At 35.6% G+C, this 144,179-nt stretch overlaps 2 protein-coding genes across 4 annotated transcripts; both read left to right on the forward strand.

Moving 5' to 3' along the window:
* The first annotated feature begins 31,569 nt into the window (after positions 1-31,569).
* CRISPLD1 (cysteine rich secretory protein LCCL domain containing 1) lies at positions 31,570-76,408 on the forward strand. 2 transcript variants are annotated; one of them, XM_082432614.1, is made up of 15 exons: positions 31,570-31,999; positions 33,267-33,586; positions 58,269-58,387; positions 58,738-58,870; positions 59,904-60,019; positions 60,811-60,911; positions 62,593-62,733; positions 62,907-62,967; positions 63,077-63,143; positions 63,341-63,471; positions 65,170-65,213; positions 65,307-65,379; positions 68,424-68,499; positions 72,501-72,631; positions 75,301-76,408. In XM_082432614.1, exons 2-15 carry the CDS (start codon positions 33,329-33,331, stop codon positions 75,350-75,352), a joined length of 1,503 nt encoding a protein of 500 aa, XP_082288740.1. In that variant the 5' UTR covers positions 31,570-31,999; positions 33,267-33,328; the 3' UTR covers positions 75,353-76,408. The 2 variants fall into 2 exon arrangements, with proteins under 2 accessions (XP_082288740.1, XP_082288739.1); XM_082432613.1 differs by lacking the exon at positions 31,570-31,999 and having other exon boundaries at positions 32,378-33,586.
* An 86-nt stretch (positions 76,409-76,494) lies between these two features.
* Positions 76,495-99,073, forward strand: LOC309646367 (uncharacterized protein). 2 transcript variants are annotated; one of them, XM_082432635.1, is made up of 3 exons: positions 76,495-82,055; positions 82,487-82,554; positions 83,267-99,073. In XM_082432635.1, exons 1-2 carry the CDS (start codon positions 81,406-81,408, stop codon positions 82,515-82,517), a joined length of 681 nt encoding a protein of 226 aa, XP_082288761.1. In that variant the 5' UTR covers positions 76,495-81,405; the 3' UTR covers positions 82,518-82,554; positions 83,267-99,073. The 2 variants fall into 2 exon arrangements, with proteins under 2 accessions (XP_082288761.1, XP_082288760.1); XM_082432634.1 differs by having other exon boundaries at positions 82,487-99,073.
* Positions 99,074-144,179: the final 45,106 nt, after the last annotated feature.

The raw sequence follows: 144,179 nt of genomic DNA on the forward strand, positions 1-144,179 counted from the left end.
CATTCTCTCTGTTTGGTATATGCTTCACTCCCATTTCTCCTATCATCTGTTCTTACTTTTAGGTCTCAGCTTGGATGTTACTTCCTCTTGTATCACTACCTCAAGACACAAGTTATTAGAGCATAGGAGATACTCAGCAAATATTTGCTGAACGATAAATGATTTAACATATGACTGCTTAGGTCATTTTTAAAGTTTACTTTGTATACAAAGCTGATGGTGTGGATATAAATTATATTTGAATGTATAAATGTGAAATTCTGTATAGTAGATGCTGGCACAATTTGCTCTTATTTTAGTCATCATTTTCTTTCAGAAAGATGTTGCACTGTGGTAAATACATTTATGAACAGTACCAATTAATAATCAATACAGGTTATTTTCTTTGCATCATTACTTTTTCAGCAGGGTTTTTTTTTTTTTAAAGAGGCTGTCTAAACTCAAAAAATTTTCCTTTCCATATCATGATTCAAGATTATTATCCATGAACTAAAAAGCAAAATATTTGAAACACAAGCTGAGCTGTTTAGACCTTATCCACCAACATCAGCAATCATGGATACCATTAATTCAATAAGTAGAAAGCTACCATGCAACAGAATATGTAGGGAATAAAAGAGATATCCATGTAATTTGTCAAAATATTGTCTTTACACTTAAGAGTAGGATAGGGGGAAAAGAAGTGGTGATACAAAAATAAAAGGAAAATTGTTCTTTTCTTTCTAAAAATCTGAATTCTTCATTTCTCTATCTTATTCAAAGTCTACAAAGCTCTCATGCTGATGCTGGAATCCCAATAGCATTGACCTAGGGTCGTGTTATATGATCTTTAAGTGGTAGAATTCCTCTGGCCCTCATCCCTTCTCATTTTATAAACACACTGTATTTCCCACACATTAAGGTCTTTATCCTTGAACAGTGCCATCTATTTCTGAAACTTCCGTTCTGTCTATATATGCTCATAACTGGGAACCAATCTGGTGAGAATACTTTGAGTTCGAGATTTTTCATCTAACATTCTACTAATTATCTTTAATTAGAAGTTTCATAGGCTTCTTAAACTCAAATGTTCAAAGTTCCTGACCTTCCCTTAACTTCAATAAATGTCTCCTCCAGAATATCCTATCTCAGGAGATGAACCCTCAAGACATACTTTGTTCCTATCAGAAGTCTAGGAGTCATCTTTTACATTTCCCTCTCTTCCCCATCATGTTATTCATTACTATGCCTGGTGAGTTCTTCCTCTAAAATATATAATGAATCCAATACTCTCTCCATCTCTCCAGCTACCACTAGTTACTATTCAAGGTGAGTTCAAACCCTCATCTTTCACCTAGACTTCTTCCCTCTTCTCCTTATGTGTCTCTTGAATTCAGTCTATACTCTGCAGCCAAAATAATCTCTTAAAAATCCAAACCTGTTTACCTCAAATCCTTCCCAGGACTTCCCCCAGTTCTTAAGATAAAGGGGAAAAAACTTTAAATATGGAAAATCAGTATTACTTTATTTGTGTCTACCTCAATTATATATTTGTTATATTAATCATCTCCCTTCCATTGTCAGACCAAATTCTACCTATCTTTTGATCCAAGCTTTGATGTCACTTCCTCAGGCAACCATTACTTTACACTCCAAAGTAGGTTTGTTTCCCATGTTATATATTCTCATATCTTCCTATAATTATCCTTTATATTGGTCTTCACACCTGCACTAAATATTTATGTAATGATTTAGCTGGTAAGAACATGGAAAATAATTTATTACTGATCACTAGTGCTTAACATGTGTTAGGCACTCAGGGAAATTTGTAGAATTAAAAAAAAAAAAGAATCATTAGATGGATTCTACCTTTGGCATTGTCTTTAAAAGTAATTTCCCCAGTATGAAATATTAAGTATTATTTTTACTGCCTTTATTATCCCTTTAACTAATTTGGAATATGTTTTGATATGTCATGTAAAGTTAGGAATTGACCTTATTAATTTACTTTTTGCAAATGAATACCTTTTATTGAAAAACTAGAACTTTCTCCTCTGATTTACCCTGCTGTTTTCATCACAAAACTAAAAGAGGCATCATTCTCAGACTTTACAATTACTTTAGTGTTGGGGTTTAAAATATATTTTTGTTCTGTTCTTTGGTTGTTTAGAATATTGTACCTCTGTATATATCCTAACACCTGATATAGCAACTTTTAAAAAATTTTCTAACATATTTATTCTTTCAGGTGACATCTAGAATAATATCACAAAATTTAAATTATCACAAGATTTTTCTGAAAATTACATTAAATTTATAGTTTAATTTAGGTGAAGTAGATCTAGTGACTATACTGTTTATGCATGAATAGAAAAACATTTCTCCATTCATTCAAGCTTTCATGCTTTTTTTTTCTTGAATGATTTTGATGGTTTATTCCTATAAGCATCATGGATTTTTAATTTTTTCTTTTTATGTGTATTACTAAATGTTTTCCCTTGTATACTTTTACTGATTATTACTGTTGTATAAGAAAAATTTGGATTTTGTGTAATCATTTTACAACTGGTAGTTTTACTGAACTCCTATAATTTCTAATAACTTTTCAATAGATTCTTTTACTCTTTTTATATGAGGTAATCAGTAAATAGTTATAACTTTTCCTACCTTTTAACAATAATTTTACCATTTCTGAAATGATGGCTCAAAAAAGTGATAGAAAGCAGCCTTGGTTTGTTTTTTCATAAAGGCAGAGACTGCTATGCATTTATCAAACCTCATTTCCTTATCCTCTTCATTACACAGCTAGCTGTATTTTCCATCCTCCTTTGTGGTCAGGTAGTACCATATAATTGAATGGGATGTGTGCAGAAGTAATGTACATCACTCCCAAGCCTGCTTCCTAAAAATTTTCTAAGTGATCTTCCTTACCTTTTCTCTTTTCCCATCTGAGGTTAGAGGCCAAAAGTTCCCATTCCTTAGTGGATGTTGAAGCCAAAAAAAGGAGGAGTCTGATTCTTGACTCATCACTTAGAAGACAGCTGCCCAGCAGAGCTACCAGACTGAGAACTCTCATATTGAAAAGTTACATGAGAAACTTTATTGGGTAAGTCACTAAATTGGGGGCTTGTTTGTTACAGTAATTACCTTATCCTGGTTATGACACTTATTTTTAATAGGAATGACACTAATCCAAACTCCTAAACAATCATGGCGGTTCTAAATCATCCTTTAATTTGTATTATATTAATAACTCTATAAATCTAAAATCATTCTGAACATCTATGAAATAACTTTTTGAAATGTATTAAGATTATCATACAATTTTTTTCAACTGTCTTTTTGTAATGAATTATATTCATAGATTATACAATGTTCAATCAAAGTGGGTTCTTAAAGTAAAACTTTCCTGGCCATACTGAACAATTATGTTAATTTGTGAATTCGATTTGCTAAATTTCACTTTTGATTTTGAGTCTCAAAAAATCACTTGTTAATCTATTGCTTTTAATTTTTCCATTTTTCCTTTCTTTTCCTTTATATATATTTTTAGGTATTTTTATAATGTTTTCTCAAGGTTCTATTAGCTTTGTACACAGCTTCAGAAATTCTTTTTCTATTTTCTGTGGATAATTTTAAATAGAATATTAGTATTTATTGCATGGACGTTTGAAAGAATTTTACATTAAAGTCATCTTCACCCAGTGTTTTTTGTGAGTGTGGAGTGCTAGTATTTGGCAACTATCTCAGTTTTTCTCATGGTCACTTTACTATTCAAATATTTTACCTCTGGTCAATTTTAAACATTCATGATTCCTCTGAAAATTATCTGTTTTTGTAACTAACATATTTATTTATCAATTCTACTGTTTTTTCTTCAATTTGTGGATTTATGACTTGAAATCAAAGCAATTCCTTTGCCAGGTCTCCATGACATGCACAAAATCATTAAAAACAACATATTCAAACTAAACCTGTTTAGACTTCTTTTTCCTAAATGAGGCAATCATTAAGTAGGATTCACTTGGACATTTCTCATAACAAGCTGACTCCTACTCTCTTTTTATCATCCCTCAAGGTGAGGCAATAATAAACAGAACTTGAAAAATTTCCTAATCACTGTTGCAGCAGAAAAACAACTAGAATTATATTTCGCATCAAGATGAGAGAATTGGTGCCCACAGAACAGAACCAAATCTGAAAATCAAACACTCACCAGCTGAGTAGTTGTTCAATAAATGTTTGCTGAATAAGTGAATGAATGGGGGCCTCAATCACTATTGCCCATACCTCCTTGGATATTTCTATAGGCTGGTTAAAAATTGAAAAAGAAAGTAGTCTCCATTTGGTAAATTTCAAATTATATTAAAAAATGACAAAACATGGTTGTTAAAGAATATGCAAGTTCAGCTCAGATGGCAAGGGTCCACTCTTTAATACTGTCCTAAATTTAGGAATTATTAAATAATAATCTATTTACTTAATTTTTTTCCAATTATTAAATGTGGTCTACATATATTTATTGATAATATTTTGTTGTTTTAAAATATAGCTTTTCAAAATATCTCCATCCTAATAAATATACCCTATTCTAAGAAGTTGAGAATAGGCCAGTGGCCTAAGGGAAGAAAATGCTCTAAAATTTTAAACTAGTAATCCCTTTTTACATGTTGGAACTATGTTATTTAAACATAGTTTGGAAAATTAAGTGATTACAGATATCAGCCTGAAGAATGAAGCACAAGTCTTCAAAGTTTTTAGGAACACGCTTTTCAAGAACACACTTTTCATTCACACAATTCCATCATTTAACACCTGTGAGGTAAGCAGAGGGTGGCAATTTAATGTAAGGAAATGTAATATTTGTAGCACAAAGAAATCTATTGTCTCAACCTTTCTTGCCAAGGGCGTGCCTTTGTAATACTTCAAACACGCCTACCGATTCTAATTGGGATCACAGTGGTGAAGAGATTGTGATTCCATGGGTGCCAGTTGACTTACCATGTGTCGCCATTCCAATTCTTCTCATTACTATCACTTAGCCTAGAACATGCAAGTGTGCCTTTTATTGACGAAACAGAGTGCGCCAAGACTAACTTTCTCTCCATGCACTGAAGTAAAGTTGGGCTACCTTAGGGTCTGTGTAGAGGGGAGCAGCTCTCAATGTAACAGGGTCAAAGTGTTACAGAAAGTACGATCTGGCTGAGTGCCACTCAAAAGCCAATGAAGAGGCAAGGTTGGTGGAAAGTTTGCTTTATTTCAGATGCTGGCAACCAGAGGAGAGGGTGGACTCCTGTCCAAAGGCCGACTCCCGCCTACTGACAATCAGTGGGCAAGAGCTTTTATAGATGGAGAGAGGGGGTTACATGCAGAAACAGCACAGTCAGCTCTGACAGTCATCTTGAAATTAGTCCTGCAGTGGTCTGATCAGCGTCATCCTGATTGTTTTAAGTACAGTTAGTCTTTAGTTCCAGGGTCAGTTTGTTCCCATTTCTTTGAGGCCAGTTCTCAGAATTGTGGCAGCTTATGTTATGGCTACAGTCTGGTCATCATTAGTTAACTTCTTCTACCTGGTGAGGGTTTCAGTATCTATAAGACAGCTCACAGGATATGGCTCAGAATATTATGTATAGCCCTTGAGGAGGAACTAAAGGGCCTTGACTTTGCTCAGTGACTCAGCTATTATTATTTGGTCTCGTTTGACTGTTTTCCTCTGTTTCTGCATTTTCTCCCTTCTCTGATTAAACTTATTCTTTGGCTAAAGTTTTTCTACAGACAAAAGGCAGGCTGAGGACGTGGGGGGCAAGGACCAGAGGATCCTGCTCTATTTCAAAAGTGTTCTTGCTCTTTTCTTTCCTCACAAAGAGAAAGAAAGAGAGTGAGAGAGAGAATATTCCATACATGTACGTAAATTAATGTCCAATTTTAATATATGGCTCGGCAATGGCGAGATAGAACCCGGTCCCTGTGCTTCTGAAAAAAAAAGTACTCAGCCTATCTCCTACTGTAAATTTCATGCTTCTTAAAGGTAAAGCATTACTCTAGCGACTGCCTGTAAATTTGTGGGTCTCATTCCATAGTTCAAAATGCTTAAGTTTTACTTAAATGAAAATGTTCTCGGGCTTCCCTGGTGGCGCAGTGGTTGAGAATCTGCCTGCCAATGCAAGGCACACGGGTTCGAGGCCTGGTCTGGGAAGATCCCACATGCCGCAGAGCAACTGGGCCCATGAGCTACAATTACTGAGCCTGCACGTCTGGAGCCTGTGCTCCGCAACAAGAGAGGCCGCGACAGTGAGAGGCCTGCGCACCGCGATGAAGAGTGGCCCCCGCTCGCCGCAACTAAAGAAAGCCCTCGAACAGAAACGAAGACCCAACAAAGCCAAAAATAAATTAATTAATTAATAAAAAAAAAAACCATGCAGCCAAAAATAAATAAATAAATTTATTTTTTTTTTAAAATGTACATGTTCTCAAAATACATTCCCTAAAAGTGACAATTACTTTAAGAAAGGACAACAAATCGGCTTTGGAAATATGTGTACTTTGAAGAGCAAGGATGAGACAACTATGGATGAGAGCATATGATCTTGGCTTGAAGCTGAGTACAGTGTACACAATGATTTGAACAGTGAGTAAAAGATATTACCGTCTGTATTTATACTGATCATGAATGAAAGGGAACCCTTCCAGATTCTTTTCTAGTTAAATGATGAATAAGTACATCTAAGTGCAGGATTCATTTGTTTACTTAAAAATTAAAACTATAACAATTTTTTGAGGTTAATGATGTATAGAGAGTTCTAGAAATCATTTATACTCTATCTCCTTTTATTTGGTCCTTCTAAAGAATTGAAATAAATTTCGACAGAAGTTTTCCTTTAGGGGCTTCATGCCAGATAAAGCTACATTTTAAAAATCTCGTGAAGAAAGTTGAGCTCATAGAAGCAGAGAGTAGAAAGGTGGTTACCAGGAGCTGAGGGAATGGGGGTTGGGGTAAAGGGAAATGAGAAAATGTTGGTCAAAGGGTACAAAGTCGCAATTAAGCAGGACAAGTCTACAGGTCTAATGTACAGGCATGATGATACTTAATATACTTAATAATGCTACACTGAACACTGGATATATGCTAAGAGAGTAGATTTCAGATGCACTCAGCACACAAAAATGGTAACTAATATGAGGAGATGATATTTTAATTAGCTTGGCCATGGTAATCATTTCACCATGTATAGGTATACCAAATCATCATATTGTACACTTTATATATACAATTTTTATTAAAAATATACAAAGAAATTTTTAAAAACATGCAATTAAAAAAAATAATAAAATCCCTTGAGAATTGACTGGCTAAAATATATTTCAAGTCTACACCAGCAGCTAAATTTTTGTCTTGTTCTAAGTAAACATTGGAACTCTTAATTTCACCCATTAATTACAAAACAACCTGTTTGGAAAATCATTGTGTCTAGTACCTCTTTATCTGCTTTTCTAAGATTTTTGATATCATTTCAAAATGCAGGTCTCATTTGGGGCACTTTCTTTTCTGTCATTAGACAGCTTTGAGACAGGAAGCCACTGTACCTCTCTTTTTGTTGATTTCCTCATGTCTGAATTCAAAATGTTAATAGCTTCACTAACTCATTGCTATTTAAAAAAGACAGTTATTATGGAATAGTTTTAGATTTACAGAAAAGTTACAAAGATAGTAGATAGAATACCCATATACCCTTCACTCAGCTTCCCATAATGGTGACAATTTTACATAACCATGGCACATTTCTCAAAAATTAGAAATTATCATTGGTATACTACTACTAAGTAAACTACAGCCCTTATTTTCATTTCACCAGTTTTTTCTCTAATATACTTTTCCTGTTCCAGGATCTTATTGAGGATACTACAGTACATTTACTTATGATATCTCCTTACTCTCCTCTGATCTGTGACAATTTCAGCCTTTTCTTCTTTTTTTATGATTTTGAGAGTTTTGAAGAGTACTGGTCAGGTATTTTGTAGGTTTTCTCCAGGCTTGTGTTTGTCTGACGTTTTCTCACAATTAAATGGTATTATAGGTTTGGGGGAAAAATACTACCGGGAGGAAGTGTCCTTCTCCTTATGTCTTATCAGGGGTACATGGTATCAACATGATGTATCTTTGGTGGTGTTACTTTTGATCACTTGGTTAAAGTGACGTCTGCCAGGTTTCTCCACCAAGTTACTATTTTTCCCTTTACATACTCAATTCTTTAGAATAAAGTCACTAATTCCAACTCACACTCAAGATGAGAGGAGTTGAGTTCCACCTCCTGGTCAGAATTCTCTCCTGGAGGTGTGACTATCTAAATATTTTATTTGGAATTCTTCTGTAAGGCAAATTTTCTCTTCCTTCTCCATTTATTTATTCAGTGATTTGTTTATAGCATTGCAGGATTGTGGATATTTACTTTATTCTTTGGGCTGTAACTCAATAGTATCATTATTTATGTTTTTGCTCAAATCAACTCATCTTTGATAATTGGGATCTTTTCCACATTGGCTTCTGTGTCCTCCTGACATGCTCCCATATGTATTTTGTTGCTGTTGTTCTGAAGTTCTTTGAGGCGAATGCTTTCTTACTTTCTGGTAAAACAAACGCTCCAAGTTCATCTTACATTTACCATATATCAGTCTTTGATTCACCATTTCTCTAAGAAGCGCTGGTTCTTTTCATTGGACTATGTGATTTAGAAAAAAGATCTATGATTTAAGATATTTCTTAAAAATTTGATTTAAGAACAGGTTTCCATTTTTCTTTAATGTACACCTGTAACTTATATAATACTGTACATCAACTATATCTCAATAAAAAAATTGTGGTGACAGTACAAAAATTCCCTATATTCCTCATTTAATTTCTCATATTAACATCTTATATTAGTATGGTGCATTTGTTACAATCAATGAACAAATATTGATACATTATTAATAATTAAAACCTATACTTAAGTCTGATTTTCTGCGTTTTAACCTAATCTTCTTTTTCTATTCCTAAATCCCATTATATTTAGCATCCTGTCTTCTTAGGTTCCTACTTAGGCTGTGACTCTCAAACTGTCCTTAATTTCAATGCCATCGACAGATTTTAGGAGTACTGGGACATTGACAGATTTGAGGAGTACTGGTCAGGTCTTTTGTAGAATATCCTTATTTAAGATTTGCCTGATGTTTTTCTCATGATTAGACAGGGAGTATGTGATTTGGGGGAGGGGGGGAAGACCACAGAGGTAAAGTGTCATTTGCATCACATCTTATCAAGGGTACATACACTCGACATGATTTATCATTGCCGAGGTTGACCTTGATCACATGACTGAAGTAGTGTTCGTCAGGTTTCTCCACTGCAAAGTTACTCTTTTTATACTTCATTCTGTATGGTACAATTTGGAAGACAGTTACTACGCACAAGTTCATATTCAAGGAATGAGGAGTTATGTTCCACCTTTTTGAGGGTAGATTATCACGGAAAGTATTTGTAATTCTTCTGCAAGAGACATTGTCTATTTTCCCCTATTTATTTATTTATTCAAGTATTTACATCAGTGTGGACTCATGGATACTTATTTATATGTTCAGTTATATCAAGAGCTATGTTATTTTCTTGCTCAAATTGCTCTAGCTTTGGGCAAGAAAAAAAAAGATTTCACTATATTCCAGTGAATAATAACAAACACATTCAGAATTTAAAAGTAAGTCCCTTTAAATGAACTATCCTCAATAATAATTAGCTACTATTGGTTGTGTCTTTCTATAAGTCAGGCACTGTAGTAAATACTTGAAGCATTATTTTAATCCTAAAAACACTACTAGGCGTCTTCATGATGAGTTAATAAGGGACAGCTTACTCATCTCTCATTGTGTACATGTTCAGATTCACTAGCTAAGTGAGACATGTTTCAAAGCTTGTTGTGAAAAGAAAAATCATTTAGTTAGGTTTTATAGATTTCTTTGTATGAAACCAAATTGATAGCTGGGGAATTTCACATCAAGGTTTTTGCTAATATTGTCCTTTTTTTAGTTTTGAGGTTAACAACTAAAACTTTATGACAGTTGCTGCGTCATGATCATATCAAATATAGGTATTAAAATTTAAACAAAATGGGGATAAAATTACTTTAACAAGTGGAAAAGAAATTTCATATAATCTAGCAGTTCACTAGCCCAATTTTCAGGGCAATCTTCCACTTAAAAGATTTTTTTTCAGATTATGTGTATCTTTCAAATGTCTTGCTAGATTTTCACATAGGTGAAAAATCTGTTTATAATTATCTGAACTAGAACCTTTCTTTTTAGTAAAACACAGAATATTCTTGTACCGTTTTAGTATACACTGAATTTTCCAGGGATGTGATTACTATATAAAATGAGGGAAGGTTTTGATCAGAACTTAATGAAGACTTATTTTTTTACCATGTTTTTGTGTGAATTGATAGCTTGTTTCCTTTTATTGCCAGTGAGTATCCCATATCATTCAAGAGTAACTTGAAAATTTAATGATTAAAAAATAAATGTGATATTCTCATTATAACAGCAATGAGAAATAAAAGGAAAATAATTTATAATGAAATTATGCCTCTCTATCCATAAAAGTTCTTGAGTTGAATACACTGGGAGACAAAATGAAGTAATCTAATGATTGTTGAACATATTTATAATAAAACACTTGGAATGAAAAGAATAAAGACAGTCAGAAGAAATAGGAAAGTGTTAGGACAAATAGTAATAAATCAGTGAGTAATTTGTATGTAATAAGAGAAAGATGGAAATAACCTTAATTGAAGTAAGCATATTGTGCCAAGAAAAGTTATTGACTGTTGAATGAGAGACATAAGGAAGCATGATTGATATTCCTGTAAATAAGCTGAACTTTATTTTAAAATGTAGCATCAAACTAACTCTTGAGATGATGTTAGAAATGCTTGCCATTTCAAAAGAAGTGTTTGTCATACAAACAGGCTTTTGATAAGTAAAATAGAAAATGATTTTTTCCTATCTAAAATTACACCATATGTCAAGGCAACCATTAAGTCTCTAGTTCTCAAAAATAACCTGAAAACATTACCTTCAGTATTTGATAGGAAACAGATATCAGGTTGTAACAAGGACAAAACAATAAAAGATTCTATATCCAAGTGGTATCTCAATCCTCTGCAGACTATATCAGAAGATGATTTAAAAACAATAGATAAGACAAAAATAAATTCAAGTTTTAAATATGAAATTTCAACAAAATAAGTTACTTACCATTGTGCTATAATAAATGTAAAATATTTAGTATAACAATGTTATGGTATTTTAAAATATTTATTAACTTCATTAATAAAATTTCATGAAATCTTTGCATTTTCCATGCCTCTGATAATTTAAGATTTCATCCACATAAAGAAAGGAGTCTACGCGATGAAGAGTGGCCCCTGCTCGCCACAGTTGGAGGAAGCCCTTGCACAGAAACGAAGACCCAACACAGCCAAAAATAAATAAATTAATTTAAAAAAAAATTTTTTAAAAAAAAGCAGTCTGAAATCACCTCTATAATACATACTTAGTTTCATTACTTTTGCTGTAACTGCACTATTCAGTGAAAGACTCTTCAGCTACTGTTCAATTGAAAAAGCCATAATAATTATTCTTCTCTCCAAAAACCGTGTGCACGAACGCCTTCACTAGATTCAAATGTTTGGTAATTCAACTTTGCTCTCAAGGTCATCTTTTAATTTTCAATTAATTCTTTCTTCAAAAGTTGGCTAGTGCATTCCATCTTTATTTCAAATTAATTAATATACCAATCTCCAATATTAAATTCATAAGAATTTTTAAGTCCAAGCAGCATATCTATTTAATAGCCTCCAAATAAGTACAAGTTTTATATATATATATATATATATATATAAAATCTAACTATCTCAAAAGACAAACATTATGAAAGGTCTAGGTCAGCAAGGAAACTTTTAAAGTAACTTTAATTTGTTGATAAACCAGATAATTCTATTCACTTTAATGAAATCTAGTGCACATCATTACAGATTTAGAGGAAACTGAACTTTTTAAATGCATAAAAACCTTTGTCATACCATTTAATATTTTAATTCTGATGTTTAATTTTTATGGAATCAAAATTTAACAATAATATCAAATATTTAACAAAACACTATAAAAGAAACACAGAAATTATACCACTGGTGTTTCTCTCCAACATGGTATAATAACCTCGCTTACAATTGTAATATTAAATTTTCTCCAGCAGTGCATGGCTCCTGACAGCGTTATCATCTGTGCAATTCTGTAATTGTCAACCAGAACTTTATTCTTTTAATGAGTTTCTTTCTAATACTCCAGTTACTGTGTTTACAATTTTCAAACTTTTCCTTAAAATCTTAGAAGTGTGATATATTTTTACCAACTTTAAAACTGTTTCTTTGTAGAATGTTTATTTAATTTTGACGGTTTTCTTCGTTTCATTAGGAAAAAAAAAATGTATTGACAGAGTAGGTACACTGTGAACGGTTCATTTGTGAGCTAATTTTACTCTCAAGTATTCAATTGAGTGTTTTCTTTACCACAGTTTTATATTTGACATTTGAAAATAATGGCTAAAGACATACATATGTATATATACGCATACATACACGCAAACACATATATATATTTGAAATTCATATTCCTTTCTTCTTGTCTTTCCTCCCTTCCCCTTTCGCCTCGCTCTTCTGCCCTGTCTCTTTCTCCTCCCCCTCCCTCTTCTCCTCCCCCTCACCCTTCTCCTCCTCCTTCTCCGTGGTTGTCTAGTATCACTGGCCACGGGTCACACCAGGCCACAAACATCTTCCCCACTCCCCAAACAAACCTTGAAACTAAATAATTCCCCAAACGCAGAACTCTTAACAAATTTCAAGAATGGTCCTCTAGAGGGCGCCAGCCTTCTCATTACTTTAGTACAAGATTGGAGAAGACAACGGGGTTTTACAAAATAAGACTTCGCTTTCTCAGAAGTTCTTTATTCTGCTGACTCTGGGATGGTCACTTTGATCACCTTTCCCCAAGGTTCTGGTCTTCTGCCATGCTGTCTGGGCTTTCTTTTATTATTCTCTCAGTTTCCTTATTTCTCAGCATACAGCACACTTCCAATCTGGTGCTTCCTTGCAAACTAAATCCTCGGGGCTACAGCTTTTCCTCCTTCAAAGGAGTCTCTCAAGGTATTCCCTGAATGACTCTTCCCTCTTTATACTAGGTGGTAAAGTGATAATTTATCTTTTCTCCTACATTACACGTTTTTTAGACTTTTTAATAACTAGGAAAGGGACTAACAACCATTGACAGCCTTGATTCTCTGGAAAAAAAAAAAAAAAAACTTACAAATTCCAAATCAATGATTTACAAATTGACTTTAGACACAATCCATTCATAAATAAATGACTCTCAGTAATGACCAAGTGGAATAAGACAGAGGAAGAAGAAAATAACAAAATTTTATTTTCATCATTTGTACCAAAGTGCCTGGTTTGCTTTCCTTTGATGGTAACATGTTCTGTCACCTGATCCCCACTCCCTAATCTGCCTTGCTGAGCAAGAGGCAAAATTAAACAAACAAAACCTCAGAGGAAAGTGAGTCTTCATATAGTACCTTCTTTTGGACCTCTTTATAAATGAGCCAAAAAGCATATTTCTGCTTCAGTGGGTTCCTCCCTCCACCCCAATACAGTGCTTACCAGACATCTCAAATTTCAATCTGAATAGTAATTATACACAAGAGTAGTGGTCAGGGAATACTTGAAGTGTTTTTAGGGTAAAAAAATTTCACTACTTACCAAAGGCAAAAAAATACAAAAAACAAAAAACTTAACTTTAGCCCTCAGAGATCCTATTTTAAATCTATCATCTAAGGTCTTAGCTTGGGAACTCTTCTAATTAATCGTAATCTATTTTAAATAGTTTATAGTAACATTTATTTCTCTCAAAGATTAAAACTACCCTAAACCAAATGCCACATGTTCAACATTTTATGTTTGAAATATACTGACTTACCAGAAGAGGGAGCAATCTATCTAGTCTCTAAATGCTTCATCTGTCTACCTTTCTAGAATTTGTACAAGCATGAAAGCTTTGAAAACTCACTACAGTTTTACGTGAATGTGTTGGGTATTTTAAATTTTATTCCGTATTTAAATAAAAGGTAAGAAAAATTAGAGTTTCTAAATTGTATTAGGAAACTGCAATACATTTTGAGAACAAATCACTTTTCAATTACCTCCCTTTTGTGAAGAAACTAAATAAGTTATTGTTAAAATTAAGATGGAACCATAGAAGAAAGAGAGTGCCAAAAGATAGTTTAATGACCTTAAAGTACTTGTTGCTCGTCATTTCTTTTTTCCACTGCCCAGATGCAATTTTTATTATTTAACCATTAACAGATTAAGCAATGTTGGACCATGTTTTTGCTATTTACTTCTTGTTTTTTACAGTATCTTAAAAGTATAACAAAAATATAATGGATTAATGGCTGATATAAACTTATTTTGGACTAGCCACTCAAAGATTAGAAGAAAGGGATGATATCAGATATAAGTTTTCCCTTATTTTTTCACTTTTCATTGCCAATTATAATAGTCAACATTTTGTCTTAGATGACCTTGTCCAAAAATGTGTCAACAATTATTTTTCAACTTAAATGATGAGGAAAATGTTTATTTCAGATGGTTTGCTTCATACCTAGACTGTTGTCCCTGGTAGATAAGATGCTTTTGAGATTAAATTTCTCTGTTTATGTCCTTAAAATAAGGAATTGCCTGACTATGTTACGTATTAGAATTACAGAAAACATATGAAATATAGAATCATGAATATACAAGAGTAACATAAACTGCACCTGTTATATTTAAATACAGAACTGAGTTTTTCAGAGGCTCTACTCTACTGAGGAAAGGTGAATTTTGGTGACTCGATAACATGGATAAACTATCAACCTAAGGCCTGTGAACCAGGAAGAACTCATCTCCCCTTTATAGCTGTTCACGGGGCTCCTCTGTTCACAGGAATATGCTTTGCCATATTGCTGAATCTGTTCTTCAGTGTCTCTTTTGAGCAAAAAGGCTCTCCTCCACTCATTCAGTCTTGGGAGAGAGCCTTGGGAAGTATGGATGCAATCCAAGGGTGTTACTGGAATTAGAGCTCCACAGGGCCAGGTTAATGTGAGCATGGCTGTGGTTTGGTTTTAAGGGTTTTTTTATTTTATTTTTTTAGTTGCCTTTTGAAGCTGTCCCCATCTGAACTTCCAGTTCCCTCTTCCTCGTGGCCTAGATGGAAAGGCAATAAGCTGAATTTCACATTAAGCCCTGTTTTCTTCTATGCCAAATATGCCCTCTGGTTAAACAGCCTATATGTTATGTCACTCCAGGAGGGTAACCTAGGCAGGCAATGATTCTTTGAACTGCCAGGGTTCCATGTAGCACATGGAAAGAAATATTAATGGTGACCCAACAGTCAATCGAATGTAACACCTGTTACATTCATAGCTCCCCTTCAGCGTGCAGTTTAGTAACACAGAGCTTTCATAGTGCCAGTCAGATCTTTCTAGTCTCAATGTTGAAACATCTTCCCAATACATTATTGTGGAGTAATGAAATTCTCTCCAAAGATAATAAAAGCCGTTTCTGTCAGGCTAAGTTACTTTAAACATCAATGAAATGCCATTTGGAGTTTAATTTCTTTAACAGTGGAAGAGCATGAGCTTTGGCGGGAAGGTGGAGTTCTTTTCTACAATTTCCACTGGCGAGGAAACTTGAAATACTGGCCAGTTTTCAGGGAGGCTTGACAACTAAGATTATTACAATGCCAATAGGAACTCACAGGACAGGGAGGGAAGCTCCTCCTCTCCCCAGCCCTTTATTACCAACTTCCTGACTTTGAACTCCCTTGGCATGTCTTAGTGGGCGGAGGGTAAACTGAGTAGAGGCAGATTAGCTGAAGCGGATGAAGATCAAGCTTCAGGGTCCATCATCTGCACGGGCCTTTGCCGTACCTCAGAAAAGTCACTAGCAATATGTTCACAGGGTATTGTGTTTTTGTAAAATTTGCAAAATCTTGTATTTTGATGAGTTAAGAACTCACCTCAATCACACCTTACCTCCTGCAGCGTGATGTTCACCTGCATCATTTTTTTAAAATATTCCACACATAAGCAACACCACGTGATACTTGTCTTTCTCTGCCGGACCCACTCCACTCAGCATGCTAATCTCCAGGTCTACCCATGCTGCCGCAAATGGCATCATTCCATTCTTCCTAATGGCTGAGCAATATTCTGTTGTATATATGCACCACATCTCCTCCATCCATCCATCTGTTGATGGACATCTAGGTTGTTCATCATCTAGGGTGATGTTGAAATGGCCCCAGGGAGTGTTGGGTAAGGAGAACTTGAGTTGAGCAGTTATCCATCTAGTTTAGTATAGGCAGGGTAGATTTATGTAGCTCAGGATCTCTTCTAGATATAGTTGTTATTGCTAGCTGTCTGTATTAGAAATGGCTTCTTTGATAAACCATGCTGGAGGAAAGACTAAATATTTTTCTATTATGTCTTTAGGAAATATTGAAAGATTGCTGTCATACGAAGAGACAATCAAAGACTATGCATCCAGTGGCTAAAAGATTATGTATTGAAGGGTTTCATGTAGTAATTGATAAATACATCATGATATTTTCCTAGATTTTGCGATATTAGTGTTTGTTAGCTTTTTTTAAGTTGCACTTTGCTGTCTTCTACTTTATTTTCTCATTTTAAAGAAAATATGCAACATTGAATTATTTTCTTTCATAATTTTGTTTTCCTTTTCTTAAAGAGGGTCTTGATATTTGTCTAAGCCGATACCTTTGTCACAAAAGCTGACTCGGGCCCAGACTCAGAGTACAGGTGGATTCCTGACTATAGCTGGCGAACCATCTGCTTCCTGTCAGAACCTGGACATCTTTTACTGAGCGTCTTTTCATAGCTAAGTCATTTTTTCCTGCCCACAACTTTATGGACTGCATTTTCTCCAATCAGGAGTAGGCAAGAAGTAAAGCAAATAAGTGCCTGATATGCATATTCTTCTGGTCTGGTTTTTGCTCCTCTCTCTGGGACCCTAAGAGGCTCCCTGCAAGACATCCTAGTGTGCTTCTACTTCCTTTCCATTAGAATGACTATTAATAACAAACCCATAGACGTCAGCCTGGGATCCTCTACTCCTTTGTAGGGTAACACATTCACAGGAACTTCCATAGAGAGCTGCCAGGTCTGGTTGGCTTCTAGGTTCCTGTGTGGACCAGTCAACATCCCCATCAACAAGCATTTATTGAATGCCTAGCAAGTGCATACACTGTGCTAGGCCATGGGGATGTGGGGATTGCTAATTCCTAATCAGAAATTGTTCCTTATTCTAAAGGACATTGTCCATCTCTTAGTACTGATAAAGTTCATTGTATTTAGCATCACATTTGACTCTCACAACTCTTTGCAATAGGTGGATCTTTTTTTAGAGATGGATAAACTAAGATTCAGAGAGCCTCAGAGAACTTCTGCAACTCTTCTAAGTTCATGCTGTTCAAAAATGGCAGCCCTTGGACTGGATTTCTTTGTCTGGACTCCACACCACGCCTTTCCGCTGTGCCACAGATGTTGCCCACAAGTGTGTCCCCTGGCTCCCTGTTAGTTGGTAGAACACCTTGCCAAAAAAAGTTTGGAACATATCAGATCTGGGTTCTAATTATGGCTCCCCCCAATTGCTAGCTATGAGTCAGTTAACATCTCCTAGTTTCTGTTGTATTGTACGTTAAGTCGAATAATAATTATCTCAACTTGCTGAGAGCATTTATAGAGATACTAAGAACATGAGTTCTGGGCTATGACTGCTAAAGGACAGAGGTGAGGAGGCTGCAGAAAGCACACAATCTACCAACTACCCTCTTGACTCATATCTCTCTGTCTCTCTCTGTTTCTCTCTCTGTCTTTCCTTCTCTCTGTCTCTCTCTTTCAATTTAAAAGGTAACAGACAGATGCAAGCAAACCTTCTTTGGAACTGTATTCCCTGATTACATTCTCCTAACATCATTCCTAAAGGCAACCTCTATTCTAAGCTGGTATATGTCATTCCCATGCATGTTTTATAATTTCTTTATCCATATTTAAATTTGTATCAGTAATGGTATGTGCTCAGCAGAGTTTCTGGCATACAGTAAGTCCCAATAGTGTCAGTATAACAGTCCCTCTTTTTCTGCATCCTGGTCAAATATTAATATTGTCAATATGATGGTTTAAAACTGGTATTTATTATTTTAATCTGCATTTTCCTCATTACTAATGAGGTAATAAAATTCATAAGTTTATTATCCACTCAATTTTTAAATTCTGTTCCTTGGTCATTTTCTCTGGTTGGGTGGTTTGTGTTTTTATTAATAATTTTTGAGTTTCTTTGCTTATTCTGAATACAAATCTGTCAGGTATATAAGTTACAATTACCTTCTTTGAATCTGTGGTTTGTTTATAAATTTTTTAATTGTTCTTTTATCATACCAAAGCTATTAGTTATTATCGTAATTAAATACATCAAGTTTTCTTTTGGGTATTGTGGTTTTTCTATTTCGTTTAAGAAATTCTTTCCTCACCTGGTATTAAAAAGCTATTTCACTTATATTTATTCTACGAGTTTCAAGACCCCCTCATGTCTCTAATAAAACTGATACTGTTTTTTGTTTGTGATATGAAATAAGTATAGAATTTCATTTTTTCACAATGAAAATGATTTTTCACAGTGCAATTTATTGAATGATCCAGTCCCACTTCTTTATAATACCACACTTGCTGTATACCAAGTTTCCAAATAGGTGTGGTTTTATCGTGTTCTAACCCATTGGTCAAACAGTCAATCCCTGAACCAGAAAGCATCTTTAATGACAGGTAGAAAGGTCTTTGTTAATAGCATGTAACTAACAAGAGGCTCTGTAGCCAACCACGTGGACAACATTTGCTACTTTTCCTTTAGGCCACACTTAGAGATCTTTAGCTTCCTCACTTCCATTGTGCATAAATCATCATGGGTTGCTATTTATAAAGATTGGCTCCTTGTCAACTTAGTGAATGACTTCTTGACTTACTGACCACTCTAATGGGTATTTAAATCCTTTAAAAAGACACATGACAAGGATCCAGCTGAGCTTCCACATTATTAATCCTGGTGCACACTTATGGATGTGATCCCTGAAAAAAAAAACGATGAACTTGGAGAGATAGAATCGTAGAAAATCTACTGGAAGTGTTCCTTTTTAAAACAAATTCCACCAAGCTTTGCCAACCATGTTGCTCCAACATGTGGTAGTAAGCATTGCTTTTTCTAATACCTCATCTTTTTGTGTCTTGACCAGAAGAGAAAAGCTCACTCAAGTTGTCTCCTTTGGGTCTTGACTAGAATTGTTTGCTACTTTTTCCACGATCCAAAATTCCAAAATCTTTTGAATTTGCAGCTAGAATCATTTCACTTCTTCAAGGTTTGTTAGAGAGTTAGTTTGGGAGAGTTAGTGTCTGTGTAGATGTACTTTATCATGCATTGGGCTCAGAAATTTAAAAGAATATGGTTTTGTTATATGGAAAGAATCGAAATCCTCATACATTCATGAAATTTTTACCCTCATAAACTAGGCTCAGTAAAAAAACAGTTAAAATATATCTGAAAACCTTCCACCTCGATAGAGTAATAAAGTGGAACCCATTGGCTCCAGTTTTATAGTCAGACAGTTCAACCATCAATCGCATTAAAAACTGTATTTCCCAGTGATGTTTCCCTGCCTTCTCTTTATACTATGAGCACCTGTGACAGGTGAGTTGTCTGGTTTTGATAATCGTCAAAAGGTCATCACTGTCAAGGCATGCCTGAGAATCTCATCTGATGCAGCTTTGAGGACCAATACTTAGATTTCATCCAATTAGTGTAATAATTCCATTAGAAGCTCAATCAAGTGGAAGGTGCACTGGTTAGAGTTCTAACCATTCAACTTTTACACAGAATAAAAACAAGGTTGACTGACTGGATTTTATTTGTAAACGTATTCCCGTTTTAGAAAAGGGATATTTCATCTGTAAAAAATGACAAGGTATAGAAAATGACCATGTGTGCTGAGTCCTCCATTCTTTTGAACTCATTCTTATACATCAGTTAAACTATGACTCTATCAGACTTGAATCCAGAAGAAAAGATTATTTCTTGTACTAGTAATCTGGAAATAGCTATGAACTAAAAAGAAAATAGTCTTAGTAAAGTTGACAAAATAGGTGGAAATATTATCTCAGAGTACGGAACCAATGCTGTTAGTTGTCCTTAGCAGGCATGATGGCCTTTGAATTTGCCATATTTAAGTAAATGAGTATAATAATGAAATGAAATCTTGAACCCTTTCATCTTCTGAGATATTATCTCCAGTGGTTAAACCTCAAGCCTAGACTGACCTTCGGCTTCCAGTCTTTTCTCATAGTCATGAAAGACATGATTCTTACATTTGAGAACAGACCAAATTATGGCATTTTCCTGGCAGAAAACTCTTTTAAGTTAGTGAATTTGAATTTTTAAAAATTGACAAAGATTTGCCAATCATTTGGTTTAGTAAATGTATATGCATAAACAATAGTGAATGGTTATTTTTTTTACTTTTCAATAAGCACAAGTAAAGAAAATTCTCTTAATATGCTTTTTAATATATCATTAGGGCAGTAATAATTTGAATTACTCATTTTTATAATCACCCAAAGGCATTTACCATTGTATAATAAAACACATGGGTAGGTGAAAACTAAACTAATGAATAAAATACATTTCAGAGGTTTGTTGAAGCTCTCTGTAGGTATTTTCATGATGTTGATTACCAATGGAAAGCAACCAAAGTCATGTAGACTTATGAATCAGTAAGTCATAATTACTGAGTATTCATGAAATGCCTAGACAGAGCTACTTCTGTTTAAGGATATTATATTCTCCCTTAGACAGCCACAGTAGTACAGTGACGCCAGGGTTATGCCACAATCTGAAGATCAATAGCAAGGTATATTTTACCTAGTTAAATAGCTAAAAAAAATTCCCCCCAAAATGATTCTTAACTAAATGCATGTTTAAAATATAAACACATTAATATTAAAAGTAAAATGGAACTTCACAAAAAGAAGCTGTCTTTTAAAAGACCTGTTAAAAAAGGGAATAGTGGATAGAATCGTAAAAAGGCAAACAGTGAAAGAAAGGGTATATTGTATAACTTTGAATTATTTTTCTTAGTGTTTGCATCCCTTTAATTCTGTTCCTATCCTTTGGTTTAACAAAGCAAGCCAAGGGCAGACTTAAAACAAATTGTGAGAAGCCAAAACTGGAACAGGAAACCTGGTCTGATAAAGCAAAGGCAATTTGTTCAACATGTGGGAGCAGTGCTTCATCTTATTAATAGATGGTCTGTGAGCTGAATTGTTACTAACAGATAAGCTATTAATTTAAAATAGAAATTGAATCCGTCTTATGGGATTTGCAGAAGTAACGTTTTTTTCTTACATATTCCTTTCCAGGTGTTCTTCTTGTAACTACAGGCAATCTTAATTTTCAAATATTCCAAATGTATAATTAAAGTTACAGTTTCAGCTCACATTTAAAGTATTAAATCTTGAATAAACTTGGAGAGACTGCTACTTTGGCACAACGAGAAACGTGTCTTGAATTCTTCTGATTCCTTCTTCAGCCGCCCTGCCTGCCATCTGGACAACAGCCATTCTTCACATCTCAAGACATGCACACCTACTTCCTCCTTCCTGGCACAAGCATGACCCTGCTTTTCAGGACATAACTTCCTTTATATAATACTGTTGAGGGCAGAAAGCCTTTGTACTTCACTTTCCCTTTTCCAGTATCAAGAAATATGCCTTAGGGCTTCCCTGGTGGCGCAGTGGTTGAGAGTCTGCCTGCCAATGCAGGGGACGTGGGTTCGAGCCCTGGTCTGGGAAGATCCCACATGCCACGGAGCAACTGGGCCCGTGAGCCACAATTACTGAGCCTGCGCGTCTGGAGCCTGTGCTCCGCAACAAGAGAGGCCGCGATGGTGAGAGGCCTGCGCACCGCGATGAAGAGTGGTCCCCACTTGCCGCAACTAGAGAAAGCCCTCGCGCAGAAACGAAGACTTAACACAGTCATAAATAAATAAATAAAAGAACGTGAATTTCTAAAAAAAAAAAAAAGAAAAAAAAAAAAGAAATATGCCTTACCTTGTATTTGAGCCTATATACTTCCTGTTGTTCATTTCTTCATTCAAGTGAATATACTTTTTTCCACCATCAATCCCTTCCAAACTCAAGAATCCCACTCAGGATTGAAACAGTCTTTCAAGGCTGTTTTTCTATCATGGACAAAACTACGATATTTAAAATATATATAACATTATTATTTCTTAAAATGTAAGATTATCCTGGAGTCGACTGAAACAGAAATTTACCTAGCAGATTTTTAAGTCAAGAAATTATTTAGAGAAGTAATACGATTTTTGAAAGGAAAAGCAATCTCTCACTCTAGATAATTATGGAATATCATGATACAACATTTCATCCTTGTTTACTCCTATTGGTTAGATCATGTAGACACCACTACTTATGTGTATTTGTTATTTTGTTAAGACACATCAATCAGCATTTTGCCAAGGCTCACAAAAATGTTCTCAAATGTTAAAAGTCACAGATGAGGGTATTTAGCCATGAACAAAATTTAGAAACTTCAAAACAAAATGCTTGGCACACATGTTTTCTATTAGTTTGCTACTTCTTAACTCCTTGTTCCCTACTTCCAATTTTTGCATTTTCTAAAGATTCTTTACTTGCACTGGAAAGAGAAAGAAGCAGTGGGGTGGGGCAGGAGTGGTGGCAGAGAGAGAGATGTCATGGTAAGCACATTAGCTCTGAGGAAAAGATTTACCATCAAATGCTGCGCAGGTCACTTTATCTTTCTGAACATCAGTAATATGTGTTTCACAGGGTCGTTATAATGTTGATATGTTAAATATAAAAGTATGTATCAGTCAGTCTTTTGTTGTGATAGTTTTGTGAAGCACTCAACATTAAAATCTTGGGGGTTATAGAAATATTTATTGAGTGTTTAGGGATCTGACAAGTTGGCTCTGGCCTCAGCTGGATCCCAGGGTTTAGATTGGTTTAGTCCTACCTAAACTAAAGGAGCAATGGCCACCTGGACATGCTCTCCTCATGACAGAAGGCAGAAACTCCAAGAAGATGCCTCCAAAAGTCTTAGCTTTTACTCATAAAAGTATGAGTCTGTTGAGCAAAGCAAGTCACATGGCCAAGGTCAAAGTCAATGGTAAGAGAAAGATTGGTAGGCAAATACAGTTGACCCTTGAACAACTTGGGGCTTAAGGACCCCCAACCCCACTTCACACAGTCAAAAATCCTTGTGTAACTTTCCAGTCGGCCCTTCCAATCCACAATTCAACCAACCCCGATTGTGTGGTATGTAATACTTATTTATTGAAAAAAGCTGTGTATAAGTAGACTGGCACTTATTGTTTAGGGTCAACTGTAATTCAATATAACACCAGCTGGAATATGTGTGCTTTCAATGAATGTTTAAAACATAATGAAAACCCACTTCCATTTTTATACCTAAAATGTCACATTTTTATACCTAAACTCTTGAAAGTATATATGATATTAAGTTCTCCTTATTATAAGCTTCATCTGAATATAGTTTGCTATGTATTTCTTTTATACAAAAGAGTTTATATTTTAAAAGATCCAAATATCTGGATCATCAGTGTAATTAACCCTTCCACTTTAAGAATAGCGTCTTCTCAAGTCTAAAAAACACGTTCTTACTCTCAACCTTGGTTTTCTTTCCATGTTTTAGGGTCTATGGAAATCTAAGAGTAGAGCTAGAACACTTCTATATAAGGACAATTAGGACAATTTCTTGAAAGAGTTAGGATCTGTGATGAAAACTTGAAAGGAAGGGGCAGAGAGGTGCATGCAGCAATTGAAGATGATGTTATAATTTGGGGAAGAATTTGGGCATAGAGCACAAGGACAGGAATATTCAGGAGGCAGTGAAATGCCAAGAGTTAGTACCCCAGTTAAGGGAACAGCATGAAGCAAGACAGGACCAGAATACCTTCTGTGAACAGTGCAGTTACACAGTATTGAGGTTATGAATGTTTCAGATCTGTTTGTGAACGCTGTTTATTTAAGTATATTTCCTATTTGTCCATGTGCTCTGTTTATTATTTATAAAGTTATTATTTACAAAAACCAGCATTTGGTAGTTATTTCATTTTCTTTTCTTTTAATTCCAAAGCATTTCGAAAATCTCTGTTAATTCTTGTGCTTATTCTAGCAGAATACCTAAAGGTAACATATAGCAGGTAAACAGTAGCAAATTTTCTCCCATATTTGCAGTGTGTTTCCTTACAACTTATCTAACTAAAATTAATTTTTTTTTTTTAATCCTTGGAATTTTTTTTTAAAGGAATTCCTTTATTTTTATTTTATTTTTTAAAATTTATTTATTTATTTATTTTGGCTGTGTTGGGTCTTCGTTTCTGTGCGAGGGCCTTCTCTAACTGCAGCAAGCGGGGGCCACTCTTCATCGCGGTGCGCGGGCCTCTCACTATCGCGGCCTCTCCAGTTGCGGAGCACAGGCTCCAGACGCGCAGACTCAGTAGTTGTGGCTCACGGGCCCAGTTGCTCCGCGGCATGTGGGATCTTTCCAGACCAGGGCTCGAACCCGTGTCCCCTGCATTGGCAGGCAGATTCTCAACCACTGCGCCACCAGGGAAGCCCCCTAAAATTAAATTTTCTTAATCTCTCTCGTTATCTAGTGAAATAATGCTTAACATTCAATTACTATCTACACATTTACATATATATAATTTTTATATTTCATAATTATATAAAAATCATTTAATTGTGGATGGTGTATTTGCAGAAAAACTCCAGGGATTTTCATTTTTCCACTTTGTTAAATATGGTTCTTTAAAATTGCCATTAAAAGTGGGCTGCAGGGTTTTTGCCGACTATTTCTTCATGGGTTAGCTAATGGTAGTTGAGAAAGTTTTTATCCTCCTTTTATTAGGATGAAAAGCCTGTCTCTGACATTAATGCTGTAGATGAAAGGGTAGATACTTTCCCTTTTATCATGCCTGCCTTTCAACAGCCCTTCCCAGTAAACCTGAAAGGCAACCTCTAACCCAGGCACATTGTGAAGCACTTCTGCAGATCTAGAAAGAGAAGTGATCATCAAAAGATGAAGCTGCAGCCAGAGTCCTCATGCCACCCTGAATGTACTTCAGAGACACTTCTTCAATTTAAAACGTTCCTAGCATTGCCTACTGTTGTGGATATTCTGATGTAAAGAAATTAAAATATAATATTTCAACCGGGATGGAGTTCTTTATATCAATGAACAGCTCTTTTCAGTTTTGCATCTACAGCTCCTGCTGTAATCTGCAATGCTGCAGATGTTAACAATACACATGTGTCAGATCTTCATAAAGAGACATGCAATATAAGCCTTCAATAGATAAAACAGACATAGTAGAACATCAATCAAGTAGAGCAATGTTCTGAAATATACTTTTTTAAAAAATGTTTTTTTATTGTGGTAAAAGTCACATAATATAAAACATACTATTTTAACCATATTTAACTGTACAGTTCAGTGGCACTAAATACATTCACATTGTTGTGCAACTCTCACCATCATCCATCTCCAGAATTTTTCACCTTCCTAAACTGACCCTCTGTCCCCATTAAACACTAGCTCCCCATTCCCCCTCCAGACCTCCCCCACACCCTGGCCCCTGGCACCTACCAATGTACTTTCTGACTCTATGAATTTGACTATTCTAGGTATCTTGTATAAGTGGAATCAGTTATATTTTTAATAAATATTTGACATCTCTTTACTTTAGGAAACATCATTTTCCTATGAATTTAGAAATGATAAATTGAAAAGAATAAATGGTTTAGAAGTGGATTGCATTCTTTTTTAAAAAAGAAAAGTTTACACACATAAACTTTGTCAATAAATGGCATAGGGCTGTACTCCTCAAACTTTTCCACTGAAGAACCACTAACGGTAGTGGGTCTGGAGATTTTGTAGAGAACAGTTATGCCATGCTTAGTTTTCATTTTAAAATTAATCTGAATTGCCTGTCTGCTTTACAGATCATTTATGACATAAATGTCAAATGTTTGTTTCAATATAAGATCATTTCTCTCAGAAAAATCTCTGGGTGAAAGTCATCTCCAGCATGATGTGGAGCTTTGTTTGCATTGTGGATTCTTGTGCTCCTGACCACAAGCTTGTACATCCAGGGACATGTGTGTACTTTTCTGGTCAATAAGAATATACCAAAAATCCAAATTCAGTTGTTCATTTAACATATATTGTAAGTAATACAGAGGTCACATAAACATGATCTCTTTTCTCAAGGAGGTTTTAGCATTGTTGGAGAGCTAAGAAAATATAAGACTAGCCATAATTTATATAATAGAAATTGATAAGATTTAGAGGAAAATAAAATAGAGAAAATGGTTGACTGGATCAGTGATTTTCTTTGTGGAGAATGGTTAGAGTGTGAATATTCAGAAGAGAATGAATGGAAGAAACTTCAACCAGTGAGAACTTTACCAAGAAAGGTACAGAAGCATGCACAGAAATTACTGAACATCTTTTCTTCAAATGTTTAGAAGCAGTATTGGTGGTAGTAGATAACTTAAAAATGAATCATTGCATTTAGTGATTGCAGATCAGTCAAACTTCAAATGGATGACAAAATAGGTCCTCTGCACATCTAAAAAGAAGCTTAAAATAATTACTTTCCTTTACATCAGGAGACAGATTAAGGATTTTTTAGGTTATGGCATCAACATGGATCTCAGCACTTGCATTTCTAAATAATCTGATTAAAGCATCGTAACTCTAGATTAAAGAACAAAGACATTTTTCTACCCCTTAATTCTGAAATTTACCTCTTTTCCAGAAAAAATTCACAAAGTTTTATAGTGATGCTTATAAGATATGCAGGCTTTTAATATAATCTCTGAAATCTTTCTATAAAAACTCAATTACTCCCTTGTCATAATATAAAAACCCATTCCAGATGGATCAAAGACCTTACTGTAAAACGTAAAATAGCAAAGCTAGAAGATAACATAGGAGATTTTTCTTCATGACTTTGGGATAGGCAAATATTTATCCAACAGGTTTTACACATCACTAACCATAAAGGAAAAGATTGAAAAATTGAACTTCATTAAAATTAGGACATTCTGTTCATCAAGAGACATGATTAACAGAGTGAAAAGGCAAAAAAATGAAAGGAATAAGAAATTTATAATATACTTTACATTTAAAAAGGACAGGTTCACAACACTTACAAAAGATTCTTACAATTCAATAAGAAAAAGGTATACAACTCAATTTACCTACTTAAATTGTACATAAGTATATGTTAGTACCCAGAAGTTCTATTCCAAGCTATACAGACAATAAAAAAGGTGTGAATATGGGTACAAAAAGGCATGTACAGGAATGTCCTTAGCAGCATTAAGTCCTAAACAGGACTATTAAAATTCAACAACAGAATAGGTGGAAAAATTGTAGAAGGCTCATAAAAAATAAATAAAAGAACAAAGTATTGCTACGTACAACAACATGGATGAATCTTGCGGACATATTTAATGCAAGAAACAAGACACAAAAGAAGCCAGACAATGAAATTGCCTACTGTATGATTCCATACACATAAAGATTAAAACTAATTTTGGATAAGAAATTAGAATATTACTTACCTTTGGGGAGAATGCACCAAGAAGGAGGCACAAAGGAAAATTCTAGGAGATGGTTATGTTCTCTATCTGGATCCGAGTGGTTTTCACACAGTGTATTAACTTTGTAAAATTTCATTGAGCTGTACACTTAAGATTTTTGCACTTTAATGCATGTATGTTACATTTCAAAAATAAGGTTTTAATAATTGATTGCACACTTGTAGTTAGAGTAGAAAGACTTATGTGTGACTATCTTGAGGCAGAGACAAATGGCTGCTTTGGAGAAAAATGGAAACTGTGTTCTACTGTAAACAGAACTGGATACTTTATCAGCTGTGAGAGGAAAATTCACTAAGCACTGCCAGAAACATTATAGATTGTTTTTATCACGTGTATGGCCAGTTATTTCTATCTTCTACTTAAAAATTAAACTCTTATACTGCTCAATACTTTGATTAAAGCCCATTGAGTTTATAAAACAGCAACTATAAGTCCTCTACTTTAGTTCTCACAATAATAATATTTAACTCTTATTGGGTACTTTCTATTTATCTGTTTTAAGTGCTTCCATGTATTAACTAAGCTTAATACACAAAGTGAAAAAGTGAGATAGCTACTGTTATTATATTCTTTAAAGAGAAAAGGATCCAGGGCTGGTAGAGACCAAGTAGCATAATCAAGGTCCAAGGACTAGTGACACATCATGAAACTAACTCGGGCATCTTAATTTAAAATTACATTCTTTAAAACATTGTACTACACTGATTCCACCTCACGAAACATAACACAAATTCTATTCTTACATCCTCCAATGGAGGATGGACTTACTAACAATAAGGTGATAGAACAGTCAGTGTGCCTCAGTTTGAGATTGAGGTTTGGGGTCATGAAACTATACAGTGGGTGAAATACCCAGAGATGAATATATACCCGATTTTGCAATCATGGGGATAGAAAAAACACATAAGAATATACTTAAAGATAATTCCTAAGTATGCACATGAGCAGAACATAATAGCAGCAGCAGCATGGAGAAAACAGGACATTGCCAGAGGAAGGTATCTTCTTTGTAGAAATGTATCTATTAGAATGCTTTGAGCTGCAAGTAACTGAATTCCCAAGTCAGTGTGGCTTAAACAATACATTTACTGCTTGTTATGGCTAGAAAAACGGAGGCTAGGTGTTCAGTGATTGTTCAGTGTCAGGGAAACTCAGGCACTATCTGCCTTTCTGCTCAGCCAAGATGATAAGTTTGTCTTCAGGCTTGTCCCTCTTTGCACAACAACAGGTGCATCTTTCAATTTCACAAACTGATACATCAGTGCCTGAAGGGACATTTCCTCTTTTTGCATCTCTTTTTATCACAAAAGAAAACCCCTGCCAACCCTCTCTTCACCCCCAAGCAGATTTCTTCCTTTCTGTCAGTAGCCAAGGTTGCCAGGCAAGCCCATGCTAAGTCAATTACTGGTAGCAGGGAGGGAGTGTGATGATTGCCTTTGACCAATCAACATTCACCTCCTAAGGATGCCAGTTTGACAGGATGTGAGAGGGCGAACACCCCCAGTAAACTGGAGGCTATGGGCTTGGAAGAAAGGGGGTCGGAGGCTGGTTTGGGGTTAGGCAAGCAACAGTGTCTGCCACAAGAAAGTAGTAATGCTAAAAACGACTGTGGCTTTATAAGTAACAGCCTTAGCCACAAACCAAAGTGCCCCTTTTACATGAATTCTGTGACATTTTCTTCTGTCTATACACAGATCTCTCAACAACAGATTAAAAAGTGAACAGTATCATCTTTGAGTATTCCAGAACATTGTGTTTGATTACTCTTGAAAATGACATTTTCAGCATATATATTAAATCAGACATGACACGATGTATTATTGAAGTGTTAATACTTAATATTGTGAATGTTTAATTATTTTATATAAAAATATGACCTGCAGTACCAAATTGGAAGCCGATAGAAACACTGAGACAAGGAATACAAACTTTTTTTTTTTTCCTTACCTGGAGAAAGTTTTGGAATTAAAACCTTAAAACCAAATCTAATTTTCTTTAATGTAAGCCTTTAGGGGTCTGATTTGTATATTGTGCGGAAAGGTTTATAATAGAAACATTCAAGAGTCAGTGCATTTAACTTCATTTCTTAGCATCTTAATTCCCTTCTTCCCAACTTAAATTCTCTTTGAAAATGTTTCAAGTAATGTTATTACTTTTAACTGTTTTTTATTTGATACTCAGTATACTTTTCAATACCACATTAAAATTGCAGTATATAAACGTGTTCTTCATCCGATGTGACAAATGATAGTTCTTTTACCACATACTTTGGGGTCTTCCATCAGTTTCCAGGAAGGAAAACCAATGCATGAGAGTTATAAGTAACTATCTGAAAAGTGCAAATGTAAGTCTTTTTTTGTGCTTAAACTGCTACAAAATTGCAAAATTACACCTTCTATGAAAGTGGTACGTGCACCAAAACTTTTCACTTTCTGTGCCCTTCTGATAGGTCATGTTTCGCTTTTGTCTCTTTTCTATATTGTGAGACGAAGGAAGGTCTCATGTTCACCAGGGGCTTAGATTTGAATTTTTTGATCTGATAAAGTGTAATTGGGTTGTGTGGAAAGAGACAGGTGGCCACTTGGGATGATTTGGGAATTACTATCAGAATGTTTTACTTTATTTGACCATAGGCCATAGACGCTAGCATTTAGGGAAAAAAAATTTGAGTTCATGGCTCACTACAGAAGGGAAGCAAAGGTAAGTAAATTAAATAAATGCTTAATAAAAAACATACCTGTAGAAGAGCACCACATTAATTAGGGTGAGCCTTTGTGAATTTAAAATTAGTAATTTTCTTACTTCCAATTATAGCGTGAACAAAAGCGAAACTGACTCAGTTCACTATCAATTCTAGGTTTGGATTTTGAATTCCTGTCAAGGTAGCGCTGATAAATTAACTGAGGCTACCCTTCATATCAACTCCATAAATGATTACATCATTAGAAAAAAAAAAAAAAGTTCTGTGGTCACCTTAGGACCCGAATGCAACGCGTTTTATGCATGAAGTGGAGCTCTCAACTGTCAGGTAATCCTGAGTCACAGATCACCCACCATTCTATGAAACCTCTTCCCCATTTGGTCCTCCTCATCAAGGTTTTAACGGAGCCAAAAAGAACAACTTCCCAATTCTAGACAATGGGTCTTGACAATGGAAGTGATGCCCTGGTGAAAATAAAAGGAAAAGACTTCTGCTCCCCAGCCTACCTTCTCCCCAGTCCCCTCTTCCCGCCCCAGTTCTCCTTCTAAGTCTCCAAAACCCAACGTGTTAACCCCACCTCCACCCTCTCCGAAGGCCCTCTGGGGCAGCTCCTTTCCTGTAAGGGTTGTTAGAGCCATTTTTGCATCGAGTCAGGAAGGAACTAGGAGAAGGATCTCTGAAAGCAGGGGAGCTGTGAGGGGCGGGAGGGCTTGGGGACCTCCTTGCATACGCCTCCCACAGGGTCCAGGCCTTCCACGCCCGGGTCCCTGAAGCCCAAAGCACACGCACAAAGGCCAAGTGTCCCGGCTTCGCTGGGCCGGGGGGTGAGGGGCGTGGGGAGAAGCAGGGCGGCCTCTCGTCGCTCCCGCCGCGGGCCCCCGTCCAGGGCCGGGCAGAGGTGGGGTGGGCGAGGAGGGGGAGCTCACGTCACGTGCGCGCGCGCTGGGACCGCAATAAATGCCCGGGAGCTCGAGGAAGCGGCGGAAGCGCTCGGCGCCTGGCTCTGCGCGGGGCGGCTGCACCGAGCGGGGGAGCGAGGTCGTCTCCAGCCTTCTCCGCCCAGCCCGGCCCGGGTCCCCGCCCCTCGCGCCGACTGATAAGGCTCCGAGAAGCTCGGGCGCCCACCCTGGCAAGCTTACCGGGCAGCCGCCGTTCCGCCCCAGCCTCAGGCTCTTAACTTTGGAGCACTTTTTGCCTGCTCCTTCTTCCAGGTCCAGGGAGGAGCCGCGGAGGCCGGGGCCCACGTCGCCCTGCAGTCAGCGCCGTCGTCGCCCGAGGACGCGCCGTGCCCGGGTCCTGCCCGAACCGGGCTGTCTATGTGCAGTCGTGCGTGCGGGCTGCGGGAAGCCGGCCGTCTCGCTCGGCTCAGCTCTCGTAGGGAACTTCACGCTGGAGAGGTAAGGGCATTTCTAAAACCGCAGCGCGGAGTCGTCAGGCTCCCGCCTTCTCCTATCTACTTTTGGCTTCTTAAACTCTACTTAAAAAAAAAAAAAAAAAAAATACGGGGAGGGGGAAGGGTAAGCTGTGACAAAGTGAGAGAGTGGCATGGACATAACATACACTACCAAACGTAAAATAGATAGCTAGTGGGAAGCAGCCGCATAGCACAGGGAGATCAGCTCGGTGTTTTGTGACCACCTAGAGGGATGGGATAGCGAGGGTGGGAGGGAGAGAGACGCAAGAGGGAAGAGATATGGGAACATATGTATATGTAAAACTGATTCACTTTGTTATAAAGCAGAAACTAGCACACCACTGTAAAGCAATTATACTCCAATAAAGATGTTAAAAAAAAAAAAATCAACGTGCAGAGAATGGTCGGCACGGAGGGTGGGTGGGCTGCTCGGAAAGCAGCCGCGATGCAGATTTGTGGGAGCTCCTTCTTCTGAGTTTGTGAGTTTCACCTCCTCCCGTCGCGCCCTTTCGTTTGGGTTAAGTGAACAGTGGGCGCCTGCGGCGGGTGGGAGGAGAGGCTCTGAAACTGCCCGCGTACTGTTGGCTTTATCGGGTGCGGGCCACAGGTTAGGCACACACTTTCTAGGAAATAATGATTTTCTTCTTGACCTGTGCCTGTAGAAGAAGAGACTTCCCCCAGCGACCGTAACTATTCACTCGCATTAATTCAGGGGTCCCTCTAGAAGGACCCATGGATATATGTGTGAATAACAGTTTGTACTTCTTTACAACATTCACTCTCAGTTTCATAATTTCGTTGACATTCTGAACCAGAGATGGGACACTGAGATAAAATAATACCTTAAAACAGAGAGAGAAACGTGAACCTCTGGATTGATTGATAAAACATTCTGGGGACAACATACCCTTTGCAGGCTGTATGTAATATCTAGCCATTTAAAGCTTTGTAATTCAGAAATTATTTTCAAGCTTTGGCTCCTCTCGGTTACTTTTGCCATTTATCTTTGGCGTCATGCACATTATCTTGGAAAATATTGCTGTCTATTTTGTGGAAACAATTGTGAAAAGTCCTCTGGAGGAGAAATGGATGGGAGAAAATTTATTTCAAAAAGTGCATGTCCATTTGCTGGCATTTATATAAACAAATCAAACTGGCTCAATCCCTTTGTAACTGTTGGATTATGTTTGTTATTAGAAAATTAATATCTGCCGGGATTTTCACCCTAATTACACTGTATGTCCTTATAGCCAGACGGAGTGGAAGAACCTTTCTTGGAGCTTTTCCCGGGGACATCCTGAGATCATTCATTATGAAGTGTACTGCGCGGGAGTGGCTCAGAGTAACCACAGTGCTATTCATGGCCAGAGCAATTCCAGCCATGGTGGTTCCTAATGCCACTTTATTGGACAAACTTTTGGAAAAGTACATGGATGAAGATGGTGAGTGGTGGATGGCAAAGCAAAGAGGGAAAAGGGCCATCACTGACAATGACATGCAGAGTATCCTGGACCTTCATAATAAGTTACGAAGTCAGGTGTATCCAGCAGCCTCTAATATGGAGTATATGGTAAGAAAAATTTTCAAATGGTATGTACTTAGAAATGTTTAATAATGCTTTTAGCTTCCATGGTTAAATTCCATCATGCTAGTATTTAATCTTTTACTATTTGTCCTCTATAAAATTTCAAAAAAAAAAAAAAGATTTTCTTCAAGAGTATCTTCTTCCGCATACTCTTTTATTAGTACTCCTTTCATTCTAAGAGTTCTTTGAATTTCAGAGTAGAATTAAATACCTTTAGGTCTAATGTTCTTACTAAGTACTTTAAATTCTACTCTTAGGAGAAAGATTCCTATCCTGAAAGTGCTGGTGGTTGGTGTATTTGCTTTTAAGTGACTTAGTAGAATAATTGTTTCTTAATTCCTAACCGATGGAATCTTCTTATGAACGGTGGATCTGAAAAAAATCAAGGATCAATAATTTGAAGATGCTTTCCAGATGGCTGATATACATATATGGATAGATAGGTAGATAGATATAGATATATGTCATTTCTTTTTTTTTCTAAAAAAGAGTATTTTTATTAACTGTCTAATGCCCCCATATTACCTTTTTTCTATACATTTTTTTTGAATTTTATTTTATTATTTTTTTATACAGCAGGTTGTTATTAATTATCCATTTTATACATATTAGTGTATATATATCAATCCCAATCTCCCAGTTCATCACACCACCACCACACCAACCCCCTGATTTCCCCGCTTTGGTATCCATACGTTTGTTCTCTACATCTGTGTTTCTATTTCTGCCTTGCAAACTATATCATTTCTAATGGGCCGTTGTTTCTTAGAAGTATGTAAATGACATATTGTAAAGTGTACATTTCTGTGGTTGCTTTATGTTAAGGAATACTTTGGCAATGGCTTTTTTTTTTCTTCTGGATTTGTTTGTGAAGTTTGACGTGTGAAAATAAGCCTGGGTGAAGGATTAAATAAAAATATGTGACTTATCCTTAATAACCTTATATTCACTCTGAGAGTAAATTAGCAAGTTGGGGAAACAAAATTACTTTTTAAAGACTATTAGTTATTACTCTTGTAAGACTATAACTCATTAATATTAGCGTACTTCATACCCTGAATATTTAGAAAAATTTTCAAAAATCTATACTACTTGCATGAATTAGGAATGCACTAGCAAAGGCTGATAATAATCATTGGTGACAGCAAACTTAAGGAACAGTGGTGCTAACATTTCTCCTTTGGACACATTGCAGGGTGCAGTTAATTTTAATACATTCTGGATTTTACTTTTTTTTTTGCACTTACATTAGTTTTGATAGGTATTCTCTATTTAGGTAACTTCCATGAAACGTGGAAATTCTAAGGTAACATTACACATTACAAAATATTTCATTATATTATTTTAACTTTTTCTAGAAAAATATTTTACCCTAAAGAAAGTAGGTAGCGCTCAAGAGAACTCAGCAGAGATTAAGAAGCAGGGCCCAAACATCAGGCCATCAGGGTTTAAATTCTGGCACTGATACTAGCTAGGTGACTGTGAGCAGCTTATAAATTTCCCTCTACTTCAGTTTCTTCATGTCTAAGCTTCATGTTTCTTCTTCACCTCAGAGGGTTGTTGTGAGGATTATGTGAGGAATGAGATGACCTGTGTAAAGTTTAGCTCATTATCAGGCGTATTGCAATTACAAGGTCCCAGTAAATGTTACTAAGACATATAACCAATTTTATGTCTCCTTATACTGTTTAAATAGAATATATGAGGAAATTGTTCGCTCTTTTCAAAATTCTGTGCACAATATGACATCTGTAATGTCTCACATTTCTGATTTTTGTGTATTTTAAAGTGTTTGTTCAAAGTACAAAATTCTATGACTTCTTCATCTGTGAGCTTTCAAACAGAAAGAGCCAATTATGGAGCTTTTCCAAGTAGGCCACTGTATGCTTATTCCATGTGGATAGGTATTCAGTTGCTTTTTATTTAAAATAAGGAAGAACTTGAGAGTTTAAACCCACAAAAAGAAATCTGAGAATATTTGTGTGTGTTTTAAGTAATATGGGAATAATGAAAGAACATTCTGTGATTTGTTTTCATGTCTGACTTCCAAAGAAAATAACTGCCTATTGTATGATGTCTGGTCTAAGATGTTTATATGAGTTTCTTTTTGGTTTCACTGGCTTCATTCTGTCCTTGAAATGTAGATTCAGAAACCAGCCAGGGTTTATGTTGTGTTGCCCTTAGATACTGTTAGTACTGGAACTATGTCCTAGCCAATAACTGGGCTGCCGAGGAGTTTACTTCCCAGTGTTAGTACTGGAACACATTTTCTAGAAAACATATTTACGGGAAAGTCTAAATGAACAATACTATTTTATTTGAAATACTGTTGGTTTATATCTTACATATTAATAATGGAAGTACAGATGTTGATCAACCCGTGAAAACAAAATTTGTTCAAATAGTTGTTTAAAGTGTATTTATTTTGATAAAACAAAATTAAAAACTAACTAAAGAGCCACTTCCTATGAAATCTGCAATGCCCTATGATAAGTGCCACCACTTTTGGCCACTTACACTGTATGTGTCATATTACGTTAAAAATTTGCATAGCCAGTTACCTTATTTACATTTGGTGCTTATTTTAGTCTACTCTTTGTACTTGAACTCCGGCAGCCAAGTCACATCCACGTTTATTAACATCACAACGCTACCCATAGTCTAATGCTCATTTAATTAATAGGGTTAAAAATGGCTTCTGCAAGGCCACCTCTTCCCTTGAAGAGCTTATAGGCTGATTGAGAAGAAAGAATAGACGTATTTGAAAATTTTCAAGTGAGCAAGGACACAGAGTTCTTTGTTCACGTGTATGAATAATGCCAAGGGAGCACGAAATAATGGAGAATAATTTAGGAATATTCCTAAGCGAGAGAGTTAATCAATGGGGAAGCTGGGGTTTATGTTGTTCCTGGAAGGTGATCAGGACCGCAAATTGTGGCCAAGAGTGGAGGCCATTCCTCAGTTAGAAGAAGAGGAACCAACACACATGGAGTAAGTGGCAGGCTGGTTGTAGGAAACTAGAAGCAGAATCAGTTGATGAAAGCAAAGCCCTGTGGCAGAATCAGGAAGGGGAGAAACGAGTTGTTGATTATAGAAACCAGTGAACTTAAGGAGAGAGATTACCAGCATTTAATTTAGGATACATGGAAAAACTGGGGCTTTTAGGTCATCAAATGAAGCTGTTACTGAAGAGGCAACGGATTTTTGAGGAAAAAAACACTGGCGCTGGACCTAGGTTCTCGTGTTGTCTCTGCTGCTTACTGGTATGTGAAGTCTGGCGGTCAGCAATCATTCTGGGCATTGCTTTTCTCATCGGTAAAATCGAGGTTAGGAATATGAAACCCACAGGCTGCAATGAGGTAAGAGATTTCATCCTGTTGAGCATACTCTTAGTTTTCTTCAAGCCTTTCCTTTCCATGGGTTTTGACCCCGTCACTTGGTTCTTTTATTTTTCTGGTTATTTCTTCAGCATATTCTTGTTTCCTGTTCATCTCTTAAAACTTTACGTTTGGCCCCAACGGTTTTACTTTCGGCCTTCTCCCTTCCTACAGGACTTTATCTACTCTTTTGACTTTAAATACCATCCGTATATTGATGGCTCTGTAGTCCACACTCCATCCAGAAGTCGTCTTTGAGCATTGTTTTCCTATTTCCTACTGCCCACTGGGTCCTCTCCATGTCATTTGACTCCCCAGTTACTTCAAGTTTAAGATTTGTAAAAAGCAAATGAGCTGCTTTTGTTCCGTCCTTGCCCACGGTCCTACTTTTCTCCCTGGACGCCATGGACATCGGCTTAGTCCTCTCTAAACAGAAGACAAACAAACAAAAAGCAGAAAATTGGGCACATCCTCAGCTCCTGCCTTGCTCTCATTTCCCCTACCCACTTCCACGTAAAATTCACGCACAAACATAAATACACAGTTACTTGCCGGATTCTCTAGATTCTGTCTCAAATGTCTTTTTTTTTTTTTTTTTTAATTCTCCACTCTTTGATTCTTTTATTTTTTTATTTATTTTTATTTTTGGCTGTGTTGGGTCCTCGTTTCTGCGCGAGGGCTTTCTCTAGTTACGGCGAGCTGGGGCCACTCTTCATCGCGGTGCGCGGGCCTCTCACTATCGTGGCCTCTCTTGTTGCAGAGCACAGGCTCCAGACGCGCAGGCTCTGTAGCTGTGGCTCACGGGCCTAGTCGCTCCGCGGCATGTGGGATCTTCCCAGACCAGGGCTCGAACCCGTGTCCCCTGCATTGGCAGGCAGATTCTCAACCACTGCGCCACCAGGGAAGCCCAGAAATGTCTTGTGAATCCATGTCTTCTGTCTCATCCTAACGGATGCTCGTGGTCTCCCCCTTCTCCCCCGTCCCTGCGATGAGTACCGCAGCTTCCCCTGCAACGGACTGTACCGTCTAATTCTACTTTATTTCTACTTTAGTCCGCCTTCCTCCCTGTTACTCAGTCTGTCTTTTCCCTCAGACAAATCTCTGGTGGTCACTCAGCTACCCAAAGCTTCTGTGAACTTCTGGCTGCTCGCAAGCTAAAGCCCACCTTGAATAACTTACAAAAGGTCTAGCCCAATATGCCCCATAGCCTCAACTCCCTTGCGTATCTTTGAATCTGTGTTCACACTTAAAATATACATTGTTCTTAGAGATGATTGTGTTCCTCATGCCTCTGTGCCTCTTTGCTAGTTCAGTTTCCTCTGTGCCCGGAATGCCTGTGCATCCTGTCTCCTCCGGACAAACTCAAGACTGCGCTCAGACTCTGTCTTTCTGTAAAGCTTCCTCTGATGCGCTCATTCCCCTGCCCCACTCCTTCTGTGCTCCTAAAGGATTTTATTCAAGCCGATTTATAGTATTGAAATTTTGTTGCAATTCGATATATGCATGTCCATTTTCCTTTCCAAGACTGAATTCCTAGAAGGGTAAGGATGTACCCTACTTATATTTATAACCCTGTGCCTGATGCAAAGAAGTACTCAGTAAATATTTGTTGACTGAACATTGCTGAGTGATAGTAAATATGTGTTGAATGAAGGGAGGGATGGAAGAATAGGTAAGATTATGTATGAGATAAATATGAAAGACAGGTAAGAAAGGGGAATTAAAATAATAAAAGTTCTGGAAGGTAGGATATCACCAACACCAGAGATAGTGACATGGAAACTGGAAATACCAGAGATGAAGGAATAAATAATTCAGGATTTTTTTTTTCTATTTTTAAAAATATTCATGCTATACTAAAAATCGTCCTGTAATATAGAGCTGCTGAGATAATACTCAAGTGCTCTGGAATTTAAATAATAAATTAATTTAAATTAATTTAAATAATAAATTAATAATAATTTAAATAATTAAATTAATGAGTATTTACCCCTTCTAACAAATTTTTAATAGAACCTGTAAAACTTATTGATTGGCTAAAATCCAAAATAGCTCACTGTGATAGAAAGCGTACCTAAGTCTAGAATGTATTTTAGCAACATAAGGACACGTTACCTAAAAATGGCATGTGTCATTATATCATGCTAATTATATAAACCATTTTCCACTTTTATAACTATTTCCATGTCTTTTAGAGAACTGTTTTTTTTAATTTTATTTTATTTATTTTTTATACAGCAGGCTCTTATTAGTTATCTATTTTATACATATTAGTGTATATATGTCAATCCCAATCTCCCAGTTCATCCCACCACCACCATCCCCCCGTTGACAGATACTCTGCTGGGAGGGTTGATGGCTGTGCCTGCTTGCTCTCACACTTCACATATGGTGAGACTAGGGGCAGAAACTTTGCACAGCATTTTTCCAAATGTAGAACAAAATATATCTGGATATTTATCCTTTTGCTGGGCAACCAGAGGCTCCAAGCCAAATAGCCAGTGGTACTTGCAGTCTATGGTATATATTGATGCAAACAATGGCTTAGTTCCAGTTGTCACATATATTCTTTATATGGTCATGCTTAACACTGGAAATCAAGATATTTTTCTTCTGTGCTTCTGTGCAGCAGATAATTCCAGAAACTGGACAGGGGATAACCTAGTTTGCTGAACAGGGTGATGCTAGTCTGAATTCTGCCCTATTTCTGACTATCTGTAGCATGAATCCAAGCCTGAAAAAGTGATTTTTAGCTTGTGAGTTGCTCTCACAAAACAACTCTCATAACTTCACATTTTCTGACATTATTTGCCACCAATGACATATATCCAGAATAAATGCAAAGAATGAAATGACGGCATCATAACTTATTTACCCAAAGCTCAGTGTCTACACATTTCTTATCTTGCTAAAAGTGGCAGGAATTCACTATCAGTAAGGTTTTATTGCAACTCTTGATTCCTAAAACAATGATTTTTCTCTCTGTATGTTGGCACTTGCCTGGTAGTTTTCAAAAGTTAAATATTTGCATCTCTTAACGATGTACAGTATAATCCATATGCACTTAAAGGTACATGAAATATCTTTCTTGCTTCAAAGAATGTTACTCTTATTTAAAGCTTTTAAAGTTTATTCTATATTTAAAATAACATTTAATTTTCTTAAAGTGTTTTTATTTTACTTCACTAATGTTGTTTACTTCACTAATGTTGTTTAGATCCAATAAAGCTATGTTTTGTTTTAGTTTATTCGTCTACTGAATTTAAAAGTTTTCAAAACCTTAATTTGATACATAGTTGTGTGTTTTTCTGTTTGTTTGTTTTTTTGAAGACATTGACACTTTAAATTAATGTAGTTTCCTTTTTGGAAGTTCCACTGTAGATGGCAGTACCTATAGGAAGAGAGTGACATTGTAGCTCAGTTCTACTGAATTTAGTAGTGACATTGTAGCTCAGTTCTACTGAATTTAGTAGTGACATTGTAGCTCAGTTCTACTACCCTGGAGTTCTGGGAGATTAAGATTCCTCATTAAATGTAAGCAGCAAATCTAGGATCTTAGAAAGTCAAGAGACGACAAGCAGTTTCATTAGGAGAGTGGAACACCCAGAGTCGGAAAAGTGTCACAAAATTTTGAAATTGTTATTGTTGTTTATTCCTTCATTCAACAGGTATTAGGAATTTATCAAATGCCAGGCACTGTCTAGGACCCAGCAGTAAACATAACAAACATTCTTCCTTTCCTGGAATAGGTGTAAAGATCTTCATATCCCAACTCAGCAAAGGGGCCCATGTGGCTGACACAGAGTGAGTGTGGAAGTAATGCAGGAAATGAGGTCAGAGCTTTATTTGAGGAGAACAGATACACGTCACTGTAGTCATTTTAAAGACTCACTCTGAGTCTGAGTGACAAGCCATTTGAGCCATTTGAACGGAGGAATATCATGATCTTACTTATACTTACTCAGAATCGATTTGGTCTGTTGAGAACAGACTTTAAAGTGGTGGGAGATGGGGCAATGGTGTGAGCAGGGATTCAAGGCTATTGCAATAATCATTCCAGCAATTGATGGTGGCTAGGAGTGGGATGGTAGCCTTGAAAGTGAAGAGAAGTGGCATGGTGTGAATCCACAGTGAAACTCCTTTGTAGTCATGACATCAATATTGATAAATTCAAGGAAGCCTTGTTGCAAGACTAGTGCAATTGACTTGGCCAGCCAGGCAGCCAATAGGCTGGGAGTTACTGCATCTGGTGCAAGGTCTAAATCCACCCAAGCCCTGGCTGTGGTTTTTGAAAACTGGTGGCAGTTTCCATTCTGGTTTAAATATCGATGGGGAACTTTCAACTTGTATTGACTTCAGAGTGGTTACGGAGATTCTAGAAATCAGCAGGTTACTGATACCCATTTTGCCAACCCGATTCCAAGAGATCAGAGGAGGTGGAAGCAAACTCTGCCTCCTTGCTTCCCAGGATAAAGGTGCTTGCTGTTTCTCCACGTGGTCTGCCCTCACCTCCAGTCTATTCTCCCACTCCCCCTAAAAACAAGAGAAGGTGAGAGCTTTAGCAGAACAGGACAGTGGCCCAGTTCCTGTTCAGTAAGTATTAGTTGCACCATCATGGAGTATGTCGTTGGGATTTTATTCCATCTTGGAGGTAACACAGAATGATTTTGGATGTGGGGTGTGGCTGTACAGATTTTGCCTGAGGAACTGGAAGTATTGGAGTTACCATTTTTTAAGATAGGGAAGAATGTGGATAGACCAGCTTTTGGTAGAGAAAGCTGGAGCTCAATTTTGGATAGACTAAATTTAAGATTTCCCTTAAATATCCAAGTGAATTTGTCTTGTATGCAATTAGATACATGTAGTCTAATCTGGACCCTACAGTTAGGATTCATCAGAATTTAGATGGTATTTAAAGCCAGTAGAAGAGATGAGATCATCAAGGGAATGAGTACAGAAGAAAGAAATGTTCAAAAAGTGAGCCCTCGACATACTTTACAGTGTAGAGGTAGGGAAGGGAAGGAGGAGCAGCAAAGGGAATTGAGGACTAGGAAGAAAACCAGGGAAGCAAGATGTCCTGAAAGCCAAAGGAAGAAAGGCAGAAAGGATTATCAACTCTGTTAAATGTTGCTTATAAAGATCAAGTAAAATGAGGACCCTTGAATTTTGAGCTATGGAGGCCACACTGGAGGTCTGATAAAACAGTTTGGGTGGCATCATAGTGGTCCTAGGATGGTTCAAGGAAGAATGGATGGGATGGGAGAAATGAGCAAGCTTGTTCACCCACTCGTTCATCAAACATGAACCATCTCCTATGGGCCAGGTGGGATCTGCAGCCTTAACTCTCTGCTAACCAAAAGTTATAACTTAGTTTTAGAAGAGGTAGTTTAGTTAGGGAACATACCAAACTTATAATTATGGTCAGTAGGAAAATGCAGTTTCTTTGCTTAATTGTTTTTGTAGTTACCTTTACCGAATGCCTTCATTAAAAGCAAACGTTGTCATTTATAATCATTTATAATCACAATTAAGAGTGACACTTAGTTCAAGAACATTCTTTGCTATTGTTCAGCTTTGTTCTTTCACATACTTCTTTTAGGAATTTATACAACCACGTAATTGTACATGATTTAAAATTTAAATTCTCGTATTTTTGATGATTTTTACTAATTTAATTAAAGTTTATGAAACTAGCATAAATCTATGCTAGTTTTATATGTTATTATGTATTTTATATATACATATATATATATATATATATATATAACATAAAACATTTAGTTCATTGGAAGAAAATGTGAAAATTCAAGTGGTAATGACTTGTCTGGTGAAGGTATTACAGTAAGTATGCTTAATAACCCTTTCCTTATTTTTCTAAGTATTTGTTGTCTTCATAATTTCAAGAAGTTACAGAAAGGCATTTATAATTGATTAAAACAATTTGCTATTCTCATTGATAAATTTGTGATTAAAAAAACATTTAATTCAACAACTACTGATTGAGCATTTTTGTGCCAGGCACTGTTTTTTGATGCTGAAGCATACCTTAGTGTATAAAAGGTTCAACAAGCTAATGAAAATAAGCAAAGTGAGATGACAGAGAATGATAAAGGTGGAGCTAACATGTTAAACAGTTGCAGAATACCTCTCTGAGTTAGTGGCTTTTGAGCTGAGAGCTGAATTACAAGAAGGAGTCAGCTAAACAAAGCTACAGAGATCTAGGCAGAAGGAGTACTGGGCAAAAGGTCTTTAAGTCAGGAATGAGGTAGGAGTCTTCAGGGACCACAAAGAAGGCTAGGGTGGCTGAATTTTATTTAGTAGAGAGGAGAGTGTTAGAAAATGAAGTAGACCTATAAGCAGGGGCCAGAATTCCTTTTGGGTCATTGGTGAAGAGAAATTTGGATTTTATTTCTAGTGAAACGGAAAGTCATTGGAAAATTCTTAGCAAGGGATTGACTCGGTCATATTTCCAGTTTCATAAAATTACTCTATGTTATGGAGAGTGAGCTGCAGGAGGGTCACAGCTGAAAGCAGAGAGATAGTTAGGAAGCCATTGGTATCTTCTGAGTGAGAGATGATAGTGACTGAGACCAGGGTGATAGTGGTAAAGATGGAGAGAAGTGGGTAGTTTCAGGGTATGTTTAGATGGTATTGCTGATGGTTTTTTGATAGCTTTAATGTGAAGGGTGAAGGATAAGGAGGAATGGTCTTAGATTTTTTACTCAAGCACGTTGGTGGATAGTTGAAGCATTCGTTGAGACAGGAGGAGAAACAGAAGGGAGAAGGTGGTGATGAAATCAGGCGTCTCTTTTTGGCCAAGCTTATTTTGCGATGCCATGTCATCCTCGGTTGAATTTAATGGTCAATAGAGAGGTGGGACTTGAGATAAAAATGTGGAAATCATGTAGATGCTATTAGGGACCATCTTAACTAACTGAACAAAACCATCCGAGGAGAAGATGTTTATGGATGGAGGTTGAATGCCTTGAATTGAGCCCTGGCCCAGCAACATATGGAGCTTGAGCAGAAAGGAGAAGCTAGCAAAGGAAGCTGAGAACAAGTGGTCAGTGAGGTTGGGGGAAAAGACAGGCTACACTGGTGTCCCAGAAGCCAGAAGAAGAGAGTTCAACAGCTTCCATACTGCTGAGGAGTAGAGTAAGAGGAAGAAAAGCCATCAGTGGTTTTGTGGACATGGAGGCTGTCGGTGACTTTGATAAGAGTCATTTCAGGGGTGGAGTATGACCCGAAGTCTTACTGAAGTGGGAAGAAGAGAACGAAAGGTGGGGAAGTTGAGAAGGAACTAAGTAACTCCTCAAGATACCGTTGCTGTGAAGATCTGAGAAATGGAACTTGCTAGCGCTACACGGGTATATGGCAACGCTCTTGGTTTTGTTCTTTAAAGAGCATGCTTGTAAGTTGATGGAAATGCACAAGTTGAGAAAGCACTTGACATAGAAGGGAGAAAATATAACTCCAAAGTCAGTTCATTTATTTTGACAGGAAAGGCTGAGGTTGTAGGTACACAAGCAGGTCGTTTGGTGTATTTAATGGAAAAAGAATTTTCAGATTGAGAAGGCAGGAATGGAGGGGTGTGAGGATAGGATATTATGAAATGGTAATTTTGGAGTTACTATCTAAAGATCTCTGTGGAGTCAAATGTATGAGATGTTTTGAAGTACTTTAAGTTCATTTGGTTCACCATGCTTTAAGTTACACAATCTAACAGATAGGGAAGAGGTTTACTAGAGTATGTGTTACTAGAGTATGTAGTAGTAAAGTATTTCCAAAAAGCAGGAAGATTTAAAGTAATGATTTCTCTGGTTTGCCATAGGTCACCCCACTCTTTCCAGCCACATCATGTGGTGCCACTTGCTTGACCTCTGAAGACATTTGACTAGGCAGCTCCTGGAGATGTGAAAGAGATTAAAGGCATGTTAGCCCGGGTGGGGGGAGAGCGGTTGAATTTTTTAAGTATTCAGATATTACGTAATATAGATCAAGTACAGATACAGATATAGACCAAATAATGTGTTTGAGGTTCAAATTGCAGAGTGAGGTTAAATACACATAGTTGTATGGGAACTCTAAAAATTAAACTATGGGAATGACCCAAATATGTGACTTGGATTAGTGGGTTATTAAAGTCACCAAATGTAAGAACCTGGAACTATGATCCAGTGAAGCTTACTTTTTTTTTTTTCTTTTAACTAGTTAACAGAATCAATGAGGTGCAATTAAGTCAACTGCTTAGATATAACTTATTGGGAAAAAGGCAACAGATTTTCTCTATTAGAAGCTCATTAACCTAAAGGCAATATGTGAATATGGATACAATCTATTTAATAGTCTATACATGCTTTATATTTTGTTTTTAATCAAAAATTTGAAGTCAAACATCAGGAAATTGAGTAGCGTGTGTTTTTCATGGGAAAGCAGCTAGGTATGATTTGGGGAATAGAAATAAGAGGTGCTTTAGTCTAGTGCCACTCAAACTTTACTGTGCATATGAATTCCCTGGAACCTTGTTAACATACAGATTTTGATTCAGTAGGTCTGGGTGGGCCCCAATATTATGCATTCCTAACAAGCTCCCAGGTGATGAGGCAGCCGCTGTCTGGGAAAGGAACTTTGAGTAGAAAGCTTTAGGCTCTCTGGAGAAAGCGAGGTCTAAATTAAGACATTAAAAGTTGACTCTAGGATCCAGATTCTTTCTTTTTCATCTCAACTCTCACATTCACCTTCTCCTTTTTATAAGGTAGCAACTCTAACTATTAGTGCAGGAAAATAGAAACTCCTTTTCACTCCCTTTCATGAAGTGCTTAGAAACCAAAAAGATAAAGAAGCTTGAACAGTAAGAGTCCCCAAGACTCAATGTTTAAATCTGCTTGGAGGAGGGGTAGAAAATGAAATGTCAAATTTAGTTGATGGCACAGTTCTGCAGGATGGCGGAAAGTGAAGTGCAGTCAGTGACAGGATAGACTCTAAAGGCCGTATGAGTGAGAAGGAAGTAGAATTCCAAAGTGAGCAAGAACGGGGGTGGCAGTGTGGGGCTGGGAAGGGTCAGCTAGATCAGATAATGAGCTATTAGATAAGACCCAAGAATGAGCATGGCAGTTACTCTTTATAACTCTCCCCTTTGTGTTATTGTTGCCACTCAAACAGTACAAGTAACCATTTAAACAGGGGAATAAAATATAAAACTATATCTTATGTTTGCTCAAGACATGGCAAATCCAAATCTGAAATACTGAAAGATTGACTGATATGCTCAAAAGAAGCTACAGTGAGATCAGATATTGTCCAGAGGCAGGAAACCAAAGAGATAAAAAAAGCGGGGGGTGGGGGTGTGAGGGGAGGCTTTTGAATGAAGATGGAATAAGAGCATCCGAACTCCTGTCTAGAAAGAAAGGGCTGAGAGAAGAGCATTGTTAACTGAATTCCGTGAACATAGTGAATACATCTAAACAAATAAAAAGCAGTGCTATTTCACAGGAACATCTATACCGTTATTCCATATACCTTGGATTTTTTTATGCTGTAGGGATCTTGCCAAGCCCTGTTGCTTTTGCAGATGTTAGAATGACTTATGTGCATCTCGTTTTCTCTCTAGTGAATTTCTCCTCTTCCTTCAAGACTCACCTCTAAAGACTAATCTGCTTTTGTCTAAACCCTCCTGTACGGAGTTAGGTGCACTTCACCCCAGTTCCCTGGCTTCCACAGCGTTTCCTACCTGCCTTTGCCTCTGTTATTTACATCCTTGTCTCTTTCTCTAGCCTTACTTTTCTTTGTGGGAAGGAACTGTGCTTTCGTAATTTTTGCATTTCCCCAGCTGAGAGGCTGACACATGCTCTAAGCTCAGTTTATGCTAGTTGAAAGGGAAAAAATGGAATGAATGAATGAAAAAATAAAAAGATGATTGGATTTTCAACAGTGATTCTAAAATGGGCAGAATGAAAGAGGATTTGATTTGTTTTGACAAGAAAATACTATTAGAAAGTTGCAAAAGCATTCATTTCAAAGTGTTTATGTTTTATTTTTAAGTACATTAGCTTTTTGGTTAGGGTAAAATCATTCTAATAAGTATGACAAGTGGCTAAATTAGCATTGGATTTTAGTGACTTTTCAGAGTTATATTGGGTTATGGACACCTCTGTCTCATGAAGTGGGGATGGCCAGACCCTTCAGCAAGTAGGGATAGAGTCTTCCAGGAGATACAATGATCAGAATGCCATGGCTTTTGCTGGAGAACTGTTTTCAAAATGTAAATCAGAGTGTGATAAGAAGTACAAATGAATACATTTTAAACTGTACATAAATCTAAAGGTATTTCAGAATAAAGCAGTAACCAGGAAAGTCTTCTTAGAAGAGGTACACTTTGAAATAGTGTTTGGAAGACGTTATAGTCAATGTGTGGTAGGGACCGTGGTTGAGGGCATTGGATGATGAGAACCTTAACTGATAAGATGTTGATACGAGAATATGTGTACAGTTGATTCAAAGGAGAGGGCATGGCAGACATGATCTGTGAGAACAGATGAAAAGATGAAAAGAATCTTGCTCTATCAAGTGCGACTCATGGCAGACTTGAGCAACGTAGCCCTATATGTTTTCCTTCTCTGCATACCTATGAAGAAGCATTTTATTTGACATAATTTGGTATTAGTTTGACTTTTGTAAGTTATACAGTCATTACAAAGGATTTCCAAACTTTGATTTTATTAACACTTTTTAAATTATTCCTCTGTGTGTGTGTGTGTGTGTGTGTGTGTATGTACACTAAACTAAACCTAAACTACACAGGTGCTTACTTGGAGGCTTCAGTGGAAATATCATCCTGGAAATTTAATGTGAACAAAGGTCCTGACTTATAGAGTTGATTGTGAGTAGATTCAAAGCAAAGCTAGGCATAACTTACTCTAAACTTCGTTTTATAACTAGCAATGTGTTAAATTTGAATTCTAAGAAATTTACTTTTTCACTGGAAATTTAGGTGGCAGTGATTATCTTTTTTTAATCATTCAAAATTCGGGATTTAAATTTCTTCCTTAGTCTCGTGAATATTAACAATGCGCCATAAAAAGGCTATGTGAGTCACAGCAAATGAAGCAGATTCTTAGAGGAACAGAGGAATAAGAGAACATTTATTAAGATATATTAGGTATCAGGTAATATGTTAGGCAGCTTACTAATACACATTCTATGAGATGTTTTTATTCTCAGATATTATTTCTCATTAGGAAAACAAATGCCACAATAACAAGGATTTAACAGGAAAAAATTAATGAAGGCTCTGTATGCAGAGTTGTGGGCAGGGCTTAGGCGAGCCACAAGAATGGGGGGCACCCAGGCATGAATGGTGGTACCACAGCCTGCTGAGGACCAGAGCCTGGTGGTAGGACTGTATGAAAGGACACAGGCACCATCACTGTGAGGCAGAGTACTCAGGGGATGAGTGGGGTTGAAGAGGGGGTAATACATACTTAAATTCACCTCTCACGCTCTGACTTCCTGTCCGTGTCTTCTACTGGCCAAATTCAACTAGAACCCAGGAACCAAGAGAGCCTGAAGTAACTCAGGATGTAGAGTTGAGCCTTTTGGAACATAGAGTATGGCAGCACGTGGCTGAGAGTGACTATGTGGGAAAAAATGAAGAATATTTAACACAATATTCTTTCTCAGATTTTCAAATAAAGACTTTGGTAAACCGTATTTTTTTGCATCATCTTCTTAGTCATTGTTTAGTTGAAGACAAATGTATAGGCAAGTTCCTAAGGGACACCTAAACATCTGATTGAGCATGCTGTGGTTACTAAAACAGCTTTGAGTTTCCTAGCAGCCAAGGAAAACAGGAGACCATATGGTTTACATAGCTCTCAATGACTGGAAGCATAATAATTTATCGTTCTTGAAGCAGGAATTATTAGTGAAAACTTAACACAGAATTCCCAATATAGGAACAATGAGCAACTTACTATAGCAGTTTCATTAAAAGTATGTAAACATATGCATTTAAATGTTTCTTATATTAGCCTTTGGTTTAAGTTGAAGTAATGATGTTAAATTTTAGGTTTCGGTTTCTATTTGTCCATAAACTTTATCTTTTACTAATTTTTCCAAAAAGAAGTTTTCATTTGCTAACCCATCTCTTTTTTCTTTTTGAAAGTTAAAAAGACATCCCCAAGTACAATAAATAAAAGCAATTAATATTTTATTTACTTGCAAAACTTGTTACTTTCATTTTGCTATTTAAATATATGAGCTAATGCATGCAAAGTGATTTATTATGAAAGTTTATCTTTCCTAGCATGCATATTTTAGGCTTGACTTTTAGATTAATCATATATCTATCTAAATTTATGAGCTATAAATAAACTAAAACATAGGTCCTCATTTTTATAAATTGGCTCAATATTTGTAGATGAAGACTTAAATAACTGATAGTTGGTACTGTACTTTCTCAAGTCTCCTTTGAGGTCTCCTTAAACATTCAGAATATAGTCTTGAAGACTAACTACTTCTCTCCTAAATGACAACAAAAATAATGAAAGCATTATAGTGTTGAATTTATCATAAAGTCAATACAAAGATAGATATATATGACCTTTACAAAAATAATCCGAGTTCAACTTTTCAAGAATTACCTTTTGTTTAGCCTAGGTACATCATGAACACCCTTTCACCCGAGTTTATATCACACATATATGTTTGATGCAGGGAATTTAGGTTCCTGTATCTCTGATCCAAGTTATTGCCCAGGCCAGGCCAGCTGAGGCTAGAGATAATTGATGAGTACATATTGGCAACATATTATATGCCAAGTATATTAGGTGACATTAGGAAAACACAGAAAAAATATGAGACAGTTTTTGATTTAAAATTCTAGTTTGAGAATTAAGACCGAAAGTAGTAGAAACAGATCTAGGAGAACATACAATAATTTGTAAATTATATGTTTAAGAAGGTTCAGAGAAGGGTGAGATAAATGGAGTATGGATTGTGGTTGGAATGACTTCCAAGAGGAGAGTGATTGTGAACAAGACTTTGGTGAAAGGATAAAGTTTAAGTAACTAAGGAGGGGAGGAAAGAAAGAACAGTCCTGTAGGGGAACATTTCTGATGGATTCAATGGCCGAGAAATATGAACAGACAGGTACTAGAACCTTGCTTCTTGAAGTATTCGGTGTATGGTTCTGGCACCAAGTGTTAGAAATGTCATAACTTTGATTTCTCTCCTGACCTACCAAGTCAGAATCAGATCTCCTGATGATTTACCGGCACTTTAACGTTCCAGAGAGCCAGCAGTAGAGGACCCATGTTGAGGAGTGGGTTATAAGTGAGGTAGGTAAGTTATAGCCAGACTTGAGAGGGCCTTGGCAGGGAGATGAGAGATGAATCAGCAGATATTCTGTAGAAATGTAAGGATTTTGTTGAATTAATGTCTAGGCTGTCTCGCAAAGACAATCTGCCCTACACCATGCATTCAGTCTATCTGTATAATATTGAAACAATGGGTTTAATTAAAATGATCTTGTCAGTTTATCCACACATTAAATTTCCGTTCCAAAAATTATTTTAATTTTAGTAAAAGGAAGTGGCAATTCCCTAAAATACCTTTTTTAAGACTTTTAAGGCTTTGTTTTGAAGTAGATTTTAAGTAAAACTCTGCCGCATCTGCCTCACATCTCTGTAATTTCCAAGAGACCCTAATATGTGCATTGCCCTGAGGTAATGCTGCTACTTTCTCAGTACCTGGCAAAGCCTCTGTGTCCTGAAACACAGGTGTTCCCTTTGAAATCTGAGCCTCGTGCATTTTCCCTGTAACTACCGTCTTTTCAAAGCAGGTGAAGCACAGAAGTTAAACACCTGAGGTAATTTCTGAGTTGTAAGGAATGTACTACTCCTGTTTTCCATAGTGCTTTTTATACCAGATGACTTTGTCACAGAAACCTCATACACTCTTTCAGTGTAGATTGAATGATTGATTAATTGATTTCATTGCTGTCTATTTCTTTGTTATAGTTCTGATAATTCCACCATCGGGGAGAAAAGAAGGTGGCTAAGATTTTATAATGAGGCATTATTTTTGGAATTTGAATCTGAAGTTTTGTGAACCGTCAAATGTATTACTTCCATAGAAAAACAAATTCTTTCCTGGAGATCAAGTTATTGCTATTGAGAGGATAACACTGACAGCTTATTCCATAAGATTTTGGGATTGCACTTTCTGGTTTAAGTAGGAAAACAACAGTGATTTGGGAGGGATTTATGTTGTAACATATGATGGATATTTACAAACCTGTTTTTCCAGAAGGTATGACAGGTCAAGAATTATCTTTTAAAGGTGGTGTTTAGAAAGAGATAGCTCTATATGTCTTTGATTTTCTTCAACTGCTTCTATATTCATGAGCTGGTTGAAAAATCCTGGTGTTCCTTTTACCTGTGTAGAAAAATTACATGTGGAAGTCTGTGCCTTATTTCAAAGATTTTACCATTGGGTTTTCAGGACTAAGCTGAAGAGAGACCCATTTTGAACTTTTTACTGAGAATATCTTCTTGTCGTATTCAATTATGTTGAAGCTGTATTTGGAAGTTTTATGGAAGGTTTTCAGTTGTATTTGTCTGTTTTGGATAATATTAAAACTTTCTCCAATAGAGGTGATTCGGAAACAGTTCTCCTTTAGACTCATAATTAGAAGATTGGAAACCTTCTTGGCTTTGCAGTCTTGAAAATCACAAATCAACTTTTTCTTCTTAGCTAAGAAATAGCCTCTATTGTCAACAGAAATATTATTTTATGTTTGAAAGTTTTTATGGGATTCTACAAGCAATATGGGGACTCTAGAGGAGACTATAAGTACAAAATAATAGAATTTTAAAGCTAAAAGGAATTGAAGAGACTTACTCCAGCTTACTAATGTCAGAGACAAGGAAACAGAAGCCAAACGTGACATAATCAAAGAGATAAATTTGAAAGTACACAATTTAAATGGGAAAGAAGACTCTTCCAGGGTGTATCATGTATTTTAATTAACCTTAGTTTGAATAATTGGAACAAGTGCAAGCTTAGTTTTATCTCTGTCTATATAAAAAAAGGAAAGAAACACTTATCATTAATGACCTTGCTTGCATATGTCTAGAAGACATAGCCCCAAGGAAAGAGTATTTTCAATACTCAAAGGTATTTTCAATATATGGAAAGCTGGAATGGTATCATTACTTCTGACAGCCAGTGACTGCTCAGAACTGAGGTAGGCTTAGAGACATGAGGGTGGTTTTCTGTACGCAGATGTATATGTCTAAAAAGACAAATCTTTGTGGAATTCATTTTCAAATTTTATTGCAAATGCTTATATAGTTTTTAAAAATAATTTCATTGTTATTTATCGTTTTTAGTAGGAAGGTAAGACCAGAGCTTTCAGCCTAGATCTGGATTTCCAGTGCAACTGCATTTTCAACACCACAGTGCTTTGATGTTATTACTTTGCCAGAGAGCAATGCATATTTTAAAAGTCCATATTAAATTGCAAATTGTGTCATGGACTGGTGTTAATTGCCATTTAATTAAGATACCTAATAGTAAGATAGTCAAAGACCTTTTTTTTTTTTTTTTTTTTTGCATTTATCTTGGAAATCCAGTAAAGCTGTATCAATTCTGCAAAAAATTATAATGAATTAAAACATTATTTCTGGAGAATGGTAGAAAATCTTGCAATCCTATTTCTCCCTGCTTAGAATGACACTGAACAGTTATTAAATTATGTGAGAGTTTCCAGTCAGGAGATTATTTCTCTGTGCATTTAAAGGTATCAGATCATGCTGGTCAATTTCCTGTTAAAATTTCTTTGTTTACTCGTATATTTTTTCATTGCTGAACCTAACTATATAAAATAAACTACTTCACAGCTTCAGTGTCACCTAGCGAATTTCCTTTGGTAGACTAATTATGATGATACCTTCACCAAGAAGTGCTTATCAATACCTTTGTGGATAAAGGGATTTCCATTATCTCCATCCCTACCTCTGATCTTTGAGGATTTATGTATGAAGAGTCTAATTACACAAATTTGCATCAGGCAGATAATATCACAAAACTTTACTTCATGTGTTTTAATGCAATCTAAAATAATAATAATTAATTAAAAAGTTCAGATTAATGTTTGACTTTTATTTGAAAAATAGTCTACTGTTCACTTTAGTTTTTTATACTAATATTTTTGAAGCCTCAGTTTTAAGAAAATGGTCTTCAGACAAATTCATAGTGACTAATTAACATTGGCTTTCAACTCTTGTTTAATGTACTACAATAATAATTTTGACGCTATAAAGAGTCAGTGATTTCCAGGACATGAATTTTAAAATTTTGTAAATCTGGAAAGAGCTATAAATTTACAATAGTCAAAAAATATATTTGAAAATACTTAATCCTTTTTAAGAGAGAAGCTATTCTCAGTATCAAAGAGAAAGAAAGAGTCATATTACTAATGACTGTTTTTGCCTAATGTATAGGGATACAACTTCTGGTAAGCTAGCAATGTTAACTCTATTAAAAACTACAACCCTGAGTGATTTGCAACTGTCATTGACTGTTATTATAATAGGATAGCAAGTATTCTGATAGGAATATGAATTGTGTATGCCCACCATATTTCACAAATGATAGCAGTCAATGGAATTTTCTGTACATGTCTAGCTGCATAATTTTTTATTTTTCCAAACAGTATTTTAGTGCTAAAACTACTATATGTTTCTAGGTTTACTTTTGAAAGTCCTTTGTCAAGGTTTAAGGTTTCTTATGTACACACACACAGGAAACGATAGAGCCATTATGGTGAACTGGTTGAAAAATGTCACTGGAGACAAAGTATGTTAATAGTATTCTAAATGTTTCTTTTAGTAATGAAACTTCAGTTAAAGACTTTGCTATGTTCTCAGAAGGAACAGCTTACTTATGTAGATGGAAAATTGAGTGGTTTTTATTTCTTCACACCTCAAGTACCCATTCTATAAAGAAATGGTAATTTTAAGTGTGGCTTGGCTTTAAATTAGTCCTGGGTGAATAGTTCAGAGAGAAAAAATGAAGCTGGTTAGGCCATCTTGACTTAATTTGCAATCTAGAATTTAAATAGAAATGTATAGAGAGTAACCTGCATTTAAATGGGATGAGTGTGAATTATTGCCAGTCTTAAAACCTGAAATATTGTGTTGTAGCATAAAAATATACATTCCATGCTGTTGTCATGTTAAATGATAGTATTTCTTACAGGACAGCTATATTTTCAGTGATTTGTTTAAAAAGAATGTCCTTGATTTGTATTATTGAACTTGCCCTAAACACCAATGCTTGATTAGATTTTTCAAATAATTACTTTTAAAATTGTCACTAACTAATATTTATTAAATATTAATAGCAAATTTTAGTTGCATGCCCTCTGCCTCAGTTCTTATATTAAAATAATGTATGTCCCTATTTTAATATTATCGTAGTTAATTTGATATGCTCCACCCCCCCATTTTTAATGGGTTAAACAGAAGACAAGTTATGCTATAAAACAACTTATCCATAATATATACTCAACAATTGATAACTCAGAGGGACCTGAGTTATATTCTATCTCAACTGACACATTTTACAAATAAGAAAACATGGCTTAAAGCATTTGAATGATATGTCTTAGATTTTTTTTCCAGTTTCTACACAACAAATATATAAACAAACTTTGGAAATACAGCATATTTGTGAATTTGGAAATAGTTGTATATCTTCTCTAAAAAGGATCCATCTTCAATTTCGTAAGAAAAACTGACATCTAAGGTTGTAGAATTGTGTGTAAAACAAGACTAAATTGACCTTGAATAAGGGTCTTAAGGAGTCCCTTGGTGGGGTTTCTTGCTCTGGGTCTCTCACTTGTTTGCAGTGACCTGGACATGCAAACTCACAGGTCTCTTGTCTGGGCTAGGAAAACTCAAACAGTGGGAACTCCTCTTGCATCTCTGTCTGTCTCTGTGTCGTCTCTCCATCTTATTTTTTTCAGCTACCCATTTAGGGTAGCTGAACTCCTAATTTGTTGACTCAGGTCTTTTAAGATGTGTGTCTTTAAAAGAGAAAGAATCAGATAGAGTCTGTATTTCCTAACCTAGCTTGGGAAGTCTCACAGCGCCATTCTGTTTGTTGGAAGGGAATCACTATCTAGCTTAAATTGAAGTGAAGGGGAGGGAATTCAACTCCACCCTTTGTGGGAAGAGTGGTTTAAAACCATCCCAGTGGTTTCAAGGCTTTTTTTTTTTTTTTTTTTCCATCTAGGAATGTTTACATTTTTCTTCTGGTTCCTGGCTGCTCTTTGACTATGAGATTGCAATGTTGCTAGATTAGAAACCTATGGATAAGTATAGTTTCACTATGCTTATGACTAAAGTATTATATGAGAACCTGATTTCCAAGATTGAAAACAAAAATTTGATTGTCTCTTAAGGACAGCTTACTTTCCAGGGAACTCTACTTGGGAACATGTTTGCTTTTGAGAGATGACCATCTCTCCAACCTTCTGAAAACAAAAGGAAATCAGCATCTTACTCATTTTCTGGGACTTCAGCCAAATTCTTTGTTTCTTACCTAATTTGTCTGGGGATATAATGACAGCAAGTTGAATTATGCCTTTGCATATTACATAATATGTAATTATAAAAATTAGGTCTAACTTAAGTAATGAATTTAATTAATAGTATGCTTGTATTTGGTGAATAAAGTGCTTACCTGATAAATACTTATTGATGTCTGTATCACAGAATCAGTCATCTTGAACATTTGATATTAATTCAAAGTGAAATTCAAGTTTTTATGAAAACCAGATACTTTTGCTGCTGTTAATTTTTTAGTGACATGTAAATATACTTTTTTGTGTGTGTTTTTGCTAGATAATAAAGATGCACTATAACAAAAATATGCTTATCCTAATTTTGTATACATTTTACTTTTTGGCTTTGAAAGCTTGATTTTATGTATTTCAGATCCACAAGTGAATGAGGAGGAATGTTTAATATAAAAAGATTATATGAAGAGTGAAGAAACTTCCCTTCCCCACACATACTTTTTTTTTGGTGCTTCTTTCTAGTGTCTTGTCCATTTGGCCTATAGTCATGATTAGGTTTCTTCCATCCTTTAAAAATCAAAGACAGTAAAATTCTCTCTAGAGCCTGGCATCAAATCTTTTTTGGCTTCTGCCCATCTTTCTTCTTCCTCTCTAAAGTATTGACAAAGTAACTCCCACTTGCCTTCTCCACTTTCTCTTTCCAGTCACTTATTAACCTTCTGTGCTGTGATTTTCTGCCTAGGACAGATCTGAAATTGCTCTTTACAATGGATTAGTACCTAGCAGACCTCATCTTCCTTGACTTCTCTGTAACATTTGACCTTAATTGCCCACTCTCTTCTCCTGGAATCTCTTGTCCTGTCACTTTTATAATTTAATCCTCTTTCAGTTTTCCCTTAAACTTTCTGATTCCATTTTCCCTAGTTCATCTTACTAACTCATTGTTTTTTTCTCCCCTTCAATTTTGATAACCCCAGAATTTTCTTTTCATTTCTTTTCTCATTCTGTATCATCTTCCTGAAGAAATTCATATCTGAGTGAATAACTTCAAAATCCATATCTTCAGAGTGTATTTCTTTCCCCAGAACCCCAGTCATCTATTTCCACTTTCTACTTGACATATATACTGCATGGATCACAGACACCTCACACATCACCCTTGATATATGCATTGAAGTGAATAGACATACACTTCTTTTTTTTTTTTTCTTATAAATTTATTTATTTTTATTTTTGGCTGCGTTGGGTCTTTGTTGCTGCACGCGGGCTTTCTCTAGTTGTGAGTGGGGGCTACTCTTTGTTGTGGTGCACGGGCTTCTCATAGCGGTGGCTTCTCTTGTTGCAGAGCACGGGCTCTAGGTGCGCGGGCTTCAGTAGTTGTGGCACGCAGGCTCGGTAGTTGTAGCGCACAGGCTTAGTTGCTCCGCGGCATGTGGGATCTTCCCAGACCAGGGCTTGAACCCCTGTCTCCTGCATTGGCAGGCAGATTCTTAACCACTGCGCCACCAGGGAAGCCCTAGACATACACTTCTATTACAACAATCTATTTCTCTTTCTGTTTTTCTTTCTCACAGTTTGGTAACCTCATCAGTCTTCACCCTTTTTTTTTTTTTTTCCCCTCACCACCTACCTTCAGTCATCCATCAACTTCTACGAATTTAAATTCCTAAACATTATTTCAGACTGTCTGCTTTTCTCCAGTCTCACTGCTATCACCTTAGGTTGTGTCCTCATTTTCTAGTTCCAGGACTATTTTTCTACCCTCTTAACATGCCCAGAATCCTGTAATTGTGTCAATATTGAGTCCAGTTCTATCCAACTCTTTGTTTTTACCACCACACTCACTATACTGCCTGATTTTCAAATTAGCAAATTGAATATTAAATGCAGGACATATGAAATTATTTCAGTAATAATTTTATAATTTTAAATATCGCTTTATAAATTATTTTTAAAATGAGTTAATATTATTGAATTTTGTACACAGAAATGCAGTTATATTTTATAGGATACAGATTCATTAACCATTCATGTATTGAGCAAATGTTTATTAACCACCTTGCCATATGGCAGACACAGATAATAGGCCGAAGATACCAGCGTGAGTTAAATGACTGCCCCCAAGCAACTCACAGTCCCATGAAAGAGACATATAGATGAATACTAACACTGCTGTGTAATAGCTGCTAAACAAAGGAGCATAACAAAGCTTTAAGAGCCCAAAGTAGGGAATAGCTTACTTCTAAGAGAATTGAAAATGTGTCAAGAATGTATTACATAAAGCTGGATTGTGAAGTAAGAGTTAGAGCCTGTCTGACAAATAATTGGGAGAAGGATGTCTTAGGCAGAGGAAACGATGCCAGCAAAAGCAAGGAATAACATGTTTTATGACAGGGAACAGTGTACAGAGATTTGTTGGATGCGGTTAGAGGAATCACTTAAGCGTATTTGTGTCCACTTAGGCAATTCTAAACACTTGTAGAGCAGATTGGAGGGATGAGAGGTGGATGAAAGGAGATTAATTAGGAGGCTAGTGCAAAAATCTATATGAGAGATGGCGAGAACCCAGACTAAGATGCTGACTTTGCAAAGAAGAAGGGAGAAAACATAAGAACTGAGTAACACTATATTATAAAGAAATATCCAAACTCTATATATACATTATCTGTTCGTGTCTGTATTTTGTTTTTGTTTTGAATTGTAGACATGGGATGTAGAACTGGAAAGATCTGCAGAATCCTGGGCTGAAAATTGTTTGTGGGAACATGGACCTGCAAGCATGCTTCCATCAATTGGACAGAATTTGGGAGCACATTGGGGAAGGTAGCTTAAAATACAACTTCTTGTTTCTGAAAACATAAGAGCTTGAAATGAAATACTTACTAATTCATCATTGTAAGTTTTCAAAGGCTTAGTGCCTAAAAGGAAAACAAGCAGTCACACCAAGACAAATAAGAAAAAATAAATATCATACCAGAATGATCAGTAGTATTTTAAACTTATTTTTGTTTCAAGTAATTGATATATTAGTGATGTAAAGTGCAAAAGTATTTAATATTAATAAGTTACACAAAACTGCCTCTCTACCAAACTTCATCAATCTTTTTGGCAATATTTGGTTTTATATTTTCTCCAGCCTTACTTGATCTTTGTGGTTATTTTCTTTCAAATAGATATAGGCCCCCAACATTTCATGTACAAGCATGGTATGATGAAGTCAGAGACTTTAGCTACCCATATGAACATGAATGCAACCCGTATTGTCCATTCAGATGTTCTGGTCCTGTATGTACTCATTATACACAGGTATGTTTTGGGTATATTACACTTCATTCGTTTAATTTGAGTTCATGTAAACTAACAAAGTTTTTTTTTTTTTTTTGGCGGGGAGAACTTAGGATACTGAACATTTGCCTTCCTTATGTCATTTAGTATGGTTATTAAAAATATATTAATATTGATTTATGTAGAACAAGCTTATAAATTTATATAAACAATAGGAATAATTATCAGAAAAAAGTACAGACATTTCCTTAAAAATATTATTTCAATGATTTTACATATAAAATACTTTAATATGACCCCAATAAATGCAAATGGGAAGAAATTTACCATCTTCAAATTCAGATGTCAATTTTTTTGTTTTCAAAAAATAAAAATATGGTTTTATTTACCATGACATTCAATATTCACATGTGTGCAGCATTTATCTTTTTAAAAAATTTTCAGTGTTTGGATTAGGTATTGGACATGTTCTAAAACTTCTAAATCAAACAACAAATGGCAGATTTGACTAGATAAAGCTCACTACAGATCTGAGTTTCTAGAATTTCTATGACTGATTATTAGTGACTATAAAGCAAATGGTTCTGTATGCCTTTGCATGGGACAAGATTAAGATCAGTATTGGACTCCCTGATAGCCAGTGGCACAGTGAAAATGTCACATTGTATAAGAAATGTGAACACCTAAACTTTTGCTCCAGTACTTTCTGCTTTAAGATGAGAAATTCTGTTCATTTGGTAGGTAAGTTTCTTCACAGAAAAATTAATATGGCATTTAGGTTTGTGAGGATGTAACATTTGAATTATTTAGTAATAAATAAGATGTTTATGTCTTATATCTGGATAGAGTTATATACCTATCTCTTTTTTTTTTAAAGTTAAATTAAGTACTTCCCCAAGTCTCAGGAAAAATATTGTTTCTGACATTGCCTCATTTCATTTTGAATAGTAACTGTTGGTTCTTCAGTTCACTTTTATGCATTTTCTCTCAGATATGTTGTTGTCTTACTTCATCTCAGCCTACTTTTTCTGAGCCTTTCTTTTCTCTAATGTAGGTGGTGTGGGCAACAAGTAGCAGAATAGGCTGTGCCATTAATTTGTGCCATAACATGAACATCTGGGGGCAGATATGGCCCAAAGCTGTCTACTTGGTGTGCAATTATTCCCCAAAGTAAGTAAACAAAACACTACTTTCATATGTAAGTATTTCTTAACAACATAAAAATAACTTTATATTCTTGATTTTTTTCCTTATTTTCAGTGTGTATTATTGAGTAAAGTGCATTGTTTTAACTGAGTTTATGTCATATGGCAACAATTATGGTTGCCTGATGTGTAAAATTGGTGCTTAAAAGGAATATGAAAATTGAAAATATAATCTTTGTAAAGATAGGAACTGAAGCCCTAAAGATATTTTTAGGGCTTCAGTTTTATTTATTGCACTACTATATTGTGTAAATGTTTAATAATTTTGGTTTATTAGAGATGAGAAACTATAGACTGAGAAATGTATTTTCACCTATGTAAAGACCCTTCAAATAATTACAGTGAAAATATTGTACAACTGAACTTAGGGTCAAATCTACGTCTAAAATCTGTTTTTATTAAAACAAATGGGATATAGATAAATATTCTATAGCAGAGGTTAGTGTTTTGCAGAATTTTGGTTTTTCAGTTTTTAGCAATATACATAACACATTATTTAGAATATTTTCAAAAGAATGAGGTAGCAGTGTATGTTTAAACTTAGTAACAATGAGATATAACTTCCCATCTGTCAGAATGGCTATCATTAAAAAGAACACAAATAACAAATGTTGGTGACGATGTAGAGAAAAGGGAACCCTTGTCCACTGCTGGTGGGAATGTAAATTAGTGCAGCCACTGTGGAAAAACAGTATGGAGGTTTCTCAAAAAACTAAACATAGACCACCTCTTAATGGAGTGGATTATCTTTTTAAGGGGAAACTGGTGGGGCCACGCCCCCTACAAACATGGCCGGCCCTGTTCTGCTTGCCCACCTAGTTTTGGAGGAGGCTGTAGAGAAAATCTGTGCTACAAAGGTATGTGATATTGTGTTGTAATATTCAGTTTGATTTATATTTTCATCCAACTTCTGCATTAATTTGTGTTTGAAAGCCAAAAGCACATTTAATTATTACATGAAAAGTTTCTAGAACTCTATTTCAAATATTTAGAAGTCATTTAAAATATTTTTTTAAAATTTATAATATTAATAAGTCTATTATACCAACATGTATTTAAAGGAAAGTTTCATGATTATCCCAGATATCCACTTAATTCTACTTTGAAATTATCCCAGAGTGACAAGTATATTTTCATTCTTAAAAGCCATCTTGATATAGTGTTGACTAGAATTATTTCCATAAATGTCATCATTTCTGAAGAATTTAGCAGTTTAACACAATTTATTTTAAGCACTTTAAGAGTTTTTGCCTGAATACCTATCCATGAATCTTATTGAACCATGCCCAATGAATTATACTAATTCTCTGCTTCTTACTGCAGAGTATACAATTTGTCATGCCAAAATAACAACAATAAAAAGTATATATATATAATAGTATTATAAAACTGTTGCAAAAAAGTACTGTCTCAAATGTACTGGATGTCCTCAAAAATAAATATAAATATGATGTCCTTTTTGTAACACATGAAGATAAAACTTACCTGACAAAGCTTTGTGAAAGTCATGCTTTTTATTGGGCATCCAAGTGAACATTTTTACCCTCTTGTACTACTTTGTTCTTAATAATGATTAAATGAAGATTAATGCAGACCAAGTGTATTTGAAAATATATGTAAATGCAGCCACTTTTCAGTACTTAGAAAGAGATATCTTTTTTTCCTTAATGATTGAGTGCTCACTAGCTATAATATATGGACAAGAAGTAAGCATATAGTTCAGTGTGTAATATGAGCCATTTTTAATTCCTGAAAGCTTTTTTCATTGTGCCTGAGTCTGTTTTCCATCCCCCAAACCTCCAACCTGCTTGCTCCATTGTCAATGACCACAGTGTCTTACTAAAGCTGACTTTCCTCTGAATTCATACTTCCTTTTTCTAGATTCTGAATTCTTGGACGTACATGCAAATAACCACATTTCCAAAATGTGCCCCTGTCAAGCCCTTAATACAAGCCAACCTGGAAAAAAATATTAAATTCAAAGTTTGCATATTTTCCATTGTTAAGTTTACATTTCTGCACATTGAATTTCCTTCTGCAATAGAAACCTTTCCATGGAAACTGATATTGTGGTAAATAGCAAGGGCATGTCAATCCTTCTTAGGCTGAATTTCCTTTCAGGAGAATTTTAAATGTGATCCTTTTGAAAATTTTAAGTGTTATCCTCCTGAAAATATGATTTCATTTGAGAAAACAAATTCAAATTCACTAAGCCCGACTTCATTAGATCACTGTGTAGACCTCATGATGTTATTATGAAAGGTAATCATTGATACCACTTTAAAATATAAGCAAAGTTTAGAAATGATTCCATTTAATGTTAGCATAAATGAGTCAAGGGCTCAAAGGTTTATGCAACTGTTTTATTTATTCCAATGCAGTATGTAAGATCACCACCTTAAGCCAAAACTTGTGCCAATATACAGTACTGATTTTCTAGTAGCTTTCAGAGTTAAACAGGCATATAAAGGTGTATCATTGGTAATTTGTGCACATTTAAGATGGATTCATATTTCTTAAATCCATTCTCTCTAACAGAAGGATCAGATAGCTATTACCCTCCTCAAGAAGAAGAAACAAATGAAATTGAACGGCAACAATCACAAGTCCATGACACCCACATCCGGACAATAGCAGATGATAGTAACAGAAACGAAGTCATAAGCACACAGCAAATGTGTAAGATCTCTGCATTATTTACAAACATTTTAAAGTTTACATTACTGGCATATTCAACTATATTTTATTAATCTGAACATTTTTAGAATGGCAAAAACTTGGTGTTAGACTGTATGGGATGAATTAGAGCAGCTGTTGCATCATCTAAATTATTATTATTTTCTAAATTTTAGCTCAAATTGTTTCTTGCGAAATAAGATTAAGAGACCAGTGCAAAGGCACAACCTGCAATAGGTAATATTTATAATTACTCTCAAAATTAACTGGCAAGATATAAAAAATATTTTCATTTTATATGGACATTCAGAGAAGCTAAATTTTGTTCCCCATTTCTTTTATTTAGATATGAATGCCCTGCTGGCTGTTTGGATAGTAAAGCTAAAGTTATTGGCAGTGTACATTATGAAATGGTAAGTATTATAAATGTCATTATTTGAGGAGAGGATCCTTTCATATAATATTTTGATTTTTTAATGGGAAAAATAACAATTTATATACGTATAGCTATTTTGCTCAGAATTGTTTAAAGTCATACATAGTAATGAGTTGTATCCTATGCAGAATTCTTATCATTTTAACATCCTTTTATCCCTTCCTTTTCTCCCAGCAATCCAGCATCTGTAGAGCTGCAATTCATTATGGTATAATAGACAATGATGGTGGCTGGGTGGATATCACTAGACAAGGAAGAAAACATTATTTCATCAAATCCAATAGAAATGGTGTTCAAACAATTGGGTAAGTACCTAAATAATCTTTTGGACCAGAGATTTTAAGTTGTAACAGTAAGTTACATTCATTTAGAGCAAAGCATGGAAGAATTTAGTTTATAAAGAGAGAAGGTAATTTTCAAGGTTCATTTCAACTACATAATTTCCATGGGCAAAAAGAAGGAAAAGTATCTGAATTCAAAGTTGAACGCTTTTGCTTATAAAGATCATGCTAAAACTCTAAATTTTCTAGTTTCATTAAGAATGTACAAATTTATAGTTTTTCCCATTGTGAAGCAATACATTTTTCAGCTATGATAAAAAGTGCCTGAGAAGGCTAATTGATTTGCATATTCTTCCTGCCCTGTTTGGGAGAATTATTTATTTCATGCAACAGTAACTTTGTTAATAAGATAGATTACTAGGTAAAAGAGCATTTTGCAAAGTCTCTAAATATGTAATACACTATGTCACCTTTCTTTTGTCTGTTAAAATGTAATTTGACCCAACATAAAAGCATTGATTAACTTTTGAAATGTTTGTCATATTAAATATACTAAGTGTATTATTATAAAACAACATATTTTATATATACTCTATAGAAAGTAGAAAAATGTAGGCTTTTGAAATATCTTTGTAGTTTCTCTTTCTCCTATGTAAAATAATAGACATTATTGAACCTCATAATGGAATGCCTTTTCTTAGGAAATATGATAGTCTCCCTTCCTTTGTAACTGAACAATTGCATGAAACTCCACAGTATGGAATTCATAATGATAAGAAAGAATTTGTTAAGAATCCTTGTAAATTGGTGGAATGATGCCCTCTGTATACAATTTTATTCAAAGGCCTGATGTGTGGTTTTCAGCCATTAGTGATTAATCTCTTAAGTAAAAGCTTTACAGAAACACTTATTGATTAATTTATTCACTCAGCAAATACTTATCTTAAATAAATAATAAATATTAGTTTTTAGCTTTGGTAAGCCAAACATTGGGTGTTGCATTAAAGAACATTTATTTCCTATTATTTACCTTTTTCTTTTAACTTGTTTTTTTAATTGTTTATTATATAAACTCTCTTGAAACGTGTGTGTGTCATATTAAAGTACCATCACAAATAAGCATTACCTTTTGCAATAGATATTTTTTATGAAAGCCTGGGTATAGATAAACCAACTAAAATACCTATTCTTATATTCTTGCTTTTTAATAAAACATGTAAGGAAGAATTCATTCATTTATTGTAGACATTTTACTGGATACTAGGGGGAACAAAAAAATGAATGATGCGTATTCCTTTAAGGTACTTATTATTTAGTAGTCTTTTTACACTACCTTGTATTGACTATTTTGAAAGATTAAATTGTTTGGTTCTGTGGTAACAGGGAATGAGTATATTGAGAGTTTTAATCTTAATAGGAAACAAATATATAGATACAAATGTGTATTATTTTATGCTATTATGTATAAATTTTTGAGACTGATAATGAAAAGAGATCTTTCTCTGATATCAAGAATGGTATTTATTTGGCTCATACTTGAAGGTAATATGAATTTAGCATAAAACAGATGATTAATTCTTATACTGCTACATGTCTAGATATTTAAATAAGAACGTTTAAGAAAAAATCAAATATTCATAGACTTAAAAAATATAAGAATTTATGTTGATGGTGATGCATGTAAGATGTTGATGATTGAAATGTTTATGTTTTTATCTTCAGCAAGTATCAGTCTGCTAATTCCTTCACAGTCTCTAAAGTAACAGGTTAGCACTTTTTTTGTCTTATTTTCTTACCACTCTGTTGCACATTATTCTTTCTAAAGGATTTGCTTATTGTTTTGTGTTTGAATTCTTCAGTTCAGGCGGTCACTTGTGAAACAACTGTGGAACAGCTCTGTCCTTTTCATAAGCCTGCTTCACATTGCCCAAGGTACTGTTTTCTAGATTTTCTCCTTCGTTTTTAACCTGTGAACAGGGGGCCTTTTACCCTGGATAACTGCTTTTGCCTGAGATTCCGGTGTCTCTAGGACACAAAAGATGTATGATCTTGAACTGCTAGCAGCAGGGAGCAATGGACACCACAAACTGCATACACTCTAGGCACTCCTAGTGTACTTTCTCCAAAAAAATATAGGTTTTTTTTTTTTTTTGTCTCTACGAAAATCTTTATTTTAGCATTTAAAAGAAAGAATCACATGTTCATTCCCCTACAGCTTTATGAGGCTTGGCCACCCAGTAAGTTACAAGTTACACACGTCAGGCACTTGTCTGGTCATTGCATGACTCTTTAATGGATCACATCAGGGCCAAGCAGCCCCTTTCCCTATGATTAGATTTAAAGGCAGGTACTGTTAAAGTGTGTCAGCATTTTTATTCAAAGCATAACGGAAGTTGTAGATGAAGGTATGTTTACTAGATCACTATCTACATTCTCACAAATGTATAACAAGGTGTTAAAACCAGAGACTAGAATTCAGACAAGCAAAAAGCTCCTGCAGTCTTTCTTTGACCTGAACTTACCTACTTAGAAATGAACTCAGTTTGAATTTACTGATCTTGGTCTTCCACAGACCAAGTGCTAAATATGGTTAAGGTAGAGCATGCACAGCATGATCCTAAGGGCAGAGCAGCTGGTTTTATCGCCATAGGGTGGGCAATGAATGCGCAGCAGTTCTCAAATGCAAAAATAAAATTTTATAGTCAATGGGGACACCCTTCCTCCTACAGAAGACATCTTTTATAAAAATCAACGCTTTAATTCAAAGTTATAAAAACTCATTCATTTATTACTTATATTTAAGTGGTTCTGGTTTAGATGCTAAAGTGTACTGTGTTATACAAATTTTAGGAACATGAAATTTAAATAAGAAATGTAGCCATTTCTTAAAAACTGTGTTGAGGAAGATCTGCTTCAATTGGTAAAGGTAGTTGCAATGAAGTTTTGTTTTTTTTTTTAAGAATACTTTTAGGAAAATAATTTATACTTTTATCAAACAATGATTTTCATATAGTCATTTTGTTGAGACTCTGATTTACTATGTAGAATGAACTATGTTTTTTCCAGTCTTAGCTTTGATTTCCTTTTAGTGTATGAGTGTGTGTACTTGTGTGTGTGTATGTGAATTCAGAAGAGCCAATCAATTTAAATAAGTGCCACTTGGCAGTTTCTTAAACTCTGGGAGTGAATTTTTTAAAATATCATGTGACTGACTGAACACTGATAATTGGACCCTATGTTTAAATAAAAGAACTTTTGGAAACTTTGAAAAAAGGAGCTAAAGTATCAGGAAGGGAGTAGGATATCTGGAGAAAGAACATTCCATGCAGAGGGAAAGATAAACTCAAAGGCCCCGAGGATGAGATTATTCTGTATGTTTGAAGAATAGCCATTAGGCCAGTGTGACAGGAGCTGGGTGAGAAAGTGAAAGAGGGGTAGGATATAATGTCAGAGAGGTAATGGGAAGACAGAATACTCAGCGCTTATTGGCTATTATAAGGATCCTGTCACTTGTTCTGAATTAGATGAAAAGCCACTAGAATATTTGAAGCAGAGGAATGATACGATTAGAGTTGTATTCTTCAGTGTAAGTGTGTGGCAAAATAGACTGGAGGGGGCAAAATCAGAAGCAGGGAGATCATAGGGGAACCTCTTGCAGTGAGCTAGATATTGGAAGATAGAGCCCAGAGGTACAGTGATTGAGGTGCTTAAGGATGCTCTGATTTTATTCCAGTGTACAACGAATAGAAATTGGGTTGAATATAAGGTTGAGGTAAGGAAGGGAGTTAAGGATAGAATAAAGGTTTTTTTTTTGGCCTGAGCACCTGAATAATGGAGTTGACATTTATTGTAGGAAGCCTACAGAAAGAAGATATTTGTGGACTGGATGAGAAGATTAGGAATTTGGTTTCAAACATGCTAAATTTGAGATATTTATTAGGTCTACGTGGAGATATTCAATAAGCAGTAGGACATACAAATTTAGAATTAAGAGAAGAGGTCCCAACTAGAGATATAAATTTGGAAATCAATAGTTTATAGATGATAATCAAAGCCATGAAATTGGATGAGATACCAAAGATGTGAACATAGAGAAAAGAAACTATGAGATGTCTGTGGCAGACAATGATTCAGTTTTTCCAAGTTATATGTTTACTAAATTCTGCAGTCATATTGGGTACCAAATTCCCAGATACTGAGAGAGAGATACTTCCTGATGTTTCTTTCTGCTTTGAATCCCCAAATTAGAAAGCTTCCTGGCTAAGCTTTTATTTTTTTTTTAAAGAAAAAGAAAGAGAAAAGAAACACATCTGTGCCAAAAGCTGGAAGTAGGTAAAGCAAGCAGAAGCAATTGTGCTTACTGCCGGGATTGTACAATTGACCTATTTCAGAAGGAAAAAATGTGTATATATACACTGGAATGCTACTCAATCATAAAAAAGAATGAAATTTTGCCATTTGCAACAACATGGATGGACTTGGAGGGCATTATGCTAAGTGAAATAAGATAGAGTAACACAAATACTTTATGATATCACTTATATATGGAATCTAAAAAAAAAATACAACAAACTAGTGAATATAACAAGAAAGAAACAGGCTCACAGGTACAGAGAACAAACTGGTGGTTACCAGTGGGGAGGGGGAAGTGGGGAGGTACAATATAGGGGTAGAGGATTAAGAGGTACAAACTATTAGGTATAAAATAAGCTGCAAGGATATATTGTAAAACACAGAATATAGCCAATATTTTATACTAACTATAAATGGAGTATAACCTTTAAAAACTGTGAATCACCATATTGTACACCTGTAACTTATATAATATTGTACATCAGCTATACTTCAATAAAAAATAATGAGTAGGATTTAGAATGCTGAGTTTACTTTTGTGTATGCATGTCTATGATCTTACTAATAAGAAAGACTGAAATAACCAGCTACTTAATATTTCTAAGTATATATTTATTTTTTAGAGTATACTGTCCTCGGAACTGTATGCAGGCAAATCCACATTATGCTCGTGTAATTGGAACTCGAATTTATTCTGATGTAAGTATCCTAATTTATGCAGCTCTCAGTATCTATCTATATGCATGCACACGTGTTTAAATGTATATATGTACATTTATATACAGAAAAAGGAACAGATTCTGTGTTGATATACATATTCTCAGAAAGGTCAGTCATCAGTAACACTAAAAAATAAATATCTATATGCAAATATGCATGCATAATCATTTATCTTGACTAAATTTTTCTTCATATCCTATCTATATCTCTTATATCAGATACTAAATGAAATAGCTTGGATGCATCCTTGGGAAGGAAAAAGCATTTTACTTTTCTTTAACCTTCCTTTTGGTTCTTCAGTACTTGAAGTATAAACTGGATAATTAAGAGTTTGTCAAATGTATGAACAATATCTCCACTGCCAAATGGGCATTTAGCAAGTAGCATAGAATCAAAAACAGGTAATCCTTAAAATACATACAAAGGAAACCAGTTGAGGGTGTATTGTAATGGATGCCAGGACTGGGGTTGGACCAGGAAGATTAGCTGTGATGGCTTCAGGGCCCATAAATGCTTTCTGATCCAGGTTTCAAGCGTGGGTTGGTAAAGAGGATTAGCGCACATTTTAGGTGGGGTGAATGGCACCTACAAAGACATGGAGATGAGGTGAGAGCAAGTGAGCTGAAAGTGGGCATGACTTGTAGGTTTGCTTGTATCTGAGCTGGTGAGATTTGAAGCTAAAAGGGGCTGCAGCCAACTTAGTGTGAGGGATGGAGGGAGGGATCCGCCTCTTGAAACATGTAATTGGAGAGTCTAAATACGTGCTGATAAGTTTAGATTTTATGTGGCAGACATTTGGAAACCACTACCAATATCTAATCCAAAGAGTTCCAAAAGAAATTTAAGAAATATATTCTTGATGTACTTATTCAGTAGAATACTATGGAAATACGATTGTGAAGAGTTCTGAAACGTGAGTATTACCACCACTTGGTGAATTCATTTCAGGTTCAGGTTTTTTTGGGTTTTTTTCAGTTCAGCTTTACCTTTAAAATTATTCTCCAAATCTAAGTCTCTCTCCCAGCTCCAGGTTTGCAGTATTCTTATCTGCAATTTCAATGTCCTGTTGGTATCTTAATTTGGTAGTCCTCACAATTTGTGCTTATCTTCTTGTCTCCGAAAACATGCTTTTTCTAATTTTTCTGTGAACATCATGGTAATTCTTTACCTTCTGAATTATTGCCACTTTCTCTGTGAAGTGTATTGCTGGTTCTCCTAACCCAAGTATGGTGTTGCTTTTCTTTTTTTTTTTTTATAAATTTATTTATTTTTTTAAAATTTTTTGGCTGTGTTGGGTCTTTGTTGCTGTGCGTGGGCTTTCTCTTGTGGCGAGCGGGGTCTACTCTTTGTTGCGGTGCACGGACTTCTCATTGTCGTGGCTCCTCTTGTTGCGGAGCGTGGACTCTAGGCACGCAGGCTTCAGTGGTGTGGCACGTGGGGTCAGTAGTTGTGGCTCGCGGGCTCTAGAGCACAGGCTCAGTAGTTGTGGCGCACGGGCTTAGTTGCTCCGCAGCATGTGGGATCTTCCCGGACCAAGGCTTGAACCTGTGTCCCCTGCATTGGCAGGCGGATTCTTAACCACTGGACCACCAGGGAAGCCCGGTGTTTCTTTTCTTTAACCCTATTACTTTCCCTATTACTTTGTTTTTTCCTTTTATTTAGCACTGAACTGATTCTGTTAGGCATTATGATTGTTTCCCCACCTCTTTTATTAATTTTTAAGTTTCTTGAAGGCAGCAGCTGGGCAAATTATGCATTATTTTTTCATCAACAATTTTACATTTGCCAAGCTGTGAACAAGACAGGCCTAGTTCCTGCTTTAACAGAACTTAGAGCACGCCATGATATCAGACATTTGGCAAACACCTTGAAACATAAATGTTTGTTTAAAAAAAATTAATAAATATATATGAATGAGGAAATCTAGAATCATCAGAGATTTCCAAAGAAATCATTCTTCCCGGGTTGTCCCTTTAAGTAAAAAAAACTTTTAATTTTACTCATGTCTGGTGAAGATCTTTCAAAATATCCTATACACTTCTGTACCTATAAGCCATCTCTTTGCTAGAGTTCAGGTTTTTATTAGAACTTATATCCTGAGATCATTTTATCATTCTATCTCAGTGAAATGGGGTAAGAAATTTTATATTACTATGTAGAACAAGTTGGAAATATATATTTTTTATGTGCTAAGTACAGAATCAGAGATTCAGCCATTAATTAAGCAATCTTCCCATCCCTTACAAAATACATTGTCTATTTAAGTACAAGATATGGAAAAATAAGAAACAATCTATCAATCTCCCTCTCTCCCCCATCTTTCTGTCTTTCTCTCTTTCCATTTATAGAGTTACAACATGTACCTTCTATTGCTTTGAGCTTTTATTTCTCATTTATGACAGATGAAATTAATTTCTGCATTCATTAAAAATGTTCCACTGTTTTCACAGATATATTTTTTTCTTTTCGTGGTATATTAGTTCTTATAAAGTGCGGGTAGGAAAAGAAAATCTCTTCTGACCTTTGAACTCAAATCGTAATGCCTGCTGACTGCATAGTTATGGCCAAAACAATAGTTTCAAACCATATTAAGTGCTTGGATTTAGTGAATGTTATATCTAAGCACTTTTATTGCCTTGGGAAAAATGCTGATGATAACCTTTTAACAGAACAGGATAAATACTGAAAAGTGTACAGTTATTTTTAATTCCATCTGTTATGAACCATATCAGACACAAATATTAATTCAGTGAGGGACTTTAAATGGTGAATAAAATGTGTCCTCAGAGTAAGGATATGGGGTTTTGGATGTATGGTATTTTGTGATATAGCAAAAACATGAAAAGTATTAGACAGCTTGGCATTCGGTCTCTCTGATCTAATAAATACTGACTGATGCCACAGAGTTCAGAGCACAGTAATAAAGCAAGGTCACGTAAGATGCACATGCTTATGTGAATTTAAAAAAGCACATTAAGTCACTCACATGTGCATAGAGATAAGAAAAGAATACACCAGTGGGTTCAGAAAAGACCCATCGGGATATGGGGTAGATTGCTTTATACTGGAACAGTTCAAGCGTTTCATTTTGTAGGATTTTGTCAGGCTATACTCAGCTATTGACAAATTTTGGTAGAACATTTGGATGAAAGCAATTGTCAAAATCTACAGAAGACTTTAATTGGCCAAAAGAAAAGCGTTGACTTCTAGAACTCAGTCGTGTTAAAAAAATGGAAAGTGTTTGTTGGACCTGAAACAATTTTCTCCTTTATAGAAATTCCATTCAATTCAGATTATATAACTGGTACAATGCAAAAATAGAACTTTCTTAGTACCTCATCTCAGACCATTCAAACCAGAGTGATGTACATTGCAAATCTAGGTAGAAGCGATGATTATTCTTCATATTTTTTTATTCTTGGGCTTATTCTTTTGGGCAAGTTTTCTCTACATAGGTTATATTATCTAATAGGAAAAACCTCCTCATTTAATGTATGCCTGTATTTTGGAAAAGGGACTGTAGAGATATACAGAACTACGTTTGAGTTGCTCAAAGTCAAAACTGAACATAAATGAGGTCCAGATAATCCCCCCTGTGAACGTTTGGTCAGAGTGACCCGAGTAGGAACTAGCAAAGGCTGAAATTTAAGAGTGATAAATAGGCCCTTGAAGAGATAAAAGGAGCTAATTTGCATTTTATTGCTTGGACAGTAGTAAAAGCTTGCTGTTTGGACAGATTAGCTGGTGAAGGGATCTTATCCTTGCAGCCACCCTTAAGATCTACCTTCAGATGAGACTTGCTTGGCTTTAACTTTGTGACTTTTAAAACATTCCTTTATGCACAAAACATCACCCTGTAACTGCTCACTGGGTATCCACTTAGAGACAGATGTCAACGACCTTGTGTCCAATAGAAGAGTAGGCTGGACAAGTTCAGCAGACGTTTTCTAATGATGGTGGTTTTTTCCTTGCTCCCTTAGCTGTCCAGTATCTGCAGAGCAGCTGTACATGCTGGCGTGGTTCAAAATCACGGGGGTTATGTTGACGTGATGCCTGTGGACAAAAGAAAGACTTACATTGCTTCTTTTCAGAATGGAATCTTCTCAGAAAGGTAAATAAATTGATATATATATTTATAAACATATATGTATTTAGATATATCATCTTTCCCATTATGCTGGCTTTACAACCAACTCTCCTTAGCATGGCTTTGAGGTTTCGTGACTGAGCCAGTGTGCTTCCTTTGCACGCTGTGTAATAGTAGGTCTTCCAGGGATGGGAGAAGCTGCAGTACCAGAGATGCCTGTCTCCTGCAGGCTTATAAAAATCAACATGAAAATCGGATTATGAGTCAGAACCACTCTTTTGTTAATTGATCTTATAATAAGGAAATTTCTTTCATCCTCTTTTGGATTTTCTAGATTAGTTTTTACATGTAACTCTTTCTAGGTGAGCGAGGTACTGAATATTTCTCTAATCCAGTTATCTGACAAAGTATTTGACCAAAACAATGAGTCTGATTTTCCCCCAGAACCAAATTCTCTTTTTGATTGGAAGTTCAATGCCTAATAGGATGTAAATGAACTCTTTCAGGTCATCTGGTATTTGGCTCATTAGTATTATATATTTCAGTGGTTTGAGAAAATTCATGTGACTTACTTTATCAAGTAATAATAAAAGTTAAGAGAAAAAAAACCTGTAGTGATTTTTTAAATCATTGGTACTTGGGGAAGTAATATTAAGTCCCATGTATTTTGTATAGATACAGATAAATCCCTAACTTTTAAACATTTACTAGGTTCTTCAAAATTGCCAATGGAGGGTTTGCACATATGGTAAAGTTTCTGTAAAGGACACCAAAGGATGTGCCATGCAGGATACCTAGATTGCCTTCCACATAAGCATCTGAGTGCCATCTTCATAAAATGACAGCTTTGTATTTAGCATATATTTTCAGATGAGACTGTATCAGGAGGCCATTGTTAAGGAGGTGACTTCACAACCTGGCTTAGCTGGCTCATAGCAAAGCCCTAGAGTACTAACTTACCATTTCTTAAGTCTGAAAAAATTTAAATTGTATTGCCATCATACTTAGTAATATTTTTAACATCTAAAAAAAATTTAGTGAGGAAATTTAATGGTCCAACCTGTAAGATCCTAAGAATTTCTTCACTGAAATGTAAACAAACACACAGAGCTCGCACCCCACACCCTTCCTCCATCTCTCTCCTCTCTCTCTCTGTCTCTCTGTCTATATATATATATATAAAAGACACAATATATAAAGTAGATTGAGTTATAGAGTATGATACGCAGTTTTATAAGCTAAACTGAGTAATGTGGCTTCATTTACCTGTCATATTTCTTAAATTTATTTTAAACCTATAAGGTAGATGATATCCTAAGAAAACTGAGAATAATAATTATTTATGAACATCTACTATGAATTTTCCAGATGCTGGAGGGCCCTTTAAGTATATTAACTCAGCTCTACCAATAGCCTTACAAAGTCGGTTCTATAAACCCTAATTTACAGACATGTTAACTGAGGCTCAGAAAGGTTAAATGATAAGCCCAAGGTCATATAACTAGTCAGTCTCAGAGCTCAGATTCAGAACTAGTTCTGTAAGTTCAAAAATGTGTATTTTTCCGGTGTATCACTGTGTACAAAGACACTTTCCAGGGCACTTTGTCAGTTTGTTTCCTACAAATAAAAATGGCTTTCAATTAGCCGTCTGCTTGTATGAAAAACCTGGCTTGTGTTGTGTGTGTTTATTGTGTAATGTGTGTGCACACTTGTGACATTCTCATCTCTTCTTCATTCTAAAATTCTCCCCTTTCTTTTCTTACACATGAATAAATATGTAAAAGAAATTGCACTTTGTCTCTCTCTTAGCATTTGTGTTTATCTCTAAAAGCTTTTTTGTATTATTAAGAAAATAATACTTTATGCAAAAATATGGACTTCAAAAGTCTACATTTGATTAGAATAAATAATGATTAATGCCATTATCAACCAGTTTTAACTTGAGGCATTTAAGCAAAACATACCTTGATTAATATTGTCAAATAAAATATAAATAATTTAATAAAGAGTAAAAGGAACGATTTTGCATTGCTTTAAAGTTCTGTTTTAAAATACTTCTGAAGTGAGATTGAGTGCTCTGTGTGTGTGTGTGTGTGTGTGTGTGTGTGTGTTTCCATTTCAGTGAAGAAATACTTAGGACCTTCCAAATTTGACCATTAAATTTCCTCACTAAGATTTTTTTGAAACCACAGATGTTAAAATATTAATAAGTATGCTAGCTATATAATTTAAATTTTGTCAGACTTAGGGAATAATAAGTTAGTATTCCAGAGTATCTCTTAAGTATCTCCATCGCTTTAACTTGCAGTTAGCTTTTAACCATGCCGGTCAATTGTAAACCTGTATCTTAGTATTTCCCCAGTAAAATGGCATAAGAGCCGCTTAACTCTACTTTATTGGAACTAAAGGTGGTAATGTATGAAAACATGACCTGGAATCTATAAAGTTCTATATAAAGTACTATTATTACCACTATGCACCTTAAATTTCTTTAGTAAACTTGTGTACAACCAAGATTTTAAGAATTATGTCATTCTCACTCAAGCTTTCCAATAACTATAAATTATAGTAGTCTAAGAAAGTTGACCATCTGGATTCATAGAGCTGCTTTCTTGACTGTCATAAGAAAGCATGATTTGTTTGAAGGATTATACATGGAGATGACATCAATACACTTTGTGTATTTTTTGCAGTTTACAGAATCCTCCAGGAGGAAAGGCATTCAGAGTATTTGCTGTTGTGTGAAATGGAACACTTGGAGGAGGAACACTATTCCAAATGCCATATTTCTGAAGTTTGTATAAAACTGTAACATTACTGTACAGAAGATATCAACTATTTTCAACTCCCCATGAGTGTCAAATGCATATAAATTGTGATAGACTACGTCTATAAAATAAAACATGGGACATTATTAGTGTAGGGAAAAGTAATGAATATGTAATGGTTTTAGAAATCCTGTGTTAAATATTGCTATATTTTCTTAGCAGTTATTTCTACAGTATTACATAGTCATAATTGTTCTACATTTCATATGTTATATTATATGGTGCTTTGTATATGCCACTAGTAAAATGAAACTAAACAGTGAATGTGAATGTTCCTCAGAAAATCATCTGGTGCATTTAAAAACAATAATAAAAATAGTAACTCTAAAAATGAAAAAAACACATACTGCATTTTCCCAAGTTCAGTGCTATGATTACCTACTCCGTATAATATCAAATTATTTCCCACATAATACCTGTATAGTTTTTCTCTTTTATTAAGTTTAGGCATATAGAATATTAAGTCCTGATATTGCACTTATGTTGTATAAAATAATTCCTTAATATCCAAGTGAATCTGTTAAAATGTTTGATTTCTTGGGAACGGTCTTAATAGTAAGTGGAATTACGTCAGAGTAGTGGTACGAAAACAGTTCTAGTGGTCATATAATAAATATAGGATTAAGCATGGGCAACCAGAGCTTTCTATGTATTGTTCAAACTGAGGTCACACATTTATATTGTATCCTGGCAAATACTCCTGCAGGCCAGGAAGTATAATAGCAAAAAGTTTAACAAACATAAACTGATGTATTGCATCACCATTGCCACTGATTTTCTTAATGGTAAATGGCCTTGTGTATAAATGTTGCCATATTATGGTATCTATAATGGTGATATATTTGTTTGTATGAAAAATGTTTTGTGCTTTAAGACTAAAAAACTGTAAAATGTTAATTTTGGTAATTTTTTTTCTGCTGGTGAATTTACTCTTTCCTTGTAAACATATTAAAATTAATCATGTTTCAAAGTATTTTTTTAGTCCCCTTTGTATCCTTATTTTGATTTAGAAATCATTTTCAGTTAACAAAATTATTGTAAGTCTTTTGAATTTGGGTTTTGACATTAATCTAAACAACACCGCTTATAACAGATGTTGCAGAGTCACCCTGATTATTTAGTTATTTGTTTGTGAAAGAGGAGACAATCATATATTTAGAAACATGATATTAAGGGAAATTTCGAAAAAGAGAGATTTATTTATAAACTAGAAGGAAGGGATCTGAAAGATACAAAGTGATTATGAAAAACTGGCAACAAATACTTCAAATATTTTTAGAAAGGAAATGAGTAGGCATTTAGGGACAGATAAAAGAGAGATAAATTACAGGAGGGATCAGAGAAAGCAAGAGATCTGGATCATACCAAAAAAGGAAAGAAAAGAGGGGCTCACACAAACAGCTGCCGGAGAGGCAAATGGTGAAGAAACTAACATCATGATCAGTTATCAAGTATTGGCTGGGAATTGGTTCAAAATGTAGGTAATCAAAAAGTAACCATTTATATATTAAAAATGTCAAAACTTAAAGCAAATTTAGTGGGATCTTATTTTTTTCCAAAAGACACATACACCTTCTTAAATACTGTGATTGAAATGTAAACACATATAGTGAGATTCATCTTCTGTTCCTCACTCCCCCCCCCCCCCGCGAGTAGGGACGCCCCATTAATTCTGCCAGTATAAGGATTGTTATATTTGTCTCTCGTTTAGCTATTCATTGTCAGTTTTCTGTACTATTGCAATGTCTCCAAGTGGAGCCTTTTCATTTTGTTCCTCTCCATTCTTTTTCAGTGCATCATTAATTTTTACTGGAATTACTCTCTTCCATAAGTCCGTTATTTAAGAAAACCAAATCATCTTATGAAAGCATTTAAGACCCTCCATAGTCTTGTTCCATATTGCTTATCTCTGCTGTTCTACAGGGTGTGGCCTGGAGTAAGTTACATAACTTTCTATGCTTCAATTACCTCACCTGAAAAATGGGACAAATAATGCCTCATAGGGATTGCTCTAAGAATTAATTGAGATATTATGTATAACCTACTTAAAAGAACATTAAACACACAACATATGGTCAATATACGTTAGTTTTTATTACTAATATCTTTATAATCATTTTTGTTGTTATTTACCATGGGGAAACTATGCATCTGTCATAATACACTACTGACCCTTCAGCATTTAACTAAATGTGAAATCCTCCAGGAATTTTTCTGCAACTCTTCTGGTAAGAATAAAATAATGCTCCCTAATATGCCTTTTTAACTTAACCATATTAATTTTTAAATTTTGCCTTATATTATATTTAGTTCTTTAAATTTAAGGAGAAGCTCCTGGATAATGGTAATACTCTTATCTATCTCTGTACCCCAGAGACACAGTAATTTTTATCCTCTATAAATAGTGGGTCAGTATTGTTGAATGAATAGTCCAACAATTCCTAATTTTATTCTTGATGACATAAGTAAACATTGTGCATGTTGTCACAGCAGAAATAAAATATTATAGCTAATTAAAATAGTTTATTGATAAACATTCTAAATGTGGACTTAAAACAGAGGTCAATGCTTATATAATAGTATCAATATTAACATTATTTTAGCTTTCAAAGTTTAACAGACCACATGTTAATTAGTACTTTAATGTTATGCATCTAATAAAAATAATGTGTGCATTTCAAGCAAAGCAGAGTAATCAAAATTTTTTTCTTTCCTAAATCTGTTGATAATTTACATGCTATAATGTATATTTTTCTATTCAATTTTGTAACTTGAAGTCTTGACTTTTCTCTAGCATTTCTACAATGTTCTTAAATATAAACTCATTTGAAGAACATGGTGAGCTAAGCAAAGAAACAAAGCTATGATTTTTGCAAACATACCAAACTCCAAGATTTAGGGTTTAAGCTAATTTATTGCACAAAGAATTACATTGTTTAGGTGGATTTAAAACACTTATCTGAGGTGGTATTTCAACCCTGGCACCATAATATTTAGGAGCTGAAGAAATAGTTTAGTCAAATTACCTGAACTTCTTTCACTAATTTGTTGGAATTAAAGGCTAAATTATACTTTTGAGATTTGTAAAAGACAAATTATTTAGAACTCTACCATTATGCCTACCAGTTAGATGTTCTCTTTTTTTCTTATTCTCCAATCCCTGTCATGTTATGCAAAATAATGAGTGTAAAACTATGCTGATAAGCAAATATCTTTGTACTAGATCATTAAATTGTGAAAACTAATTTTTCAGCGACTACTAAAAAATATCTTCTAATTAAAACTCTAATTGTCAACTATATTTATGACTATGCTGATGAAGATGAAAACAGAGGGCCTACACAGGGCTGTATCTGATAAGCTCACTTTTAAAAAGCGACATGTATGTAAGATGAAATAGAAATCAGGAATAAATATTTCAAAGTGTATGGATTGATTTAAAATAACATTAGGAGTGTTAAAATCCCAGCCTGACTGAGCTCTTAACTTATGCTAAAACCAAGATTTTTTTTTTTTAAAGCCGTATGGGAACAACTTGGTTAGGAACAATACAATGAAAAACACAAATAAATGAGCAAATAGTAGCCCCTCCTGAAGCTTTCTGCTTTCATTTATTCTAGGAGAAGGGATGACATGTATTGAGCACCAACAATGTGTTAGAAACACTGCTCTAGATTTCATGTATATTATTTGATTTCTCACAACTTGTGAGGCAAGATTATTTTCCCAAATTTATGTATTAGAATGTAGATTCTAAAAGGTTAAGTAACTTATCTCCAAGTGAACTCTCAGAAGTTATTTAAATAAAGTTATGGACTTTATTTCAGATATTAATGAACTAGATTCAATCACTTTAAATCAAATTTTTTGAGGTATAATTTACATTCAAGAAAGTGTATGCATTTATTATACACTTTGATGCATTGTATTAGTTTCCTAGTCCTGCTCTAACGAAGTACCACAAAACGAGGGGTTTAAACAACAGAAATTTATTGTCTCACAGTTCTGGAGGCTAGAAGTCCCAGATCAAGGTGTTGGCATGGCCAGACTCCCTCTGAATGCTCTAGGGAATGTGTTCCATGTCTTGCTTCTATCTTCTGTTGGTTTGCTGACATTTTTATGTATTCCTTTGGCATGTGGCATAAACCCAATATACACACGTTATCCTCTTTATGTGTGTGCCTGAGTCCAAATTTCCCTTTTTTTAAGTACACAAGTCATCCAATATGACCTCATCTTAACTGATTACATCAGCAATGACTCTATTTCCAAATAAGGTCACATTCTGAGGTACTGGGGATTAGGATTTAAACATATGAATTTTGGAGAACACAATTCAAGTACATGAGTGTTGACAAATTTATACATTTGTATTTACTACCATTATAAGGAGATATAAAACATTTCCATAAACCCCCCAATTTTGTGTTGCTTATTTCCAGTCAATCCTCCAAATGCCCTCAGATTTGGCTATCACTGTTGTGCTTTTTATCAGTATTAGACTGAACACCTCTAGGGTTTCATATAAATATAATTATCTATGTAGTATGTACTGCTTTGTGTCTTGCTTCTTTTGCTCTGCATAATGTTTTTAAGATTTACTCATGTTGTTACATTTATCAGTCATTTTTCTTTTTTAAACATTGAATAGTACTCTGTTGTATGAATATCCATCAATTTACTCATCCATTCATCTATTGCAGATGAATGTTCCATGTTTTAGGTAATATTGAATAAAGCTGCTATGAATATTCATGTACAAGGCCTTGCCTATCACATATTTTCATTTCTTTTAGATACATAGGTAGAAGAATTGCTGGGTTATATAGCAAATATGTGTTTAAAAGATTTTTGCTCACCTTTTTTTCAAAGTGGTTGTACCACCTTACAGTCCCACAAGTAATGTAGGAGAGCTCTTGGTTGCTCCATATGTTTGGCAAACTTGATTACATTTAATCTTTCGAATTTTAGCTGTTCAATACATGTGTAATCCTCTCTCATTTATTGTGGTTTTACTTTGCATTTACCTCATGAATAATAATGTTGAGCATTTTTTCATGTGCTATTTATATATCTACTCTGTGAAGTATCTATTCAAACCTTTTGCCCATTTTTAAAAGATTGGTTGTCTTATTATTGAATTATAATAGTAAGTTTTTTATATATCCTGGATATAAGGCTTTTGTCATATATATCCATATACATATAAGGATATGTATTTTAAGCAGTATATATGTAAATATGTATTTGCTTTTTTAATGATGTTTTTGGAGAGCAGAAAATTTAAATTTGATGGAGTGCAACTTAATTCTTTTTTGTTTTGTGTTTTATTACAAGTGTTCTTCAAAAGTCCTAATTTTCCTTTAATTTTTAAAAACTATTTTCACTGGATATAAAATTCTGTGTTGACGGTTGTTTGCTTTTAGCATTTTAAAGATGTCATGTCATTGACTTCTGGCTTATGTATTTTCTGAAGAGACCTTCACAATCATTCTATTTGTATCCGTCCCTACATAATGGTTCTTCTTCCTCTGGCAGCTTTCAAGATTTTCTCTTTATCACTATGTAGAGATTGTTTAGTCTCATACTAAGGTCTAATCTCTTTGGGGTCTCTATGAAGTGCTCCCACTGATACGCAAGGAATAGCCACTCCCGTTGCTCAGAGCTTGTTTCCTGGGTCCTGGTGAGCTCTGGAAAAGGTTCCATTTATTCTTCTCTCATTGCTCTTTTTTGAGTCAGGCTGGTATTAAGCAAACACTCCAGGGGATCCTATGAAAATTTGTGAACCTGGGCCGACTCTGCCCAGCCGGCCATTTTCCTAGGGCCAGCGGTTCCCCCGGCTGCACTCTAGAAGAGGAGCGAGGAACTTCCTTGCAGCCAGACTCAAGGCTCTGCGCCGTGAAGGTACACAGAGCCTGAGTCAGGCCTCCCACGTGGCTCTCACCAGCCGACTTCCCGGTACTGCCTGCGATGGCAAGACTGAGGAGCACCCCTGAGATCTGGCCAGGAGTCCCCGGCCAGATGGGCCTGGCCAATCCCTACAAAGCGTCGACCTGGTATCGATCCCAAAGAGCCCGGATGCGGAGTCGCAGGATGCGCATGCGCAGTTTGGCAGTTCGCTCGCCCACCCCCACCCACCCCCACCCTCGTCCTCTCGGAGCACCTGCCCTCAGGCGTCCAGGAGCCATAGGGCTGTGTGAACAGGTCCGGTCCAGCCTCGCAGCCCATCTTCCTGCGGTCAGCTGTTTCCCCCACTGCACTCCTGACGCGGAGCAGGGAATGTCCCCGGAGCTAGACGCTCCGTGGCCCTGTGCCGGGAAGGTACACAGGGCGGCCTCTGTGGGAGTGAGGCCTCCGAGGCATCTCTCAGCAGCAGAGGACTTTCCCACGGGGCCCTGGACGGCAAGACTGAGGAGTTCCCGAGATCGGCTTCAGGGGAACAGGCGTCTCTGTTTGGGGGCGGGCTGGACCTTGGCAGCGCCTTGCTGCTCCGGAACTCCCAGCCTGCGGCCTGGCCTCTCCCGCCACTGCCCAGACCCGGCTGGGCAGCGGGCTGGACCTTGGCCCGACCTTGCAGTCGTAAAAATAAGCCAAATCCTGTATTTGCACTTAGCCGGAAGGTGAGTGTTCATCTGTAGCTGTTAAATGCAAATAACCTTTATTTTAACTTAAAGAATTCCACCGGAAGTCTTTAATTGACTTCAGTTATCAAACATCAGAGAAGAAAAGAATTGGGAACTGTTGTCACTGCTTAATAATAAGATTTTTGCTCCTACTTGGCTCATTGCTCTGGCCCTGCTGAGATGTTCAATGTAAGGAAATAATTATGATAATGTATCCAGAACAGATGTGCTGGAAATTGTTCCATAACTTTGATACAGTTTTAATCGACAAAACAAAACAAAAAATCTTAGCTTCCTTTGAGAACTATAGTTGGACAACCTCTATGTTGTATATGAATTTATGTGTGTGTAAATTTACATTTTTCATAGAATGATGGTGTGTTAGATAAATGTCTTAGTGTTCATCTAACTACCATTCATCATCTCAGTTTGCAGGTGGAAAAACTGAATATGCACTGACTTGGCCTAAGTCTTGTAGAGCTGTGAATAATTTTAAGTAAGTTCTTCAGATTTCCAATCATATTTTCTATATTTCCCTGAGATAAAGCCAGGAATAAGCACACACACCCAATGTTAGTGTCCCGATGCCTAAATGCTTTGAATACGTCCTTGCACACTTCAGAAGGTATCAACAGTCAGTGATTATACTACAAACACTCTACCAATAAGGGTGAGTACCACACTAATAAAGAATAAACCTAATTAGGTAATTTAATGTGTCAATTTAGAAGCATATTTGTTTGTTGCATCAGAATCTATTTTTTAAAAAGTAAAAAAAAAAAAAAAAAAAATTCACAACATACACACTAAGTCTGTAAGACATTAAAAAGCTACCAGACAACTGGTATTGCTGTGTGAAATACTAAGAGGCCTATCAAATGCTTTTATAAATAGTACTAGTAATAACCATTTTCATAAAGTGCTTATTACGTGCCAGGCATTGTCCTAAACAGTTTATATGGAAACTCACACAGTCCACACTACAGCCCAGTGAGGAGAAGGCCATTATTATCATGTTCATTTATAGATGATAAGAATTCAGTAACTTCCTCAAAAATCACCCATAAAGTAAATATTGGAGCCAGGATTTGAACTCCTAAAATATGGCTCTAGACTCTGGCCTCTTATTAGTTATTTCCCTCCCACAGCCAGCATCTTTTACTAGCTGTATAGACAGCCTAATCTCTTTATGCAAATATACTTTTCAGAATGGGTACAAGGTGTGAAGATACTTTTGTCATAAGCAAATGCCCTGTAAAGGCATCTACTGCAGAGGAGGCTTCAATAACCAAGCCAACAAGCTCCCCACCGGGGTAAGGGACATCACCTAGACAAGTAAGTTTCCTGTTTTTCTGCCCCACGTTTTAGCCTCTAATTGGCCTCGTGTGGTGAGGGACTCCCCAACCCCATGAAAACCTGTCAAAGCTTTGCCCAATAAAGGTTGTGTGTGCTCCTGCCACCTTGTGGTTGTATATTGTTCCTTGATCAGCTCTGAAATCCCCTACACTTGATATATATTTTCCATTTGGTCATCTGTTTTTTATTCCTTTGTTCCTCCTTTCCTGTCTTCTTTTGGATGAGTCAGGTATATTTAATTATTCCATTTTTTTTTACTTTTCCATTAACTTTTTAGCTCTATATTTATTTATTTTTCTCGTAGTAATTTATAGGGACTGTAATATGCATTTTTTATTATATTACTGTCTATCTTAAATTAGCACATTTGTCACTTCTAAATGCAAGTGCCTTCAAACAGTTTAATTCATTTACTACCACTCCTGCCTTTTGTGCTCGTGTTATCATAATTTTTACTTATACATTTGTGATCTGCCTTATAAGACATTATTGTTTTTCATTGAAGTAGTCAGGATTTATTTATATTTACTTTTTCCAGGGTTTGTTTACTTCAGAAGTTCTGTGTTTCCATATATTGTCATATTTTATTTAATATGAGAAAACATAATATACCGTAGTGTAAAACAACTGCTCATGTATTTGCTCAGCTTTTATTTACCTGATACATCTTTACTTCATCTTCAGTTTTGGAGGACATTTTTGCTAGAGAGAGATTTCTAAGTAACTTGTCTTTTTCCTTTTGATCACTTTAAAGATATTCCATGGTCTTCTGCCTTCTATAGTAATGATGACCATTAAGTTTTAAGTTTAATTTTTGTCCTTTTGAATGCAAAGTGTGATTTTCTTTGGCCGCTCTTAAAAATTTTATCTTTATTTTTTGGCAATCAGACTGATAACCAATTGGTAACTAAAATGCCTAAGTCACCTGTAGATTTCTCTTTTCCTTTTTTATTTTTCTTTGATTTGGGGTCATTTGTTTCTTTTCTTTTTGCGTGCTTCATATGTTTGCATTGGAGGAAAATTGTAGAAATTCTAAATGATGTTATCTTCCTCCAGATGTGCTAAATTTTCTTTTGCAAAACAACCGCAGCACTATTGGATCACCTTGGTCCTATTGAGGCTTGGTTTTCGTCTTTGTTAGGGCTAGTTATTTTATTTTTGTCTTTATTCCCAAGGCCCTCACTATTAGAGCATAGCCTTTCTGGGGTCTCAAATTAAAGCACTGCGTCGTAACGAAAGCCACCCCTAACCTTGACTGGGTTTGAACTCCAACTTTTCTCCCTAAATCATGTGGCTACTGCCATGTCTGCTTTAGCATTTTAACCTCCCAGATGCTATTTCTAGTACGTTTTAAAAACATTTTTGAGTGTTACCCTGTGAGCGCACAGCAGGGCAGACAATGATTTAGGGGAGATGTATATACTAATTTTTAAGCCCTCTCTCTGAGGTTTCCTTCTCCACTGGTGTTTGCCTATTAAATCCCAGCCAGTATGGCAGCACCAACATCTGGCCTCAGTCTTCTCAACACAGTAAGACTTACACTTTCTGCTTCTATTTTATCTCCCTTGTCTGATATTTCATTATACAATTCCCTTCTCACAAGGGTTTTACCCCTTCAAGCCCGCCTATATTTGTTGCTTTCCAAAACTTTCAAATCCATGTTTTATAGATTTTTTCAGCTTTTATAGTTGTTCTGTGCTGGAAGGCTAGTCCAAAACAGGCTATTCTGCTCTGGCTGGAACCAAAAAGCTACAAATGTTTGTTTTTATAAGCTGTATTTTATTTGGAAGAGGTAATGCAACCCATGACAACAATAAAAAAATTCAGATGTTCTAAAGATACATCATGAAAAGTATATTACTTTGAATTTATAAAGTTTCCCTTTATAAATTCAACCAAGCCTCATGTGGATTTACAGTCACAGATCTGCATGTCTTTGTATTTATGGATTTGTGCATACATGCATGTGAACTCTTAACCATTACGCTATTCTATCTAATTAAGAAATTAACACTTCCTTATTAATTTAAAATATTTTGGCCAGTCTTTTTTCTTTTCATTTTTAAACTTGTATGTGTATGTTGTTAAATTTTTTAGATCTTTTCCTTAATGATTTCGGATGTCATTCTGCTTAGAGGAGCCATTCTTACTTCAAGCATACATTAAAAAAAAACTTCAATGTTTTCTTAAAGCACTTTAAGGTTTTATTTATTATGTTTAAATATTGGATAAATCTAACATTTATTTTGGTATAAGGACTGAGGAAGGAGAAATCCAACTATGTTTTTCCAAATGGCTATCCATTTTTCCTAGCACTGTTGTTTGAATAATTCATTTTTCCCACATAAATTTGAAAATGCTGTCTTATTTGAACTAAACTTCCATAAATATTTGATATAATTATTGGCTGTATCTTCTGATCTATTGATCTAGCTATCTATCAGCCAATACTAACATGTCTTGTTAATTTGCTTTGTAATATATTTTAATGTTTGGTATGGCTTACGGCTTACTACTTGTGCTTTTTAAAAATTGCCAGCTAGTCTCACATGTTTATATTTTCATAGGAAGTATAAAAGTCATTTTTTGTCAGTTAATAGTCCAGTTTGAGACACAGGTATAATATTGGATGCCTTATGCTTTTGGTTATAATTACAGTTCCTGCTACCATAATTTTTCTTCTTTTTATTAAACTGGATCAATGATATCCCCAGAGCCTGTAATGTGAGGTCATATGTCATATGCACTTCGTGATGTGGTGACATTCCTGCTCCCACTGTACACATCCTCACTGCCCAGCAGAATGCTTCTGGGAGAGATCATCCTTTTTGCTTTCTGTCTTGTTACAAAATAACTCTAATCCTTCTAAGTAGGATTTAGTAGACATAAATGTATAAAACATATCACAAAGAAGTATTTGATATAAATAGGCAGCAAGTTGTAGTCTCCACCAAAAAAGAATAACATAACCAATATCTTTCAACATTGAGCTGTGCACTGAATTTAGAGAATGTTTTCACTTAGTTCCTGGTTCTCATTCTATCTGCTATAAATATGCATTGCATTGGAATATACACAAACTCTAAAACTTTGCAGCTTGTACCTTTTAAGTTATGATTCCAACCTACATTTTATGAAAGCAATAAATACCATAAAGCTCATTTAATATTAACATTTTTCTTTTACATCCTTTAGTAGAGGAAAATGATCTTAATTTGATTTTTGTTCATCTGATAAACATGTCAAATAATAATTCCTCAAATTCCAGTAGTGTCTTAAAATTTACAAGCTTTTTTCACATATAGTATTTAATTTGAGTTTGACAAAAAGTCCATGAAATAGAAGTTTATATTTCCTTTTACAAATGGGGAAAGCAAAAGCAGAGATTTTAAATGATTTTAGATTAAAACTCTATTTACTGAACTCCAAAATGATTTGAAAATAAAATAAGACACTTCTGCTTTAAATATGATTGCTATTAATTTTGTTTATTAAAGAAATTATTAAGAACCTATGGAGGTGATTCTGAAATTTTCCATGCATTTACTGAAATAGTGAAATTATTGAAACAGTAAAATGATATACACATTTTAACTGTTACTTATATCAGAATATTATATTGTCACAGGAGGTTCAAAAATATCACTTTTTTCTCAATCTAAAGCCTGTGAAATATTTTACATCAAAAAAACAAACCATCGATAATCACAAAGACATAGAAAAGTGTTACAATCATACATTCCAAAAGGGGAATCTAAATATTTCTGTCATTTACTACTTTATTTGAAATATTTATCAACTTAATAAGGAGACATTTCTACCACATAATTTTTGAAACTGATGTTGAGTCTTTGAGAAGATTTCTGGTCTTGACTCATGTACCAAAAAAAGTATTATGTAGTTTAAGGATTTATATTGGATCTTAGTTCAGATTTTATTTTATGCTTATCGTATAGTCTAAAATCGTTAGAAATATTTCACCCGGAAATGGTTAAATGAAATAGTGTAGATAAAAATTGAGCAGAAGATAAGTTTGGAGAAAAGAATTAGAAGGGCAGAGAATTAAAAGAGGCTACTTTTATAAATGATTGGAAGACAAATGACCCTTGGTATATTTGGTTTTTTTTCACAGAGTTAACAGATACAGATTAGGGACTATTTTAAATATCCTCAGTGCTTGGAGATAATCCTTCATTCATTTGGTTGATGCCATATTGAAATACAGGGCTACTGCAGTCACATAAGTAGGGCAGACACTTAGGATCAAAAGTCAATGAGTCATTTTGCTGACAAGAAGTTAAGAGTTGAAAGCTTTGATAGTGTCAGGTCATTGGGGGAGCCCAAGATTTGGAAGATCAAAAAATGGTGGGAAATTAGGTGGTTGATAAATTAGGCCGGAGTCTGGAATACCTAAAGTTGATAAAGTAGAATAAACATAATAGACAAATAAAAGCAGTGAGAATACAGAAGAGAATAATAGTCTGGACAGGTTTATTTGTCTGTGACGTCAAAGAGAAATGTATGGTTCAGCTGCCCTGAAGGCTTGGGTAGGATAGATGCAACAAAGATAAGTGTGTCATGTGTGTCTTGTGTGCATTACTCTAGGAGAATTTATCGCTATACCTTTCCTTGTTGAAATAGTGTTATTAACCAAAATGCTTGACCTTCTAACTGCTTTGTGTAAAAAAGAAGTAGTGATGCATGTGATCTGGTGTGGACCCAACTAAGATTATTTAAGAGGATATTAGTCCATTGCAATGTAAGTTCTACTTTGATGTATTGATTTTACTGCCTTTAAGAGACTTGTTACATTATAAATCAGGATTTCATTGAATACTGCCATATTTTAATCATTAATTTTTTTATTCATAGGATAGAGTTTATAAATACTTGTACATTTTTGATTTATGTACAAGAATACACACATGTAGTATATGCATATTAAGAACAATTTATGTATGATCACAAGACCAATAATTTATTTCTTATATATGCATTTTTTCTTTTTATCTGCACACACTATTTCCTTACAATACCACAGATGACAAAGTGTTGAAATTATAGCATATCACATGTAATACAGTAAATGTGAAACTTTGCAAACATTTGAAAATCAGAATATAAATTAGGAAATCATTCATGTGCTCTTTATTAACAGGTATTACTAAATATAAACTTTATTGCATGTGTTAAATTGTCTTTTCTGCTTTATACGAGTCATCTTGTTTAAACCATTTAAACATTTTCCTTTTGGCAATTGAAGAAATATAACAATTCCGAAAGGAAAGAAGGAATGTTCCTCCACAGTGAAAAAAAAAAAATTAGACCAACCCACAGATAATTTCTGCTGGTTCTAATGGCTCTTACCCAGCTCTTTTGGTTAATATGACATTCTGTTTGACAGTAGCCTTCAGTGTAGCACTGCCAGAGAAAGCTAGCCTGGGCATGCAGCAGCCAAATATTCTTCCACGTCCTCACACGCTGAGTAAATCTTTGCTTACTGGCAGCCTTGCCCGCTGGTTGGAGCACTTGACTGGAAAGGAGAAACAGATATAGATGTGAAAACTTGGGCAGGGTGAAAGAGGAGAAATGGAAAAGTTCAGGAAAAAACAAGGGGAAAGGATTTGAGGATTCTTTTCCATAAAAATAAAAAAGTCAAAAAAATTTAGAATGATGAATCAAAGCGAGAAATGTTCCTGTGTAATTCATAGCCACACAACGATTGCTTCCATGGATTTTAAAAGCAAAGCAATACAATGAAAAAAGTCTTTAGATAGAAGTATCGACAGTATTGACTTTTTTACAGGTTATTTACACTTAGAGGAAACACAGTTCTAGCCAGAGTAAGATGAAGGTTTACTTCGAGGGAAACATGCCTCCATAATAAACAAGGAAGTACTGTCTTTGTTCTAATTATTTATGAGCCAAAATTTAGCATATATATTATTATTTAGATAATTTAAATATTAAGAATATTTAATTGTAGGGTAATAACCTAAGTAAAGCATAATTGAATTCCTAAGAATAATATAACCATAACTAACATAAACATTGTAATAATATTTATTGAGTGTCTGTTATGTTCTAGATGCATATAATTTATTCTACACCTTATATAGTGAAGTAGATAAAACCTAAAAGGTTTCATTTTTGGAAAGATGACAGTGAGGATCAAGAACAAATAAGTCTTTGAAAGACAAATATGTTTTCAAGAGCATTATTGAAAATAACTACAAGTATAGATTAAAATATTTAGAACTCTTAATGCCACATGCTTCCTATCCTGCCGCCATTTTTTTTTCTACAGCCATTTTTAAGCAAACCATTTCCATAAGTAAAATGTATACAGGTAATTGAATTTGTGTGAGGATAGACCAACAAACCACTGTCTTACAGTATTAGTAGGTGACTAAACATCCATGAATGGAAAATGTATGAAAAACTGGCTAATAGCAGCCCTTCCATCAGATTTGTCTATAAAGATACTAGACAGGAGAAGATAGATACGTAAATTTTCATAAGCATCAATTGTTCAAGGAGAGGTTTGGATATCTTGGAAGAGCTGGATGTGTCATGTAAAGGATTAAAACAACAAAATATTACATAAAAAAATTAGGATTAATAGAATAATAATGCATAAAATAAAAGGATGTACATAATGTGGGTGAGTTACGTTGAAGGCAGGACAGACATAGGAAGCAAATGAGAATAATGGAGCAGGTATCAGGGGGTTAAAGATCATCAGGGTAGCTGGAAAATAAAGGTATCCCTGAGCACTAATAGTAAGATAGATGTAGCTGGTGAATGAATGAGTTGAGAGATCAAATTAAGAAACTCTCCTAAAAAGCAGCAAGATCGTATAAAGTTATAGAAAACATACAATTGCTAAGAGAGAGTGAGGCCAGAAATAGAAATACATAAATCCACACAGAAGCTTCAGAAAAAGAGAAAAATAAAAGTAAAAAAAAAATTTTGAAGAAACAATTTACAAAAATTTCCCAGGATTGAAAAATACATGTGAAAGACTTGAGGTTGCAAGTATTCAGAGAGTACAAAACAGGAGAAAGGAAAATTCACACCTAGTATAGTGAATTTTAAGAATATCAAAGTCAAAGGGAAAATTCTAACTATTTTCAGGGAGAATGAAAAGACCTACAAAAGAATAAGTTTCAGATGAACATCAAGCGTTTCAATAGCACCACTGGGTACAGAATTTCAAAGGGGTAATATTTCTTAAGTTTTGAAAATAAAGAACTTAGAATTTTCTATTCAAACAGGTTGCTTAGGAAACTCAGGACTTGAGAGACTCCTTGGGGGTGAATTCCCTGGGTTTCTTTATTGCTTCATCCTGACATCCTGGTTAGGGTGTTGCAGAAACCTCCAACCTGGAACCATCTAAGGATACAGATATTTTTTAAAAAATTCCAAGAAAAGGGTAGCCTAAAAAAGAAAACGTTTTTGGCAGTATCTCCTCTACTCTACTCAAACATCAACAGAACAACTGACCCCGCCCCCATGGTTCCAGAGAAGTGGAAGGTGAGGTTGATCTTTCAACCCACACCTGCCTCACAGAATCCAGTGATGCTCTGAATGCCCCCCCCCCCCGAGTGCTGACAGGATCAAGTAGGCAGCTGACCTTCCCTCCTCAACCAGCTGAAGCAGGAGGTGTTTCCCTTCCTTGCTGGGGTGATGGCAGTGGGGCTGAGCAGAGCACTGATGTCTATTCCACAGCCAGCAGAAGCAGGCAGCAATCCCTCCAGCACTGCAGCCAGGTAGTGTCAGTGTGATCCAGGGGTGAGGTAAGCCTCCACTGCAACCTGGCATCAAAGAAACTGAACAAGGTGGCGCAAAGCCGGCTACTCACTCCTCTCCTCCAGATCAGTAGGTCTCAGTGGGGAGGCTGAGTATCTACCTTCACCCGGGATCAATGAGGCAAAAAGAAGTGGTAAGAAGTAAGGCCAGTCTGTATTCCGCTTCTCCCTATCTCTTCCCCTAGTGGCAGGGGGCCCAGCGGGGAGTTGAGTTTGTACCCCTGCTTGGAGATGGTAATGCTGCACTAGTAGACACCCCACTTGTGTGGGGTAAGGTGGTGAGGCCAAGCAAGAAGCTGATCCCAAATGCCTACTTGGCCCTTGTGTATGCTTCAACATGGAAAAGGTCTGCTCTAAATATAAGTACAATACACACACATATATTTATTTATTCCAGTGTCTCATAATGTCTGAAAGTCTAGAATGCAATAAAAACCATATCAAGAACCAGGGGAATATCATACTATGGATGAGAAAAGACAGTCAACAGATGTCAAAAAAGAAATCAAACATTGGAATTACCTGACAAAGATCTTAAAGTAGCCGTGATAAAAGCACTTAAACAAGCAATTAAAAGTTCTCTTGAAATGAATGTAAAAAAACAGAAAATCTCAGCAAAGAAAATATCAAAAAGGAACTAAATGGAAATTATTGGACTGAATAATACAATAACTAAATACATAATTCTCTGGATGGGTTCAGTAGTGGAGTGGAGATGTCAGAGGATAAAATAAGTGAACTTATGGACATATTCAATAAGATTTACCTGATTTAAGTAACAGAAAATGGAATAAAGAAAGTTAGTGGAGTCTGGGACTGTGGGAAAAAAATCACACACTGTTTACCTTTGTGTTCTGACAAATATATCTTTCATGAATACTCTGGAAAATGATACTGTTGGGCCTACCTAATACTCTTTCCTCATTTGTTTATAGAACCCCAATATTCTCAGGAGCTAAAATGTCCAAGGAAAGTGCATCCTTCCCTACTCCCCAAGGGATGAAGCATGAATATCTAAATGAAGCTTGGTTACCACATTTACTCTGTCACAGATTTTTATAGAGATGATGAGGTGATCGAGTTACAGAAGAAGATATTTAAGGAGACATCTGCTTGGGGTCAAGGTGGCTCTGGGAAGGATTTTGCTCCATGGATATAAAGAGAGCAAGATAAACACACTCCTACCTTGAACAAAGTTCTGTGGAGATAGGACAGCTTGGAGTTGTGCTTTTCATTATGTAGCTAAGAAGTGACAAGCATTTATTTTAATAAAAGCTAATATGCTGAGGATGGCAAAATGGAAAAACAGTGAGAACCTAGGATGTTAATAATTTTGTTGAGGTATGACATCAGGCCTAAAACTTCCTGTCTCCAAAGTTGTTAAACATCTTTATTTCATAAATCACCTTATTTGAGCATTGTATTTCTTGCAGTCAGAACTATTTTCAGGGACTTCCCTGGTGGTGCAGTGGTTAAGAATCCGCCTGCCAGTGCAGGGCACACTGGTTCGATCCCTGGTCTAGGAAGATCTCACATGCTGCAGAGCAGCTAAGCCCGTGTGCCACAACTACTGAAGCCTGCGCACCTAGAGCCCGTGCTCCGCAACAAGAGGAGCCACTGCAATGAGAAGCCCGCGCACCACAACGGGGAGTAGCCCCTGCTCGCTGCAATTAGAGAAAGCCAACGCGCCGCAACGAAGACCCAACGCAGCCAAAAAAATAAATAAATAAAATTTAAAAAGAAATAAAATTTCTCTCATTATAAAAAAAAAATACATTTGCAGCTGGCACAGTTACATGAACATTACTCATGATTGTTTCATGATCACCTCTAAATATTCTTTTATTTCCTTAAAATCAAATTTTCTGGGCCCACTTGAACTAATTTAAAACAATTAGGTCCTCTATTAGAATATTTTTTTCTATTCTTGAGCTTCAGTTTTCTTTGTTTTCCCGGCTTTATTGAGGTGATATTGACAAATAGAAGTTGTATATATTTTCAGTGTACAATGTGATATGTACATATATATATGTATGTATAGATGTATATACATATGAGTATACATACATTGTGAAATGATTACCACAATTAAGCTAATTAACATAATCAGCTCCTCATGCAGTTATCAGTTTTTTTTGTGTGTGGTGAGAACATGTAAGAACTACACTCTTAGCAAATTTCAAGTATACTATATAGTATTATTAACTATAGTCAATATGCTGTACGTTAGATCTCCAGAAATTATTCGTCCTGTACTACTGAAACTTTGTACCCTTTGATTAAAATCTCATTTTAAATGGGGACTAAAACCCCACCATACCCCCAGTCCTTGACAACTACCATTCTAATCTCTGTTTCTCTGAGTTCAAGTTTTTAAGATTCCACATACAAGTGGGATCATGCAGTATTTGTTTTTCTGTGCCTGGCTTATTTCATTTAGCATTATGTCATCCAGGTTCATCCATGTTGTCACAAATATAGAATTTCCTTCTTTTTTAAGACCGAAAAATATTGTGTGTATGATAGATAGATAGATAGATAGATAAATAGTCACATTTTCTTTATTCATTCATCCCTCAGTGGACACTTAGGTTTTTTTCCATATCTTGGCTATTGTGAATCATGATACAATGAACATGGGAGTGCAAATATTTCTTCCTGATACTGATTTCATTTCCTTTGGACATATACCAACAAATGGGATTGCTGGATCATATGGTAGTTCTATTTTTAGTTTGTTGAGGAATCTCCATACTGTTTTCCATAATGGCTGAACGAATTTACATTCCTACCAACAGTGCACAAGGATTCCTTTTTTTCCATATCCTCACCAACACTTATATCTTGTCTTTTTGATAATAGACATTCTCACTGGTGTGAGGTAATGTCTCATTGTGGTTTTGATTTGCATTTCCCTGAAGATTATTAATATTGAGCATCTTTCGATACACCTGTTGGCCATTTGTGAACAATGCTTATTCAGTCTTGGCACATTTTTTAATCAGGTTATTATTATTCTTGCTATTGAGTTGAGTTCCTTATATATTTTGGATATTGACACCTTATTACATATATGATTTGCAAATATTTTCTCCCATTCCGTAGGTTGTTCCTTTACTCTCTTGATTATTTCCTTTGATATGCAAGAGCTTTTTAGTTTGGTGTAAACAATTTGTCTAATTTTACTTTTGTTGCCTGTGCTTTTGGGGTAATATCTAAAAATTATTGCCAAGGCCAATATCAAGAAGCTTTCTTCCTATGTTTTTTTCCTAGTAGTTTTACAGTTTTAGGTCTTATATTTAAGTCTTTAATCCATTTTGAGTTGATTTTTGTAGATGGTGTGAGATAAGGATCCAATTTCATTTTTCTGAATATGGATATTCAGTTTTCTTATCACCATTTATTATTGAAGATACTGTCCTTTCCCCATTGTGTTCTTGTCACCATTGTCAAAGATCAATTGACTGTAAATGTGTGGATTTATTTCTGGGATCTTTATTCACTTCCATTGATCCATATGTCTGTTCTTATGCCAGTACCATGCTGTGTTGATTACCATAGCTTTGTAGTGCATTTTGAAATCAGATAGTGCAATGACTCCGCATTGTTCTTTTTGCTCAGGATTGCTTTGGCTATAATGAAGGATAAAAATCATATGATCATCTCAAGAGATACAGAAGAAGCATTTGTCAAAATTCAGTACCCTTTCATGATAAATATTGTCAACACTCTTTCATGATAAAAACTCAACAAATTGAAAACTATCAGGTATAGAAGGAATGTACCTCAATGTAATAAAGTCCATATATAACAAAACCGTAGCTAACATCATACTGAATGGTGAAAAGCTGAAAGCTTTTTCTCTAAGATTAGGAACAAGACAAGGATGCCCCCTGTCACCACTTCTGTTCAATATAGTACTAGAAGTCCTGGCTGGAGCAATCAGGCAAGAAACAAAATTATAGTCATTCAAATCAAAAAGGAAGAAGTGAAATCGTCTCTATTTACAGTTGACATAACCTTATATGTAGAGCACCCTAAAGACTCCACCGAAAAACTGTGAGAACCAATATGCAAATTCAGTAAAGTTACAGGATACAAGATCACACAGAAATTACTCATGTTTCTATACACTACCTATGAACTATCTGAAAAAGCAATTAAGAAAACAATCCCCTTTACAGTAGCATAAAAAAATACTTAGGAGTAGATTTAGCCATTGAAGTAAAAGATCTGTACACTGAAAACTATAAAACATTGTTGAAAGAAATTGAAGAAGACACAAATAAATGGAAAGATAGCATGTGTTCATGGATTAGAATAAGCAGTTTCCTCTTAATAATTTTTTCTAGCTACCCTGATCGAGAAATTGAAAAAAAATAGTGTTTAAACAGATCTGCCTTCTTTTTGATTTTCAACCATTGGACATTTCCTCTTCTTGTTTGCTTTATTTCTTAAAACATGATGTAAAAGCTCTCTTTTGGGTAGGGAATTTTAAAAAGTAATCTTAGGAGAGTCTGTGTTTAAGTTTATTCACAATATTCTTATGTGTTTATGACTTTCCCCCCAGTTTATCATAGTTGAGAGATTTTTCCTTTCTGTCTTTTGAATACACTGAACTACTTTTTTATTTATCTTAATTTTTTGGCTCTCTCAATTGTCAACTTACAGTAATATTATTTTTACAAAGAAAATTCAATTTCTGTACAAAATTTATAAAACTAAAACAAATAATTATTCAAATACTGAATTTATAACATACAGGGTGCCCCAAAGACTCTCTTTTAAAAAGTAAGGGAGAAGAAAACTGGCAGGAAAGCCCCAGTTCTTTCTTCCTGGAAAACTGGGGGTATTAGCAATTTCTGATGTTTTCATTAGTTAAAAGAAAATACCAAAGTCATCCTTCTGTAGTTCTGTCTTTTCTAACTTGAATCTGGGTTTCCATTTTTCCAGGCAGCAGTTTCTTGCTCCTTGTTACTTTACACTGGCAAGGATGCTAGGCCTCTAAAGAAAATTTTGAATGAAACTGCTCAGGTATTAGATAACCAGAGGGCTGCTAATCCTGTTACTAAACTGATTCATGAGTGGTCTTTTAAATTTATATTATATACCTGTCCCCTTCGTAGCAATGTTATCCGCAGTGCCAAATGGTTTTGCTAAGTAATAAATCTGATATATCACTTCCCTGCTTACAACTCTAAAGCTCTCTATTGCTATCGGGTGATCCATGCTCCTTCTCAGTCCATATAAAGTTTTCCATTTCCATGAAATGGATTCTCCTCTCCAATTAGCCTCATCATTTACTACTCTGGGGTTGGCATTTATGGTCTAACTACACCAAGGTATCTGTAGATCTCCACAATTTGCATCATGCTTTTTACCTCTGCACTTCTGCTTATTGCTTTAGGAAGTCTTTCCCATTGGAATAAAAAACCCATATTAATTGAAGTCATCCATTTAAATCTACATGATATTTGAATAAACTTGGCTCAAGCCCCCATATCTATATTCTGTTTCTGTATGTGTAAACTGGGGGAGGGGTGCAGTATTTTAGTGTTTTCCTTAGATTGCTGTGCATTCCTAGGGCCTTTTTTTTAAAATGGTTTCTCTGGATACCGATTTCTGGTTCTATTGAATGCTCAGTTTCACTCATGTCTTACTTCCTGGGACTACTGTCTTCTCTTTGCTCCACACCAGTAAAGATGTAGGAAAAAAAAAGTCACTTTATTTGAGTTTCCTAAAACACAAGCATTTGTGTGTATACCAGACCTTATCTTAGTCTAGGGTAATGGAAAATATTTAAATTAAGACAATAAAAATGATTCAAAATTGATTATAAGTTACTGTTATTTAATAATCCTTTAGGCATCATATCACTTGATCTTCTCAATAGGTGTCTTTTCCCCTAAGAACTTCAGTACCAGCCCTGTTGCCCTTTTTTTTTTTTTTTTTGCATCTTCAAAAGCAGCTTTATTGAAGTATAGTTTACATATCATAAAATTCATCTAGTTTAAGTATACAATTCAATGCTTTTTAGTAAATTTACAAAGTTGTGCAAGCATCACTACAGTTCAGTTTTTTTTTTAAGATTTTTAGAAATTTCATGTAATGCCTGAAACATTTATATTAACATATTTCCATACAAATAACCCAAAGAAAGTTTAGTATTAGTTGTTTTTTTGTTTGTTTTTTTTATACTGCAGGTTCTTATTAGTCATCAGTTTTATACACATCAGTGTATACATGTCAATCCCAATCTCCCAATTCATCACACCACCATCCCCACCCCACTGCGGTTTTCCCCCCTTGGTGTCCATACGTTTGTTCTCTACATCTGTGTCTCAACTTCTGCCCTGCAAACCGGTTCATGTACCATTTTTCTAGGTTCCACATACATGCGTTAATATACGATATTTGTTTTTCTCTTTCTGACTTACTTCACTCTGCATGATAGTCTCTAGATCCATCCACGTCTCAACAAATGAATCAATTTCATTCCTTTTTATGGCTGAGTAATATTCCATTGTATATCTGTACCACAACTTCTTTATCCATTCGTCTGTCGATGGGCATTTAGGTTGCTTCCATGACCTGGCTATTGTAAATAGTGCTGCAATGAACATTGGGGTGCATGTGTCTTTTTGAATTATGGTTTTCCCAGGGTCTATGCCCAGTAATGGGATTGCTGGATCATATGGTAATTCTATTTTTAGTTTTTTAAGGAACCTCAATACTGTTCTCCATAGTGGCTGTATCAATTTATGTTCCCACCAACAGTGCAAGAGGGTTCCCTTTTCTCCACACCCTCTCCAGCATTTGTTGTTTGTAGATTTTCTGATGATGCCCATTCTAACTGGTGTGAGGTGATACCTCATTGTCGTTTTGATTTGCATTTCTCTAATAATTAGTGATGTTGAGCAGCTTTTCATGTGCTTCTTGGCCATCTGTATGTCTTCTTTGGAGAAATGTCTATTTATGTCTTCTGCCCATTTTTGGATTGGGTTGTTTGTTTCTTCAATATTGAGCTGCATCAGCTGTTTATATATTTTGGAGATTAATCCTTTGTCCGTTGATTTGTTTGCGAATATTTTCTCCCATTCTGAGGGTTGTCTTTTCATCTTGTTTATGGTTTCCTTTGCTGTGCAAAAGCTTTGAAGTTTCATTAGGTCCCATTTGTTTATTTTTGTTTTTATTTCCATTACTCTAGGAGGTGGATCAAAAAAGATCTTGCTGTGATTTATGTCAAAGAGTGTTCTTCCTATGTTTTCCTCTAAGAGTTTTATAGTGTCTGGTCTTACATTTAGCTCTCGAATCCATTTTGAGTTTATTTTTGTGTATGGTGTTAGGGAGTGTTCTAATTTCATTCTTTTACATGTAGCTGTCCAGTTTTCCCAGCACCACTTATTGAAGAGACTCTTTTCTCCATTGTATATCTTTACCTCCTTTGTCAGAAATTAGTTGACCATAGGTGCGTGGGTTTATCTCTGGGCTTTCTATCCTGTTCCATTGCTCTATATTTCTGTTTTTGTGCCAGTACCATATTGTCTTGATTACTGTGGCTTTGTAGTATAGTCTGAAGTCAGGGAGCCTGATTTCTCCAGCTCCGTTTTTTTCCCTCAAGACTGCTTTGGCTATTTGGAGTCTTTTGTGTTTCCATACAAATTTTAAGATGATTTGTTCTAGTTCTGTAAAAAATGCCATTGGTAATTTGATAGGGATTGCATTGAATCTGTAGGTTGCTTTGGGTAGTATAGTCATTTTCACAATATTGATTCTTCCAATCCAAGAACATGGTATATCTCTCCATCTGTTGGTATCATATTTAATTTCTTTCATCAATGTCTTATAGTTTTCTGCATACAGATCTTTTGTTTCCCTAGGTAGGTTTATTCCTAGGTATTCTATTCTTTTTGTTGCAATGGTAAATGGGAGTGTTTCCATAATTTCTTTTTCAGATTTTTCATCATTAGTGTATAGGATTGCAAGAGATTTCTGTGCATTAATTTTGTATCCTGCAAGTTTACCAAATTCACTGATTAGCTCTAGTAGTTTTCTGGTGGCATTTTAAGGATTCTTTATTTATAGTATCATGTCATCTGCAAACAGTGACAGTTTTACTTCTTCTTTTCCAATTTGTATTCCTCTTATTTCTTTTTCTTCTCTGATTGCCATGTCTAGGACTTCCAAAACTATGTTGAATAATAGTGGAGAGAGTGGACATCCTTGTCTCGTTCCTGATCTTAGAGGAAATGCTTTCAGTTTTTCACCATTGAGAATGATGTTTGTTGTGGGTTTGTCGTATATGGCCTTTATTATGTTGAGGTAGGTTCCCTCTATGCCCACTTTCTGGAGAGTTTTTATCATAAATGGGTGTTGAATTTTGTCAAAAGCTTTTTCTGCATCTATTGAGATGATCATATGGTTTTTCTTCTTCAATTTGTTAATATGGTGTATCACATTGATTGATTTGCGTATATTGAAGAATCCTTGTATCCCTGGGATAAATCCCACTTGATCGTGGTGTATGATCCTTTTAATGTGTTGTTGGATTCTGTTTGCTAGTATTTTGTTGAGGATTTTTGCATCTATATTCATCAGTGATATTGGTCTGTAATTTTCTTTTTTTGTAGTATCTTTGTCTGGTTTTGGTATGAGGGTGATGGTGGCCTCATAGAATGAGTTTGGGAGTGTTCCTTCCTCTGCAATTTTTTGGAAGAGTTTGAGAAGGATGGGTGTTAGCTCTTCTCTAAATGTTTGATAGAATTCACCTGTGAAGCCATCTGGTCCTGGACTTCTGTTTATTGGAAGATTTTTAATCAGAGTTTCAATTTCATTACTTGTGATTGGTCTGTTCATATTTTCTGTTTCTTCCTGGTTCAGTCTTGGAAGGTTATCCCTTTCTAAGAATTTCTCCATTTCTTCCAGGTTGTCCATTTTATTGGCATAGAGTTGCTTGTAGTAGTCTCTTAGGATGCTTTGTATTTCTGCGTTGTCTGTTGTAACTTCTCCTTTTTCATTTCTAATTTTACTGATTTGAGTCCTCTCCCTCTTTTTCTTGATGAATCTGGCTAATGGTTTATCAATTTTGTTTTTCTTCTGAAAGAACCAGCTTTTAGTTTTATTGATCGTTGCTATTGTTTTCTTTGTTTCTATTTCATTTATTTCTGCTCTGATCTTTATGATTTCTTTCCTTCTGCTAACTTTGGGATTTTTTTGTTCCTCTTTCTCTAGTTCCTTTTGGTGTAAGGTTAGATTGTTTACTTGAGATTTTTCTTGTTTCTTTAGGTAGGCTTGTATAGCTATGAACTTCCCTCTTAGAACTGCTTTTGCTGCATCTCATAGGTTTTGGATCATCTTGTTTTCATTGTCGTTTGTCTCTAGGTATTTTTTGATTTCCTCTTTGATTTCTTCAGTGATCTCTTGGTTATTTAGTAACGTATTGTTTAGCCTCCATGTGTTTGTGTTTTTTACGGTTTTTTCCCTGTAATTGATTTCTAATCCCATAGTGTTGTGGTCAGAAAAGATGCTTGATATGATTTCAATTTTCTTAAATTTACTGAAGCTTGATTTGTGACCCAAGATGTGATCTATCCTGGAGAATGTTCCATGCACACTTGAGAAGAAAGTGTAATCTGTTTTTGGAGGGAATGTCCTATAAATATCAATTAAATCTATCTGGTCTATTGTGTCATTTAAAGCTTTTGTTTCCTTATTTATTTTCATTTTTGATGATCTGTCCATTGGTGTAAGTGAGGTGTTAAAGTCCCCCACTATGATTGTGTTACTGTCGATTTCCTCTTTTGTGGCTGTTAACAGTTGCCTTTTGTATTCAGGTGCTCCTATGTTGGGTGCATATATATTTATAATTGTTATATCTTCTTCTTGGATTGATCCTTTGATCATTATGTAGTGTCCTTCCTTGTCTCTTGTAACATTCTTTATTTTAAAGTCTATTTTATCTGATATGAGTATTGCTAGTCCAGGTTTCTTTTGATTTCCATTTGCATGGAATATCTTTTTCCATCCCCTCACTTTCTGTCTGTATGTGTCCCTAGGTCTGAAGTGGGTCTCTTGTAGACAGCATATAGATGGGTCTTGTTTTTGTATCTATTCAGCAAGCCTGTTTCTTTTGGTTGGAGCATTTAATCCATTCACGTTTAAGGTAATTATCGATATGTATGTTCCTGTGACCATTTTCTTAATTGTTTTGGGTTTGTTTTTGTAGATCCATTTCTTCTCTTGTGTTTCCCACTTAGAGAAGTTCCTTTAGCATTTGTTGTAGAAGTGGTTTGGTGGTGCTGAATTCTCTTAGCTTTTGCTTGTCTGTAAAGCTTTTAATTTCTCCATCGAATCTGAATGAGATCCTTGCTGGGTAGAGTAATCTTGGTTGTAGGTTCTTCCCTTTCATCACTTTAAGTATATCATGCCACTCCCTCTAGCTTGTAGAGTTTCTGCTGAGAAATCAGCTGTTAACCTTATGGGAGTTCCCTTATGTGTTATTTTTCATTTTTCCCTTGCTGCTTTCAATAATTTTTCTTTGTCTTTAATTTTTGCCAATTTGATTACTATGTGTCTCGGCGTGTTTCTCCTTGGGTTTATCCTGTATGGGGCTCTCTGTACTTCCTGGACTTGGGTGGCTATTTCCTTTCCCATGTTAGAGAAATTTTCGACTATAATCTCTTCAAATATTTTCTCTGGTCCTATCTCTCTCTCTTCTCCTTCTGGGACCCCTATAATGTGAATGTTGTTGCGTTTAATGTTGTCCCAGAGGTCTCTTAGGCTGTCTTCATTTCTTTTCATTCTTTTTTCTTTAGTCTGTTCCTTAGCAGTGAATTCCACCATTCTGTCTTCCAAGTCACTTATCCATTCTTCTACCTCAGTTATTCTGCTATTGATTCCTTCTAGAGTAGTTTTCATTTCAGTTATTGTATTGTTCATCTCTGTTTGTTTGTTCTTTAATTCTTCTAGGTCTTTGTTAAACATTTCTTGCATCTTCTCGATCTTTGCCTCCATTGTTTTTCTGAGGTCCTGGATCATCTTCACTCTCATTATTCTGAATTCTTTTTCTGGAAGGTTGCCTATCTCCAGTTCATTTAGTTGTTTTTCTGGGGTTTTATCTTGTTCCTTCATCTGGTACATAGCCCTCTGCCTTTTCATCTTGTGTATCTTTCTGTGAATGTGGTTTTTGTTCCACAGGCTGCAGGATTGTAGTTCTTCTTGCTTCTGCTCTCTGCCCTCTGGTGGATGAGGCTATCTAAGAGGCTTGATGGGAGGGACTGGTGGTGGGTAGAGCTGACTGTTGCTCTGGTGGGCAGAGCTCAGTAAAAGTTTAATCCACTTGACTGTTGATGGGTGGGTCTGGGTTCCCTCCCTGTATGTTGTTTGGCCTGAGGCAACCCAACACTGGAGCCTACCTGGGCTCTTTGGTGGGGCTAATGACAGACTCTGGGAGGGCTCACGCCAAGGAGTACTTCCCAGAACTTCTGCTGTCAGTGTCCTTGTCCCCATGATGAACCACAGCAACCCCCCCGGCCCCTCTGCTGGACACCCTCCAACACTAGCAGATAGGTCTGGTTCAGTCTCCCCTGGTGTCACCGCTCCTTCCCCTGGGTCCCGATGCACACAGTACTTTTTGTGTGCCCTCCAAGAGTGGAGTCTCTGTTTCCCCCAGTCCTGTCAAAGTCCTGCAATCAATTCCCACTAGGCTTCAAGTGTGATTCTCTAGGAATTCCTCCTCCCATTGCCAGACCCCCAGGTTGGGAAGCCTTACATGGGGCTCAGAACCTTCACTCCAGTGGGTGGACTTCTGTGGTATAAATGTTCTCCAGTCTGTGAGTCACCCACCCAGCAGTTATGGGATTTGATTTTACTGTGATTGCGTCCCTCCTACCATCTCATTGTGGCTTCTCCTTTGTCTTTGGATGTGGGTTATCTTTTTTGGTGAGTTCCAGTGTCTTCCTGTCAATGATTGTCCAGCAGCTAATTGTGATTCTGGTGTTCTCGCTAGAGGGAGTGAGAGCACATCCTTCTACTCCGCCATCTTGGTTCCTCCTCCAGCCCTGTTGCTTTTAATCCCATTTCCAGGCCCTCTTCTCTATCAGGAGACTCATATCCTCTCACCTTACAATGTAAAGCAATTTCCACATAGTTCTTGACTCAGAATGGCTTCTCATAGTTAATTTAGGTAAACAAATGGACTTAGAGGTTCTGAAGTTTAGACTCATTTTTTTCCCGTCCTTCAACAAATCTCTGTATATTGAAGTATAGACCTTATGTTTTATTTGCTGTGAATTAGGCTAGTTTTCATAGAAACATGGAGGAGAAACAGTACATTTAAGGTTTAAGATAACTGTCTTTCTCCTCTCTACCCACCATTAAACACATGCCCTCCCTCTCTAAGCATACACCCTCTTACACATCTCTCAGCAAGATGGAAGGCTCCCCGATGGCAGGCTGCTCTGACTTTTTGTTCCTCATATTTCAAGTACCTGAATATTGTCTTATATGTAGTAGCAGTCAATATATATTTTAATTAAATCAAATTTTGGCTATTTGCTGCATTTTTCCAAAACATTTTTGCTTCTTAAAGTTATCCAAAAGCTTGAATTTAGTATTTAATTGTATTACTGTATAATATTATTTTTTAGTTATATAACACTTTAGAGTTCTAAATGCACTCTGATGTAAATTTGTTTTGCTTAATTCTTGCTTGGATTTTGTGGGGCAAATATAAAAGGTTACTATTATTCCTGTTTTGCAGATAAGGACACTGAGATACAAAAATATTGTTTTTCTAAACTAGTAAGTTGAACTCCAAACTTAAATCCATGTCTTTGTCCAGGATTTTTTCCTACTAATAAAGGATGCAATTTTTGTTAAATTGGAATGTCTGGTTTTTTCTTCTAAATTGCTCTAGTAGATTTGGAAATTATCAACAGAGCTATTTTATAATAGCACACATCAAGGTCGAAATGCTCTTTTCAATTAAAATTTTTAAATGTAATTTTTGAGGTTACCAATTTTTAAAAATGTATTGAGGTAAAAATCATATAACATAAAATTAACCATTTGAAAGTGAATAATTCAGTGACATTTAATATATTCATAATGTTGTGCAGCACCACCTCTACCTAGTTCCACACATTTTTGTCATCCCAAAATAAAACCCCATACACATTAAACTGTTTCTCCCCATTCTCCCTTACCCCCAGTTCTTGGCAACTACCAATCTTCTTTCTCTATCTATGAATTTGCCTATTCTGGATAGTTCACATAAATGGAATCATACAGTATGTGACCTTTTATGTCTGGTTTATTTTACTTAGCATATTTTCAAGGTTCATCCACATTGTAGCATGTTTCAGCATTTCGTTCTTTTTTAATGCCCAAATAATTTTCCATTATGTGTATTTGCCACAATTTGTTTATCTATTCAGCCATTGAAGGGCAATTGGGCTGTTCCTGTCTTTCAGCTGTTTTGATAGTGCTGCTATGAACATAAGTGTATATGTATTTGAGTGCCTCTTTTTAAATCTTTTGGGTGCATATGAGGATTGGGATTTATGGGTTATGAGAATTCTGTGTCTGACTTTTTGAGGAGCTACCATAGTGTTTTCCACAGTAGCTGGACCATTATACATTCTCACCAGCAATGTATAATAGTTCCAATTTCTCATTTCCTTACCAGTCCTGGTTATTTTTTGTTTTTCTGATTATAGCCATACTAGTGGGTGTAAAGTGGTATCTCATTGTGGTTTTTATTTCATTTCCCTAGTGACCAATGATGCTGAGCATCTTTTCATGTGCTTATTGGTAGTTTATATATCTTCTTTGGAAAAATGTCTATTCAAGTTCTTTGCCCATATTTTGATTGTGTTGTGTGACTTGTGCTTGTTGAGTTGTGAGAGTTCTTTATATATCCTGGATCCTAGACTGTTATCAGATATATGATTTGAAAATACTATCTCCCATTCTGGAGATTGACTTTTCACGTTCTTGGTAATGTCTTTTGATGCACAAAAGGTTTTAGTTTCAATTTAGTCCAATTTGTCTATTCTTTCTTCTGTTTTTCATGCTTCTGGTGATATATAGATAAAGATATAATATTACATGCACACATATTACATATACATGTGTTTAATACATATGTAATAACAGTATATACGGCATATTCTTTGTATTAAATATACTACATTGTGAATTTATGAATTGTGTCTTAGAAGAAGTTATTTGAATTTAAACGGACAGCTGGGCCCACAACATGAAAACATTACTAAAAGCATAATTTCTTCACAAATCTCAATTTGGGCGAGAAGGAAGACTTGTGAATCTCTATTTTAAAGAATCATTTCATCTTCTCACTAAATTGTAGTCTTTCTGAGATTACAATAAAAAAGTCTCTTAAAACTTGCTTTTTAACTTCTATGTTGCCACATAAGTAAAAGGAAATGATAGTGAAATATCAGCATCATTCTGTTTCAACATTACATTAAACAGAAACATTTAACTATGAAATCCAGGCATCATTAGTTGTCTTCTGATTAAGATTTATTTCTAGTTATGTAAGCCAGATATTTAAGGCGGCTTTCAAATGATCTAGAAGCTTTTTAAAAAATTTTATAGCACTTCATGAAATCATATATAAATTAGCTGCTTTGAGAAGAAAAAAAATCCACACTTGATTGCCTCCTGCTGCTTCACAGATATCAGGTTGTATCATTGTATTAATAGTTCATTCGTTTCATGGAAGGCGTAAGAGAACACAGAGCAAATATGTTGCTAAAAATTCATCATTCTAAAGTCAAGCACACCAGCTTTCTCAGGGGTGTGTGTGTGTGTGTGACTTTTCTCTTTTATGAAAGCGTTCATTGTGTAGTTACTACATAATAGGCACCATCCTAGTCCCTATAAATACAGAAAAGTTCCTTGCTTTCTTTGAGCTCTCATTCTGAAGATAGAAGACATACAATAAATATATTGATAAAATATCTAAATTAGATAGGAAGAAGATAATTTATATGGAAAGTGTTCAATAAGTTTAAAAAATAAATTTCAAAATGAAATTCAACTGGTCTCATTTTGATGGGGAAGCTGGAGGCCCCCCAGTTCAAGTCACAGTTTAGCAAACTTGTTGGTCAGTGATTGTCAATACATACCTTGTTTTTCTCATAAACTTCTTAAAACTGAATTGAAACTACATAGCTGGCAGAGCTAAGACATTATCACAAACACAATGGCAACAGCAATACTTTGTGTTTCATCCCAGTGACTGGTTACCTCTGGCCAAGGGAGTGATAATGTGCCTACTTAGACCTGAATCATCTTTTGTCAGGCTAGGAAAGAAAGCACTGATGCAGCCAGGTGTTCCTCTGGGCAGACGTCATTTGGGTTCTCTAATTTAATAGGGTGCAAATAGATCCTAAAATTAAAAACCCAGTTTTCTGTTTATTTCTTCTGATTGGGAAGCAGTCAATAAACTCCAGAAAACATGAGCTCTGTGCTATGTTTCCAATGTCAGCTGCCCCTGTAGCCAGCCAACTTTCACTTGCTATGAAAGGATTCCATTGACTTTCACCAACCAAAAACACAGGAGACTGACTATCCAGGAACCCCACTTTATTTTCAGTTATGGCTTCTTCTGTTTCCATATTTAAAAACAAAAAGTCTTTCTTAACTCTGGTTTTCCAGTTTAACCAGGTCTTCAATTTTACTAACAATAATGTGTTTATATGGTGTTTCAACCCAAAGGAAGCCCCAATTCCTTATACGAATGTGGACACAGTCCCTCCTTCTTCTCCTTACCTCCCCGTCCCCCAAGCCTATACACACGAATCTGGTCACATGTGAAATATGACCTCTCAAGGATGGGGTATGCTTGATGCTGAAACAGCATATAACATTGGTTAATATGACTGACTTCAGATGGGGTGTTGTAAGACCAGCTAGCAAAAAAAAAAAAAAAAAAAAAAAAAAAAATTCATTAGAAATAGAACAAGGCGAACAACTAAAAAGAAATACATATACTTCTAGTTTAGGATTCAAAGAGAAAATTATTAGATAAGGATTAAAGATAAGAATGAAAAAAGGAAATCACCTCATAAATTGGCATAAATAGCATAAAAACTATACTTTTATATAACTGTGGCAAACAATATAAAATTTGAAGAAAATACATTTTAATTAAGAAGTATTTCCTGGAACCTTAGGTTAAGTAGATAGTGTCCTATGGCTACCAACATAGTTGAATTAGATTCTGTTTGGAATTCTAACAGTATGAAGGAGAGTAATAAATAAGAGAGGTAAGGAAAATTCCACAAAGGAAATTTTAATGGTAAGAGGGGATTATACTGGATCCCTAATTATAACACTGATCTTGGATTTGTGTAGTGAAAGCATTAAAACAGACCCAGGCTCTTCTGGCAATCTTAGGAATAAAGATTCTCAAACAGGGCCTGATACGTGTGCACGTGTGCGATGGTATCAAGCAAACGCTCTCCTTAAAAAGTGACAAAGCCACAAGGAGAGGGCATTCCTGTATACCTCCGTACTCAACAACAAAAACAACAATAATATGCATCTGCTACAAAAGGAACAAAGGTGAAAAAATAAATTTAGATTTATATTCCTTAAGTACAATTCCAGTTACATCCATATGCTTACGAAAAACATCAGTGACTGCATAGTGTATAGCAAAATGAATAAAACATTTTCATCCTAGGAATTAAGCTTCTTCATATTATGGCATAATTTATTTGTCTTGTATTATTTCTTACTCTTCTTGATGCCCTTAGTGCCATTCCAAAGGAAAAAAAAATATTACCCTGCATGCTAAGAAAACAAAGGGCAATTCTACTCACCATTCTACTCACTTTACAGACTTTGTTTTTAGTAAGTTGCTCTGTCTCATAATACAGTTTTGCATGTGGTATCTATTTTGTTACGCCTTAGCTAAAACTTTTATTTAGCATTTTAACATTAACACTTCAGAAAATCTCAGACCCATAGCGTCTTAGTACTTAAAAAAAAGTTTTTCTAATTGAAGTACAGTTGATTTACAATGTTATATTAGTTTCAGGTGTACAACATAGTAATTAGATATTACTAATTACTATGTACAACATAGTAATTAGATATTTGAATGGATTATACTCTATTTACAGTTATTAATATTTGTTACATTCCTTGTGCTTTACATCATATCCTTGTATCTTATTTATTTCATACCTAGTAGTTTGTACCTCTTAATCCTCTTCCCTCATCTTGTCCTTCCCCCTACCCCTCTCCTCACTGGTAACCACTGGTTTGTTCTCTGTATCTGTGAGTCTGTTTCTATTTTGTTATATTCATTCATTTTTTCATGTTTTAGGTTCCACATATAAGTGAAAACGTACAGTATTTGTCTTTCTCTGTCTGACTTACCTCACTAAGCCTAATACCCTCCAGGTCCACCTATGTTGTTGTAAATGACAAAAGTTCATTCTTTTTTATGACTGAGTAATATTCTTAGGTTGTGTCTATATCTTGGCTATTGTAAATAATGGTACTATGAACATCAAGATGCATATGTCTTTTTAAATTAGTGTTTTCGTTTTCTTCAGATATGTACTCAGGAGTGGAGTTGCTGGATCGTATGGTAGTTCTATTTTTAATTTTTGGAGCAACTTCCACCCTGTTTTTTCCATAGTGGCTGTACCAATTGACATTCACACCAATAGTGAACTAGGGTTCCTTTTCCTCAGCATCCTGGCCAACAATGATTATTTGTTGTCTTTTTGACGATAGCTGTTTTGATGGCTGTGAGGTGGTATCTCACTGTGGTTTCAATTTGTGGAATCTTAGTTCTTTAGATGTTCACAAGAACATGAACTTCAGCTCTTCTGTATTACAGGTGAGTCAAGTCCAGAGAGGGCAAAGAACTTTTCCGAGTTCACACGGTAAATAAGGACAACAAAATAGGAACTAAACCCAGATTTTCTGTCTTCCTGCTATGAACTCTTTGCCAAACACACTTGATAGGCCCATCAACTTTTTCTTTTCTTAGCTATTCACTGAAAACCAACAATTTGAGGACCAAACAAATCCATGAGGAGATGGGTTGTGATTTATTAAGTATCCAGTGTAATGTACACATTTGTGTGTGTTTACATGAAAATTTATGTTCTCTGAACTGGATATAATGAATAATTTGTGTATCTGATGGATGTAATGAGTCTTTTTTCTTCTTTAGACTCTTCTGTATTTTTTTTACATTTTCTATCATGGAACCATTATTACTTTTTGATTTGAAAACTTATTATCCTTGAAATGATTTTTCTTTTTTCTATAATATGGGAGAAACAGCTAACAGGAACATTAAAGCTTGTTTACTGATGAAAGAAATACATTATTTTTAGACATTCTATTTAGTGTGGGTATTTTCAAAATCTGTGTGTTCTTGGCTTTGGGTCTTGCAGGGATTTTGCAGGAGGCCAACACAAATAGGGGAAGTAATGTGTTTCCCCAGCACAGGAGGAGACTGACATAGTGTAGGGTTGACTCCCAAAGAAGTGGCAAAAAGTCCGAATCATAATATGCATAAGACTGTGGCAAACTCCTGTTTGCACAGGGCTGAGATTGATAGCCACTGGTTCCTAATTTTGTTTAGGGTAGCAGGAATTATGAGATGCAATGACACTAATAATCACACAGTTAACACTCCTGTTACTGACTCCAGGCAAGTCTCTCTGGGTTAAAACAGGACGCAAACCAGAGACAGGCGATAGAATACATCTTAGTAAAGGGAAGAGGGTAGTCAAAGTGAAATACTGAAATGATAGACAATATGGACATGATTAGCCCTGCTCTCCCTACCCCTTTCTTCTTTCTTAACCCAATCCCTTTATTAGTGCAAACCATGGCTTTAGGGCAGGCCTCTAATCCCAGCAGGCAGAGCTGTCCAAAGGTTTGGACAAACATTGAGAGGTAAGGGGATAGAAAAGGATTTGGAAGACTGCAACCCTGGAAGGAAGATCCAGGTCGGGGAGCCACACTGGCTTTGCCAGGTGGTAGAATTCAGTGCCAGACCTCACCTGTTGGAGAGCATGCAAGTCCTTTTGTACAGGCAGGCTGGGTTAGTTTGGTTTATGTCCTGAGCAGAGCTTTGCCTGTAAGTTGAAGAACTTCAGTTCTCGTATTCTGACAAAAAATGAGAAGGTAGAGGCCTACAAATATGATGGGATTGTTTCCTAAATGCAAAACTACGTTAGTCAGTTACTAAGTATCTACTAAGTAGATAGTTTTCATTATTATGTAAATAAAAGTAGACCATTTGAAATGACAGATCTTTCTTAGAGCATTTATTCAATTCATGTTGTGTATATCTCTGTAGTATATAAAATAGATACATGTGTTGAAATATAAACTTACCAAAGAGAACTTATCTCCAGGCAGTTTTTCTGTTTGAAGAACTAAAATAAATAGTTCCTAAAATTATTTTTTTAACCTGGAAAAAAAAATCTTTCAATCTGAGGAGTGTTATAAGCAAAATCATGTTGAATGTGATATCACAAGTAAGATTATATAGCTAATATTTGTATCATCCTAACATTAATTATGCACATTTATACATATTAACCTGTTAAATCTTTGCAAATACCCTGAGGGTAATTATTAGTATGGTAATTACACGAGCAAGAAAACTGAAATTCAGAGAGGCTGATCAAAATCATATAGCCAGTTTATCTTGCATTTTGAAGTTCAGCCAGGTTATCCTACCTCTAAACAACACTTTAACATAAAAATTCAATTTTTCTAGATGCACAACTCTTCCTAGCTAATATCTTCTTCTCTATTCCAAATAAAAGCATCCATTAAAAGAAACAGTAGATGGGAACGTTTCTGAGTAAATATATTTCCATCTTTGTTTAGTTCCTAAAACTCAAACAGATTATTCGAGGAAGACAAATTTAAACTGAATTGCTCAAGCTTTACCAAATTGTGGGTACAAATGAGCCTCTATACACAAAATTTCCTTGTTCATTACACAGTTTACACAGCTTCTAAGTCATCAACCCCCATCAAAACATTTCTGAGATGTCCCAGAAATATACTCATGAACAAAGCCCTGCATACTTGGTGCTGCTAAAATACTCTTCTCTGAGCAAAAGCCATTCTGTACTCTGCCCAGAAATGAGGACAGTTATTGTTCTCCTGGCCTCATTTTCAGGGTAGGCTCAGCCTAGGTCACCCTGCTATACATTGGCACAATAGCATGTTTTGTGCTTTTGTAAATTTGAGCTAGAGTCTTAACTCCATCCTAAAGCAGCAATGTATTCTGAAAAGAGTTATCACACTTGAAATCAGAATTTTCAGGTAAATTGGCCACATTTTCCCTGTGAGATCTTAAACAAGATATTTTATTGCTTTGAGCCTCAATTTATTCATCTTTAAAATTGGAGTAACAAAAATGCCAATCATAGGAGATAATTTGGGGATTTAAGAGAGATCACAAATGTGAGAACTTGGTTTTACTACACACTTTAATGTAGGTATATTGCATTAGATGGGACTCTTTTGGTTCCAAATGGCAAAACACCTCTTATTGTAACAGAAAACAGAGTATGCATTGCAAATCTAAATGCAGCACGGCTGGATCTGAAACTTACTTTGACTCTGTTTCTTGGTGTGTCTTCCTTCTCTTCTTGGCTGTTCCTCTGCTTCACGTAGGTTCTCCCCACATGGGGGATAAGGTAGTAGCTGATAGGCTTACAACTTGAGCTTTAAAAAAAGAAACACCCACTCTCACCCTATGTCTAGGTGGTACATTTCAAGAAAAGGTTGTGGTCGGCTGTGGTTGAATTATATGTCCAATTTTTTGACTGATTCTGTACCCAGCTTGGGTCACATGGCCATAGTTAAGGGAAAGCATTCCAGAATCACACAGGGTGAGGGAACGGCAGTTCTAGAGAGAGGGATGCTGGTGCTGGGCAGAAAAGAGACCATTGCCCACTGTAACTCTGCTACTGTTGTATCGTAAGAATCTACATCCATCATATAGCTTTTCCTTATTTATTTAGTGTCCATTATTCTTCATCCCCACTGATGGCATTCAACACTAATCTATGAAACACTTCTTAAAATCCTACTCACTGCCAGTGGTGCCAAGTACTAAGAAAACAAAGACAAAAAGGCATGGCTCTCAGTAGCTCACTGTCTAGTTGGGGAGACCGTGATGATACAGCGTGACCTCCGTCCTACTAGAGATAAGCATAGAGTGCAGTGAAATACCACCCAGCGGAGTGTGGGGCTGGGTGGAGGAAGGTGTGGCAGAATGGGTCATGCTTCCCAGAGGACCTGAGTGTGAAATCAGCCTTGAAAGATGAATAAGAATTAGCCAGGCAAAAATGGTGAGAAAGAAAATCTCTGTACAGTTTAACCAGCTGGTATTCTTTGCTACATATTTTTACCTCTCCTATTTTGATTGTAAGTTTCTTGATAGTGATCATGTCTAATAATTTTTCTGTACTATTGACAGTGCCTACACAATGCCAACTACCTTATTGACTGTTGCTGTCTGATATAGTTAATGCTGGTGATTATTTTCATCACTGGCTGTCTGGAACATTTTTATTTTTCTTCTTCTTAGGAAAATGAGCTAATCATTAATAGTAATGACATGACATACAAAGCAGTGTCTGTTTCCTGGAAAGCTTTTCAGATTTTGCCACGTTTCATTTTTTTCACTCAAGGATTCTTAATGCTACTCTTATAGCACCATTTTTAGCCAATTTAAGAAGCTACAACCATTCATACATGACAACTCCGAAGTGATGCCTCCTCTGAACCATCCACTGAAGAAACAAAATCTGACTTTTGCCAACTGCTTTAGTCAAACTTTTGTTCAAAAAATATATTAAATTAGGAAAATAACATCATGTAGTAATGCCATGCCAGTAAAAATACCACCATGTCCAGAAAATACACTCATGGGTGGCTTGATTTGCCTAGAACAACTAATTAAATTTTTTTTTTCCCTTCCCCCAGTGACATACTCACATTCACAGATTGGTTGCTGGTAATATATATGCTTCCAAAACCACTGATCTCAGATTTAATTCACATGCAAGACTTAGAAGCAAGAAAAACAATACTGATTTTGAGCACCCAGAGACAATTCTTTCTCTTTGTGCATGTTTATCTATCTACATTTGGTGTGAGTGGCTTTAGATATATGCATACATAGATTGACCAGAATATTTATTCTTAATATATTGAATATTAGAGAGATTTTTACATTTAACTATATCAGTTGACTCAGCCCCCTCATGTGGTTGGGGTAATACAGATATTTTCTCTGTGAGTGTGAGGTAATTCTCACTTTTTGTGGATTTTGGATATAAGAAGGGAATGGGCAATAGAGACATGCCATCTCTGGAAACTGTCTGGCAGCATTTGCATTTTCCACGCCTGCTTTACCAATTCCACATCTAATCCTGTGAAGTTTGGGTTTTTTTGCACTTATTTTTCATTTTGATTGTGTCAAAGAGATATGGACACAATCATATTCATTGACTCCAAGACGTCATTGGTAGAAAAATCTTTCTTTGAAATCCTCCTTCAGTTCAATTACATTCAAGATATTTTTGAAAATGTTAAAGGGGATTTTTAAAAAACATGTATTTCTCTTTTCTGGGGCAAATAGGTGGTCCAGTGGTCTTTCCTTGCCTCCAGTGTGGAACTAGAGTGACATTGACCTGTGTGGTATGAGCACAAGAGAACCCAAAAAGATAAAATGAAAAGTATCCTTGATAAGAAAAGGTGGAGTGTACATGACCCTGGAGCTCAAAACAGGACAAGCAGAAGGATAAATTCTGAGACAAGTGGACAGCCTCAGGTTCAGGTTTTTAGGTTGCCTGGGGTGTGTCCCTGAATCGAGAGAAAGGTGTTAAGAATACTCTGGCAATACAGAAATTTTTCATGCATTATGTGAAGTCAGGTTTCTTCACACTGATGAATGCTTCTAATACACATGGCATCATTCTCAGGATAGGAGTCCTGTTACCACAATTACTTTTCCGGGCCGGGCCTTTCCCAGTGGGATAGGAAGTAGGCCAGCCATGGAGTCATACGATGTTTTACAGAGCTTCCCTCAATTTGACCTCCAGGAAAGGGTACTGGCATTCAAAGTAAAGAGTAAGGTCTCTGTGGGCTGAGAGTAAAAGGCAGTGTTGAAATATCTAGTGAATTCCCTTGCATGGAAGTTGAAGAAGTCAGAAAATAATGGGAGAATGACCTCCATCACAATGAAAAAGACCTGGGAGGCATTTTACTGCTTCTCACTGGTCAGATCATACATGTAATGTAAAGAGGGTCAGATGCTACCTTCTACCTAGATATCTTCCTATGGGTCTCATGCCAGTCAGTATGCGTATTAAATGGCATTTACCCCCATCCTTACCCATTTTACAAAAATAATTCTGAGTAACCTATATTATGCTTGAGTTTTGATTAGCTGTCAATATTTTAGGGCTTATGGGGAAATTGCATAGGGGTAGAAATGCTAAGTGCAATTAAACAAGGATATTTTTGATAGCTAAGGGCAGTAAGATAAAGCTAGAAAGGGGAAAGTGTTGTGCTGTTGATAGGAAAGACGTCCCTTCTGCTCAGTGGTGGTGTTCTCTCTTTAGACATCTGTCTGTGGATTGTGGGCAGTGGAAAGTAAATATGGACTTGCAGAATATGAACTTCCTCCAAATCCAGGAGCCTATTGAGACCCTTGGTTGGGGAACTGATGATTGTAGGAATGGTTGGTACCCTAGGTAGGGTCTGTGTGAGTTTATAGTGGCCTTCTCAGAAAGAGTGGCTCATGAACGTCCACTTAAGTTTGTGCTTGGCTGGAAGCTTGGAAAGGAAATGTGCCTGCTTTGGGAGCATACAGGCACCAGGCTCTTGGAACCAATTAAATTGCAGTCTTCTTCACACAAACATGTAATAGTTCTTGGCACATAGATATTTGTTGAATTCTATTAAAATTAAGTTGAAACCCAGACATTTTGGTCTACATTTTATATTGTAACAGTGCTGATTCTAGAGGCACAGATACTTTTAATAACTTTTTCATCCATGTCTCATATTTACTTGTTTTGAAGCTCTTTATAGATTGACCTAATTCCCTCTTATTATCTTATGGCTGGGTGAGATGTCAGCAAGTATCTCCAGGCTTATTCCTTTCAGCATATTGGCCCCATGAGAAAGAAAGCCTTCCCTGCTATCTCTAACAGAAATTTTCTGAGGAATCACTGTTTTGATAGACACTGTTTGGGCTTAGTGGCCATTCTTGAATTAGGAATATCCTGACTGGCTAACCTTAGGTAACCTGCCCATTGTCATAGCTGCTGGGGGATGAAGGGCATGATACTGTGATTGACAACTCTGCTTAAACCTCATGGAGATCAGGAGAAGTTCTCCAAAAGAAAGACATTATTGTTTCTAGTAGTAGAGGAATGATAGAGCATCCTGGGTAAATAAAACAAAAGCTACCATAGTCTACAACATATGTGTTATCTCTTAATACTGGAAAATTTCTATTTAGAATAAATAGAAGGATGTTCAGAAGTTCTCTTTATGTAAAACTCCAGTATAAGCTAATTTACTATCGTTTATTTCATCCCAGCCATTATAGGCAATCGGCAATCAATACTTTTCAAGACAATATAAATTGGACTAGAAAAAAGGTAAAGCCAAAAATTACAGGGACATGGAAAATGTTAATGAAATGATAGAATTCAGGCTTTGCAATTGTACCATATTAGGACCATCTGGTACCTCAAAAGATAAGCAAAACAGATGGAAATCAGATGTAGCCTTGTGAGCAGCAGGATTATGATGGTAGAAGAGTCAACAACTTTGAGTCCAAAATTGTCCTAGTTCCAGCCCTGTCTTTCAAATTGATAATGGAAATAGAGTTCTATATAGTCTTCTTACCTCCAGTTTGTCCCACGTGCAATTTGTCATTGTTACCAATGTTATCAATCAGATACACATGTGTGATCATTACAGTGTCCTGAAAGGCTATGGGGATGGAAATATTAACCACAGTGAGAAATATCAAGCTGGCTTGTCCTAGAAACTGACTGTGAGGGGCAGAGGAGTGATGTAAGCATCAGGTAGAACATGATATTAAGATGATTGGAGTGAGACAACAAGTCTTTCTTAAGGCAAGTGAGTGACATTAGGCAGGACCGTTAAGAGACAGCAGAGTGCCCCAATAATGAAATAGATAAAAACATCAATATTGAAATAAGAATATTGAAAAAGTGTGGCAGCAGGTATCAGGTATCATAATCAATGGCAAGGTGAATGTTATAGTTAGTGTCTGAAGCAGGGTTTGTAATCCTTAGAAGTTTATGGAAAGACCTGAGGAGACCCAGGAAAATGGTATGTAGAACTTGATGCATATGTGACCCGTAACTTTTCACCAGTTTTTTAATGCTCCATATAACCCCTCAAATATTCATGCTGAAAACAAATTTCTATTCAATTTGCTTTTAATGTATAGAACTTATTTGATTTATTTATAGAATATTTAGAAAAAAGTGCCATTTAAATTACAGACATAATATTTGTTTAATATTTATATGTGATTTTTAACCCAGAATAAGTTTTTGAAACTTTATATTCCAGTTTGAGTGACAATAATAACTTAATACCATGACTGTTTTTTCCACTCTGTTTTTCATTTTTATTCTCTACTTTTGGTTTATTTGGACAAAATAAACATTTTATAAAATGCATGATTAATCATTCCATTTGGAAGATTTATTTAAAAATTTTTTCCTCTCGTACATTTTAAAACAAAAAAAATATTCTAGGAGACCTATTTTTCTTATGATAATAAGACATCATAGAGAAATCTAAGCTGTTTTTAACCTTAAATTTGTTCCCACTGCTAGTCATTTTTTAATGGCTGGGATAATAGATTCATCTTTGTGCTTTCACACTCCTAGCACAATGGTTGGCATGTAGTGATTGTTCAATAAATATTTGTTGAACTGAATTGAAATGAATCAAATTGTAAATATTTTCTGGTCACATGAGTGAAATTAAGAAATATACAACTTTTCTTGGTTGCGTTTAGGAGCTATTCCGATACTAATAATTAAACATTTGCCTTTGCACCAAATTTTGAAATTTGAGTTGAGGTCACTAACCACATATAATCTGTTTCTTTCTGGAATAGATGATGAAAAAATTTCAACCCTTGCCAACTCGTTTTTGGAAAGGAAATATGTGGATAAAATAAAATTAGAGACGGCAGTATTTTATCCATTTCGAAACTATTGATTCATAATTAAAATACTGCATGTTAAAAATTGTCAGCATTTACTCACCACCATATGTTGACATGAGGCCCTACCTGGAAGACACAAGAATTCTTAAAATCAAATTGTTGTACTACTCTACTGTGGATCAAATGTCATTCTATAGCTTTTACCCTAAAGGGATAAAACACTCCTCAAGTGCTTTCAATCTCATTTGTTCGAATTCTGTATTTGACAAGCAGCCTTAAGTGTGCTCATTTTGTTTCTTAGGCATTTAATTTATTCCAGGAAGGGCTATATTTCATTATAGAAATAAATATTCTGATCCCTAGTATGGCATTATAATTAAGGATATTAAAATTCTGTCATTTCATTAGTTGACTGTTAAAATGACGTGTGTGTATGTATATGTATATATGTATGAAATTATATATATATATACACATATATACATAAAATTTGGGAGAAGAGATGACATCTGTAAAGCTGAGGATCAGTTCCTAGATCAGTAGTTAGCCTCCTGAGACAAAATTACTAGGAGAAACAGAATTTGAAGAAGCTAATATCCTCTCTTGATATTTCTGAGTTACAATGTTTTTCTTATGGAATGATTTCTATCAAAATTTGAAAGTTAATAAAGGCCAGTTATGAGGGGTGAATTCTTTTCTTTATATGTGTCTATAACTAAGTTAGTGAATTTGGAATGAGGATTTCTCTCGTGGACTTTTGAAAAGGTAATGCCAAAATCTTAGGCTATATTGTTGTCAGTGACACATTTTTTCGATGAAAAACTTAATCACAACCTTTCAAAAGAGCACTCAAGGCTTTAACTTGTCTATACTCAGAATATAAACAGTTGTACAATCTAAGCTGAGTGCTTATCCAATTCAGTCTCTGAATTTAATATACCTCATATGAGAAAAAATTCATTTGTTTACATGGGGAAAAGCGTAGAGCAACCTAATACAAAATTATAGAATGGAAACCTTGTAATAGCCTCAGCTTTATACTCCAACATCTTGGCATGAGGTCAGTTTTGCTTATTATGATTGGCGCAGGCAATAGACTGCCAAGTTAGCCTAGTAGACTGGAGTAAATCTAGCTGTTTACATCATTAAATTTTGAATGATGGCATATTTTTACTTTTTTCTGCCAACTTTACCTTTGATAAATAATTCTTAGGATCAATAGTTTGTTAGCTGTGACAATCAGGAATGAATCCAGAGAAACTAATTCCATATTATTTATTTTACACCAAATTCTCAAGCTCTCCTAGGGGGACTCTGAGTTATTAGTGTGTATTAAAAGCAAAAACTGAATACAGTAGATTTTCAGTGAGCACTGAGTTCACTCCAGAAGCTTATATAAATGTTCTCATTAAGTTGCAGCTCTACAGCTGTATTAGAGAACTGTTTTATTTAATTCCAAAGCAACCTTTCCAATGGTTGGCATATCTATCCCTAGACTGAGGCCTTAAGGTCAATTTTACACCTTTATAAACATAATTTAAAAAATAAAATGAACAACCCCCTCCATTTCTCCAAGAATCATTAATTAAGACAATCAATCCTGTAGCAACTTTGGATTGGATTCATACCCCAAGGTGAGTTTTACAAAGGAAAGAACTGAAAAATGTCCTAAATTTCACAAATATGACTGGTAAAAAATTGCTGGCTTTAGAATTAGAAAACTGGAGGTTTGAATGCTAGCCCTGCTACTTCTTGGCTGTGGATTTGGGACAAATTACTTATCCTCTCTAAGCCTCAGTTTCTACTTCCCAATGTTGTTCTGAGTGTAAGTAAAATAGAGTATGAAATTGCCTAATAAAAAGCATGGTACAGTGTAGATATTTTATTTTGTTTACTGTCAGCCTTTCCCCATGATAAGGTGATTTACTTGAGGACAGAGATTTTCATCTTTCTGTTTAAATGCTGTAACAGAATACCATGAACATTCTGCCAGATAGGAATGCTCAGTAAGTATCTATTGAGTAGAATAAGTCTCAGTTTCTTCATTGCTAAAATGAAAGAGGAAATAATTTGCTACATATATTCTAATTTAAGGCCATATCATGATTATTTTTTTCCTATTATGGGGCATTTAATTTATTTCCAAAGTTTTAGAGTATATGTCTGTACATCAGCGTATTTTGTGACATAAACTTTTAAATTGTTTCAGATGATTACCTAACTATAAATTAGTTGGTGTAGAATTATCAAATCAAAATAAATCCATATTTTAAGGCTCGTAATACATGCAACAAAATATAATTCCAAAGATATTACTGATATATCAATTTATGCTCTCAAAATAATGCGTGAGAATATCTGTTTAACCACACTATCATCAGAATTTTTTTAAATTTTGCTAATGTTAGACAATTTAATTTCATTATCTCTAGCTATATTTGATTATATAAGATAAACATATAATCTTATGAAGAAGTTTGCTGAGCTAACTCATGAGTTTTGACCACTGGTAATTTTAAAAGTCTTAACTATCCAATCATTGCTCAGTAAGGAGTGACTGAATGGGTGAGTGAATTAAGTAGTACACCCCAGCATGAAGGGTTATGTCAGCAATTTAAAAATACTGGATTCTTCAGACATCATCTTCTCCAAGTAGATTGAGTTATTGCTTTCTATGCATTATGAGTATTGTGTACTGTGAGCATTAAACTCATAATACTTTATGATTATTTCTCGTAAGATGGGGTATGATAAGTACTGTAATAGGAATTAAACAACATGCTGTGGGAGAGAGGAAAGGTTGAGGAGTATGGAAATATGGGCTTTGATTTGGATCTTGAAATAAGATCACAGTAGTAAAAGTGTTCACTGGTAGAGAGAGGGACTTCTTTGAAAGATAAAACAAGGGTGTCAGATTAGGAGCAAGTTATAAAAGATTCAGTTATTAGACTAAATGTATAGGGTTTTTTTTCAAACCATGAATAACCATCAAAGTTATTTCATCACCAAGTGGATTTTATCATTTACGATTTTCCAAAGCTAACTCTGGCAACGGTGTAGGGAAAGACACAAGGCTAAAGAGAGAGCCTGAATGTGCAGGTGCACTGAGGAGATAGATTCAAATTTCTAACTCAAGTTAAGACAGTGTTTTCTGTCTTAAAAAACCCACGCCTTATTCATGTGACACTATTTAAAAAAAAGACTGCCTGAGATGACTAGCTTCCTTTAATCTGGCAAGATATTTATAAGCAATATGCAAATATTTAATACTTATATCACTTTGCTATAAAGTTAAAAGGTATCCTGAACTTGTACCTGAATTAGAGTGTAGAAAATGCACAATTTAGGCTTTCTGTCACAACCTTTATATTTTTCCTAACAAATTATGGTTTGTCCTGAGAACTCTATTTTCTTCTTTGGTAGCAACAACAACAAAAAACCCTTCAAAGGCGCACAAATATGTGGCTTGTAACATTTATATAAGAAGTTATATGGAATACTTCCCTAGATTTTACAACTTATGTCATAAAAATAACTTTTAAGAAAACTTCCTAAATTTTCATATTTGAAATCCTTATCATTTTGGTCTTGCTCTTTCTCTATATCTTGTCAAAGTAGATTTTATGTATTCAACTGTCTGTGTAGTTAAAAGTATATAATTAAAGAGGAGTAAATTTTAACAACTTCTCATTTGGGGGGAAAATCACTTTTAAGCAAATTTACTGTACATGACTGTGTAAACATAAAAGTAGGATACATGCCGCTGTACAAAAACATATTTTGTTAGCTTGTAGGATGGCCACACAGGTTGACCGACCTTAAATCACTGGAAAATAAAGGCTTCTTGTTTTGAACTGATCTACATTGGTTTGGGGCAGGAAACTCATTAGCCATATTAAAACACAGAATAGGCTTTTTAATTCATCACCTAACTTGATTTCAAGTTTTCGCTGCTTCTTGATTTTAATCTCTTGGGAGGGTTCCTTACTTTTCGCTGTTATCCAAGTCCCTTACTCTCAAAGAGATGTGAATAAGGACACTTCTGTACTGCCTTTCAAATGAGGATCCCCATGAGTCTTGCGTGAAGTACTCATAGGCACCTTTTATAGTACAGGAAATGCAGGCAAATGGAGAGGTTAAGGAAACTGCTCAAGGACATTCAGCAAGTTGCCGTCAAAGCCAGAAGTAGTACACAGGCCTTCAGTCAAAGCCAGAAGTAGTACACAGGCCTTCAGTCAAAGCCAGAAGTAGTACACAGGCCTTCGGTCAAAGCCAGAAGTAGTACACAGGCCTTCTGACTCCAAGTCCTTGGCACAACTGCCACATTTCAGTCCCTTTCTGATGTTGAGAGAACAGCCATCCTGGCATCATTAATTTCAGTTAATCTTGCTGCTTAAGAAAGCAAGCGTGTAACAATGGACTTTGAGAGGAAAATAAAGGCCAGAGCAGAAGGTATTATTAAATTTAAATTTAATTCTTACCCTTCTTTAATCTTTCCTCCTGTTCTCAATCATCTGTTTCAAGAACCAAAGGTGAAAAGTTAGATCGAGAGACAGTTTGTAATGGCGCAGGTGGGATGGCAGAAGTAGTACTGCGTTGGTGTTATTCACTTTATTCAACTCAGTTCAACATGTATGGTTTTTTTTTTAATTTAATTTAATTTTTTATTGAGTATAATTTACTTACAACATTACATTAATTTCGTGTGTACAACAATGAGTTGACACCTGAATATACTGTGAAATGATCACAGTAAGTGCAGCAAGTGTCCAACATGTATGCTTGAAAGATTTATCCTGTCCCAGGAACTGCATGAAAACTACAAACATGATTTAGACATTGCCCCTATCTTTGAGTAGCTGACAGTTTATCAGGAGAGACAGACATAAAAACATACATGTGGCAATAAAGTCTATGAAGTGTTAATATTCAGGACTGTATAGAGCATTATAGAAGCTAAGCGAATGGATTCAGAATTTAAAATAAAATAAGCTATGAGCCTAGGAAACGCTCTCTTAGGGAAAGGATGCTTGGATTGAGCTTTGAAGGATTCTCATTGTAGCCAAAGAAAAAGTCTGAAGAGACCACAAACAAAAAGAATAAAATTGATGAATGCAAAGAGATGTGAATTACAAATTCATGCAAAGGGTTATTGTTTAATAATGAAACTGTAGAGGCAGGGAGTTGTGAAAGCTGAAATGAGAGAGGTAGGAAGAGGTAGGAAGAGACTTTGCTAAAGATCCTTCTAAAATCCTTGCCAGCAAATCCTTTTAGGAATGAGAGCCAGAGGTCAAAGGGTATGATTTGCTTGTTAGATAGATTACCCTGGTTTCAGGGTGGAAGATGAGTTTAAAGAGGACAAAATTAAGTGGATCATGCAATAATCAAGAAAAGGTTGATAAGGCAATGACTAAGAAAATAGTAATCAGGATGATGACTGATGGCGATAAGATATGAAAAGATACAAATGAATCTATATAAGATATGAAAAGATGTAAATGAATCTAGACACAGAGCTTACACCCTTCACAAGAATTAACTCAAAATGTATCATAGACCTAAATGTAAAATGGAAAACTGTTAAACTTCTAGAAGATAACATAGGAGAAAATCTAGGTGACATTGGGTATAGTGATAACTTTTGAGATACAACACCAAAGGCACAACCCATGAGAGAAAGAATTGATAAGCTGGACATCATTAAAATTAAAAACTTCTGCTCGGTGAAAGACAATGTCAAGAGAATGAGAAGACAAGCCACAGATTGGAAGAAAATATTTGTAAAACACACATCTAATAAAGTCCTGTTATCCAAAATATACAAAGGACACTTAAAATCCAAGAATAAGGAAATGAATAAACTATTAAAAAATGAGCCTAAGATCTGAACAGACACCTCTTCAAAGAAGATATACAACTAAGCATATGAAAAGATATTTAACATAATTTTTCATCAGGGAATTGCAAATTAAAACAACAATGAAATGCCACTGCACAGCTATGATAATGACCCAAACCCAGAACACTTACAATACCAAATGCTGGCAAGGATGTGGAGCAACAGGAACTCTCATTCACTGCGGGTGGGAATACAAAATGGTACAGACACTTTGGAAGACAGTTTGGTTGTTTCTTACAACACTAACATAATCTTACAAACAATCCAGAAATTGTGCTCTCTGGTATTTACCCAAAGGAGATGGGAACTTATGTCCACACAAGATCATACAGATGTTTAAAAAATTTTTATTGGAGTATAGCTGATTTACATTGTTGTGTTAGTTTCAGGTGTACAGCAAAGTGAATGAGTTATACATATACATATATCCACTTTTTTTTTTAGATTCTTTTCCCATATAGGCCATTACAGAGTATTGAGTAGAGTTCCCTGTGCTATACAGCAGGTTCTTACTAGTTATCTATTTCATATAGTGTAATGTGTATATGTCAGTCCCAATCTCCCAATTTATCCCTCCTCCCCTCCCTTATTCCCTGGTAACCATAAGTTTGTTTTCTATATCCGTGACTCTACTTCTGCTTTGTAAATAAGTTCATTTGTACCCTTTTTTTTTTTAAGATTCCACATATAAGTGATATTGTATATTTGTCTTTCTGTGTCTGACTTACTTCACTCAGTATGACAATCTCTAGGTCCATCCATGTTGCTGCAAATGGCATTATTTTGTTCTTTTTTTAAGGCTGAGTAATATTCCACTGTATTTATCTAGCACATCTTCTTTATCCTTTCCTCTGTTGATGGACATTTAAATTGCTTCTATGTCCTAGCTATTGTAAATAGTGCTGCAATGAACATTGGGGTACATGTATCTTTTTGAATTATGGTTTTCTCCAGGTATATGCCCAGGAGTGGGATTGCTGGGTCATATGGTAGTTCTATTTTTAGTTTTTTAAGGAATCTCCATACTGTTCTCCATAATGGCTGTACCAATTTACCTTCCCACCAACAGTGTAGGAGAGTTCCCACACAGATTTTTATAACAACTTTATTCATAATTGCCAAAACTTGGAAGCAGTCAATATGTCCTTCAGTAGATGAATGGATAAATAAACTATGGTACATCCAGACAATGAAATATTATTCAGCTCTAAAAAGAAATGAGCTGTCAAGCCGTGAAAAGACATGGAGGAATGTTAACTCTATATTGCTAAGTGAAAGAAGCCAATTTGAATTGGTTACATACTGTATGATTCTAATTATATGACATTCTGGAAAAAACTATGGCGAGAGTAAAAAGATCAGTGGTTTCCAGAAGTTACTGGGGAGGGAGGGATGAATAGGTATAGCTCAGGAGATTTTTAGGGCAGTGAAACTATTCTGTAAAACACTACAGTGGTGGACATATGACATTATTTGTCAAAACCAATAGAATTTACAACACCAAAGGTGAACCTTAGTGTAAACTATAGACTGGGTTATAAGGATGTGTCAAGGGAGTTTCATGAATTTTAACAAATGTTCTACTGTGGTGCAGGATATGAATAATGGGGGTGATGGTGTGCGTGGACTGGGGGTAACCAAATAATGGGAAATCCGTGTACTTTCCACTCAATTTTTCTGTGAACCTGAAAGTGCTCTAAAAATAAAGTTTATGAATTAAAAAAAAGAGGTACAATTACTATAAGAGTTTGGTGATTGGCTGACTATAGTGTGAGGAAAAGGGAGGAGTCTGTATGTTCTCTGGTTTCTGGCTTGGATAATTGCATAGACTATGGTGCTCCTAACTTTACTGAGACTATAGAAATAAAGGTTTGGGGGAAAATGACAAATTAAATTAGGATTTGGGGGGACATACCATTGACTGTATTCTTTAGTTAGCTCAAGATGTGACTCTGAGCCTCAGAAACTATGTCACAGCTGGAAACATTTCAAACTTCTAAGTGTACAAATGGCAGTTAAATTTTTGAGAGTAGATGAAATAAACCAAGAAATGGGACTGAGGAAAAAAGAATAGTGAACCACATGATCAAGTGGGATTTATCCCAGGGATGCAAGGATTCTTCAATATATGCAAATCAAACAATGTGATACACCATATTAACAAATTGAAGAATAAAAACCATATGATCATCTCAATAGATGCAGGAAAAGCTTTTGACAAAATTCAACACCCATTTATGATAAAAGCTCTCCAGAAAGTGGGCATAGAGGGAACCTACCTCTATATAATAAAGTCCATATACCACAAACCCACAGCAAACATCATTCTCAATGATGAAAAACTGAAAGCATTTCCTCTAAGATCAGGAAGAAGACAAGGATGTCTACTCTCGCCACTATTATTCAACATAGTTTTGAAAGTCGTAGCCATGGCAATCTGAGAAGAAAAAGAAATAAAAGGAATACAAATTGGAAAAGAAGTAAAACTGTCACTGTTTGCAGATGACATGATACTATGCATAGAAAATCCTAAAGACGCCACCACAAAACTACTAGAGCTAATGAATTAATTTGGTAAAGTTGCAGGATACAAAATCAATGCACAGAAATCTCTTACATTCCTATACACTAACAACGAAAGATCAGAAAGAGAAATTAAGGAACAATCCCATTCAGCATTGCAACAAAGAGAATAAAATACCTATGAATAAACCTACCTAAGGAGGTAAAAGACCTGTACTCAGAAAACTGTAAGATACTGATGAAAGAAATCAAAGATGACACAAGCAGATGGAGAGATGTACCATGTTCTTGGATTGGAAGAATCAATATTGTGAAAACGACTATACTACCCAAAGCAATCTACAGATTCAGTGCAATCCCTATCAAACTACCATTGGCATTTTTCACAGAACTAGAACAAAAAATCTTAAAATTTGTATGGAGACACAAAACACCCAGAATAGCCAAAGCAATCTTGAGGAAAAAAATGGAGCTGGAGGAATCAGGCTCCCTGACTTCAAACTATACTACAAAGCTACAGTAATCAAGACAATGTGGTACTGGCACAAAAACAGAAATATAGAGCAATGGAACAGGATAGAAAGCCCAAAGATAAACCCATGCACCTATGGTCAACTAATCTATGACAAAGGCACCAAGGATATACAATGGAAAACAGACAGCCTCTTCAATAAGTGGTGCTGGGAAAACTGGACAGCTACATGTAAAAGAATGAAATTAGAATACTTCCTAACACCATACACAGAAATAAACTCAAAATGGATTAAAGACCTAAATGTAAGGCCAGACACTATAAAACTCTTAGGAGAAAACATAGGCAGAATACTCTTTGACATAAATCACAGCAAGATCCTTTTTGACCCACCTCCTAAAGTAATGGAAATAAAAACAAAAATAAGCAAATGGGACCTAACGAAACATAAAGCTTTTGCACAGCAAAGGAAACCATAAACAAGATGAAAAGGCGACCCTCAGAATGGGAGGAAATATTTGCAAATGAATCAACTGACAAAGGACTAATCTCCAAAATATATAAACAGCTCATGCAGCTCAATATCAAAAAAACAAACAATCCAATCAAAAAAATGGGCAGGAGACCTAAATAGACATTTCTCCATAGAAGACCTACAGATGGGCAAGAGGCACATGAAAAGATGCTCAACATCACTAACTATTAGAGAAATGCAAATCAAAACTACAATGAGGTATCACCTTACCCCCTTTAGAATGCGCATCATCAAAAATTCTACAAACAATAAATGCTTGAGAGGATGTGGAGAAAAGGGAACCCTCCTGCACTGTTGGTGGGAATGGAGAACAGTATGGAGGTTCCTCCCAAAACTAAAAATAGAATTACCGTATGACCCAGCAATCCCACTACTGGGCATATACTCAGAGAAAACCATAATTCAAAAAGACACATGCACCCCAGTGTTCATTGCAGCACTATTTACAATAGTCAGGTCATGGAAGCAGTGTAAATGCCCATCAACAGATGAATGGATAAAGAAGAAGTGGTACATGAATATTACTCAGCCATCAAAAGGAACGAAATTAGGTCATTTGTAGAGACATGGATGAACCTAGAGACTGTCATACAGAGTGAAGTAAGTCAGAAAGAGAAAAACAAATATCATATATTAACTCATATCTGTGGAATCTAGAAAAAGAGTACTGATGAACTGGTTTGCAAGGCAGAAATAGAAACACAGATACACAGAACAAACATATGGTCACCAAGGGGGGAAAAGGGGTGGAGGGATGAATTGGGAGATTGGGAATGACATATATACACTAATATGTATAAGATAGATAATTAATGAGAACTTGCTGTATAGCACATAAGACTGTACAGTAGAAACTAACAGAACATTGTAAAACAACTATACCCCAATAAAAACAAAACAAACAAACAAAAAAAGAATAGTGAACCAGGAATGAATCTTGAGATACACCTGAGATTAAGTTTCTGGCAGAAAAAGAAAAAAATATGGAAGAGACAAAAAAGGAATGATGAGAGCAGTAGGTATTTAAATTAGTCACTTAGATAACATGATTATGTTTGTATCGTAATTTTTTCAAAGAATCCTCTTATCAGAAATTTTACTTACATCTCATATTGAACATAGGAGAGAAAGGTAAGGTGTCAGTTCTGCAAATCCTTTTTACAAATTAAGAAATGAATAATTTCTTCATAATCTCCTTCACAGTTTTTATAATTTAGTGCAACCTTAAATGATAATTCCATCTTTTTTTGTTTTCTATATTATTCCTAAATTATTTTCATATGTTCTAATTGCTTCTGTTTTTTTCTATAAATTACTTACCCAAATCATTCTCCATAGTAAAAGATTCACATATCCAACTCTTTATTGAACATCTTCCCTAACTTTTTCCTTCTGGGTGCTCATCTCTGTCAATGGCAACATCATTAATCCAATTATCAAAGTCAGAAACTAAGAAATCACCTTGGCCTTCCTTCTCCTTCAGTCCCCACATCCAGTCCGTCACCAAAGCCTATCACTTTTCCTTCCTACCTTTCAAGTAATTCCACTGTTTCCATTCTCTCTATGAATGCCTTTAGTTTAGGACATCATATTTTCTTCGGTAAGCTATTATAATCATTTCCTCATTCTGCCTTTAGTCTTTCCCCTTATGTATTGTGTTGTCGACACCATACACAAATTGAGCATGTCATCAACACCTGCTTAAAACCTCCTATTTTCCTACCTGTTTCTTGAGGATAAATTCTAAATTTCTTTCCATGGCATATATGGCTCTTCAAGACCTGGCCATTCTTACCCCCAAATTCATAACTAGTTTCTTACCATATTCTGTGTTCCCACCATACTGAGGTACTTGCAGATCCTTGAACAAACGTTTATTTTTTCTCTGTGTCTCTCCCTCTCTTTCTCTCTCCCCTGGGCTTTCTATTCTATTTGCTTGTCATGCTCTTAGTTTGTTCTCTTTTATGTCTTTGAACACACACACATACATATGCACACACACACACACACACTCTAGTAGTGAATGGATGCACTGGTGCTCCTTTCCAGATTTTCTTTTTGGCAGTACTCACTGATATATCTTCTCATGAAACTCTCCATCTCAAAGTCTGTTTCCAGGCAGCTCAATCTAAGATGCATGGTTTGTCTTTTCATGTCCAGTTAGGAAGCCTTCCATGATTAACCTTTGAGATACTTAGAGAACCTATAATTAGCTTATCTGGTATTTACAAACTATAATTATTTTGCTTACCAGTCAGTAAGCAACTTGAGGACAGAATTTATCTTTAATTATAGTATTCCCAATGTCTAGCACTGATGCACTTGATAATTCTTTTTTTGAATGAATGAAGAGTATGCCCAAGACCATTTAAATATTTGCTGGCTTAAAGGTGCCTGAAATACAGGTTTCTTGAGAACAAGTACCAGTGAACCACATGGCGGTGGTTACTCAATAAAATATGGGAGGAAAAGCACTGGGAAGTATTCGTTGTAATTTTGCTATACTGTTTTCAGATGTTGCTGTATTCCAGAGATCTGAATTCTTGAAAAGAGAATAAGAATATATCCACAATATTAAACGTGAGAGAGATTACACTAGAGATCCTCCCTCTTTCAGAAAACTCGTATAGTATTATGATATTAATTAATTATAGAGGCAAATCATAGGTGGAATAAAGACTATGTTATAATCCTGGAATGTTATAGCTGTAGTTCTATATAGAAAGAAATAGGAATAGATTTACTTTCAAGAAATATATATTTTCAAGCATACAGGCCATTGTCCAAAATTGGATCTGAGCATGCCTTTAGAGTTTCCTTTTACTTCATGTCTACATATATGTAAACAGATATTTTTAACTCAAGTTGTTTATATAAGATCAGTCAGGGGTCATTGATAATGAAAAGTTAAAATTCAAAGTCCTACATTCAAAGTCTGTAGGCCACGAAATTATCACTATACTAAAAAAAAAGTTATGTAGGTTTGCTGCATGAAAAATTAAAACATTAAGATACAAGAAAATTGCATGTGAGAATAAAAAAATATTTGAGTAGAAATAAGGAATGTTGGGAGGAATGTGCTGAAAATAACGTAGTAATTCAAACCAGGGAAAGGTGGGGTAAAATGACTGCTGTTAAAAATAACATCATTATTTTCAGTTATTGTTCTATATAAAGTACTTTCTTTTCAAAATTTATGTCTTTGACAAGTTCTTGTACATATGTGAAATTGCCTGACAATTTCAATCATTGAGATGATTTTTATAATATGTATACAGGCACAAAAAAGCCATGCTTTTGTTTCTGTATAACTCTGTTATAGTTGCTGTTTTTTATAGCCAGTTGCCATTTATAGTTCTGTTTATTTTCTCAGTCTTTTATTTCAGCATGTAGTGTTTCTCAGAACTCGAGGCTCATTACCATGGCTCTATGACTGAATCATGCTTTAACATAAGAGTCGTGTGCATATTTTCAGTGCTCTGACATACCAGACTTGGATATACTAATCTCATTCATTGTGCTTCACCCTCAAACCCATTTTAAATGATTTTCAAGGAGTTCTAGAGGTAGATTGAGAAACATGTGATGATAACAATGACTTATAATTTGGTGACTCATGTAGTTAAGCTATTAACAAAAAAGCTGGATATACCATCTGTGATAGTTCAGTTACAGACACTTTTTTTTTTTTTTTTTTTTAATTTTCATTTTTGGCTGCGTTGGGTCTTCGTTGCTGTGCGCAAGCTTTCTCTAGTCGTGGCGAGCGGGGACTACTGCTCATTGCAGTGTGCGGACTTCTCGTGGTGGCTTCTCTTGTTGCCAAGCACGGGCTCTAGGCACGTGGGCTTCAGTAGTTGTGGCTCGTGGGCTCTAGAGCACAGGCTCAGTAGTTGTGGCGCACGGGCTTAGTTGCCCCGCGGCATGTGGGATCTTCCCGGACCAGGGCTCGAACCCGTGTCCCCTGCATTAGCAGGTGGATTCTTAACCACTGCGCCACCAGGGAAGCTCCTACAGACATTTTTTGAAACAAATACAGAACAATAGAACTTCATTTAATCTGAAGCTTGATTATATTTTGCCAGCTGTCTTATTGTCCACTGTCTAAGGACATGTTGATCTTCTCATTTCCATTTTGGACATTTATTTTCTAGTTGTCCTTTTAACTATCAGTTTTCTTGTAATATTATTGTTTCAAGTATATAGGGTTATAGTATAATTGAACTTTTAAAAAAGTTATTCTTTTTGTATTTGCCTCTTTGGATTAATTTATTGATATATGGATATGCCAGTAGTTGCTTAAAATATACTTGTTGGAATAAGTGAAATAATGGATTGTTAGGCAGCATTGTATTAAAAAATTAGTTGACATAATTGAGATATAGGAAACTTTCTAGTACTCAGTGATGAATTAAAATAAAAATTTAATTGTCAAATGATCTCCCGGTGATGTGGCAAGGCAGTAGGTTTCAGTGCAGTTCCCAGACCAACAGCATCAGCATCAACTGGGAAGTTGTTCAAGATGCAAATTCTCAAGACCCATCTCAGACCTACTGAATCAGAAACTCTGGGGGTGGGACCCAGATATCTGTGTTTGTAAAAAGCCCTCAGGTGATTCAGATGCATGGTAAAGTTTGAGAACCTCTGTCATAAGTTACCCATCAGTATAAATCTGTGGAGGCTTTGAAAGATTTACATCAGAATGAGAGGTAATTTATTTACACTTACTATAATGCCACACTGTCATGTTCACACTGAAACTTACTAATGTTCCTTTCTGCATTGATATTTTTCGCATCTAATTAATAGTTGAGCCGTTCTGATGAGTTTGAACTATTTTTCGTGAAAGACATCTTTGTCTTGCTAGTAGATTGATCCTTTTATCATTATACAATACACCTCTTTGTCTCTAATAATTTTCTTTGTTCTGAAGTCTACTCTACCTGAAATCAATACAGACAACTCCTCGTTTTCTCTTTTTCATTAATGTTTGCTTGGTACATTTTCTCCATCCTTTTACTTTCAGTCTACCTATGTTGTGTTTGAAGTGAGTTTCTTATAGTCAGCATGCTTTTGGATTGTTTGTTGTTTTTTAATCCACTCTGCTAATGTCTATTTTTAAACCGGCATAGATGATTTGGATTTAAGAAATTGTTGGTATGTTAAGGCTTAAGTTTGCCCTTTTATTTGTTTTCTGTTTTCTCTGTTTATCATTCCGCTGTTTCTCTCTCTCTCTTTTAACTTCTTATGGATTATTTGAATGGTTTTTAAGGATTCTGTACTGATTTATTTATGCATTTTTTTAGTATATCCCCTTGTTAGTTTTCGTAGTTGTTGCTGTAAACGTTATAGCATGCACTTTACGGATGCTGATGTTCTGCCGCTTTGAGTAAAGGGTAGAAAACATTCTTCCATTACATCTTTTTACCCTTCTGAAACAGTTTCTCTACATACCTTGAGACCCACATCAGGTCGTATTATCATTTTGCTTCAACAATGAAGTATTATTTAAGAAACTCGTGAGAAATAGGATAATCTACTATATTTACCCTGATTTGTAACATTCCTTTCTGAAGTTCCAAGTCTTCTATTAACATTTCCTTTCTGTTCAGAGAATTCCTTTAAGGCAGGTTTGCTAGCAACACATTCTTTTAGGGTTTTTTGTTTGTTTGTTTGTTTGTTTTCTTCTTTTCTTTGGAAGTGAATTCATGAAGAAATCAGAAGCATGGCTTAATATTGATGCAGCAGCATTCAAAAACATTGTATTGATCTGAGACAAAAGATTTCAAAGCCAAATTTGAAAGACATCTGGAGCCAGACTGCCTGATTTCTAAATCCCAGCACCACCATTTACTAGCTATGTGAATTTAGGCAAGTGACTTAATCTCCCTGTGACTCAGCTTCCTGTTTGTAAAAGATACAAATGGCATCTGCCTTAAAAGGATTAACTAAGCTAATACATGTAAAGTACATAGAACAGTGGCAGGCATGTGTGAGAAGTAAATGTCAGTAATTGTTTTTATTAGTGATTATGGAGCTAGATGCTTGTCACAGCATCTGAATTATTCAATTTCCTCTCTTCTGATTCCAGGCTGACGTAAAATTTTGCTTTAGATGTAGAACTAACAAATTATGGGTAGTGTGCTAATCATGCGGAAACATGAGTTTTGATTTAATTCCCAGTTCACGCCTCAACAGAACTTTGGCAGATTTCTTAAATTCTAAAGCCTCCTTTTTATTGTAACAAGAACAAGGCTGCTCTTCCTCCTAAAGCCAATCCCTCCTTTGCATTTTGTTTCACATATAATATTGTGTTGTATAGAACCTTTTGTTTTCAGTTATCTATTCTTACTCTCATATTCATCAAATGTTCTTTCTCAATGGATTCTTCATATTACCTTTTATTTTTAAAGTATAATTTACATTCAATAAAATTTACCCACTTTAAGTCTAATATGTTTTGACAAATGCATAGAATTGTGGAAACCACTACTACAATCAAGATATAGAATATTTCCATTATCTCAAAGAATTACTCTGTGTCCTACTGTGGATGATTCCCTCCCCTATGTCAACTTCTGGGAACCACTGATCTTTCCTTCTGTCACTATAGTTTACCTTCCCTAGAATGTGTTATCTTTGGAGTCAAATAGTATGTAATCTTTTTGTGTCTCACTTGTTTCACTTAGCATAATACTCTCAAGAGTCTTTCATGTTGCTGTGTGTATTAGTATTTTCTCTCTTTTAATTATTGAGTAGTATTCCATTGTGTGAATATACTATATACTGTTTAACCGTTCACTGGTCTATAGACATTTGGTTTGTTTCATGTGTTGGTTATTAAGGAAAAAGTTGCTATGAATATTTGGATATATGTCTCTGTGTGAATATGTGTTTTAATAGTTCGTGGTTGAATACCTAGAAATGTAATGGCTTGCTTGTATATTAGGTATATATTTAACATTTTAAGAGAATGCCAAACTTTTCCAAAATCCACTACAGTATTTTGCATTTTCACCAGCAATGTATGATAGTTCCAGCTGCTCCACATCCTTTACCAACACTTGTTAATTTTAGCCATTTTAATGGAAACAAGTGAAAACAAGTTACCTTTTGATATTCTATATCTTTTCATGTGCTTATTAGCCGTTTTGAATTTTGTTTTAGTGAAGTGTCTGAATCCATGGCCCATTTTTTTTTTTTTTTGCAGGGGGGAGGGGCTATTTGTCTTTTTATTGCTGTGGTCTGTTTTTCTGTATTCTGGAAACAAGTTCTTTATCAGATATGTGTTTAGTAAATATTTTCTCTCAGTGGGTAGTTTATCTTTTCATTTTCTTAGGAGTGTTTTTCGAAGAGAAGATTTTAATCTTGATGTCAGTCCAGTCCGTAGCTGAGCTGGATCTGACTTTTTTGTTGATTTAGTTCTCATGGGTAACCCACAAGCCTCAAATTCCTCGGGTGGTGGACTGAAGCCACCTTGCTCTGAGTGCGAGGGCTGCAGTGCTGGAGCGTGTTTCTCAATGTTCCTACTGCACCCTCATCTTTAAGTAGGCTCTGCTACCTGTGCCACACAGGGATCTCTGGCATCTTGCCCCTCCCCCAGCAGAAGCCAGCTGTTACTTGTTACTTGGTATACGGCTCAAGATCCTTGCACATGTGTATTTCTTGCGCCTGCAGGTGGCTTTACCCAGTGTCAGGGCAGGTTGGTGGATGGGGCAAGGTTCTCTACCAGTTTCTTCGCCAGAAGCAGTGGACTTTTGCCTGCGATTGGGGGTCCTTCTCCCACTAGTCAAGCCCATTTCTTTTTTTTTATCGAAGTATACTTGATTTACAGTATTGTGTTAGCTTCAGGTGTATAGCAAAGTGATTCAGTTGTGTGTATATATATATACATTTCAGATTATTTTCCATTATAGGTTATTATAAGATATCAAATATAGTTCCCTGTGCTATATATTAAATCCTTGATGCTTATTTATTTTATATATTGTAGTGTGTATCTGTTAATCCCGTACTTCTAATTTATTCCATGTCCCCCTTTCCCCTTTGGTAACCATAAGTTTGTTTTCTATGTCTGTGAGTCTGTTTCTGTTTTGTAAATAAATTCATTTGTCTTATTTTTTAGATTCCACATATAAGTGGTATCATGTATTTGTTTTTGTCTGACTTACTTCAGTTAGTATGATATTCTCTAGATCCATCCATGTTGTTGCAAATGACAATATTTCATTCTTTTTTATGGCTGAGTAATATTTATATATATATATATATATATATATATATATATATATATATATATATATATATATATATTACTTCTTCTTTGTCCATTCATCTGTTGACAGACACAGGTTGCTTTCATATCTTGCCAATTGTAAAGAGTGCTGCTGTAACATTGGGATGCATGTATCTTTTCGAATTAGAGTTTTTGTCTTTTTCAAATATATGCCCAGGAGTAGGATTGCTGGATCATATGGTAGCTCTATTTTTAGTTTTTTAAGGAATCACCATACTGTTTTCCATAGTAGTTGCACCAGTTTACATTCCCACCAACAGTGTAGGAGGGTTCCCTTTTCTCCACACCCTCTCTAGCATTTGTTATTTGTCGTCTGTTTGATGATAGCCATTCTGACAGGTGTGAAATGATACCTCATTGTGGTTTAGATTTGCATTTCTCTAATAATTAGTGATCTTGAGAATCTTTTCATGTGCCTGTTGGCCATCAGGCATGTCTTCATTGGAGAAATGTCTATTTAGGTCTTCTGGCCATTTTTTGATTGGGTTGATTGTTATTTTGTTACTGAGTTGTATGAGCCATTTGTATATATTGGAAATTAAGCCGTTGTTGATTGCATCGTTCACAAATATTTTCTCCTATTCCACAGGTTGTTTTCTCATTTTGTTTATGGTTTCCTCTGCTGTGCAAAAGCTTGTAAGTTTGATTAGGTCCCATTTGTCTATTTTTGCTTTTATTTCTTTTGCCTTGGTAGACTGATCTAAGAAAATATTGCTACAATTTATGTCAGAGAATGTTTTGCCTATGTTCTCTTCTAGGAGTTTTATGGTATTGTAGCTTATATTTAGGTCTTTAAACCATTTTGAGTTTATTTTTGTATATGGTGTGAGAGAATTCTAATTTTATTGATTTACATGAGGTGTCCAGATTTCCCAACACCACTTGCCAAAGAGACTGTCTTTTCTCTATTGTGTATTCTTCCCTCCTTTGCTGAAGATTAATTGACCATAGGTGTGTGAGTTTATTTCTGGCCTCTCTATTTTGTCCCATTGATCTATATGTCTTTTATGACAATTCCATGCTGTTTTGATTATTGTAGCTTTGTAGTATTGTCTCAAGTCTGGGAGGGTTATGTCTCCAGCTTTGCTCTTTTTCCTTAAGTTTGCTTTGGCAATTCTGGGTCTCTTGTGGTTACATATACATTTTAGGGTTATTTGTTCTAGTTCTGTGAAAAATGTCATGGGTAATTTGATAGGGATTGCATTAAATCTGTAGATTGCTTTGGGTAATAAGGCCATTTCTCTTAAAGCATTATCAGGTCTGGCAGTGGACAGGTTTCTTACTCTTCCTCTGAGAGCAAGTGGCTTTCCATTTGTACTGGAGAAGCGTCCACAGTGCCAGTGGCTTTCAAGCCTGTGAACTAGTGGCTGCTGATCTCTACTTGGAACTCTCAGGGCCCAGGGCTCAGATAGGCTTCTTCTGGTTCACCTGCTTCCCCCTCTGATCTTGGCAGGTCTTGCTCACCTGCATAGCTGATACTCCCAAAGTTTTGCTTTGCTCTTGTCCCCAGTCTTCCCCCGAGGCACTGGTGGAGGCCTGTAGGGAATGGTTGGCAATGGTTGTGGAATCCCCTTGCATCTGGGGCCCTAGAGATTTTAAGCTATCCTGGGCTGACACAGCCTTTAAGAGACTGGTAAAAATTTCAGTTTTTTTCTTCTTACTTTTGTGGTTGCCTCCTCTTCCTCTCATGTTCTGTTAAGATGAAATAGTTTATATGTCCCATCTCCTATTGGAGGGGCTTGTCACACTTTGGAATCTGAATAAGTTGGTTGATTTGTGACCTCAGGTCTCTGATAGGCTCCAAAAATTATGGCACATTTTTCCCTAGGATGGCAGTGACTTCCACTATGCCTGATTATACATCCTAAGTCCCATGAACTTTTAAACAAGTGTCTCCGAAAGAAAAAGCAATCTCCATGTCCCACATCTTCTTGCCACTGACTTTTGACTCTCATTCCCTCATAGTAGCCATATTTTTTTTATTTTGTGAAGATTAAATGAAAAAAAAGTTTGTAAAAATCTAGCAAACAACTAATGGTAGCTTTTAATGTCACTGTTAAATAAATACTGGACTAGGTTTAAACAAAAGTAACCCTACTTACATGGTCTTTCCATTCCAAAATATGGAATCATTCTTATTAAAAGCAATTTTTTTTTTTTACTACTTATACATATCATTAGATTGAAATGTAGTGGTATAGGAAGCATTAAGATAAAAAAGTATATGATTACACTTGATCTTTACAATGTGCATCATTAAGTGTTATTGGGTAAATATTAACATTGAGAAAATATATCAGCTCCAATATTCATATTGATAAAAGATGTACATTTTTAAAAAGAAATTTATTCATGTGTCTCAGGACATAAGGAACGTATCTCAAAGAGAAGCTGCAAAATTTTTACAACTAAAGATTTGCTGAAGTAAAAATGTTTTCTTTGGAATTAAAAGTTAGCCAGAATATTTATCTGTAGGAACAATGCTCAATATGAAATAACAAATGAAAATTTCATTTTATAATCCATCCAGGATTTAGAGGTTTGGTTTGGGGCGTATTCAGATGTTTAATTAGGAAAGGAAATTTTCAAGCATCAGCTTTTTGTTTTTTAATAACCATTTCTATTTCATTTGGCAACATAGAGCATTTTTTCCCTTTTCCTAGCAGCTAAATCTGGTTTCCAAGCTCTATTCCAGAGAATTATTTTAGGCATAAATTCCTGTAACTTTTAAAAATTTTAGTGAGAAAGTCTCAATTCAAAATTTTAGAAAGCTAACACAAGCCTTTTAGATTTAGTTTTCACATATAAACCCTCACAGATATGTCTAAGCTTTTGAATAATCCACCAAAATCCCATAGCTCTCAGTTTAGAGATGATTGTTTTCATTTCTAGAAATGATTATGTCTCTCAAGTTTGCATTAAATTATGGTTTGCTAATTTACTGAGGAATAAAAATATTTCAACAAACATTTTTTACCTACAGGGTATAGGAAGCATTTGGGTCCGTTACATTTCCATAACGTCAAATTAGAAATTATAGTTCAAACTAGATACATTTCTTAAATGAATTTCTAAAAAGTCCATCAATGTATGACTTTTTCATAAACTTCTCTTTTCACAAACTTCTCTTTTCACATAGTCATTTTAAATAATTAGAGGTTAAATATTATGCCCCAAATGATGTCTTATACAATGAATTAAACAGTTTCTTCCTTCACTTAGAGCTTTCATAATATTTATGAAATATATTTTAAAGGAATTTTTTTAATATGTCTTGTTTTCCATGTCACTTTCTTTAAAACACTAAATTCAGATTGCTCTTAACAAGTTTTGACCAAATTTTAAATTCCCAACCAATTATAACTGTCAATGAGAATTGGTATCAGGACACATTATTGTCTCTAATATTCATTAGATTTCATTATTCATTCATGATATGAAAATTCTACCTCAGAGTTCCTTAGGTAGAATTCCTGTTTTTATTCTCTTCATCCAATTAGAATTCCAGATATGTTAGCTTCCTTATTATGTTTCCTCTTATTTTTCAGTACAGATTTTGACAATAAGTTAATGGTGTACATAGGATGCCAGTATCAGATGATTCTGTAGAAAAGAAGCGAAGGGAGGGAGGGAGGAAGGAAGGAAGGAAGGAAGGAAGGAAAGGAGGGAGGGACGGAGGAATGGAGGAAAGGGGGACCTGGAAGACATTATGCTAAGTAGATTAAGTCAGTCACAGAAGGACAGCTACTGAATGATTGCTGTTATATGAGGCATCTAAAATAGTCAAAGGTATAGAAGTAGACAATAGAATGGTGATTACCAAGGGATGAGAGTAGAAGGATATGAAGAGTTGTTCAATGGATATAAAGTTACAGGTATACAAAGTGAGTAAGTTCCAGAGACCTGTTGTACAACATTGTGCCTATAGTTAACAATAAGGTGTTATACACTTAAAATTTTATTAAGAGGGTAGATTTCATGTTATGTATTAATACCAGAAAGACACACAGACAAGCAATAAACAACAAAGAGACAAAGGAAACTTTTGGAGGTGATAGATATGTTTATTAACTGCATTGTGGTGACGGTAACATGAGTGTATACATATGTCCAAACTCACCAATTGTATACATTAATTATGTGCAGTTTTTGTATACCAGTTATATCTCAATAAAGCTGGAAATAATAAATTACTTTTTCTTAGACTCTGAAACATCCAGTGCATGTTTATCATGATGTAGGTATTGGACCAGAGGATTTCAGATTTGTTACTTCACTCAGTTTCTCAGAAATATGTTAATGCAACTCTGATTATGGTTTTTATAAGCAAAACAAGTCAATGGCAATCCCTTGTTTAACCAGTATTTACTAGTTACTTCTCATGTGTTGGGGTGTGCAGGCATGGATCAGATGCCCTGAAATATTAAGCATTAAGAAAAAAAGGCAGTTACCAGAGTACCTGGATTACTTCTCTCATCCTTCTTGAATTGACCTTTGGTGAAATAAAGGCTCTTACCTGGTCATGGGCTAGCTGAATTAATTAAGGCAAAGTAATCTGGCCTAGGGGACTGAAGTTTCTATGATGCATGAGTCTTCCTTGTACAGAGTCCCTGAACCATTTCTGCACCCTGATTCTTATACCTTGACTTATGAATGTACTATAGCAAAGCCTAGGATTCCTTTGATCAGATCTGGTCTGGATAGTAATTCCTGTTATGACCTATTCCCCATGACCTCCTCATCCCACCAGGACAGTGGGGGTATTCTGGACTAATATTCTGCTCCCTTATATAATGACCATTTTATATTCCTTTTCATAATGAGAAATAACAAGATCTTAAGGTCAACAATAAGGGAACACAATAACATTGACCAAAATAAGTACCACCAGCTAGTTCAGGGAGAGGTTTGGGGATAAGAAATGGGAGTACAATTTATTTGATCTGAGTAAGCATTCTTGGGAAGCAAGTCTGTTTTAGAGCCTAGGGAATCACTAGAGGTGTTTTTTCATTGAGATTGGAAGAGAATAAGTATGACAGAACTGTTAAATTAATACAAAACCTTCATTTTTTTCTATTCCTTTTCCTTATTTAGTAAGCTTCTCAGGTTTCACTCTCCATGACAATTTTTTTTTTGTCATTTTCATAACTATCAAATGACTTTTTTTTTAAAGCAAGAGTAGTTGGATAATAGTCTGAGAAGGAAAATCTGGACACTCTAATTCTACCACTGCCACCCACATGAGTGGAAAACATTTGGTTATTTTCTCTATTTTCATTTCCTTTCAGAGCTTCTTATGTGGTTACTTCATCTTTGACCTAAATCTTAAGTAATTTTTTAAAGCAAAGTTATATCGTGCAGTTCTTATTTGGGAAAAAGGAAAAGAAAAACAAAAACCAAAACCTGTTCTTTCAGTGGTCATTGGTTTCCAGATAAATTCAGATAATATATAAAATCCTGAAATAGAGTGTCCTTGATACATAATACAGAATATTAACAATTAATTTATTCTTAAAAATATTCAGCCACTATTTATTGATTGTTTTTATATACTAAACAAGGGCAAACCTAGGCTTTGTGGAGTATGAAGCTCATCTATTTGGGTTGTCTTTATAAGATAAAGGATGCAAAAATATGCCTGCTATGTTAAAATACAAACATGAATATGTTATTTAAAATAAAAAATCATATTAAAATAAATCCAAAAGCTTACAGATGCCACAAACATTACAAAATCCAGAAAAATAACATTTTTATTAATAATTGCATAATCACCTTTATAAAATTTTTTCTTGTACTTTTGACGGCATATACTTTGTTAGCCTCTTTATATAACAATTATTTTACAATATCATTCTCAGTAGAAGAAAAAGGACATAATTCTGTTTCTCCTTTAGCCTGGTTGATCAGTTTTTAAAATATTATTATTGACAGTTTAGAAAAGTTTATTTGGGCCTCACAAACCATTCTGAATAATTTCATAAAAATGTTATAATTACTTTCAACTTTGGGAAACCTCAGTTAAGTTTCTTTCACACATGTCCCACTAAACCCAATCTAAATGTCTTTTCAACTCATACTTTCCTTAGGAGCATTTCAAAAAATACAGCCACTCTATCACAACCTGGCAGAAGGAGAAGTCTGATAGAGGAGAGATCAGACAGGGAAGAGAAAATGTTCTTAACCAAATGTAGTTTAAAAATCATAGTTTTGCAAATTTTATAAAAAAATACTATTGTGTGGATGCATTATTAGGGTCTCCCCCATAGCCTGCGGAAGGACACATGCAAGTGAGTGCCCTGAAGCTTATAAGCATCATTAGCTTCAAAATAAACTACCTCTGATGATGTTGCAGTGATGAACCAGATGAATTCCCGCATTCTGTATATTTTTCATTCTGCTGTGAGAGAGAAAATAAGCATAGTATAAAAAAAATAGATTATGGTAAAACGAAAATAAAAGGCAGGTACAACAGAGAATAATTTGGGAGAAATTCAAGATGGCGGAAGAATAAGACGTGGAGATCACCTTCTCCCCACAAAGACATCAAGAATACATCTACATGTGGAACAACTCCTCAGAACACCTACTGAATGCTGGCAGAAGAGAGACTTCCCAAAAGGCAAGAAACTCCCCACATACGTGGGTAAAGCAAAAGAAAAAAGAAAAAACAGAGACAAAAGAATAGGGACGGGACCTGCACCTCTGGGAGGGAGCTGCGAAGGAAGAAAGGTTTCCACACACTAGGAAGCCCCTTCACTGGTCGAGACGGGGGTTGAGCGGGGGGAAGCTTCGGAGCCATGGAGGAGAGCGCAGCAACAGGGGTGCAGAGGGCAAAGCAGAGAGATTCCTGCACAGAGAATCAGTGCCGACTGATCACTCACCAGCCTGAGAGGCTTGTCTGCTCACCTGCCGGGGCAGGTGAGGGCTGGGAGTTGAGGCTCGGGCTTTGGAGGTCAGATCCCAGGGAGAGGACTGGGGTTGACTGCGTGAACAGAGCCTAAAGGGGGCTAGTGTGCCACAGCTAGCCGGGAGGGAGTCCAAGAAAAAGTCTGGATCTGCCTAAGTCAAGAGCACTTGGTTGCTCTCTTCTCTCTTTTTTTTTTTTTATTACTTTTAAATTTTAATAATATATCTTTTTAATTTTTTATTTTAATAATTTATTTTATTTTACTTTTTTCTTTCTTTTCTTTTTTTTCTCCCTTTTCTTCTGAGCCATGTAGCTGACAGGGTCTTGGTTCTTCAGCCGGGTGTCAAGCCTGAGCCTCTGAGGTGGGAGAGCTGAGTTCAGGACATTGGTCCACCAGAGACCTCCTGGCCCCATGTAATATCAATTGGTGAGAGCTCTCACAGAGATCTCCATATCAAAGCTAAGATCCAGCTCCACTCAACTCCCAGCATGTTCCAGTGCTGGACACCTCATGCCAAACAACTAGGAAGACAGGAACACAGCCCCACCCATTAGCAGAGAGGCTGCCTAAAATCATAATAAATTAACAGACACCCCCAAACATACCACTGCAAAGAGTCCTGCCCACCAGAAAGACAATATCCAGCCTCATCCACCAGAACACAGGTACCAGTTCCCTCCACCAGGAAGCCTACACAACCCACTGAACCAACCTTACGCACTGGGGGCAGACACCAAAAATAACAGGAACTATGAACCGGCAGCCTGCAAAAAGGAGACCCCAAACGCAGTAAGTTAAGCAAAATGAGAAGACAGAGAAATACACAGCAGATGAAGGAGCAAGGTAAAAACCCACCAGACCAAACAAATGAGAGGAAATAGGCAGTCTACCTGAAAAAGAATTCAAAGTAATGAGAGTAAAGATGATCCAAAATCTTGGGAATAGAATGGAGAAAATACAAGAAAGTAAAGGTTTTAAAATCTCCATCAAATCTGAATGAGATCCTTGCTGGGTAGAGTAATCTTGGTTGTAGGTTTTTCCCTTTCATCACTTTAAATATGTCCTGCCACTCCCTTCTGGCTTGCAGAGTTTCTGCTGAAAGATCAGCTGTTATCTTTATGGGGATTCCCTTCTATGTTATTGGTTGTTGCAGCTCTATTTACAATAGCCAGGACATGGAAGCAACCTAGGTGTCCATCGACAGATGAATGGATAAAGAGGATGTGGTACATATATACAATGGAATATTACTCAGGCATAAAAAGAAACGAAATTGAGTTATTTGTAGTGAGGTGGATGGACCTAGAGTCTGTGATACAGAGTGAAGTAAGTTAAAGAGAAAAACAGATACCGTATGCTAACACATATACAGAATGTAAAAAAAGAAGATTCTGAAGAACCTAGGGGCAGGACAGGAAGAAACATGCAGACGTAGAGAATGGACTTGAGGACATGGGGAGGGGGATGGGTAAGCGGGGACAAAGTGAGAGATGGCATGGAAATAGATACACTACCAAATGTAGAATAGATAGCTAGTGGAAAACACTCGCATAGCACAGGGTGAGCAGCTCAGTGCTTTGTGTCTTCCTGGAGGTGTGGGATAGGGAGGATGGGAGGGAGATGCAAGAGGGTGGGGATATGGGGATATATGTATACGTATAGCTTATTCACTTTGTTATACAGCAGAAAGTAACACACCATTTTAAAGCAATCATACTCCAATTAAGATGTTAGAAAAAAAAAAAGATGAATAAAAAAACCAAAAAACAGAGAATGATTTTATATAGGATGATCTGTAGAATTCTCCAAGAAGGTAAAATTTGGTTTAGGTGACACCATAGTCCTTGAAACAAGTTTAATAGTCACATGAGTATTTTATTTAAAATAAAAGTTTTATTGAGTTATATGTCAGAAACATACAGTTCACGCTTTGCAAGTGTATAATCAGTAGCTTTTAGTATATTCACAGAGTTTTGTATCAATTAATGTTATCTAATTCCAGAATATTTTCATCAACACCCTCCACCCCTGCACGACCCCGTAGTCATTAGCAGT

The sequence above is a fragment of the Balaenoptera physalus genome, assembly GCF_965194825.1.
Source record: "Balaenoptera physalus genome assembly, chromosome: 17".
NCBI lineage: Eukaryota > Metazoa > Chordata > Mammalia > Artiodactyla > Balaenopteridae > Balaenoptera > Balaenoptera physalus.

Excerpts from the sequence above, each read along its gene's own strand:
- CRISPLD1 (XM_082432613.1), top strand. The coding sequence starts at position 33,134 with ATGTCCATTTGCTGGCATTTATATAAACAAATCAAACTGGCTCAATCC. Across the intron at positions 62,734-62,906 it reads CATAAGCACACAGCAAATGT|CTCAAATTGTTTCTTGCGAA; the intron begins GTAAGATCTCTG and ends TCTAAATTTTAG. Across the intron at positions 63,144-63,340 it reads GCAGTGTACATTATGAAATG|CAATCCAGCATCTGTAGAGC; the intron begins GTAAGTATTATA and ends CTTTTCTCCCAG.
- LOC309646367 (XM_082432634.1), top strand. The coding sequence starts at position 81,406 with ATGGCAAGACTGAGGAGCACCCCTGAGATCTGGCCAGGAGTCCCCGGC. Across the intron at positions 82,056-82,486 it reads TATTTGCACTTAGCCGGAAG|TTTGCAGGTGGAAAAACTGA; the intron begins GTGAGTGTTCAT and ends TCATCATCTCAG.